At 42.5% G+C, this 144,179-nt stretch overlaps 1 protein-coding gene and 1 pseudogene across 1 annotated transcript; both read right to left on the minus strand.

Annotated features, from left to right (window-relative positions):
* Positions 1–673: 673 nt before the first annotated feature.
* On the minus strand, positions 674–77,169 carry OPRD1 (opioid receptor delta 1). Its single transcript, XM_060784318.2, has 3 exons — positions 76,644–77,169; positions 9,356–9,705; positions 674–2,501 (listed from the first exon to the last, which is right to left on the minus strand). The coding sequence occupies exons 1-3, from the start codon at positions 76,868–76,870 to the stop codon at positions 1,969–1,971; spliced, it is 1,110 nt and encodes a 369-aa protein (XP_060640301.2). The 5' UTR covers positions 76,871–77,169; the 3' UTR covers positions 674–1,968.
* Positions 77,170–81,125: 3,956 nt separating this feature from the next.
* On the minus strand, positions 81,126–81,769 carry LOC132780117 (ADP-ribosylation factor-like protein 5C pseudogene; annotated as a pseudogene).
* Positions 81,770–144,179: the final 62,410 nt, after the last annotated feature.

Genomic DNA, 144,179 nt, shown 5'->3' on the forward strand with positions numbered 1-144,179 from the left:
AATCTTACTGAAAATGTGCACACCAAAACAGCAGAAGAATACATGAATCTTACTGAAAATGTGCACACCAAAACAGCAGAACAATAGTTTGCCCTACTGGAGCAAACCAAAGGCCAGTTTAAGTAGCCAAAAACATCCCTACTGTGGGAAGAATTTGAGATAGGTGCAAAGAAAGCATCCCATCCACAGCCCCATACAGGTCTCTGTCACCTGTGCTCCAGGCCTATTCACGCAGTAATTGCCACCTGAGTAATGCTGGAGCATTGTTCATAAGTCCATCTGTACAATGAGGCAGTGACTTTGTTCTTTGCTGGTGGTCCTGAACACACAACATCACGATTGTATCTGGATCCCAGAGGAGTTCAAAGTCAGAATGGCTGGGAAAAGCCAAAAGACGGATACCTTCATAGAGCAAAAAGAAAGGTCTTTGTGCTATCACTGGAGAATAGGCATTTGAACCTGTAGGCTCAAAATATGTTCCTTTGGTACGATGGAGCAATGACGATCACAGGATTCTATGCAGTTGGTTCTGCTTTGTGTCGATTAAGAGAAAGAACGAAAGACAAAATATACACAGTTGGTTTGAAGACTTCCAGTTTCTCTCAACCTAGAGAAAGCCTGCTCTGCTTCCTCCTGAACTAATAAGGCAATTCTTATTATAGAAGCAAAAAACTTGGTTTATCACTTTATTTTTCACGTAAAGAAGGAGTAACACAGGTAAGCAGGACATGGAAAGCCACAAGAATCAAATCTCTTCTGTGTGCTTGGAAATCTGGACTTTGGTTATTGGGCTGTAGGTCATTGTTTGAAAGGAAATGAAATGAATCGGCTCTTCTTGCAACAGGCAAACCAAATTCTAATATTTATTCCTCCAAAGGAATGACTGAATTAAAGTTTGGAAAGTTATAATTCTAAAAAAAGAATTATAACTTTGTTATGTGTAAGAGATGGAGCTAATTTGGAGGCTTCAGCTGACCTGACTCATCTAATAAACATTCTGGTGCTCGACACATTTTGTCATTTATTGAGTTGTTCTTGATTTGTTTGTATATTATTGTTGGCGCTGAATGTTTGCCACCATGTATTTGTTATAAAGGGCACCCTGGTGGGGCTGCAGGTTAACCTGCTGTGCTGCTAAGCTTGCTGAGTTTGGTGGTTCAAATCCGAGGAGCGGGGTGAGCTCCTGCTGTTAGGCCTAGCTTCTGCCAACCTAGAAGCTTGAAAACAGGCAAGTGTGAGTAAATCAATAGGTACCGGTGCTCCATGCAGTCATGCTGGCCACATGACTTTGGAGGTGTCTACGAAAAATGGCAGCTTCAGCTTAGAAATGGAGATGAGCACCCCCCACCTCCAGTGTCGGACATGACTAGATAATGTCAGGGGAAATCTTTGCCTTTACCTATTTGTTGTATACCACCCTGAGTCCCCTCGAGGAGATGGGGCGGGCTATAAATAAAGTTTCTTTCATTCATCCATTCATTATAGAAATACCTAGAAAATAATGAATATCGAAAGCAACGGAACAAATGCTGATGTGTATAAGCAGCAGCCTGACCCTACCCAGGAATACAAAAACATATGCTGTGGTCTTGTTTACATTTTCAGAGCTAGCTGTACATGACATCTAAAGCTTTAAAAAAGCATTCACTGCAGTTGTAGTTGATTTTGAGAGTTCACCTCAAAACTGAAATGCTCTTACTTTTAGTAAATCGACACTCATATATATATTTCCAGCTGGTGCTTTTCTTGGGCAGAATTCTCCCTATGGCATTGGCAGTTCATTGAATCATAAAGTTGGAAGAGGGCATATGGGCCATCTAGTCCAACCCTAAGTCACTTTGAGAAATAGGGAATGAAGTGGCTTAACCTTTGCTGCTAGAACTCTGTGGTGGTGTCTTGGGTCAGTTCTGACTGTAGCTCCTCTTCTCTGCACCCCGTGAAGCCGCCTTTATGGCTCCCCATGTCTAGTCATGCTGACTTGTTGAGGACTCCAGGAGGTGTGCAGGTGGAGACGCGCTCGCGGGTGGTGTTCTGGGCTCGGCTGAAGCTGCTTTGTTCCATCCGTACCTGGAAAGGGAGGCAGAACTCTCGGAAACAGCGCTTGAAGTTTTCATCCAAGAAGGCATAGAGAATAGGGTTGAGGCTGCTGTTGGTGTATCCCAGCGCGATGCAGAAATGCAGGCTGGCCATCACATAGGGGTTATCTCTGTCGATGCCCACCAGGGTCCAGACAATGACAAAGATCTGGATGGGCGTCCAACAGATTATGAAGGCTGCCACCACCACCAGAACCATGCGTGTGATCCGGCGCAAGTTGCGGTCCTTTTCCTTGGAGCCTGAGAGGAGGCGAACGCTTTTCAGGCGGAGGATCATGAGTCCATAGCAGATGGTGATAACCAAGATGGGAACCAAGAAGGCGAAGATGAAGACACATATCTTGGTGATGGTGTCCCAGTAAAACTGAGGTTTGGGGAATTGGAGGAGGCAGAAAACCATGTTACCTGTACGAATAGGAAAGGAAAGCAACAAGGACAGACAGACAGACAGACAGAGAAAGAAAGAAAGAAAGAAAGAAAGAAAGAAAGAAAGAAAGAAAGGAATCTGGTTATTTAGGAAATAACTACTCTCCTTTTGAAGGTTTAGTGGCACAGCATGCAAAAAGGTCTTTACTTTAGTTGCTAACATCTCTCTGTCTGAAATGCTGGAGAGCTGCCTTCTTCTGCACGTAGAAAATGTTAGGGTATGTAAAAATCAGTTGGTGTGAATGTTAACTGAAAATGCAAAGCAAGAAGCTGATTAGTAGGGCTACACCCAGAGACTAGCTGAGACTGGGAGTTTTGGCAACAGTTACATATTTGGGCTTGAGCTGTGCAAGAGCTTGCAGAGAGATAGTTCGAATTTTTGCTCCTGGGCTGCTGGAAGAGAGTCTTCTACATGGACACCCAAAGACCATTTGAATGTCTCTCAAAGGACATTGTGTGAGTCAGTGCAACTGTTCACATGACTGTAAATGTTGCTCTGCATTACAAAGAGTAAATTTCTTGTTCTTTACAGATCATATGTGTGGCATATTTTCTTTCTCTGGCAAGACAGTGTATGGACTGGTAAAACGTGAACTACATGTGATTTTCATTCTGCAATAGTAAATACGAGGGTTATCCGGAAAGTAAGGTTACACGGCGCATAGCTCTCATGGGGAATTTTCATGGGGGAATTTAGCATCACTACCGTGCAGTGGGAAGCCAGGGGAAGCAAATGAGCAGTGCCAGTCATCAGTAGCTCATCAACTGGTGTTGTGGCAAAGGTTAGTGATAAGCGTTCTCATTCTTGTTTCTCTCCAAGTGCCAAATTTGTGCTGTAATACGTTACCAAAATGCTCAGAGCATGAACGCTGCTGCGATTCATTGCAAGAAAAGTCATGGTGTCAGTGTTTTGGGACAGAAAAAGGGGTTCTGCTCATTAATTTTTTGGAAAGAGGCGAAACAATCAATGCTACAAGATATTGTGAGACCACAAAGAAACTTCACAGAGCCACCAAAAACAAACATCATGGATTGCTGATGGCAGGGCCGTAGCCAGAAAATTTTTTTGGGAAGGGTTGAAAATTTCGGGGGGGGGGGGGGGAGGAGGAGGTTTGAAAATTTCGGGGAGGGGGGGTTGAAACCTGCCTCCTAGCTCACGCTGAAGCAAAGAGCACAGCAGGGGGCAGAGCAACCTTCATAGCCTGCAGCTCAACTCCTGTCAACCACTTCCACCAAGTCTGGCCTCCTTCATGAGAGCATTCAACACACACACACCCAACTTGGTTGCTTCACTACATTGGCTATTGCTGCAAGTAATGACAGTGTGAATAAATTGTCAATATCTGCTTGAAATAGTGCTTGCAGTTCTGGAGGGACTCTTAATTTTTTGCATTTCATAGACTTAGCATGGGGATTTGGTTAACCAGTTAAAATTAATGAGTAAACCAGGTTTTTTAAAAAAATCTGAAACATTTCGGGGGGGGGGGTTTGAACTCCTAAAACCACCCTCTCGCTACAGGCCTGGCTGATGGCAGGAGCCTGTCTTCTTCATGACAATGCGCGTCAGTCCGCACACCGCTCATGCAACACAAGAGTTGTTGACTTCATTTGGTTGGGATGTTTTAAACCACCCCTCTCATAGCCCTGATCTCACACCCAGTAACTATAATCTATTCACTAAATTGAAGGAACACCTGGGAGGAAAACACTTTTCCAAGGACGACGAGGTGAACATTGAAGTGACAAACTGGCTGAAAAAGGCGGAGGGAGACTTCTATGACGCAGGCATCAAAAACTCATCCCACATATGACAAAATGTATTGAACTGAATGGTGATTATGTGCAAAAATAATGTAATGCATACGCTACAATCCATGTATGTTTTAATAAAATATATTCTTTCTTTGTTTTTGTTTTTTAAATCTTGTAGCCTTACTTTCCGGATATCCCTCGTATCAGACTAGAAGCACCAATAAGACCACTTCCACTCTTCTTATTTAGACACTCCTTTATTTAGAATTGGATAACTATGGAACATTACTTAATTTTCAAATGAAATAAAATTAGTGGTAGAGGATTTATATGCAGAAAGTTCAGTATGCATCTGTTTGGAAAGATCTTTTATCTTAAATACAAGAAAACAGCTGCCTGCCAGTGTGGGCCAGCCTTGCCCCGCACAGTGAGCTACCTCTCCCAAACTGTCTTAGACAATGAATCCAGGCACTGCTGACAACTACTCCATGTAGAAGATAAAGAGCTAGGCCATCTGTGCTTTGCTGCCCAATCTTGACAGCAAGGCACAGCTGGCATACTTACTTATAGTGTCATCTGTTTAATATAACAACCGTAAGGACATCAGGGCTTGCTGCTGTTGTAATTCCGTATTAATTTCAACATAGTCAGATACTGCTGAGATTGTTTTGTACAGAACTGGGCTAAACTGGAAGGAACTCACAAACGGAATACAGCATACTTCCTTGTTTTCTTTTTGGAACTAAGAATGAGAAACTTTCTACATGCAAAAAAACAAGAGCTCATTTTATCCTAATTAACACTACTCTGCCAAGAACAGGAACCATGAGAGTTATTTTTTTTTTTTTTTGGATTGCAATCCTCAGAATTCCTCAGTGGGTCTACTGGAAGGGATAATCCAAAAAGTATTTTTCCCTAGTTCAGCCAAAAATCTGAGACAATCTGTCAAGCTCACTTTCTTCAATTTTTAAGTTTTTTAAGTCTCAAGTACCGTATTTACTCCATTCTAATGCTCACCTTTTTTGACTAAATTACTTTCTGAAAATTAGGGTGCTCATTTGATTCACGTCATATGGTAAATAATTTTTTGGGTTTTGGGGCTTTGAAAATTGAGGTGCGCATTAGATTTGATGGTGCATTAGACTCGAGTAAATACAGTAATTTCCATCCTAACTATGTGGGTTGCAAATATTGATAAAGTCATTGTTCCGATTGATCCAATTAGGTTGACTAAAAAGATGGAAACTTCGTGAATCAACATTTATGAAAAAGGCATCGATTTGGGATCAATGAGTCTACAATCATTACACACTACAATCTGGTCTAAGCCTGCCAAATCTACTTAATTTATATATCTGATCTAAGCAGCAGGTGTAACTGAATTCTGGCATTGCTAAATGCTCAGGGATTGAAAGCCAGACTTTCAAAGTTGTGCGCAAAAAGGAGCAGGTTTAATTGTCACACAACCAGACATCAAGGGGCCGGGCTTAGCACAGCGGGTTAAACAGCTAAACTGCAGAAAATCTTGCCAATCGAAAGGTTGGCAGTTCAAGCCTACGTCGGGCTACGTCGGCTCCAGCTTCTGCTCACAATAGCAGATTGAAAACAGCGATGTGAGTAGATAAATAGGTACCGTTCTAAGCTGGGAGGTAATAAAAGGCACCTATGCAGACATGCTAGTGATTCGATCGGGAGAATGTCTATGGGCAACAAAGCTCCTTGGCATGGAAGATGGAGCAACAACACCATTCCATAGCTGGTGTTGAGCACAGCCTCCAAATGCCAGAGATGGAAAAAGATGGGAAAGCCTTGACTTCTGTTTATGTATTGTCTGTCCTTGTTAATTGTATAACGACACTGAATGTTTGCTGTATATGTGCTCTGTAATCTGCCCTGAGTCTCCTCAAGGAGATAGGGAGGAATATAAATAAAGTATATTATTACTCTTACGAGGATTTTCTGGAAAGTAAGATTACAAGACACATAGCTCTCGCAGGGAAATTTTGCACTGGAAGTTGGTATCACTGCCATGTAGCGGGAAGCTAGCGGAAGCGAACAAGCTGTGCCAGTTGTCAGTAGTGACTGACATTGTGGTGATGGTTAGAGACAGAATCATAGAATCATATAATCATAGAGCTGGAAGAGACCTTGTAGGCCATCCAGTCCAACCCCCTGCCAAGTAGCAGGAAAAAGCACCCCTAACAGATGGCCACCGAGCTTCTGTTTAAAAGCCTCCAAAGAAGGAGCCTCTACCACACTCCGGGGCAGAGAGTTCCACAGCTCTCACACTCAGGAAGTTCTACCTAATGTTCAGGTGGAATCTCCTTCCCTGTAGTTTGAAGCCATTGTTCTGCATCCTAGTCACCAGAGCAACAGAAAGCAAGATGAGAGTCCTCATTCCATTTCCCTCCAAGTCTGAAGTTCACACTGTAATATGCTACCTAAATGCTAAGGGCATGAACATCGCTGCAATTCATCGTGAAATCATTTCAGTTTATGGAGAGGACGTAATGTCAAGACAGGATGTGACAAAATGGATATGGAATATATTGTGAGATCATGAAGAAACTTCGCAGGGCCATCCAAAACAAACACTGTGGGATGCTGATGCCAGGAGTCTGTTTCCTCCATGACAATGCGTGTCTGTCTGCACACAGCTCATGCAAGACAAGAGTGGTTGACTTCCTTTGGTTGGGATGTTTTAAACCACCCCTCTCACAGTCCAGATCTTGCACCCAGTGACTATCATCTGTTCACTAAATTGAAGGAATACCTGGGTGGAAATCACTTTTTCGATGACTATGAGGTGAAAATCGAAGTAACAAACTGGCTGGAAAAGGAGGAGGGAAACTTCTGTGATACAGGCATCGAAAACACGGCCCACGAATGACAAAATGTATTGAACTGAATTGTGATTATGTGGAAAATAATGTAATACCTATGCTACAATCCATGTCAGTTGGATAAAAATAAATTCATTCTTTGTATTTTTTAAAAAATCTTGTAACCTAACTTTCCGGATTATCTTCGTATTTCATCATATTTCCACTCCGGCAATCCTGGGAAAAGCCATGGCCGAACGAGTTCAAGATAACTAAAATGCAGTTTACCTCTCTTGCTTTGTTATGATGAAAGGTGCCACTTCACCTTTTTCTGTTCTGAGTTTCTAGGACCACCAAAACATTCCCCCCAAATTAGGATCCTCCAAAGCCCTCCGTATGTCATGGGTTCCTTTTTGGCTTGCCTTGGCACAAAATGCAAAACAAGTCACTAATTCCACTTGAACAGCAGTTTGTGTTAAAATAATGTACGTGTATAGGTATACTAAGTGTTGCACTTGCTTACTATGCAGATGTTAAACCCTAAAGAAAATGAGTTTTTTCAGAAAAATAATGATGAGTCAATACCATTCAATAATGATAATAATCATTTTACAAGGTCTTTAGCCTTCTCAGCCAAAGACTGTTGGTGTCTCACCAAACTACAGATCCCAGGATTCCATAGCATTGAACGATGGCAGTTAAAGTGGTGCCAACCACACTAGTTCTGATAGGGAGATACTGGAAATATAGATATTTATACATATATTGTATGTACATTAGAAGAACTGAAGTGTAAGAAAAATCAAGTTCTCTCTGTATTAGAAAACCAAGCTGACAGGCCAGAAAGAAGTATCTGTGTCCAGGCACAGCAAGGGGGGGGGGGGGTGAACATCCAAGTGGGGAGAGATAAGAAAGTCCTGGTGCCAACAGATATAAGTAAAAAGTAAGGAATCTCCCTCCCTCCTGACAGGTTGAAATAGGCCCCTTGATGGATGTAAACTGCTCTTTTGAAAAAACCTAGAGACATGCCTCTTGCATGTTGAAAGATAGACTTTGATATTTCTATGATGCTTAAGGTGACGTAGTGATGATGTTAACGTATGTAGAAGCATGTTTCTTTGTTTGCCTGCATTTGAAGATGTATAAAAAGGGAAAGTCAACGCCTTTATCCTCACTCCAGTTGCTTTTGGACACAACTCCATTCCAGGGTCTCAGCTGATAATAAAACTGTACATTTTCTGCCTCGAGAAAGGATCGCTCTTGGTATTATCTCTCCTATCTGCTAAGTTCTACAGTGTAGAGCCAGCCTTAGTAAGAATTCAAACTGCCCATATATTGGTGGTAGAAAGAATTTGACATAATTTCCCATTCTAAAAAGCTCACATGTGTGACTAACCAAAACTGCCCAGGTCCACAGCTAGCTATCCGTTCTGGGTTCTTGCATATTTTAGAAATATTATTATTTCAAGTTACTTCCATTCCAAATGCAAATAAATGTGTGGAAGTTGGATCTATTGTTTCCCAAATCAAGTTGGAGCAAAGAATTCCACCCACCCTGTGACAGATTAAGACAAATTCAAGAGGTTCAGAAAGGGGAGGGATGGATCAACCTTAACAGAAGAATTCTGTTTTCGAGGGTTGTATCTTCTTCATAATCTGAGGCCCAGTTGACTTAATTTTGGCATAAATCGAACTGCATATTCCTAATTTCCAGCTCCACGTTTGTAGATTTATCTTATGTGGGTTTGATGAATATGTTCTTTCTAGGAATCTTTAGGTAACTTCACATCAACTTCAACCAGAAGTTGATGTAGAGTTGCATCTGCCAGAGGTTGACAACAAAGTCATCAAAGGTTGACTATAGAGCCTTTGGTTGGCTTTGGTTTCCTTCTGGTTGACTATAACTCCCAGAAATCCCAGCCAGTTTACCAGCTGTTAGGATTTCTGGGAGCTGAAGGCCAAAACATCTGGGGACCTACAGATTGAGAACCACTGCTATAGAGTAATCCTGAAGGACCTAAAGAAAACAATTCTCTATGAATCTCTAAATCCTCCAGGGGAATTCTACAATCAGCTTCCATCATCCTGGAGAACCTAAAGATCCACAGAGAGTGAAAAATGAAGTTAAAATAGCATTTTTATTAGTAGTTTTTCCCACTTTAATGGGATGTCCTATGCACCTAACCTCAGGGGAGGGCTACTGTAATTGTTTAAGGCATCTCTGTGTTCTCAAGCCTAGAAGGAGCACCATATACTTGCCATCCGACTTGGTAACAGCCATGATCATGATAGGCACCCCAATGATGGAGGAGACGACCCAGATACAAATGTTGATTAATTTTGCTTTCGCGGGAGTCCGGAAATCCAAAGCTTTGACCGGATGGCAGACCGCTACGTATCGATCAACACTCATCATGGTGAGGGTGAAGATACTCGTGAACATGTTGTAGTAGTCGATGGAGAGGACAACCTTGCAGAGGAATTCCCCAAAAGGCCAGGTCCCCATCAGATACTTAGCACTCTGGAAAGGGAGCGTACTGGTGGCCAAGGCGTCTGCCAGGGCCAGGTTGAAGATGTAGATGTTGGTGGCCGTCTTCATCTTGGTGTACCTGGAGGGGTGAAAGGAATGGAGAGTCAGGAACTGTTTCATCTGGTTGTTTATTGCTCAGAAAAGCTGGACACATTCAAAGGCCACACATCTGATAATTTTTCTCCGTCTTTCAGTCTATTGTGCTGCTATACTGAAACACACTTGCCATCAGATTGGGTAACTGATGACCTGCCAGATCCTGTAACTCCCATCAACCTTCTCCAGTGACATTGCAGCTTTGGACTAAAAAAAGTAGTAGTCCAACAAACTCTAGGGCAATGGTTCTCAGACTTTTTAAGCCTCTGAGCCCTTATTGAAGCAAAAGTTTCTCATGGAGTCCCAAGAAATGTTTATATATTATATTTAAGCTATTTGGCCAGGATCATATATTTTGACAAATGGTAGATTTGCGTGAAGCCCAAAGGAGTGGATTGATGACAAATCGGATAAAGGAATAAAGGAATACGTTATACCTTATATTATATTATATATAATGTATATATATCAGGCATGGGCAAACTTTTAGATGCAATTTATTTTAAAGTTTGACAGATGGGCTGGGCCAGTGGCAGAAGGATGGAAAGTGTTTGTGTGAACTAATTGGGGGGAGAATGAACAAATTCCTATGCACATTGCACAGATCTCATTTGTTTGGGGGGGGTGGGGGAGAAAGAAGAAGAAAATATTTAAATAAAGAACAATTTTAACCAACATGAACTTAACATTATTTCAGTGGAAGTAACCCCGGGGCGATCCAGTCCAACCCCCTTCTTTCTGACATGCAGGAAAAGCACAATCAAAGCACTCCCAACAGATGACCATCCAGCCTTTGCAACAACACTAATAGCAATAATAATAATAGAAACCCATGCAGGAAAAGCACAATCAAAGCACCCCTAACAGATGGCCACCCGGCCTTTGCAAGAAGAAGAAGAAGAAAAAGAAGGAGAAGGAGAAGAAGAAGAAGAGCAACCCGATGGGCCATTCAGTTCATAGAATCATAGAATCAAAGAGTTGGAAGAGACCTCATGGGCCATCCAGTCCAACCCCCTGCCAAGAAGCAGGAATATTGCATTCAAATCACCCCTGACAGATGGCCATCCAGCCTATGTTTAAAAGCTTCCAAAGAAGGAGTCTCCACCACACTCCAAGGCAGAGAGTTCCACTGCTGAACGGCTCTCACAGTCAGGAAGTTCTTCCTCATGTTCAGATGGAATCTCCTTTCAAGTCCCTTCTGCCAGTCAGGAAAAGTACATCAAAGCACCCCCTGAGTGGTGGGAGGGAAATGGTTTTGGAAGCAAGGAGGGTGGGAAAACTTGGAGGGGGCGGAGGAGGAAAGTCCGGAGCCCCTCAGTATGCTTTGTGGCGCCCCAAGGTCTCCACAGAGCATACTTTGAGAACCGCTGCTCTAGAAGGTCACACATTCCCCATCGCTGAGGGAAACCTTTTTGTCAAGCACAGCCATAACCGATTGTTCACACATTATTTTCACTTCTATCTAAACAAGAAAGTTTCCTGAACTCCAGTCCATCTGCCTTTGAAGATACTAAATAAAGGGAATAATAAATACTTTAGCCACCACTACTTAGATAGGTAGCCATTGGAAGCTATGGCTGATCTGAGTTGGTTCCGGAGTGGACCCAAAGACTCTGTGTCTCAGATTCAGAAGCAAACTGAATAAGATACAGTGTGGACCTCATTTGCATTTTATATAATTTCCTGCTAGATAATAATCAGAATATATCTATGAGAAGGGCAATACTACAGGGCCTCTTGAAATGAATAAAATATTTGGATCTAAGCCCCTGACCATGTTGTGACAAATGTGGAAGGTTGCAACGATTGCACACCAGAGCAGTGCCACAATCCCACCTGTTAACCTAGGAACTTATCATAGTAGTCAATTGTTTCAGGTTGTTCCATTCAAATATCTACTTTGCTTGTATTTTCATAGATAGCTAAATGCTATGATTACATCCTCAGCATACTTGTACTTCTAGACAGCTCTTAAACATGAAATTTAAACATGTGTGCTTTGTTACATCTCTGTTTTTTGTAGTTTAATACGAATGTTAAAGAAATACATTTTAATATGTATCTTTTATAGAAATACATTTTAGTATGTGTATTTGTGGTATTTTTCCAATGTTTATGTGTTTTAATTATTCTGTAACCTGCCTTGAGCCACGAGAAGGCAGGTGTTCTGTCGCCGCTGGGCTTAAAATGAATTGCTGTAAAAACAGGACGTGCAATTTGACCCCAACGGGAAGCCAGGCGCCCCGAAGAGAAGCTTTAGAGATTTCCCCCCCATAAACAGTCTTTAGAGGGCCTGAGCTTAAATACAACAAAGTCTTTATTGATGAACAATCAAACAGAAACTTCTTTTGTCTTCAAAGGTTGAACAAATGCTTCCAGGCTTCAAGCAACTGGTAGCTTCTAACTGTTTCTTCGCTTTACTTTAAAGGAAAATCCCTTTCCAAACTTCTCCCAGGCTAACTGTGAACCTAAACCTAACTGGTGTGGATCTGCTACCGGGCTGAACTGCGTCTCAAAACCGAGTGGACCTACCAGTAGGCCTGTAGTCACTTAGCTGGAGTTCTTGATGTTTAAAGCTGTTATTCCCTCCGAAATTCCTCAGGGCTGTAAGGCTGTTTCCCTGGGAACCTCTGGAAATCTTTAGATGCTCTTAAGACTGTTCTCCCGCGGGAAGTCTTAAGGGTTGAAGCCTTTGTACAGGAGAAAGTCTGTACACATCCGGTACATTAGCTATTCTTGCAGAGACTAACTAAAAAATGGCTCCCTTCCCTTCTCTCAACCCAAAATGGGGGCGGGACTAGAGAACCTAATGATGATGAACAGGTGGCCTGCCCTATGACTGCAAACTTTAACAGGAAGCCACCCTGCTGCAGAATCCCAAGCCCTGGCCTGCAAGCAAACACTTAATACAAGGCAAATAAAGTGGGAGCTTCTAGTACAGCTGTACCAGCACAGCAGGTAAGAAAATAATAATAATAATAATAATAATAATAATAATAATAATAATAAGAAACACAACAAGATGAGTCCACAGCAGACAAGATCACTCTGCTGGTTTTTGTATTGGATCACACGTCGGACACTTACCAAGTGTCTAGGACTGTGTGATGTATCGGCAATGATACAAGATAACAGGGGATCAGTACCTCCAAGTTTCAGAAATATTCACATAGCTACTGATTTTTGGGAATGTTTTAAAGTTTTGACAAAAACATTTTTTTAAAAAAAGTCACAACAGCTATCTCATTGAATTTAAGTATTTCTTCCTAGCCTAGCACAGATTTACTTACTAGTATTGAAGTATCAGTAAGTCATCTTTGCAGATTCAACGATTCATTGAAACTCTGGCTGCTGCTACGAAGGGACAAATTTTTCCCCTCTTTTGACTGGGCTTCCTGATGTTGGGCAGAATTCTGGGAAATGTAGTTTAGGACAGGGCCTTTTGCATTATCTGCCATAGGGCTCCTTTCCTTCCTAAACTACCTGTCTGAATGTATCTACTTCTATGTCCCACCTCGGAGTCTAAGATCTTCTGGGGAGGCCCTGCTCTCGGCCCCGCCTCTATCACAACTGAGGCTGGTAGGGACAAGGGACAGGGCCTTCTCAGTGGTGGCCCCTCGCCTGTGGAATTCACTCCCCGGGGAAATTAGGTCATCAACATCCCTCCTCTCCTTCAGAAGGAAGCTCAAAACATGGATATGGGAGATCCAACTGGAGATCCAACCTAAGACTCCAAGATCACCTTTACATGGACTGTTGTCAAGTCAGCTGTCACCCATTCTCTATCTGTGTATTTCATTTTTTCTGCCTAAGTGTAGTATCCTACACTTCTCCTTGTTGAAATTCATTTTGTTAGTTTTGGTCAATTAGCTCTCTAATCAGTTAAAGTCGTTTTAAATTCTGATCCTTTCTTCTGGAGTATTAGCTGTCCTTCCCAGTTGGATGTCACCTGCAAATGTCATAAGCATGTCTCCTATTCCATCATCCAAGTCATTGATAAAGACGTTTAACAGCACTGGCCCCAGGACAGAACCCTATGATACTCCACTTGTCATTTCTTACATTTAGGCATGAGGTCTCCATATACATAACTATATATGGTAATATCCAGCACACTATGTAACAGTATTTGAAAAATGTTCTGTTCTGTTCCAACAGACCTCACTACCTCTGAGGATGCTTGCCATAGATGCAGGCAAAACGTCAGGAGAGAATGCCTCTAGACCATGGCCATACAGCCCGAAAAAACCTACAACAACCCAGTGATTCCGGCCATGAAAGCCTTTGACAATACATTGTTCTGTTCCTGGTTTGAAAGTGTTAATTCCTGTTTAATTGTGCGATAATTACTTTGAAAGTACTTGTTATACCCCAGAAACTTTGTTGTTTTTGTGGCTGCCATAAACTATGTTGAATTGGTTGAGGCTCTGACAGTGGTTCTCAACTTTCCTAATACTGTGATCCCTTAATACAGTTCCTCATGTTGTGGTGCCCCTCAACCATAATATTATTTTGGTTTCTACTTCATAGCTGTAATTTTGCTACTATTATGGATCGTAATGGAAATTTCTGATATGCAGGATGTATTTTCATTCACTGGACCAAATTTGGCACAAATACCTAATACACCCAAATTTGAATACTGGTGGGGTTGGAGGGGCATTGATTTTGTCATTTGGGAGTTGTAGTTGCTGGGATTTATAATTAACTTACAATCAAAGAGCATTTTGAACTCTACCAAAGATGGAATTGAACCAAACTTGGGACACAGAACTCCCATGACCAACAGAAAATACTGGATGGGTTTAGTGGGCATTGACCTTGAGTTTTGGAGTTGTAGTTTACCTACATCCAGACAGCACTGTGGACTCAAGCAATGATGGATCGGGACCAAACTTGGCATGAATACTCAATATGCTGAAATGTGAACACTGGTGGAGTTTGGGGAAAATAGACCTTGATATTTGGGAGTTGTAGTTGCTGAGATTTATAGTTCATCTGTACTGTGTTTTCTGGTGGTTCTTGGCAACCCTTCTGACAACCCCTCACGGGCCCCCCAGGGGTCCTAACCCCCAGGTGGAGAAACGCTGCTCTATGAGATCTTCATTGGAAAGCTAGAGCAAAATGTGCTGCAGGATGTCCAGCAAAAACAAAGTTTTTGCAGTTTAATGAACTTTTCCATGTTTTTATGATAGAACCAGTTAGGAAATGACATTGATAACCCAGGAACAAAAGTAGTGTTATTCTTCACAACTCTATTATATCAATTCTGGCCTTGTTCTTTCTTCCCGTGAATAATTTTCAGTGCCCATCAAATTCTGAATGGTTTTTAAAAGCATCATTACCAGAGCAGCTATAAAACACAGAGCAACAATCAATCATGGAATTCAGTTGCTTTTCAAAAACATGGCATTCATTTTTAAAATATTCATATTCAGATGCTTCCATCATCTCTCACTTGCTGGAAAGTATTGCTGTATCAAAATGTTCCACCATAAATATTTATCCCAATACGTTTTCCCCCTCACAATGACTAGGGGAGAGTCATAAATAAAAGTGAGTGAGATTACAAATAGATATTCTTTTATTCAATAATCGAATAAATAAATACATACATTCAGGCAAATGCATTCCATTCTGTTTGACTCTTTGCTATATTTTGCTTAAGGCCTTCACGTCAAGGATGACTATCGTTTGCATGGATCATCTTGCTTTTCTCTGTCTCCTGAATATTATATTTTCTAAGGAGGGGGAAAAACAGCCAATCTGTAAACCAGAAATCTAAATCATCACTGTACTGTTTTCAGTGTTCAAAAAAACCTTTGCAAATTTCTACTTCTTGTCCATCAGTACTGCTGCATGTCATGTCAATGGGCTACGATGCCGGATCAAAGAGGAGAATCATAGAGTTATAGAGTTGGAAGAAACCACATGAGCTATTGAGTCCAACCCCCTGCCATGCAAGAAAAGCACAAATAATAAAATATTTTTTTAATGTATCGTGTCAGTGCAACCAGTCGATTATATTACATTTCTAACAGAACAAAGCAAAAAAACAGACGAAATACAAAATTTGTGAGTTTGGTAGTAGGTTAAATGTCCTTTGACCAGTATCTGGCCACTTGGAGTGCTTCTGGTGTTGCTGCAAGAAGGTCCTCCATTGTGCATGTGGCAGGGCTCAGGTTGCATTGCAGCAGGTGGTCAGTGGTTAGCTCTTCTCCACACTCGCATGTCAAGGATTCCACTTTGTAGCCCCATTTCTGAAGGTTGGCTCTGCATCTCGTGGTGCCAGAGCGCAGTCTGTTCAGCGCCTTACAAGTTGCCCAGTCCTCTGTATGCCCAGGGGGGAGTCTCTCCTTTGGTATCAGCCATTGGTTGAGGTTCTGGGTTTGAGCCTGCCACTTTTGGACTCTCGCTTGCTGAGGTGTTCCAGCGAGTGTCTCTGCAGATCTTAGAAAACCATTTCTAGATTTAAGTCGTTGACATGCTGGCTGATACCCAAACAGGGGATGAGCTGGAGATGTCTCTGCCTTGGTCCTTTCACTATTGGCTGCTACTTCCCAGCGGATGTCAGGTGGTGCAATACCGGCTAAGCAGTGTAATTTCTCCAGTGGTATAGGGCGCAGACACCCTGTGATAATGTGGCATGTCTCATTAAGAGCCACATCCACTGTTTTAGTGTGGTGAGATGTGTTCCACACTGGGCATGCATACTCAGCAGCAGAGTAGCACAGCGCAAGGGCAGATGTCTTCACTGTATCTGGTTGTGATCCCCAGGTTGTGCCAGTCAGCTTTCGTACGATATTGTTTCTAGCACCCACTTTTTCCTTGATGTTCAAGCAGTGCTTCTTGTAGGTAAGAGCACGGTCCAGAGTGACTCCCAGGTATTTGGGTGTGCTGCAATGCTCCAGTGGGATTCCTTCCCAGGTGATCTTCAGAGCTCGGGATGCTTGTCTGTTCTTGAGATGAAAGGCACATGTCTGTGTTTTAGATGGGTTGGGGATCAGCTAATTTTCCCTGTAATAGGCAGTAAGAGCACCTAGAGCTTCGGAAAGCTTCTGTTCTACCATATCAAAGCTCCCTGCTTGAGTGGTGATGGCACGATCATCTGCATAGATGAAACTCTCTGTCCCTTCTGGCAGTGGCTGGTCATTTGTGTATATGTTGAACATGGATGGAGCAAGCACTCCCTGAGGCACCAGGACATGATGTATGGCAATTTCCGGTGGGGTTCCCGACAGCATGGTAGGACGCTTCTCTCAGAACACAGGAGGCTTCCCGTGTTCCATAGAGAAAAATTGAGCCAGCGTAGGGGGAAGCCACAAGGTGACGCTTCCTTATGTATGATGGGGAAGCATTGCTCTGTGCAAGACTGGGCACAGGGATTGCTCCACTGCCCTACAGATTTGTCATGGAGGCTGGTGAATTGCCCCACTGCCCCTCATCCATGTGATGACGTCTCTAGGGCAGTAGAAAACAAGCCTACTCTCTCTTCCTTATGGCATCCTTTCAAACATTTATACATGTCTCTCATGTCTCCTCTCAACCTTCTCTTCTGGAGGCTAAACAAACCCAGCTCTGTAAGACGTTTCTCAGAGGTCTCCATGAACTTTGATGATTTTAGTTGCCATCCTCTAGACATATTTCAGCTTGACAATCTGTCTCCTGAATTGTGGGCCCAGAACTGGACACAGTATTTAAGGTGAGGGCTAACCAAAACAGAACACAGTGGGACTATCACTCGATCTAGACATGAACAAGTGACAGTCAGCTCTCCTAACATTTCGCAAAAAAGTTAAGCATTCCCAAAACTCTGATCTACAGAACGAATGGACAATGCAATTGGATAATGATTTTAGTAATGAGATGCTAAGGATTTATGTTTTATTGGTTTTACTGTTTTACCTAATGTTATTTATGCTAAATGTTTTAATTGTTTTTATGTTATTGGGGGCATTGAATTGTGCCATTAGTAAACCACCCTGAGTCGCCCTCAGGTTGAGATAGGTGGTATATAAAGTCAACATCGACACCGAAATACAACACCGCCTGAGCTCTGTGAGTGCAGCATTTTTCCGAATGAAGCAGAGAGTGTTTGAGGACCGGGACATCCGTAGGGATACCAAGGTGCTTGTCTATAAAGCTATTGTCCTCCTAACTCTGCTATATTCCTGCGAAACGTGGACTGTCTACAGGGGTCACATGCAACTCCTGGAACGATTCCATCTGCGTTGCCTCCGGAAAATCCTGCAAATCTCTTGGGAAGACAGGCGGACAAACGTCAGCGTGCTGGAAGAATCAAAGACCACCAGCATCGAAGCGATGGTCCTCTGCCATAAACTCCGCTGGACTGGCCATGTTGTCCAGATGCCCGACCACCATCTCCCAAAGCAGTTGCTCTACTCCGAACTCAAGAATGGAAAACTGAATGTTGGAGGACAGGAAAAGAGATTTAAAGATGGGCTCAAAGCCAACCTTAAAAACTCTGGCATAGACACTGAGAACTGGGAAGCCCTGGCCCTTGAGCGCTCCAGCTGGAGGTCAGCTGTGACCAGCAGTGCTGCAGAATTTGAAGAGGCATGAATGGAGGGTGAAAGAGAGAAATGTGCCAAGAGGAAGGCGCGTCAAGCCAAACCGACCGAGACCACCTCCCACCTGGAAACCAATGCCCTCACTGTGGGAGAAGATTCAGGTCAAGAATAGGGCTCCACAGCCACCTATGAACCCACCCCAGGACACTGAACTTGGAGGACCATCATCCTCGGACTACGAGGGATCGCCTAAGTAAGTATATAAATTTGGTAAATAAATAAATATGCCCATGTGAGGCTGACACAGTGGATACTGTGGAGCACGTTTTGTTGTACTGCTCTTTTTACCGAGACCTTCATAAACATTTTATAAATCCTATTTTAGAAAGTTTACCAGGGAGATCTGTAAGGTTTTATGTTGATTATCTTTTGGCTGACCAACACCCCAAAATTACTGCTAAAGTTGCTAGCTTTTGTGCAGCAGCAATAGCTTGTTGTCGCAAGATGCTGTCACACTCTTAGAAGACTTTAATATTTACTCCAGCTTTTACCATTGTCATTTTAACATATAAATGTTTAATACTGTTTTAACTATCATATTCAATACTGGGTTCTAACTTTGTTTTTGACATTGTTTCTTAATGCCTAAATGTTCCAGAAGCATTCTCTCCTGACATTTCGCCTGCATTTATGGCCAACGGAAACATTCACACCTGCCTCCAACAGACAAGAGTTCTTTCTCCTACCCTGGACATTCCACAGATACATAAACCTCATTTTCCTAGTTTCCAACAGACTTCACAGCCTCTGAGGATGAGTCCAAAGATGCAGGCGAAACATCAGGAGGGAATGTTTCTGGATACAGCCCGAAAAACTTACATCAACCCAATATGGTCTTTCCTACCTAAGGATCCCACCAACTTTGAATACTGCCTCAGGGTATAATTTGTTATCTGGCTTTTTCTCAAAAAGACACACACAAAGCTGTTCACCACAACATTAACAAAAGGTATACAAATAAAAAAAATCCCACAAAAGTTGTTAGAACTTGCAGTATTAGTGTTGTAGTAGAGTCTGTTGGCACCGCTGCAACTAGTAGTAAGGGTATTAGAGGAGGGAAAAGGGTGCTCAGAAGTTAAACGAGGAACAGCAGAGGAAGAGGATCCGGGAGATACTTATATCACCCACTGATGAAGATTCCTTCGAAGGGTTTTCTGAGAGTGAAATGAGTGAGGAGGAGGAAGGAGGTATAATGGTTTTAAATAGAGGAACTAAGAGGATTACTCGGGAGCAGGAATTGGATGAGGAGTGACAGAGAAAGAAGATCCGGGATATACTTACTGCTCCCACGGAAGAGGATTTCATGGGTTTTTTTTCCAGGAATGATAGGTCTGGGAGTGATGGGGATGAGAAGGAATCACTGGATTGGACCAAGGTGCAAGAGGTTCGGGATGTGTGTACTCAACCAATGTCTAGTGACACGTTTGCAGGGTTTTCTGGTGGAGGGGATTGGCAATCGGGTGATACTGTGGAATCCTGGGGAGATCTAAGTCTTGACAAGAGGTGGAAGAGTTGGAGGGATGGGTGTTGGCGTTCAGCTGAAAGTGATGATGATGGGGTGGAGGGAAGCTCATCATCAGATGATGAGTTGTAAGATAAAAATAGGCACTGGAGTAATAGAACTTTGCAGTAGGCAAAGTGTTGCTTTCGTGCCTTGGGTCTTGTCGCTGCCGCTTTCCTGTTGGGCTTGGGTCCTGGATCTGCAGGTTGCTGTTTCCCTTCGTGTTACAACCTGGATTGGATTCTCATGAGTGTGGATTTCCCCTTTCCTTGACTTTGGGCTGCTTTTGATGATGATGCTGCTTTGTGGACTCTGGAACTTCGCAACTTTTGACTTGGACTTCTTCGACTTTGGACTTCTTCTGGATGACAGCTCTTCTTCATGGCTCTTTTGCTTGTTTATCTCCATTTACTGTGTGATTTTGGGGAATTTTGGAAGTACTCCAGTTTATTTTTTACCTGGATAATCCGAATTACTGCTTTAGTTTGTTTTTCCAGCTAGTTATTGCTACAACTTTTGAGTTTTGACCAGAGGCACTGAAGCAAGTGTCTCTGAGTCTCTTTTACTTTGTATTAATAAACTATTCTTTTGGACATACTCCTGAGTCTGGCTCTTTAAGGCGTCTGGGTTCCGACAATTAGCACCAGTAGTTGCTAGTTTGAGGGCCTGGTGGTGTCAGGGTGTGGGACACAAATACCTCCACTTGTGAGATATACTGCTTTCTTTAACTTTCTAGACATTCCTGCACCACAAGCAAGGATCATTGTTGAATTTATTGCATCTTTTTTTCAATAAAAACTAAAAAAAAAATGCCTGTGTGAATTGCAACAAAGGTAAGTAAAAAAACCAGACATTTGACACTTTGAGAGATCATTTCAGAACTTCTTTCTGGTGGATTGTTTCCTTTCATCAGATTCCGCTTTTCGTCTGCTTTCCATTTTACTTAGCAGACTTGTAGTTCTTTTGTGCTGGGAGTAGGCGATGAGTCAGACTTATTCGCTGTCCCATTTCTCTCTGCTTTGCATTCACATGTGCTCAGCTCACAAAGGGATTCTGGAGGCAGTGGCTGTTTACTTCTGTTTTAATCCTGCAAAACAAGCTTGGTTAAAGGATAATATCCTTCCCAAACTGAAGCTGCACTTTCTGTGACGTTCTGCTGCAAACCAACACTGAGGATGTTATTACACGTATCTCCTAAAACTAGCTTTCCCGTGGTTAACTTTACTGAGATGGGAAAATGCCTCCCTAGCTCCACTTTTTACTACACAAATCCTCTTTTTTTCAGACGAATGCTTACTGCATACAAGTCTTGTTTGTGACCATCCCAAGGGATCTGGGTGATGCTGTACTAAATTGTCCTTTTGTTTGGTCCGTCTTGTGGCTGCTGCCTTTCTTTGATATTTTGGTGCAATGGATAGATCAACCTACATTTTAGCTTTCTAATGTAATTAGGAATACTGGGTTGTTGTGAGTTTTCCGGGCTGTATGGCCATGTTCCAGAAGCATTCTCTCCTGATGTTTCACCTGTATGTATGTTAGGCATCCTCAGAGATTGTGAGGTCTGTTGGAAAATAGGGTCTATATATCTGTGGAATGTCCAGGATGGGAGAAAGAACTCTTGTCTGTTGGAGGTAGGGGTGAATGTTTCACTTGGCCACCTTAATTACCATTTAATGGCCTAGCAGTTTTGTGCCGTCGCGCCTGGGGTCTATAGATCTTGGTGAAAGAAATATGGATGTGACACTGAGCTGCATTCCGTGGACACAGATACTAAAAGACAAGGGAGTTACGGATGGATGGGAATTTCTCAAGAATGAAATACTCAAGGCGCAATTGCAAACCGTGCCAACAAAGAGAAAAAATAGGACAAGTGCAAAGAAGCCAGAATGGATGTCCAAAGAACTTCTAACTGTGCTAAGACAAAAAAGAGACATGCACAAGAAGTGGAAAAAGGGAGAAATCACCAAAGAAGAATTCAAACAAATAGCCAACACCTGTAGGGAAAAGGTCCGCAAGGCTAAAGCAAAAAACGATCTCAGACTTGCCAGGGACATTAAAAACATTAAAAAGGGCTTCTATTCTTATGTCAGTAGAAAAAGGAAAAACAAGGAGGCGATAGGACCTCTTCGCGGAGAAGATGGGGCAATGCTGACAGGGGATAGGGAAAAGGCAGAACTACTTAATGCCTTCTTTGCCTCGGTCTTCTCACAAAAAGAGAGTCTTCAACCTCAGCAAGATGGAGTGGATGAGGGATTGGAGGACATCCAACCCCAAATTGGGAAAGAAGTCGTCCAGGAATACCTGGCCACTCTTAATGAGTTCAAGTCCCCAGGGCCAGATCAACTACACCCCAGAGTATTGAAGGAACTAGCGGAAGTCATTTCGGAACCATTGGAAACCATCTTTGAGAGTTCTTGGAGAACGGGAGAAGTTCCAGCAGATTGGAGGAGGGCCAATGTGGTCCCAATCTTCAAGAAGGGAAAAAAGGATGACCCAAACAACTACCGTCCGGTCAGCCTCACGTCGATACCGGGCAAGATTCTGGAAAAGATTGTTAAGGAAGCGGTCTGCAAACACTTAGAAACAAATGCAGTCATCGCTAATAGTCAACATGGATTTATCAAAAACAAGTCATGCCAGACTAATCTGACCTCTTTCTTCGATAGAGCTACAAGCTGGGTAGATGCGGGGAATGCCGTGGATGTAGCGTACCTGGATTTCAGTAAGGCCTTCGACAAGGTCCCCCATGACCTTCTGGCAAGGAAACTAGTCCAATGTGGGCTAGGCAAAACTACGGTGAGGTGGATCTGTAATTGGTTAAGTGGACGAACACAGAGAGTGCTCACTAATGCTTCCTCTTCATCTTGGAAAGAAGTGACAAGTGGAGTGCCGCAGGGTTCCGTCCTGGGCCCGGTCCTGTTCAACATCTTTATTAATGACTTAGATGAAGGGCTAGAAGGCAGGATCATCAAGTTTGCAGACGACACCAAATTGGGAGGGATAGCCAATAGTCCAGAGGACAGGAGCAGAATTCAAAACGATCTTGACAGATTAGAGAGATGGGCCAAAACTAACAAAATGAAGTTCAACAGTGACAAATGCAAGATACTCCACTTTGGCAGAAAAAACGAAATGCAAAGATACAGAATGGGGGACGCCTGGCTCGAGAGCAGTACGTGTGATAAAGGTCTTGGAGTCCTCGTGGACAACAAGTTAAACATGAGCCAACAATGTGATGTGGCGGCAAAAAAAGCCAATGGGATTTTGGCCTGCATCAATAGGAGCATAGTGTCTAGATCAAGGGAAGTAATGCTACCCCTCTATTCTGCTTTGGTTAGACCACATCTGGAATATTGTGTCTAATTCTGGGCACCACAATTCAAGAGAGATATTGACAAGCTGGAATGTGTCCAGAGGAGGGCGACTAAAATGATCAAGGGTCTGGAGAACAAGCCCTATGAGGAGCGGCTTAGGGAACTGGGCATGTTTAGCCTGAAGAAGAGAAGGCTGAGAGGAGATATGATAGCCATGTATAAATATGTGAGAGGAAGCCACAGGGAGGAGGGAGCAAGCTTGTTTTCTGCTTCCTTGGAGACTAGGATGCGGAACAATGGCTTCAAACTACAAGAGAGGAGATTCCATCTGAACATGAGGAAGAACTTCCTGACTGTGAGAGCCGTTCAGCAGTGGAACTCTCTGCCCCGGAGTGTGGTGGAGGCTCCTTCTTTGGAGGCTTTTAAGCAGAGGCTGGATGGCCATCTGTCAGGGGTGATTTGAATGCAATATTCCTGCTTCTTGGCAGGGGGTTGGACTGGATGGCCCATGAGGTCTCTTCCAACTCTTTGATTCTATGATTCTATGATTCTATGACATCTCTCCCCAGGGGATTGCTTCTTGCCCTCCTTTAGGAAACCAGAACTTCCAAGGACCAAGACACAACAGATAACTCGAAATGGTGTTTATTATTCACGATGAGTTATCTTTCTTAGGCATAAACTTGATGTTTCAACAGGAATAAAGAAAATATACGTTACAATCTCTCAAGTCTTGGGTCCAAGGAGTTTGCAGCTGAGAAGCTTTCTAAGTTCCCTCTTTTTCAATGGCTGTGAATGCCTGAGCATCCACAACCCCAGTCCCAATGGCCTATATTTGAATGCACAAAGACTTCCTCTGGTGCAAAGGACTGGTTTGAAGGCGCTTGAGACTCCTCAACGTTGTCCAGGGAGATCTGGGCATGAAGTGTGAGTCTCAAGGGTAAAAACCTGAGAATTGGTGATGAGAGATAGCCTAAACAAGGGCTTTAGAGCCAAATCTTTTTCACGTCCGTCTATAAGGCTGTCTGATGGTAGAATTAAAAGAAAGCCCTGCCCTCTTCCCCAGGAAGGGGAGCAGCCAACAATTAAGCAGGGAAGGCAATTCAACAGATGCAAGCAACATTGATAGAAAGCAGTAGATAGCCAAACAATTCAACTGTACATTCACGCACAAGTGGGGCCTGACGCGCCATCACAAGTTTCAAGGTGTGGCTTCTTATTGCCTGGGGGAAGCCTTTGTTGGGAGATGATTAGCTGTCCCTGATTGTTTCTTGTTTGGATTTCCTCTGTTTTTGAGTGCTGTTCTTTATTACTGCTATGATTTTAGAGGTTTTTTAAAAAAAATACTGGTAGCCAGTTTGTTCATTTTCATGGTTTCCTCCTTTCTGTTGAAATTGTCCACATGCTTGTGGATTTCAGTGGCGTCTCTGTGTAGTTTGACATGGCAGTTGTTAGAGTGGTCCAGCATTTCTGTGTTGTCAAATAATACGCTGTGTACAGGTGTTTTGCTATGGCTGACTTCTCTGGTAGAGTTAGTCTGCAGTGCCTTTCATGTTCCTTGATTCGTGTTTGGACAATGCTGCTGCGTGTGGTTGTCCCTATGGAGACTTGTCCACAGCTTCATGGTATACAGTAGATTACTGCAGAGGTGAGAGGATCCCTCTTGTCCTTTGCTGAACATAGCATTTGTTGGATTTCCTTGGTGGGTCTATCGATAGTTTCTAGGTTGTGTTTCTTCATCAGCTTCCCTATGCGGTCAGTGGTTCCCTTGATGTATGATAAGAACGCTTTTCCTCTGGGTGGATCTTTGTCCTTACTCTCGTGGCTTGTTCTCGGTCTATCTAATTAGGAATACATAGTTTCAGAGTCATACAATCAGATAGTTGGAAGGGGGCTCATGGGGCATAGGATCCAACTCCTTGCTCACTGCAGGATCTCCACCTAAATCAGTCCTAGCCTCTTTCAGAGGACATCCTGAGAAAAATACCTTCATTTAGTTCCCCATTAAGCAAAAACTACTTTAACTGGGATGCTACTAGCTCCATAGAAAGGATTAGTTGTTACATAACTTATCTGGAAAGAAGATTTGTTTGGGGAATTCAAAAGAGGCAGTAATATTACTTCAGTAATGTCCTTGCTTACTTTCTCCTTCCCTCTATTTTAATAATAGTTCCATTATCTTATTAAAATATAATTTTCCTCCATCTTTGAAGTCACAGGACCAGCTGTGCGCCTCTCCCTTCTTATCGTCTACTCTTCTTGTCTTCATCTTAAAGTCTAATTCGTCCTGATGAAAAAATTACCTCTTGTTTCCTTGTCTTCCAGGACTGCTTTCAGAAATGTCTCTGGTTACCATGGGAAGCCTCGTTTCTGGAAATTTTATGATTAACGATATTCATTGGAAGTTTCACTGTTTTCTGAAAAGATGTGACAAGGTTTGCATAACAAAGCCCATTGCATAATTGCTGAATCGAGTGAGGATATCGCGTGTGTTGCATTGCATGTTATTCCAAATGTTTCCATTTAATCCTTCAGGATGGTTAAGCAACTAACAGATAAAACAAAGATGCTAACTATCAACAAGAATTTTAAATTAATAATAGTCCAACAGTCTGATTCATTATGAAGCAAATGCCTGTCTTTCTGTTCCACCACTAATCTTTTTTTGGCAGACACTCTCCTGCCTTCCAGGACACATCTACACTGGAGCAGACAAGGGAATTGAGTCTGTGGCAACCACATGATTCAGGGAACCGATTTAAGTTAATACAAGCAAGGAGCATTTAATGCGGACTGAACTATGTTTTGTGAAGTCGTGAGTTGCTCAGAATTTTCCCCAAGAACTCTACGACATTGGATCCATGTAATTCCTCCTATACTCCCTTTCCTCTCCTATAGCATTTTGGCACCCTGGCGGATGTAACAATAACACTGATAGAGGGAGAAGGATGGTAAGGGTGGCCATCCAGTGGAGCTACTGGAGGGTCAGAACTCCCTTTTATCTCCACAGCAGATGAGGATGATAGAATAATAGAATCATAGAGTTGGCCATCCAGTCCAACCCTATTCTGCCAAGAAGCAGGAAAGTTGCATTGATGGGGAGGAAGGGTTTACTCCCAGCAGCAGAATCTGAGCCCCAGGTGGATGAGCAGCTTGACATTGTGGAGACTGCTACTGCTGGGCAGGAGCAGTGCCCTCCAGGAATAGAGGCAACTGAGTTTGGGCAGGATGAGGCTCTTCTGGAGAAAGAGTAGGAGTTCACTCTCCCCACCCGACTGCAGTTTAGGGTTGATGCCATCCAGCTGAAAAGGTTCAATCGGCTGGCTCAAAAAAGGATCTCGCAACTGTAAGGACTATTCAGGAGCAGCATTAAGGGCTGGCGTTGTAACAGCTCTTTGCTGAAAGCAGTAATTGTGTATGGAAAGTTTCCAGGATGTTAACCGGGGCCCATTACAGAGAGAGGTCAACCCTCCTGTTCAAGGAGCTCCACTGGCTGCCGTTTATTTTCCGAGCCCAATTTAAGGTGCAGGTGCTTACCTACAAAGCCCTGAATGGTTTGGGACCACCCTACCTGCGTGACCATCATCTCCGTCTACAAACCCACGCGTTCACTTCGGTCATCTGGAGAGGCCCTGCTCGTGATCCCGCCTGCGTCGCAAGCGCGCTTGGTGGGGACTTGAGACAGGGCCTTTTCTGTGGTGGCCCCCCGACTCTGGAACGCCCTCTCAAGAGATCTTAGACAGGCCCCTACACTGGCAGTCTTCAGAAAGAACTTGAAGACCTGGCTGTTCTGGTGTGCCGTCTCAGATTAGGAACCTCCAATACCAAGTCCTAGAAGCACTTTAGTAGAACTAAGATTACTGCACACTGCACACTGCACTTACTTATAATCCTACATACCTCCTGCCACATCAGCATTTTTAATCTTGTACCCATTACTCTGGCCCGGCCCAGTTTTATAGTGTCTTGATGTATTGTTTACTGTTTGTTGTTTATTCTGCTTAACTGTTTTTAATTTGCTTTAGGTATTGTATTGTTGTATTGTGTTTTGAGGCCTTGGCCTGTGTAAGCCGCATCGAGTCCTTTGGGAGATGCTAGCGGGGTACAAATAAAGTAATAATAATAATAATAATAATAATAATAATAATAATAATAGTAATCTTGACCCTTTGTGTTCTGGACATTTGGTGAGCACATTGCTATTCGACCTTTGGAACGGAGCATTTAGGATGATCCTTTTGCCTTGGACCCTGTTTGGACTGATTCTATTATGATCTTGGACTACTATTGACTATCCTTGCAAGGAATGGCTGTAGCTTCCTGACCATGAGCAAGATAACTAAAAGTCTACAAACTGAGCTTAATGTGTAACCGGAATTTAGTGATTTCAGCTAGCTGGCCCCAAAGGCCATGAGGGCTTTCACCTGGTGAGCGAACGCTAGTTTTTCAATCTGAGCGGCAATGTTCTGTCACGCACTGGGCCTGTAATAATTGTCTTTTGATGTGATTTCGTTCATTGGTTCTTTTGTTTTTAAGGTACTCATTATGCACAGAGCCTTTTTATATAGATAGATAAGGAAAAGGCGAGGGGGTGGTATGGTTTGGCATCAAATGGAGAATGGCTGAGGGTTATGTTTAGCTTGGAGAAGAGAAGGCTGAAAGATGGCATGATCTTTAAATATCTGAAGGGAGATCATATAGAAATTTGAGCAAGTTAGGATCTTGTTGCTCCAGAGACTACAAATGGAACCAATGGATTAAAATGATAAGAAAACAGATTTTACTTAAACATTAGGAAGAGGGGATTGATCATGAGAGCTGTTCAGCTGTGGAATAGACTGCCTTGGATGACGATGGACTCTTCTTATTTGAAGATCTTTAAACAAAGGTTTGTGGACATCTTTCAGAGATGGTTTAGTTGTGGATTCCTGCATGGCAGAGGGTTGGACTAGGCAGCTCTTGTGACTTCTTCCAACTCTAAGATTCTGACCAGAATATTCCAGATTCTAGACAGAAATTTCAGAAATATGAGTCCAGACAGAATCATAGTGAGCAGGATGCCGACAAATTGGATTGGTCAGAACATCTGGATGACAGATGGCAGAATGTTTGAAATGATGCATCCAACCAAGACAATAATTGAACAATCTAAGGCAGTGGTTCTCAACCTTCCTAATGCCGTGACCCCTGAATACAGTCCCTCATGTTGTGGTGACCCCCAACCATAACATTGTTTTTGTTGTTACTTCATAACAGTCATTTTACTACTATTATAAATCATAATGTAAATATCAGATATGCAAGATGTATTTTCATTCACTGGACTAAACTGGGCACAAATACCCAATGCATGAACATGTAAATGCTAGTGGGGTTTATTATTTATTTATTTATTTTACTTTATTTATATACCGCTTTTCTGAGCCCTCAGGGTTGGGGGAGGGTTGACTTTGTAATATGGGAGTTGTAGCTGCTGGGATTTATAGTTCACCTACAATCAAAGAGAATTCTGAACTCCACCAGCGATGGATTTGAACCTAACTTACCACACAGAACTCCCATGATCAACAGAAAACACCGGAAGGGTTTAGAATCATAGAATCATAGAATCAAAGAGTTGGAAGAGACCTCATGGGCCATCCAGTCCAACCCCCTGCCAAGAAGCAGGAATATTGCATTCAAATCACCCCTGACAGATGGCCATCCAGCCTCCACCACACTCCGGGGCAGAGAGTTCCACTGCTGAACGGCTCTCACAGTCAGGAAGTTCTTCCTCATGTTCAGATGGAATCTCCTCTCTTGTAGTTTGAAGCCATTGTTCCGCGTCCTAGTCTCCAAGGAAGCAGAAAACAAGCTTGCTCCCTCCTCCCTGTGGCTTCCTCTCACATATTTATACATGGCTATCATATCTCCTCTCAGCCTTCTCTTCTTCAGGCTAAACATGCCCAGCTCCTTAAGCCGCTCCTCATAGGGCTTGTTCTCCAGACCTTTTATCATTTTAGTCGCTCTCCTCTGGACACATTCCAGCTTGTCAATATCTCTCTTGAATTGTGGTGCCCAGAATTGGACACAATATTCCAGGTGTGGTCTAACCAAAACAGAATAGAGAGGTAGCATTACTTCCCTAGATCTAGACACTATGCTCCTATTGATGCAGGCCAAAATCCCATTGGCTTTTTTTGCCGCCACATCACATTGTTGGCTCATGTTTAACTTGTTGTCACGAGGACTCCAAGATCTTTGGTGGGTATTGACCTTGAGTTTGGGAGTTGTAGTTCACCTATATCCAGAGAGCACTGTGGACTCACGCAATGGTGGATCTGGACCAAACTTGGCACTAATACTCAATATGCTGAAATGTGAACACTGGAGGAGTTTGAGAAAAATAGACCTTAACATTTGGGAGTTGTAGTTGCTGGGATTTATCGTTCACCTACAATGAAATAACATTCTGAATCCCACCAACGATAGAATTGGACCAAACTTCCCACACAGAACCCATGACCAGCAGAAAATACTATGTTTTCTGATGGCCTTTGGTGACCCCTCTGACACCCCCTCGCGACCCCCACAGGGGTCCTGACCCCCAGGTTGAGAAACACTGATCTAAGGTATATGTACTAGGCCTGGGTAACAACAGAAAAAATTGTTTCTAAAATCGATTTGTATTTGGGGTTTTTTTTTGTTTTGATATTTAAAATAATTACAAAATTTTCCTTTTAAAAAGTTCGATATTTACGAAATTTCGTAAATGGTAAAAAATTAACGAATCGATTTCCGAAACAATAACGAATCGATTCGTTAATGGCGGACACGACCGCGAAATACGCTAAAAAACCTCCAAAACCTTCTGAAGCTTCCCTCTCCCTCTGTTGTTGACTGTTGGTGTGATATTATAATTTTTTTTCACTAATTAAACCATAAAACTGGCCCAGACATGCGGAAATAATAACAAAACGACCTCAAAACAATAACGAAATGAATACAATATCGAAATACGAAGCATTTACAAAACGTTTTTGAAAATTCGTTTTTTTTAATAATTGCTCCAGAATGGTTCGTTATCGTTTTGTAATTGAAAAAATTAACGAATTATTAACGAATTACGAATTAACGAAACGAAACCGCCCAGCCCTAATATGTACATACCTGTCTGTAATATATTAAATATAGATACACCGAGTTGGGCTTTAATAGTAAATCATTCTGTTAAATACAATGCAAATATGCTATCTTTCTGAACACTGCACTCTACACAGTGCCAACAAAATTAACAACACACTCTGAAAACTTGAATCTGTATGAAGGTTCCTTGGCTTCCTAGACCAACATGAAGGTTACTAAATTCTAAACCGAGGAACATTCAGAATTGTTCATGGCCATAATATTAACTCGATGTTATAGAATGGGTTTATTTCCCTCCTGTGAGTCATTCTCTATGCTATTCTCAGCCAAAGACAGATGAAAATGACCTTGTTAAATGGTTGTTCTGAGAGAGGGGTGGAGCCTCAGCCTGATGAGTGGACGCTAAACCCGGAGCTCCCATGAAGGGGAAAAGAAAATAAGAAAATTAACTATTAGGAATGGACTCACAGCTGGAAGGTTGAGCGTCTCTCAATGGTGAAAAGACCAAACTAGCAACTTAGCAAAGAGTGGCAAAGTAAAGCTTTATGAAACGAGGGAAGAAAACCCAGCCCAAACAGAGAGGAAGGGCTGAGCAAAGACAAATTAATTATTACCTACGACGCCGACCCTCCCCCTCCGATAGAAGCTGGGAAAGAGCACAGGAGACAGAATCGGCTGAGTATCTTGCTGATTGCTCACCCCAGGGAAGGAGCTATAAATCAGCCACAATGGCGACAGCACGAAATGGAGGAAAGGACGAATCAGAGGAAATCACAAATAAAGAACTACTACAGCAGATTCAAGGGATCAAAGATTTGATCTTAAACAGCACTCAAGAAATTACAACTAAGATCACCGGACTAGAAAATCAAATAAAAAATTTACAAGCAACCTCACAGAAACTGGAAAAGAAAAACCAAGACTTGGATGTAAGAGTAACAGCAGCGGAAGTACAATTGGTAGCAAACACAGCAGAGATAAAACAATCTCAAAAAAGCCTTCAAAGAATGGACTTGAAGGTAATAAATTTAATGGACAGAGATAGAAGAATGAACATTCGAATAAGGAATTTCCCAGAAATAAATGGAGAAAATCCTGGGATGTTAAAAAGAGAAATAATGACATGGCTTAAACAGAATTCTGAAACAGACTGTGAAGAAGCCTGGTTTGAGAGAATCCATAGAGTGGGATTTAAAAAAACGACCTCTTTTCCTCGCGACATTTTGGTCAGATTTGGGAATTATTACTACAAAGACAAGATAATGAAAGCACTACGAAGACAAGCATCCTCACTAAAATACCAAGAGACACCGATACAGATTTTTCCAGATCTGTGCCCTGAAACTTTGGAGTGGCGGAAATCCATTCGCCAATGTACCACCATTTTACAAAGCCAGAAAATTCAGTATAACTGGGGTTACCCGGTTTTCTTGAGGTTTCGCTGGAGAAATAATAACTATAAAATTACGTCTCTAGATCAAGGTCTAGTATTGCTGAATGAACTGAATTTGACAAATGGGACAACAGATACAACATAGATAGAAAAGAAGGGAGGGGAGAAAGAGAAAGGGAAGCCGGATCTGGCGACTGGAAAAGAAGACTAATATGGACCAAGACAGGAATGAAAAAGACTGTGAGAAGGACTGACTAATCATTAGTATGAAATATGTAATCCTACTAGTTAAGGCAATATAAGAATACCCTGGGAGATATCGGAATGGGTGCACTCAGATGGAGGATGGGTCCTCTCCCCCCACCCCACAAAATGGTTTGGAGTAAACCAGGTTCAAGACAAGTAGTCTTTGAACATCGTGGGGTGAAAGGAATAGGGGGAGAAGAGCACTTCACAAAGGAAGGGAGGGAAGGGAGGAAGAGGGGGGGAAAGCAGTGGGGAGCACGAATTAGGGACCAGCCAAGTAAGAGGATAAGTAGAATGGTAAAGAAATGGGGGAACACCTGAGGATCGTATCTTTGAACTGTAAAGGTTTGGGCTCGATTTATAAAAGGAAAACCATTGGAGATTTGATTTATAAAGCTAAAGCTCATCTTGTATTCTTACAAGAGACACACCAATCCAAACCAAAGGTGAACGAGCTTAAGATGCGGGGATCTGTAACGTATATAAAATCATATGGAACATCTAAATCGAGAGGTGTGGCAATTATAATCCAAAATCAATGTGGTTTCAATATAAAGGAAACAAAGATAGATGAGCAAGGAAGATATATTATCATACAAGGGACGATGGGGAATGAGGATTTCACTTTTGCTAATGTATATGCTCCAAACACTAACCAAGCGGAATTTTATGAAAAAATATTTAAAGAAATAGAGGGAATACAAAAAGGGTATTTGATCATAGGAGGGGATTTCAATGGAATAATGGATGAGGAAATGGATAAATCCCACCACACAAAGAAAGGGAAAATGCAAAATAGAACAACTCTAAATAGAATAATAAGGAACAAAAATATGGTTGATATTTGGAGAACGTTAAGGGGGAATGAGAAAAGATTTACATTCCATTCGACAGCTCATCAAATGTTTTCTAGAATTGATTACTTTTTTGTTTCACAACAGGTACTACCTAAAGTTCTAGATACTAGAATAGGGGTGATAAGATGCTCAGACCATGCATTAATAAGCTTGGATCTCCAAATAAAGAAGGATTATCAAACATATAAGTACTGGAAGATAGGAAATGCAGTATTAGAGAATAGTAAGATAGTGGGGAAAATAACCAAAGAATTAGGAGATATTTGGGAAATTAATGATAACAATCAATGCTCTTATGCAACTGTGTGGGATGCGATGAAAGCAGTATCAAGGGGCCTGTGCATAAAAGAAGCATGCAACCTAAGAAGAGAGCAAGAAGCAGAGAGAAAGAATTTAGAATTAGAAATCCAAGAACTAGAAAAGAGATACATAAAGGAAAAAGATAAACAAAGTTATCTTAAAGCAATGGCCAAAAGGAAAGAATTGGATAAACACGACTTGGAAAAAGTACAGAGAGATTTAATATACACAAAAAGGGAATATTTTGAATATAGCAATCGGAACTCTAGGATGCTAGCTAAAGCAGCACAAGAGAAGAAGAATAAGAACACAATTGGAACTATAAAAGATAAGTGGGGTAGGGAAATTATATCAATGAAAGAAAAGCTAGCTGTCTTCCAAGAATTTTATCAAAAATTATATACAGCAGTGGATAGCCCTAACAACAAAATAGAAGGGGTTATAGATAAATACTGGAAAATAAAATTACAGGAGATGGATAAAATGAGTATGGAACAATTAGTATCAGAAAAAGAGATAGGAGACGCTATAGATAAATTGAAAGGAGGGAAGACTCCTGGAATGGATGGCCTAGGACCGGAATATTATAAAAAATTTAAATCAATTTTAGTACCAAAATTAAAAGAACTATATAATAGGATAATGGAAGGAGAACAGATCCCTTTATCATGGCAGGAATCAAGGATCATATTAATTCTAAAAACAAATAAGGATCCTAAAGATCCTGGTTCATATAGGCCTATTGCCCTTATAAATCAGGATGCTAAAATATTGACGGCAATAATGGCAAAGAGATTAAATAACTTTATATATAATTATATTAATAAAGATCAATGTGGATTTATTCCTGGTAGACAAATGTCAAACCCAGTGGGAAGAGTACTAAATGTGATTCACTCAATTAAGAAAAAGAATATTAAAGCAGGGATATTGGCCCTAGACATATTTAAAGCATTTGATTGTGTCTCATGGCCGGCATTAAAAAAAATATTAGAAAAATTTGGTTTAGGAGAGAGATTTAGAGGACTGATTGAGAGACTATATTCAACCAACTATGCAACTATACAAGTAAACGATGGCCTTACTGGGAAAATAAGATTGACTCGAGGAACAAGGCAAGGATGCCCTCTCTCTCCTACCCTGTTCGCAATAGTCATAGAAATGTTAGCAAATATGATACGAGAGGATAAACATATAAAGGGGATAGGGAAGGAGGGAAGATACAAGATATGTTTATTTGCAGATGATACACTACTAACCTTTAGAAATCCATTAGAACAGATAAAAAGAATAGAAGCACATTTAACAGAGTTTGGAGAAATTACAGGCCTTAAAGTTAATTGGGATAAATCGGAAATCTTATTATTTAACCACACTAAAGATGAGGAAGTAAAATTAAGAGAAGGGAGATTGGGCAGGTTAAAAATAAAGAACTCAATAAAGTATCTAGGAATTAATATTTCTAAAGAAATTGATAAATTAGAAGAGGAGAATCTAATCAAATTAAGGAAAAATGTGAAGGATACTCTGGCTAAATTTGCTAAGTTCAAATTGTCATGGTTTGGTAGAATAGCTCTAATAAAGATGAAAATTTTACCTAAAATAAACTTTTTGTTTAGGATGCTACCTATTAAAATCTCAGCCGGAGAAATTACAAAGTGGCAGAATATGATAAACACCTTCTGCAACGAGAACAAAAGAGTTAGAATTAACAAAGCAAAATGGTATAAACTACAAAAGAAGGGAGGTCTGGGGATACCAAACTTAAAACTATACTATATAGCAAACCAGTTAAGGTATATTGTTGAAGGGATTATGGGTCAAAAGGATTTAGAATGGTTAGAAGAAGAGAGTGAAGATATAGATATGAAACTAGAATATATTTTCTTTATAGGGAAGACTAGGAATCTAGACAAGAAATGGTATAACAAAATAGACAACCCTTTTCTAAAAAACATACTGGGAATATGGTTTAAATATGAAGAAAAATTAATACCATCGATATCCCCATTAACACCGGTGTTGATTACAAATAATTTCCCCATAAATCTCAAAAAGGAGTTGGAAAGTGAATTTAAGGAAAAAGGAATAACGAAATTAAAAGATTGGGAATCAAAGATGAAAAATATAGATGAGATAAAGGTCCAGTTATTAGGAGGGAACATTGGATGGTACAAAGTTCTACAACTTGAAAGATGGTTAAGGGAAATAAGAAAGAAATATAAAGGAGAGAGAGAACTTACCAAATTTGAAGAAATGATTAACCAAAGGGGAAGTAAGGAAGGAAAAGAAAGAACAAAAGGTATAACAAGTGATATCTACAAAATGCTGCTGGAAGGAGTCCAGGAGGAGGACCATCTTAAAAGAATGTGGGAGTTAGACTGTAATAAAGTAATAGACCCACAAAACTGGAAAGGAATGTGGAATATGCGTATTTTAAAAAATATGTCAATAAGAATAAAAGAGAACTATTATAAAGTGGTGTGGAGGTGGTACCTCACACCAATCAGATTAAATCAAATTGACAAGAAACATTCTAAGCAGTGCTGGAGGGGCTGTCAAGAAACTGGCACATATATACACATGTGGTGGTCTTGCAAATATGTTCAAAAATTTTGGGAAAATGTATTTCAAGAAATAAGAAGAATCACCCAAATAGAGATAACAGGAACACCAGAGATAGCACTGCTGTCATTTATTGACAATGTTAAAATACCAAAAGAACTAAAAGAATTAATTGCCAATCTGGTAACAGCAGCAAGATTATTAATAGCTAAAAAATGGAAAGAAGGAGGGGAGTGCCAATTGGAAGAGTGGTATAGGGAGATTTGGGACATCGCAATAAACGATAAACTGACAGGAAACATTAAGGTTAAAAGAGGATTATCAAAAAAAGATGATTTTGGGAAGATTTGGGGGAAATTGATAGAATATGTATATATAGAAGGTAAGGGGACCAAACCTGTAATAGAAACAACTGATTTTTGGAAATAAGTATTGTATTGGCTGGTCGGGGGTGAAGGGTTAGCACTGGGTGACTGGATGTAATAAAGCAGGAGAATGAAATATTATAGGTATCAAGACATACATGTTCTGTACAATTGTTAATGGAAAGTGATAAGTATAAGAATGTTTAAATACCGAATATGTTAAAGGTACAATAAAAAATTATTTAAAAAAAAAAATAAAAAAAAAATAAATGGTTGTTCTGATTTAAACATTCAAAAGAAAAAGACAGGGAGAAACAGACAGAACATGTTAACCAGGTAAACAACCATATATTTGGGGATATCTGAATGCAAATCTGTTGGGTGATATTCATCTGAATTCCTGGTTTGATTTCTTGAGCAACAGATGAAAGGCTCAACAATCCCACTCTAACAAGATTTGGCCTGCAGTCATCTCATTTTCCTGAAAAGCAGTGATTTTTCACAATAGCCACTAAAGCCTGATAACAATTGTGGTAATTAATCTCCTGCTACTACACAGGCTGGCTTCACTTTGCATTTATGAGAACACGGCTCCTTTCGACAGAATGGGGAATGATTTTCTTTCATAAATGCCTTCTGACTGTTTTGCGGGTGAATACAAATGATCCAACGGCTATTTTCTGAGACATCTGCATAATCTGAACTGTCTCCATGGATCATATAGTGCTTCATGACATGGATGACTGGAGTCAGAAAGATCTTTGTCCTGGCTGCGGGGCTATTAAAAAAAATGTTTGGGCAATTCAAGCTTAAAACTTGGGAAGTCTGACTTGGCCATGGTGGTCCACGCTCTGGTTACATCCCGTATAGACTACTGCAACGCTCTCTACATGGGGTTGCCTTTGAAGACTGTTCGGAAGCTCCAAATGGTCCAATAGGCGGCAGCCAAGTTGCTAACAGGAGCGGCGCACAGGGAGCATACAACTCCTCTGTTGAGCCAGCTCCACTGGCTGCCAATTTGCTACCGAGCACAATTCAAAGTGCTGGCTTTATTTAATTTATTTATTTATTTATTTATTTGCTGCATTTGTTGACCGCCGTTCTCAGCCCTAGGGCGACTCACAGCGGTGTACAACATATAAAAGACAATTTATAAAAAGCAATAACGAAATATCAACATATCAATAATACAACAATAATATAGTTACACTAAATAATCCGCTCCGTCTCGTTGTAGAATCATAACCAATCTCATAATCCATATTCCGTTCCAGTCGTCTTTACCAAATTATTGTAGCACTTAGTTAAATGCCTTCTCAAATAGCCATGTCTTTAGGCTCTTACGGAAAGACATAAGGGAGGGCGCCTGCCTGATGTCTACAGGGAGGGTGTTCCACAGCCGGGGGCCACCACCGAGAAGGCCCTCTCTCTCGTCCCCGCCAGACGTGCCTATAAAGTCCTAAACGGTTCTGGCCCTGCTTACCTGTTCGAATGTATCTCTCCTTACAAACCCTCTAGGAATTTAAGATATTCTGGGGAGGCCCTGCTCTCAGCCCTGCCATCTTCACAGGGGACAAGGGATAGGGCCTTCTCAGTAGTGGCCCCTCGGTTGTGGAATGCCCTCCCCAGGGACATTAGATCAGCCCCCACCCTCTTAAAGTTTTGCAAAAAAATTAAAACCTGCCTATATGAGCAGGCCTTCCCAAAAACAGTGTAGCTATTAAACTCTGATCTCGGAACGGTTGGACAACGTGACTGGATAATGACTGGTAATGTAATGCGGAGGACTCGTGGTTTTTATTGTGTTGCTGATGTTAATTGTAATGAATTTTAACCTGTGTTAAATGTTTTTAATGTTTAAATTATTTTTGTACTGTTGTGGGCATCGAATTGTGACGTTTTGTAAACCGCCATGAGTCGCCCTCAGGCTGAGAATGGTGGCATAGAAGCATAGTAAGTAAGTAAGTAAGTAAGTAAGTAAATAAATAAATAAAACATGAGGCATGGGTTGGTGAGCTGCTGTGAACACAAGAGACCTTTTGAGATTTCTCAGCGATTCAGACAACAATCACATTTTCCCCCGTCAAGGATTCTGCAACATAAAAAAAAACTTAAAATAGATATTATCTAAAGATCCTGTCCCTTCAGCACTCATTCAGCCTTATTAACTGAATTGAAAACTACCCATCTAATTTCAAAATTTATTTATTTATTTATTTATTTATTTATTTCGAGGTTTTATATACCGACCCTCTCACCTTCAAAGAGGGATTCGGACCGGTTCACAACATGTGTTAACATACAAAGAATATACAATAACAACACAATGCCACTTCATTACACGATTAAAATATCAGCACCATACACATTAAAACATTATCATCACAGTTAAAAGAGCCAAATCGTCCAACACCATCGCAATCCCATTCATCATCCTCCTTTCATGTGGGCAAAGAATTAAATCAGTTGTCAAATGCCGCGTTCCACAACCAGGTCTTTGTTAGTTTCCTGAACGTCATGAGGGAGGGGGCAGTTCTGATCTCTAATGGCAGGGAGTTCCAAAGTTGAGGGGCCACCAGCAAGAAGGCCCTGTCCCTCGTCCCCACCAGCCATGCTTGTGCAGGCGGTGGGACCGAGAGCAGGGCCCCTCCAGACGATCTTAGTGGTCTTGATGGTTCGTAGGGGAGAATACGTTCAGAGAGGTAAACAGGGCCGGAGTCATTTAGGGCTTTATAGGTTAACACCAGCACTTTGAATTGTGCCCGGAAGCTAATCGGCAGCCAGTGGAGTTCGAGTAACAGCGGAGTGGTGTGCTCCCTGTACCCAGCACCCGTTAGTAATCTGGAGTATGCCTGAGCTGTAAGGTAATGTACTCTTCCAAGCACTTGACATGTTCAATGTCAAGTTTAGGGCAGGGGTCTTGGTTTGGAGACCGTTGCTCATTTACAGTAAGGACTCGTGTGACAATTTAAATCAAAGAAGCAGCTGTGCATTGTAAAAATAGCTTTCCTCAAGTTGCTCGCTCAGGGTGTTTGGTTTGTGTAGACAAGCCCTACGACAGGATGGTGAATAAGACAGTGACTTTCTACCAACCAACTCCATGTTCAGAAGCAAACCAGACTTGCAGTTGAATCATATTTTAGTACTGTCCACAGCATTCCCAACTACATCAGAAGGTAGGAATGGTTCTATCATGAGGTTAAAGCAGTGGTTCCCAACCTTTTTTTGATCAGGGACCACTCTCCAACATTAGTGCCAAAAAGGTTATGAATCAGATTTTGGTCAACTTTAGAATCGGTTTGGTTATATGGGGTGTTGATTCAGAAAATTGGAGAAACCACATCAGCTCTAGTTTCTGATACAAAACATATGCCATCTTTCTCCCTTCAAGTCTAATTTTCTGAAAAAGGTTAAGAAATCCATATTCAAGCCCAGACTTGAAATGGATGAATTCCTGTCCTTTTAAATGTAACATTCTCATATTCCTTGCCCATCTTCAGATGTGTATGGCTTCGCTTTTTCAAAGGCTGAATGAGTGCTGAAGGGACGGGATCTTTAGATAATGCCTATTTTAAATATATGGCAAGTCCACCCTCCGATATTTAGGGACCTTCCTTCCTGCTCTTTCTGCCTGCAATCCTGACATGGTTCTATCTGTTAGTGAATCTCAGTTTCACCATTTCCTTAGCTTTTTCGGTGCCCTAATTTTTGCATGGTTAAAGGAGACATCTATCCATGTAATCCTTTGATACCCATAGCAAATACATCCTGTGCTAAATATTAGTCAGCTAGCCTAGGGGTTGGGAGAAGATAACAGCCAGCACAACTCACAAACTCTGCAGACCAGAGAGGTGTGAAATTGACATTTCAAAGGGCAGAAAGAAAATGCAGAGGAAACGAAGAAAAGGACTCCAAGATAGACAAGATATCAGCCCTGGGGGAGCACTTACAATCAATGGGTGTTTTATGTAATTCTTATCTTTAATCAAGCAAAGCACTTTTACCCTGATCCTAAATATAGCTATAGGAGCATTCCTTTAATTTAAAACCAAGCCAACAATGGGAATCCTCCCAGTTCTGGCCAACACAATTATGTACAGTACAGTCTCACTTATCCACCTTTACTGGCTTGTGCCAGAGTCTTTGCAGTTCAATCTTTAAATCCTCATATTGTGTAAGCTTTTCCAGTTGCTTCTCGTCAATTCTGCTGTTACCTGGGATTGCAACATCGACGATTCATACCTATTTTTTCCCATGATTGTGAGGTCAGCAGTATTGTGCTCCAAAACTCTGTTAGTCTGAATTCGGAAGTCCCAGAGTAGTTTGACGTGCTCATTTGCCATAAACTTTTCAGGCTTTTGATCTCACCAGTTCTTTGTCACAGGCAGATGGTATTTGTGGCACGAGTTCTAATGGACCGTCTGAGCAAGGGTGTTGTGCCTCTGCTTGTAGTCAGTCTGCGCGATCTTCTTGCAGTAGCTGAGTATGTGATCCATCATTTCGCCTGCTTCCTTGCAGAGCCTACACTTGGAATCAGTCATCGACTTTTCAATTCTGGCTTTGATGGTATTTGTTCTAATGGCTGCCAGAATCGGGCCCTCGTCTCCTTTTTCAAACTTCCATTTGTGAGCCACATCCATGTTTTTTCTTTGTCAATTTGCTCTCATTTTTTCCCCAGGAACTGTCAACGGAGAGCCTTTTTTTTTTGCCAGTTTTCTCTTCTGCTCTGCTGCTAAGCAATGGAGAGCTTTTGGAGAGGAAGAATGGAAGAATGAATGGCGTGGGTAAGACGAAGGAATTGAAAGGAGTCTTTTACATCCCCTTTTTATTGATACTCATTACACAGTTCCCATTATGAATGTTGACTGATCAAGTGCACTTTCATGATTTATTGTTGAACCTCAAATGATTCATCCCATTGTCAAACTGTTCTCACCCCTCACCCCAAATTATTTGTAGTTCGCCAAGGACATAATGAAAATAAATGAATTGTTTTCCTTTTCCGCGGATAGTCCGCAACTGTGCTGCAGACCAGTAGCAGACAGTTCTCCGGACTAGGCGCACTTTCCATCTAAGTATACGAGGGTCAAGAAGTTTTGCCTCCTGTGTCATCAAAACAGTATGAATGAACATATAACAGCAAACGTTACTCCAGATCATAGCCTGAACTGTCCTCTACAGAAAACAACTGTTCAACATAGTAACTGTCATTTTGTAGACATTTGAGCCATTGTTTAACCTAGGAATCAAAACCATTTTGGAAAAATTTAGGGTTTTGCTTCATGACCCGTGATTTTAAAGCTGTTTTAATGTCATTCAAGTCATTGAATCTGAAACTACCTAGGTTGTCTTTCAGAGTTCCAAACAGGTAAAAGCCCATTACAGCATCGCTAGAAACATTCTTCAAGCGATTATGAATTTCCTTAGGTGCACAACCTTCTTTTGCCAGAAATTCAATGACAACTCTTTCTTTTAGCTTCAAATTCATGGTTCTAATCAGTCAATCGGAAAAAGAAGAGACTATATCAGTAGAACAAGGTTACCGCTGTCATATGATGCATAGTAGCTGTGAAAGAAATAAAAGTTAGAGCAATGTATTTTTTTATTTTATTAAACTCCATAAGAAATGTGCTGATATGTGCCAGTGAACACTCAGACAGAACTCACAGCAGTGGATCCAGGGCTGGCCCTAGGTAATGTTCAAGTGTAAGCAAACAATATTCCCCCCCCCCCCCAAAAAAAAACCCAACAACAACAAATCACTGAAAAATAAAAAGTAGAAGGTAGAGACGAATAAAAGAGTTACCTTACAAACCAGAAATTTACTTACAACATCTTTAATGACTTAGAAGAAGGGCTAGAAGGCATGATCATCAAGTTTGCAGACGACACCAAATTGGGAGGGATAGCCAATACTCAAGAGGACAGGAACAGGATTCAAAATGATCTTGACAGATTAGAGAGATGGGCCAAAACTAACAAAATGAAGTTCAACGGGGACAAATGCAAGATACTCCACTTAGGCAGAAAAAACGAAATGCAAAGATACAGAATGGGGGACAATGCCTGGCTTGAGAGCAGTACGTGTGAAAAAGATCTTGGAGTCCTCGTGGACAGCAAGTTAAACATGAGCCAACAATGTGATATGGTGGCAAAAAAAGCCAATGGGATTTTGGCCTGCATCAATAGGAGCATAGTGTCTAGATCTAGGGAAGTCATGCTACCCCTCTATTCCGCTTTGGTTAGACCACACCTGGAATATTGTGTCCAATTCTGGGCACCACAATTCAAGAGAGATATTGACAAGCTGGAATATGTCCAGAGGAGGGCGACTAAAATGATCAAGGGTCTGGAGAACAAGCCCTATGAGGAGTGGCTTAAGGAGCTGGGCATGTTTAGCCTGATGAAGAGAAGGTTTAGAGGAGATATGATAGCCATGTATAAATATGTGAGAGGAAGCCACAGGGAGGAGGGAGCAAGCTTGTTTTCTGCTTCCTTGGAGACTAGGACGTGGAACAATGGCTTCAAACTACAAGAGAGGAGATTCCATCTGAATACGAGGAAGAACTTCCTGACTGTGAGAGCCGTTCAGCAGTGGAACTCTCTGCCCTGGAGTGTGGTGGAGGCTCCTTCTTTGGAAGCTTTTAAACAGAGGCTGGATGTCCATCTGTCAAGGGTGATTTGAATGCAATATTCCTGCTTCTTGGCAGGGGGTTGGACTGGATGGTCCATGAGGTCTCTTCCAATTCTTTGATTCTATGATTCTATGATTATGTTCATATAGTTACATTACATAGAATTAACACAAATTAACTTTTTTAGAATGGAAATATTTTATTAAACTTAGCAACAATTTTAAGTTTTTATTGTTATTTTTGGTCTACAAGTACTACACAAAGGTTTCCTGGTCATGCTGTCTCTTCAGAAGAATTTTCAGACTTCGGGCTTGCTAATAACAGAGAACTCAATCCCATGCTTGTTGAATCTGTCAATCAGTTTTGGAGAACGCAACCCAAGGAGAATATACACCTCCTTTTTAAGGAAGTGAACTCTTGTCCTTCAGAAGTGCCACGCCAACCTGGACCATTGCAATGGGTGTGGCAACATAGCCAGCCTCTGGCCCCTTCACTTGAGTGGATATTTTAACATCCAGTTTTCCTTAACGCAAATAAACTTGAACACTTTTAAAATAAAGAGATTTTTTTGGCTTTCAAATTTGAAAACGGTCAGGTTTTACAATGTATTGTAATGTAATATAGCTGAGTCATGCACTGCTAATAGGCTTCTATTGGAAATGCTGAGTCATGCATTAACTGTATATAGAACTTCATTTGGGGAATGTGTTCTGGCCTAGTCCAGGTGGTTGTGAATGATGTAATCCTGGGTCTGAGTTAAGCTAATGAGTTGGGAACCAATCAGATATTGCTATGTGTAATTGTATAGAATTGTATATAAGGAAGTCATGTACAGTGTATTCTCTCTCCTTGTGCTGTGATGCTGTTCGTTGAAGGCTCTATGTAATTGATTAAAAGAACCTGTCTGCTAAGACAAGATATAACTGTGTGCTGTGGTAAGTTTGTAATGTCATCTAGACTGGGGGAAAGACAATGGTAAAACAGACAATGGCCGGGCATGTGCTCAAGTGTCTGTAAAAGGTTCCAGAGTGACTGCAGGCTGTGGGAGCAGTTGACTGAAAATACTGTGCAGGAAGAAGCTACTGGAAAGCGCTGAAGTTGTGCAACTGATCTGCTGCTGAATTGTGAGATAAAGCACGACAAAAACTTGTGTACTAGTAAATCTGTTTCCATTTTATCCAACAAGTCATTTTCAGTGGCCAAGGTTGCTAGTCCACTCAAGCACTCTTGACTCAAAATTGATCTTTAGTACGTTTTTATAAGTTTTAATTTTGAAAAACTCCTTTTAACCATTGGCCACGGATACTGGAAGTGCTAACAGAATTCTCAATGCAGTATAAACATTTGGGAAAGTACCCACATAACCATGTTTCGTTATGAAAGACAAGGCTTCAGCTGGGTAACTTCCAGGGGGCAGCATAGTTGCAAATATTTGTAGCTCATCAAACAGATCATTACCGTTCACATCGCAGTCTTCTCCATCAGTCAAATGGTTTGAAAGTGTTGACAGGCATTCTTCAATTCTGTTCCATGGCTTCCTTTATTGAATCAATCCATCCATCTGTAAAGTGGCCTTCTTTTCTTACCGCTTTCTATTTTAACTCTTTTCAGTGACTCATATCTTCTTGCGGGTATGCCCAGTGTACAGCTTAATTTGCTTTTGGATCCACTTATTTATCTTTCTGGCAGGTCATAGTTTCTAAATAACTGTCTCCTATAGACTAGAATCATAGAGTTGGAAAAGACTTCGTGGGACAACCGGTCCAACCCCCTGCCATGAAGCAGGACAATCATGTTCAAAGCACCCCCAACAGATGGCCATTCAGCCTCTGTTGAAGAGCCTCCAAAGAAGGAGCCTCCATCACACTCTGGGGCAGAGAGTTCCACTGCTGAACAGCTCTCAGAGTCAGGAAGTTCTTCCTAATATTCAGGTAGAATCTCCTTTCCTGTTGTTTGAACCTATTGCTTTGCATCCTAGTCTCCAGAGCAGCAGAAAACAAGCCTCCTCCCTCCTCCTTATGACTTCCTCTCATGGCCATCATGTCTCCTCTTAGCCTTCTCTTCTGCAGGCTAAACATGCCCAGCTCTTTAAGCTGCTCCTCATAGGGCTTGTTCTCCAGACCCTTGATCATTTTAGTCACCCTCCTCTGGACACATTCCAGCTTCTCGACATCTCCCTTCAATTGCAGTGCCCAGAATTAGACACACTGTGATTCCAGGTGTGGGCTGACCAAGGCAGAATAGAGGGATAGAACTACATTTCAAATAGGTTGTTTCTCTTCATAGCAGAGCCCTTCACTGTCTGCTACCACAAAAACTGGGAATACAGTAGTATGAATGATCCTGACTTTGGTATTTAATGATATAACAGCAGCCTTTCCAAGGGTGCATGTATGGTGTACAGAGGCGGCCCTAGGTAATTTTCAATGGTAAGCAAACAGTATTTTGCCCCCCCCCCCCCAACCAATCATTGATATATATTTTCTGTTCATCGTGGGAGTTCTGTGTGCCATATTTGGTTCAATTCCATCATAGGTGTTCAGAATGCTCTTTGATTGTAGGTGAACTATACATCCCAGTAACTACACTTGCCGCACTTGCTCCCTTGCCTGGCCTGCTTTGGGTCCGGAGGCGTGCCTGAAGACCCCGGCATGTGCACCAAAAGTCACCTCTTCTCCTGACTTTCTCCTCAGCCATTGGGACCAAGAGAGAGAGAGAGAGAGAGAGAGAGTGAGAGAGAGAGGTGGAGATGCCCACCTTTCCTGAAGGTAGGTGCAAAAACAAAGGAGGGAGTGGAGGTGGGAGATACCTCCAGCCAGAGGGGCTCTCTCTCTCTCTCTCTTGGTCCCAATGGCTGAAGAGAAAGTCAGGAGAAGAGGTGACTTTTGGTGCGCACGCTGGGGTCTTCAGACACGCCTCCGGACCCAAAGCGGGCCAGGCGCGGCGGCTCTGCACCATGGCCCACCCACGGATTGGGGAGAGGAGAGGAGGTGGGTGGGGCCCCAGGGGATCGGGAAAGGGAACCGGTCATGGGGAAGGGATTGAACGCGGAGAACGATTGAGCTCTGCTTGCGCACCCAATGGCCGGGTGGAGCAGGAACGAGAGGGGCTAGGCGAGGCTCAAGGGCCCGGCCCCTTTGGGAAGAGGATTGCCCGGCAGCGAGGCAAGAAAGTCGAGGCTCCCCCCGGACTGCTAGGGCTTTTGTGAGCTGAGGAGGCGCTCCTCAAGTGGCGGTCGAGGGGCATTTACAGAGGCACCTCTGCGCCCCTGGCAAAAAAAAAGTGTTCTGTGACCGCTTACTTCGCGTAATGGATGAGCTACCCCTGATGGTGTAGAATGTATGCAGCTCAATACCACTTTAATTGCCATGGCTCAATGCAGTGGAATCCTGGAAGTTGTAGTTTTACAAGGTTTTTAGCTTTCTCTGCCAAAGGGGGCTTGTGCCTCACTAAACTACATATCCCAGGATTCCATAGCATTGAGCCATGGTAGTTAAAGTTGGATCAAACTGCATTAAGACTACAGTGCAGACTTCCGGCTAGCAGCCGAGCGGAGAGGTCGCATACCATTAACCCTCGGTTGATTTATTGAGACAGTTGGGAGATAACATTAATTCTCCCGTGCTTAACTCAAATCTGTCATTTAAGCAGAATGTGAGGAGATAGCAGTTTAAGAAACAGAAGATTTTTCGTGGAAAAAGAAATCAAGAAACACATATTAATCTGATCTCAAGGAAAACTGGCGCAAAACATTCCACAGATGGTACATAACTCCTCAAAAATTAGGAATAATGTACAAAAATCTACAATCAAATTGTTGGAAATGTCAATCACATGAGGGAAGTTATTTCCACATGTGGTGGACTCGCAAAGAAACAAACAGCTATTGGAAAATCATACATGAAGGAATGCAGAAGATTCTAAAAAAGAAATATCCAATGAAACCTGAATACCTCTTACTAGGAATCACAGATAATGAGCTAAAACTAGATCAAAATGAGTATATTTTGTTTACATATAGCAGCAGCACAAATGGTTTTTGCAAAGCATTGGAAAAGTGAGGAAATATTGTCAAAAGAACAATGGCTCAGGAAAGTGGTGGAAATAAAAGACATGGACAATTTAACTTTCTTTTTAAAAGAAAGTACAGGAAAGTGTATAAAACAAACAGAATGGAAACTTTTCGAAGAATACCTCAAAGAAGAACTGAAAAAAGATTGAGAGAGAATTTAAAATCAAGGGACAGAAATAGAGAAAGACGTTACCCTTTAGCAAAAAGTGTGTGTGTGTGTGTGTGTGTGTGTGAGTGTATATATATATATATATGGACAAAGATGAATATTTAGATATATAAAAAACTAGCTGACCCTGCCACGCGTTGCTGTGGCCCAGTCTGATCTGGAAAATAAAGTAATGAGAAAGTCTTGTTCTAATATATGCAATTTCTTTCTGCTTGTGGGTAAACAGTATTTCTTGCTGTTTCTTTGTCAGCGTTGATGTGGAGAGTGTCTGGTTTGGCCACCCTGGAACATGCAAGATATCATTGTCCTTCTTCAAGGGTCCCTTTCAAATCTATAATACTATATCTCTTGTATGAATGATATCTATCTATCTATCTATCTATCTATCTATCTATCTATCTATCTATGGCTGGATGGCTCTTGGTGAGGAGGAGTTTGATTTCATGTTCTTGCCCTGATGACGGGAGGTGGATTGAATGGGCTTAAGTATGTTCTGTTGGTCATGGGGGTTCTGTGTGGGAAGTTTTCCGCAATTGGTTTGAGTCTGTAGTAGTGTCTGGATGTAGGTGAGTTACAACTCCTAAACTCAAGGTCAATGTTCTATTTGTATTCACAGTATTATTATATCAAAGAGATTTGTACTGTAACCGTAGAATGTTATTATTTGTCTCTATGTATGTTTCTATTCCTGTGGCACTTTCCCACATCCTGGCCACATTCGAAGCAGAAGGCGCCATTCTTGTTGCTTCGCCATTGTGAAAGATGGCCGCGCCGGGTACTCGCTACAGTTTGGCGCGGAAAAAGCCCAAAAGAGACCCATCACTGCCACTTCTAAAGATTATAATGCATTTCAATAGATTGTGTCATTATTACTATAAATTATTACCGGCTGTGAGGAATTGTGTGGGGGAGACCCGTGGTGACTGGGAGAGAGGCCCAAAAGCAATGCCAGAAGCGTTCCCTTTGGTGAAGCTGGCGGCGGCGGAGGAGGAGGGAGAGGAGCAAAGGATTGGGTCAGGGCAGGAAGGGGCGGGCCGGTGAAGAGAGGGGGTGTGGCTTGCACGGAGGGGGCGTGGGCAGTGGCGGAGGAGGAGGAGGGGAGGAGCGAAGGATTGGGTCAGGGCAGGAAGGGGCGGGCTGGCAAAGGAAGGGGCGTGGCTTGCGTGGAGGGGGCGTGGGCAGCGGCAGAGGGGGAGGGGGAGGAGCGAAGGATTGGGCCAGGGCAGGAAGGGAGGGGGCATGGCTTGCGCGGAGGGGGCGTGGTCCGGCCATGTGCGTGCGCCGGGCCTCCCAGGACGCCTCTGCGCATGCTCTGTGTTGTTTTAAAATTGTGAGTTTGTTGTGATGTGTATTGGAATTGTGATTATTGTTGGTCATACCTTGGGGTATGAGGAATGTGTACGCCAAGTTTGGTGAGTTTTCCTCTGGGGGTTTTCCCGTTTTTCGTCGCCTACGGACGCCCTTTCTAGATTTATATATATAGATAGATGAACTGCCATAAGCAAGAATGAAAGTCAAACCTACACCCCCCTTTTTTCCTCTTTTTTTCCCTCTTTCTCCCCCTCCTCTTTCCTTTCCTTTCCTACTATTCTATTTGTTTATTGTTCACCCACTTTCTATGTAAAACCATATGCACAATAAAAAATTATTATTATTATTTAAAAAAAGAAATGGAATATTTTTCTTTGTCAATTTAAACAGCGGCTATGTTCCAAAGGAGCTCCTCTCTCATTCTCTCTCCAGCAGAGTTGGCTGCCGGTTTTGTTTTTACAGTAAGGACACTTTTTGTTTATTTCTCTTCTTTGCTCTTCTCAAAGAAATTTAAAGTGCACCACTCAAAGAGTGGGATAAAGACAGATAGACTGTGTAATTCCCTCTATTGGCTCATGAGAAGGAGTTTGTCTGGATTCATACAATCTCAGCCCATCTAGAAGACAGAAAAGGACTCAAACTTAAATGGTGCTTTTGTTAGGTGGGATCTTGTTATGAATCAATTCAAACTCTAAAGTAAATTGCTATTTCGTCTTGCTAATGAATTTTAAGTTGGAATAAGAGAACTTTACATGATTAAAGGATAAAACCCATACTCCCTTCCCACCTCAACTTCAGCATAGCTTTTCCTTCATTGTTGTGGCTAAGTGTGTCCTTGAATGAAAAGACAACTGCTCAGCACCAAAAAGATAAATGGAGAAAAAAGGCCAATCACCTCGTCTGTCTGGAAACACTACAATAGAGAAAAGATATGTCCCCATTTTCTCATAAACTATTTGAGAAAGGAATCAGATTTTTGTGGGCTTACCCTACTAGCAATATTGTGTTTCGGAACGGAAGAGATTCATGGTGAGGAATGCAGGGGAGGCTGCCAGAATGTTGGAAGACCTTGGAGTTGAAACACCGGAGAGAGAGCAAGAAGGGAGTGAAGGCTGTACCGGCACAGAGGAGGAAGCTACATCTAGCCCTGGAGAAGGAGCATCCCTTCAGAGAAAAAAGGCATGGCTGGATCGATCGGGGGGCAGACAGAAAGTAATTGTCAAATGGCTAAAAATTGTATAAATCTCGGGCTACAAACAAAATGTAAACAAGAGTATATTGTTTTAAGGAGGGGAGGGTGGTAAGAAGAAACACAAAAAGTCAAATGTATGGGAAGCAACAGGGAGGCAATTTCCTTCCTAAAACAATGTCGCTTTCTTGGGGGGGGGGGGAGGAAATCACATCGACACAACTAAAGAGAATCCACATGAGCACAGAATAAACTGTTTTGCAAAAGGTGATGGGTAAAGTTTTAAGACTTTTATCGCTGAATGTTAACGGCTTTGCTTCGAACCTTAAGAAATATCGGTTAATCAAATTAGCCAAAGCAGAAGGGGCTAATATAATCTGTTTGCAGGAATCTCACAAAGATCCAAGAGATTCATGCCCATTATTGAACTCTAAGACTTGGCAAACGGTTATTGAGGCTAGAGGTACCAAAAGAGCCAGAGGGACAGCAATTCTCATGAACAACAACCTCAACTATGCAATTTTAGACCGATCTATAGATGCAGCTGGAAGATATGTATTACTGAAATTTAAACTGGACAACAAAAAAAATTACTATTGCTAATATATACTCTCCTAATAAGGGTCAACAACGATTTCTGAGAAAAATCCTGACAAAACTTCATAACTTTTATGAGGGTGAAACTATCTTAACAGGGGATTTCAATTTAGATCTAAGTCAACATAAACCATATAAAATAGGAAATTGGAAATTAAAAGATGCATTTGAGATAGATTTTTAAAAAGCTAATCCTACATAATACTCCAATAGGTATAAAAAACACACACGTTTAGATTATATAATGATCCAAGGATCAAAGGAAATGGAAATAGGAAATATTTATACACATGGTATTTGGCTTTCAGATCATGCTCCAATAATAATAGAATTTGAAATGAATAGGGAACAAAGAAATAAGGTATGGAAATATAACAATATAATCACAGGGAGAAAGGAAGATAGAGAATATATGGCCAAGCAAATTCATCATCATCATCATCATCATCATCATCATCATCATCATCTTTAATTACTTATTAATCGCCCTCCATCCAAGATGCTCCAGGCGATTTACATTGCAGAAATTATACAGGATAAAACACATACATACAAATATTAAAATTAACATGGGTCAAATGCTCTAGTAAAAAGCCAGGTCTTAAGTGCTAGGATAAAATGCCCTAAGTCACATGTGGCTCTCAAATAGGGAGGCGAGGAATTCCATAAGGCAGGGGCAAAAATAGAGAAGGCCCTGCGTCTGGTGCTTTCCAAGTGCACTTCCCTAGGACCCGGTATATAGAGCAAATCGCGTTAGGATGGTCGTGGTGATCTCTGATGATGATAGAAGAAGAGACGGGTCTCTAAGATACAATGGACCCTGGCCATATAAAATTTTAAAGGTCAGGACCAGTATCTTATACAAACCACGATACTCAATTGGGAGCCAATGTAGATGCCGCAGCACTGGTGTTATATGGCATTTCATGGGCGTTTTTGTGAGTAACCTGGCTGCAGCATTCTGGACAATACGAAGCTTTCGGGTCATAGAAATAGGAAGGCCAACATACAAGGCGTTACAATACTCCAGCCTAGATGTGACCGTGGCATGGATGACTGTTGCCAGAGCCTCATCCGACAGGTAAGGTGCCAATTGCCTCGCTTGTCGTAGATGGAAAAAGTCCTGTTTGCTGGCAGCAGCAACCTGAGCCTCCATCGTCAGCTGTGAATCCAAAACGCACCTAGGCTCTTAACGGTAGGCGATGGAGATAGAGCAGCATCATCAAAGGTAGGTAACGGAGGGGTCGGACCTATCAGGTGGCCATGCCACAGGATCTCAGTCTTTGCCGGATTCACCTTCAGTCTGCTAGCATGTAGCCAGTTCGACAAAGCCTCCAGGCATAAGGTGAAATTGTCAGGTATTGGCGTTACTCCAGGCTCCAAGCGCAACAGGAGTTGGGTGTCGTCCACCCAACAGGTGTTGGGTGTCGTCCACAACAGGAGTTGGGTGTCGTCCACAGTCCAGGCCGAATCTCCGAGCCAAACTGGCAAGGGGTCTAACGTAGATGTTGAAAAGAAGAGGGGAGAGAGTTGCACCTTGGGGGAACTTTCAGAGACTTGGTCCATATATTCCACACAAATTAGATTCCACGCAAATTAGATTCTACTTTCAAGAAAATAGGGGTTCATCCTCGGAGAACATAATTTGGGATGCAGCAAAAGCTGTGATCAGAGGACACTGCATTCTCAAAGAGAGGCTACTTAAAAAGGAATGGTATGCAGATAGACAAAACAAAATACGGAAGATAAAAAACCTTCAAGCCCAACAACAGAACAAGTTTAGCGTTCAAACACAGAACCAGATTGAAACACTGAGAAAGCAATTAGATGAATTTGATTTCTTCACAATTTGGAAAAGGCAAAATTTTGTTAGAATTAGCTGCTATTCATGTTTCTTGTCATTCACTTGACTCGAGAAGATGCCTAAATGTCTGTCTAAGCAACTGAACTTTTTTTTTTTTGAGTTCATGGCAAATAAGAAAAAGCCAAATATAGAAGACCAAGAAGACAGCAGGTTGAGAACCATTGCAGCAGATGGTACTGATGAAGAGCCCAGAACATACGAGTTTTTCTCCCTATTAATTGTGGCTATTTAAAATCCAACTTGAACTAGTGCATAGAACTTTACAATAAATTCCTTCAAGATACTGACACATTGATGGAAGAATTTGACATGTGGTGTAGAAAATGGGAAAAGACCTGCAGAAAAACCATCAAATGCACTAGAAGCATATCTTGTCTATGATGGACAGTTTTTTTCCGAATGTGAAGAAACTTCTTCAGATTTTTGCAATATTGCCAGTGTCAACAGCTACAAATGAAAGGTCATTTTCAACACACATTAGAAGCACAGTGGGGCAAAAAAGAATGACTGGACTTGCACTCTTGAGTGTCCACCAAAGTTTATCAGTGGAGCCTGATTTCTGTCAAAGTGTTGAAGGCTTTCATGGCCGGAATCACTGGGTTGTTGTAGGTGTTTTGGGCTATATGGCCGTGTTCCAGAAGCATTCTCTCCTGACATTTCACCTGCATCTATGGCAAGCACCCTCAGAGGTTGTGAGGTCTATTGACACAGTTTTCAAGTGTGTTCGTTGTGGTATTCTATAAATTACCAATTAACAGTCATTTTCAGTAATTTTAAGACTTGAAACTATGTAACTAAAATAGAAAAATTGATTTAATTACCGTAAATCTATATAAAAATATAAAATGAATCATATTATTTAAATTATTTTGTGTTATGGAACTACTCTTCATGATTCGCTAAAAAAAAGTTTGACACCCCCCCCCCCATTTTTTTCTGGCTATGGCCCTGTCAGAGTGGTTAACAACATGCAACAGCAAACATTCAATGCAAACAGACAGATAACTTATATCAACAAAGGAAAAATCAAAATCTCATGATTACTAATGATTACACAGACATATATGCCCCAAAAGTTAATAGCTAAAATACATAAACGTGCCTACCAGTAATAATTTAAAATGAACCATAGTAGTCCATTGAGTAGTTTGTCAGCGTGCTTAAAATGTGCTTAAAATAAGGAATTTCCTGGGGTATCTGAAAGGGCATGTACTGAGACAAAGGTGACAATCGAGATCCAATATGCACACAGGATGAACAACAGCTGGTTTCCACTGCAAAACCGCCAACCGTTGCTCACCAGCTGATTGCTTCTATTTAGCCGACCATGGAAAACAGGAACCTCAAGGATACCCACATATTGGGTCCCTTTGTCTGACACCCAAGGCTTGATTGAAGGGGTCATCACCCTTTGTCTCAGGGTACCTCACCCTCCCCTTCCTCTTCACTCAAATACTTATTTGCATTGGTATTTTATTTTATTTTATTATTACTATTATTATTATTTTGTTATTATTTTAATGTCATTTAGATAATGTTGTTGTCTGATGTATATGCCTTGATTTTATTGCTGTATTATGTTGTCCGGGCTTGGCCCCATGTAAACTGCTCCGAGTCCCAATTGGGGAGATGGTGGCGGGGTAGAAATAAAGTTATTATTATTATTATTATTATTATTATTATTATCCCGGGGGGGGGAGACACAGATTTTTCCAGGAGAGCCGCCCCTTAACAATGGACGAGCCCTCCCTGGGCCAATCCCATCTCCTTCCCTCCGCCAGGGAATACCCGCCTGGAGGCGGCAAAAAAGCAGTAGCCAATAGGAGCACGGATCCTAGCTTGTCCTTCTGCTGGCCAATCAGGGAAGGGAGCAGGCAGAGCGGGAAGTTTGAATAACTGTCAGATCAGTGTTTCTCAATCTGTGGGTTGGGAGCCCTGAGGGGGGTCGCAAAGAGGTGTCAGAGGGGTCGCCAAAGACTATCAGAAAACACATTATATCTATTGGTCATGTGGGTTCTGTGTGGGAAGTTTGGCCCGATTCTATCATTGGTGGGGTTCAGAATGCTCTTAGATTGTAGGTGAACTATAAATCCCAGCAACTGCAACTCCCAAATGTCAAGGTCTATTTCCCCCAAACTCCACCAGTGTTCACATATGGGCATATTGAGTATTCGTGCCCAGTTTGGTCCACATCCATCATTGTTTTAGTCCACAGTAGGTAAACTACTGTAGGTAGATAAACTACAATTCCAAAACTCAAGGTCAATGCCCACCATACCCTTTTAGTATTTTCTGTTGGTCATAGGAATTCTGTTTGCCAAGTTTGGTTCAATTCCATCGTTGGTGGCGTTCGGAATGCTCTTTAATTGTAGGGTTAACTATAAATCCCAGCAATACAACTCCCAAATGACAAAATCAACCCTCCCCCAATCCCACCAATATTCAAATTTGGGTGTATCTGGTATTTGTGCCCTATTTGGTCCACTCAATGAAAATACATCCTGCATACCATATATTTACATTACGAGTCATAAGAGTAGCAAAATAGTTATGAAGTAGCAATGAAAACAGTTTTATGGTTGGGGTCACCACAACATGAGGAACTGTATTAAGGGGTCACAGCATTAAGAAGGTTGAGAACCCCTGTGTCAGATGTATAACGTCTTGCATCCTCTGTATCCATGTTATGCATGTATTTTTGGCGCCAGCCTTGCATGTATCCCTTCTAGATGGATTGCGAATAAACCTCTGTTGCTCCTTTCCACCCTGGCAAATGTGCTTTTCATTGGCAGTGCTTAATCGACCTTAAAACTGCTCCTTTCTGAGCAAGAATAGAGCAAGTTTTGCTATATTGAGCTGTAGAATCCCAGTGGTTAGAGGGGAAGAAAGCAAAAAAAAGAGACAGAGCTCCACATACTAATAGAAAGGCATGGGCAAACTTTCCAACTTGAGGACCACATAGCAGGCTGGAGTGGAGTGGGTGGGCCGGCAGGGGGAGGGGGTTCTCTCTAAGTCCCCTCCCTGCCCTTTCCTCCCCTTTCTTTTCACTTTTGGAAGCAAAAAGTGAGAGAAAGATGGAAAATGTTTAGAGGTTAGTCTTGGTCAGGATGAGATGGTGGACGGGAGAGAAAAGGTGTATCTATTAGAGCCTGTATTGTCTACTCATAGAATCATAGAGTTGAAAGAGACCTCATGGGCCATCCAGTCCAACCCCCTGCCAAGAAGCAGGAATATTGCATTCAAATCGCCCCTGACAGATGGCCATCCAGCCTCTGTTTAAAAGCTTCCAAAGATGGAGCCTCCACCACACTCCAGGGCAGAGAGTTCCACTGCTGAACGGCTCTCACAGTCAGGAAGTTCTTCCTCATATTCAAATGGAATCTCCTTTCTTGCAGTTTGAAGCCATTGTTCCGCATCCTAGTCTCCAGGGAAGCAGAAAACAGGCTTGTTCCCTCCTCCCTGTGGCTTCCTCTCACATATTTATACATGGCTATCATATCTCCTCTCGGCATTCTCTTCTTCAGGCTAAACATACTCCTGATATAGAATCCTAGAGCTGGAAGAGACCCCCAAGGGCCATGCATTTCAACCCCCTGCCATGCAAGAAGGCACAACCAAAATACTCCCAGTAGGCAGCCTCTGCGGAAAAGTCTCCAGAGAAGGAGACTCCACCACACTTTGAGGCAGCCTGCAAGGCCATTCTCCAACAGCTCTTACTGTAAGGAAGTTTTTCCTAATCTATTGTCGAAGGCTTTCATGGCTGGAATCACCAGGTTCTTGTGGGTTTTTTTGGGCTATAGGGCCATGTTCTAGAGACATTTCTCCTGACGTTTCGCCTGCATCTATGGCAAGCATCCTCAGAGGTAGTGAGGTCTGTTGGAATTAGGACCATGGGTTTATATATCTGTGGAATGGCTGGGGTGGGGCAAAGAGCCCTTTCCTAATCTTTTCTGTCAAATCTCTTTCCCTGCCATTTGAGACCATTACTCCCTTGTGCCCTGGTCTCTAGAGCAGCCGAAAGTCAGTTTTCCTCCTCCTCCTCAAATCTTCTCATGTTCCCTCTCAACCTTCTCTTCTCCCAGCTAAACATCCCCCAGGAGGAAGGGAGGAAGGAAAAACAGAAAGAAGGAAAGACAAAAGTAAGAAAAGAAGGAAGCGAAGGATGGAAGGAAGGGTGGAAGGGAATGGAGGGAGGAAGGGACGGGGGAGGGAGGAAAGAGAGAAGGAAGGAAAGCAAAGCAAAGCAAAGGAAGGGAAGGAAGGGAAAGGAAGGGAAGGGAAAGGAAGGAAGGAAAGAAGGAAAGAAGGAAGGAAGGAAGGAAGGAAGGAAGGAGGGAAGGAGAAAGAAAGAGAGGGGTGGAAGGTAAGGAAGAAGGGAGAAAAGGGGAGGTAAGGAAGGGAGGGAGGAAAGGAGGAAGGAAAGAGAGAAGGAAGAAAGGATAGGATGGTGAGAGAGAGGAGGTCTGAGAAAAGAGCTCATGGGGCCGCATCTGGGCCCTGGGCTGGATTTGCCCATACCTGTAATAGATGGTCACTGTTTTTTTTTTTTTTTTTTTTTTAAAAACGAACATATTTTGGGTTGTTGGTCCAATTCTATGAAGAGTGTGTCTTACAACTCCAGAAATTTCTGCTGAAGGAGATCAACTTTAATGAAAACCAAGACTTTTTATAAGACATAAGCAAGTGACCAGTTCTCAGCATGTGGGTTTTTTTCCCCTCGCTTTTGCTTCTTATACATGCTGATTAGTTCTCTCCTTGGAAACCGAACAAAGACATGTTTGCTACAGTATGGTCTCCTTTCATTTCATGAATAATAGATGTCGTTGTACCCAACTCTCCTGAAGATACAGCTGAATTTTTCCCCCTCCTGTATGGGTTTCAGAAAAAGCAACAGGCAAAACCATCTCCAAGGCTGGCTCTACACTTAAGAATGCAGTTTGACGCTACATTAACTGACATGGCTCAATGCTTTGGGATTATGGGAGCTGTTCTTTGGTGAGGCACCAGTAATATCTGACAGAGAAGGCTAAAAATCCTGCAAAACCACATTTCCAATGATTTCATAGTATTGAGTGTCAAACTGTAGTAGTTCTACAGTATAGAGCAGGCATGGGCCAACTTTGGCCTTCCAGGTGTTTTGGACTTTAACTCCCACAATTCCTAACAGCAGTTGCAGTCCAAAACATCTGGAGGGGCGAAGTTGACCCATGCCTGATATAAATGCATTCTGAGTATTCTTTGCCTAGAGTGTTAGCAGAGAGCGTTTGAGGACCGGGACATCTATAGGGAGACCAAGGTACTTGTTTATAAAGCGATTGTCCTCCCATACAACTGTTCTACGCCTGCGAAACATGGACTGTCTACAGACGTCACACTCAACTCCTGGAACGATTCCATCAGCGTTGCCTCCAAAAAACCCTGCAAATCTCTTGGGAAGCCAGGCAGACAAAGGTCAGCGTGCTGGAAGAAGCAAAGACCACCAGCACTGAAGCGATGCTCCTATGCAATTAACTCCACTATGTTGAATGGTTGCTTTGTGTAGAGGACAGTTCAGGCTATGAACTGGAGCAACTTCTGCTGTTATATGTTCATTCATAATGTTTTTATGAAACATGATATCCATAGGGAGACCAAGGTGTTTGTTTATAAAGCTATTGTCCTCCCAACCCTGTTATATGCCTGTGAAACATGGACTGCCTACAGCAGTGGTTCTCAACCTGGAGTCCCCAGATGTTTTTGGCCTTCAACTACCAGAAATCCTAATAGCTGGTAAACTGACTGGGATTTCTGGGAGTTGTAGGCCAAAACACCTGGGGACCCACAGGTTGAGAACCACTGGCCTACAGACATCACACTCAAATCCTGAAACAATTCCATCAGTGTCACCTCTGAAAAATCCTGCAAGTCTCTTGGGAAGACAGGTGGACAAAGGTCAGCATGCTGGAAGAACCAAAGATCACCAGCATTGAAGCGATGCTCCTACGCCATCTACTCCGCTGGACTGAATGCCACATTGTCTGAATGCCCACTCACTGTCTTCCAATGTTGTAGTACAGCGTGATAGTAACGTTACTACTACTGGTAGAAGGGAGAAGAGGGCTGCGCAGGTGTTGGAGGAGCAGCAGCAGCAGCGAAAGCGGATTAGAGACATATTCATGGCTCCAACTGATTTTGAGTCCTTTGAGGGTTTCTCAGATTGTGAAATGAGGGAAGGAGAGGAAAGCAGGGGAGTTAAGCGGGCTACTCGAGAACAAGAATCAGATGAGAAAATCCAAAGGAAGCGTGTCCGTGATATACTTAGCGCTCCAACAGAAGATGAAGACTTTGTGGGTTTTGAAAGGAGTGATGGGACTGGACCCCTGTGCAGGAGATTAGGGACATCTGTACTCAGCCTACATCCAGTGATGACTTTGAGGGGTTTGCAGAGGACTGACAATCTGGGAACTCTTGGGAAGACCTAAGTCTTGAAAGATGCTGGCAAAGGTGGAGAGATGGGAGGCATTGCTCAGCTGCAGGGAATGGGGCAGCTGACAGTGATGATGAAAGGGTGGGGAGCAGTTCATCCTCTGATGAGGAGTTATAGGATATAAATTGGTTTGATTTCAATGGGTCTTTGCAGAAGGCAAAGTGTCTTATCGGGTTTGGATCTTTGTTACTGCCATTACTCTCAAGTTTGGGTCCTTGGACTACAGATCTCCGTGTTTCCGTGACTTCTGGCTGGAACTCCATAAGTGCTGACTTCAACCACCCCTTTGACTCTGGACTGTGTTTTGACAACGACTTTGCTTTTTGGACTGCTTCATCTCATTTTGGACGTGCCTGGACTTTGGACTGTTTTTAGACTTCGATTTTGCATGCTCCCACCTTGTTTTTTGGATTTCAAGCAGATTGCTGTAACTTTTTGTTATCCCAGATTATACTCAGGTATAATCCAGATTATATTCAAGTTGGGTTTTTTTTGCTTAGCGGTTGCTATAGACTCTTAGTTTGTGCTAGAGACACTGAGTTGTGTCTCTAACCCTTTTTATGTTTAATAAACCTTTGTTTGGATCTTTTATACTGTGTTTGACATTCTTGAGGCTTCTGGGTCTTGACACCCAAAGCAGTTACTATACTCCCAACTCAAGGACGGGAAATGTAATGTTGGTGGACAGGAAAAGGGATTTAAAGATGGGCTTAAAGCTAACCTTAAAAACTGTGGCATAGACACTGAGAACTGGGAAACCCTGGCCCTTGAGCGCTCTAACTGGAGGTCAGCTGTGACCAGCAGTGCTGCAGGAATCGAAAAGGCACGAATGGAGGTTGAAAGGAAGAAACGTGCTAAGAGGAAGAAGGTGCATCTAGCCCACCTTGACAGGAACTGTCTTTCACCTGGAAGGGCACCTAGGGACCCATCACCAAGACACTACACTTGGAAGACCATCATCATTGAGCTACGAGGGATCACCTAAGTAAGTAAAGTAAGTATTCTTTGCCTAAGAAACCCCAATGAAATTAACAAGAACTGTATAAGTCAATAGGCGTGTTGAAGGAACACAAAGGGTTGGCACCAATAGAGGGCTTAAGTCCCTCTCCTGGTTTATTTGTATTATATGACAACTCACTCTGAAGTTAATGCATAGATCACAGCCCAGAACAAAATAGAAAGTATTAAATGGTTTAACCCCGCTCAGGAGAAGCAAGGAAGGTGACTGAAGCAGGTTTATTTGACAGTACTGTGCTTGAGATGCTTTCAGCGCCCCCACAGCTGATTTAGATTGGCATCTAGGTCACTCAGTGCCTCTTATGCTTCCTTTGATGTCTTACACCCTCATGTTTTCCCCTTCATCACTGTCACTCCTCCTCCAGCAGTCTGGGCAGTGATGATAATACAGCCCCCAGCAACTGATTTCGGGAAGCTTAGTTTTACTGCTCCAGGTTATTATTTTTTGTAGAAGTGACCAAACATTTTGATGAAGGACTACCAGCTTCCCTGATTAAAATCCAAACATGATACCTTTGCTAAAAAAAAATAACGCTCACTCTAAATCGGTGGTTCCTGGTAGGCTGTTAGGAATTGTGGGAGTTGAAGTTCAAAAAACCTGGAGGGACGAAGTTGGCTCATGCCTGATATTGAGGATCCTTTCTAGTGCTTTCCTTGTTGCCTGCCCAAGTCTTCTTTTTGACTATACTGTAGTCTCCAGTTTGGTTAATGACTGAGCCAAGGTGTCGGAAATCTTTAACTGTCTCCATGTCTTCTTTATCCACTTTCAAGTTATGAAAATTATCTGTGGATATTCTCTTTGTTTTCCTAATGTTCACCTGTCAACCTGCCTTTTCACTTCTGTTTGGTCTTTCTTTGGTACCCATTCATAGAATCATAGAATCATAGAGATGGAGGACACCCCATGGGCCATCCAGTCCAACCCCCTTCCAAGAAGCAGGAAAATTACATTCAAAGCACCCCAAACAGATGGCCATCCAGCTTGTTTAAAAGCCTCCAAAGAAGGAGCCTCCACCACACTATGTGGCAGAGAGAGAGAGTTCTCCTGATGAACAGCTCTCCTTATAGTCAGGGAGTTCTTCCTCATGTTCAGGTGGAATCTCCTTTCCTGACGTTTGAAGCCATTATTCCATGGCACCCTAGTCTCCAGGGCAGCAGAAAACAAGCTTGCTTCTTCCTCGCTATGACTTCCCCTCCCCTCTTGATCCATGGGAAACCCTGATTGAACTTGTTCTACTTTAGATGTGAAGCCTGTGATCCATACCGGAATTGCGTATAATAATTGGGCTGTTACTTTTGCTTGGAAGACCTTTGTCGTAGCTGGTATATACTGGCCGCCTTTGGTGTAAAAAAAGCGAATTATTGCTTTACTACTGGATAGGGCATTTTGTACTGCCATTTTTTGGTGGCATCCCCAGGTACCTGAGGCTTGGAAGGTAACCCCTAGATATTTAAAACTGGAAACTTGTTCAATTAAGTTCTTTCCTATGTACCAGTTATGCCTGGCTCGCTTTTTTTGAGAAGACCATGATTTTGGTTTTACTATAGTTTATCTTTAGCTGGTTTTTCTCACAGTATTGGTAGAATGCACTCAGCACTCGCTTGAGTCCTACCTTGGTGTAAGATATGAGGGCAGCATCATCTGCATACAACAATGGGGGTATATTGGTGGATGGGATTTTAGGGGGATGTCCATTTGGTAGTGAAACATGGGTGGCCAGGTCATTCAGATATAGGTTAAACAGAATAGGGGCCAGGATGCACCCCTGGCGCACCCCCCCCCCCATTTACTGCTATTGGTTTTGAGAAGTTGCCTTGTACTCCACATCTTACTTGTGTTGAAGTGTTTGAATATAAGCTCTTAATTAACCAGAGCAATCTTTTGTCTGGTTGTGGTCTTCTGTAGTTTTTGCCATAGTAAATTTCTTGGAATAGAGTCAAAGGCAGCTTTTAGATCTATAAACGCAGTAAATAGTCCTTTGTAGGGAGGGGCTTGGTATTTTTCTGCTAGGTGGCTTAACACGATATAATGGTCTATGGTAGACCTCCCTTTTCTAAAGCCTGCCTGTTCCTCACCTATTACTTTTTCTGAGTCTAACCAGTCTAGAAGCTTGCTATATAAATGGCGAGCATAAAGTTTGCCCACCACCGAGAGTAAACTGATGGGGTGGTAATTCCCTGGATCGTTTTTATCCCCTTTTTTAAATATCGGGATTAGAGTAGATTTTGACCATGAGGCAGGAATTAAGGCTGTGCGGTTGATGTGTGTGAAGAGGGGGGCTAGGAAGGCCGTCCATCATGAGATGTTATTTTTTTAGAAATTCGGGGAGGTATTTGATCTGGCCCTAGGGCTTTACCATTTTTAAGTGATGAGATCAGACTTTTTATCTCCCTACTGGTCACCGGGGGCCATTGTGGTGTGTCTATGGTACCAATGGAGATGACTGCATTTTCTTTCCCCTCCCTTCTGACTGTTTCTTCATTTGATCCATATAGTAAAGTGAAGTATGTTTCCCACACCTGTGCTGGTATATGGCATTTGGGAGATGTTTTTCCAGATCCCAGACTCGGGGCTTGATTATCTCGTAGTCCTTGAGAAAGTAAACTGTCTTCAAAATACAGTCCAAATAAAATCCAAATAGTTCAAATTGCTGTCCAGTTCAAAATATTATCCGAATTATTATGCGATAAGGATCCCCAGATTGAAGTTGCCTTGTTTCGGGGGAGCCGTCAAACACAGGTTGCCACCCTACACCTTGATCCGGCCTGCGATTGACCTGGAGGACCTCTGTCTTGTCAGGATTGATCCTCAGCTTATTCGTCCTCATCCATACTGTCACAGCGGCCAGACACTCGTCCAGTACCCGAGGGGCTTCCTTGGAATTAGATGGAAAAGAGTAGTAGAGTTGGGCGTCATCTGCGCAGAGATGGCACTGAACTCCAAAACTCCGGATGACCTCTCCCAGCGGTTTCATGTAGATTGGTGGTTGTCAACCTGGGATCCCAGATGTTTTTGGCCTTCAACTCCCAGAAACCCTAACAGCTGGTAAACTGGCTGGGATTTCTGGGAGTTGTAGTCCAAAAACATCTGGGGACCCCAGGTTGAGAACCACTGATGTAGATGTTAAAAAGCATGGGAGACAGAATGGAACCTTGTGGGACCCCACAGGTCAAAGGCCAGGGGTTTGAGCAGGTGTCTTCCAGCTTCACCAACTGGGAGTGACTCTCCAGGAAGGACCAGAGCCACAGCAAAGCTGTGCCCCCAAGATCCATCCCAGAGAGCCGGCCCAGAAGGATACCATGATCGATGGTAACGAAAGCCGCTGAGATGTCCAAGAGAAACAACAGGGTCACACTCCCCCCTGTCCAGCTCCCTGCGGAGATCATCCACCAAGGCGACCAAAGTCGTCTCGGTACCATGTCCAGGCCTACACCGAGACTGTGACTGATCTAGAAAGTCAGTGTCCTCTAGGAATCCCTCGAGCTGAGAGGTGACCACCCATTCCAGCACCTTGCCCAAAAAGGGAAGGTTAGTTATTCAAAATGGTGGGGTTAAGGGAGGTCTTCTTCAGGATTGGTTTCACCACTGCCTGCTTCAGACCAGATGGAAATTTCCCCTGAGCCAATGATGCGTTAATAATCAGCACAAACCAATCTATTAACCCACCTCTGGCCAATTTAATTAGCCAGGAAGGGCAAGGGTCCAGAGTCGATGTGGTTGCTCTCACAGAACAAGGTCCCTTGAGGTTCCTTCCAAGCCAATGCTTCTAGGTGGCTTGCTTTATTCTTTATAACCAGAAAGAAATATCTAACATTAAAAAACCCTAGGATTCATGTTTATTTATTTATTTACTATATTTATATACAACTCAGAGCAGTTCACAATATGACAACAATTCAATGCCTCAAAAATTATAACAAGTAAAAACAATCAAGAAATTCTGTTAAAAACAATAGAATGATATGAAAAAAAGTACAAAGCCTTAAAATATTATCGTGAGCGTCTCCGTGTCAGATCGTTATACCATTGTGTTATCAAGTAGTTCCATAATTCCGCTTAGCTATGCCATATTTGGGAAGGCCTGCTCAAAAAGCCAGGTTTTCACCTTTTTTTTGAAAAGTCATGAGGGAGGGAGCCGATCTTATATCTCTAAGCAGGGCATTCCACAGTCGAGGGGCTACCGCTGAGAAGGCCCTGTCTCATGTCCCCACCAGTTGCATCTGCGAAGAAGGCAGGAGCGATAGCAGGGCCTCTCCAGAAGATCTTAACATCCGAGATGGTTCATAAGGAGATATACGTTTGGATAGGTAAGTTGGACCGAAACCGTGTAGGGCTTTTTAGGCTAAATGTGCTGTCACGCGCTGAGCCTATAGCAATTGGCTTTTGAATAGGATGTGCTCTTTGTGCCCAGCGGGAAGCCGGGGTGCCTCGAGTGTGAGGCCCTAAGGATTTTCCTATGTTGTTGTTGTTCATTCGTTCAGTCGTCTCCGACTCTTCATGACCTCATGGACCAGCCCACGCCAGAGCTCCCTGTCGGCCGTCACCACCACCAGCTCCTTCAAGGTCAGTCCAGTCACTTCAAGGATGCCATCCATCCATCTTGCCCTTGGGCGGCCCCTCTTCCTTTTGCCTTCCACTTTCCCCAGCATAATTGTCTTCTCTAGGCTTTGCTGTCTCCTCATGATGTGGCCAAAGTACTTCAACTTTGTCTCTAGTATCCTTCCCTCCAGTGAGTAGTCGGGCTTTATTTCCTGGAGGATGGACTGGTTGGATCTTCTCGAGTCTTTAAAAGCTTGAAAAGTTTAACGAAGTCCTTTATTATTGCTTAGGTCTTCAACAAAACAATCAAATACTTCTCAGATCTTCAACAGGTCAAACAAATACTTCAAGGCTTTGAATCAACTGTTGACTTTCTTAATCTTGTCCGCAAGGGAAAGGCAACTGGCTTCGTGAACTGATTTTTTTTTCTTTAAGAGGAAAACCCTTTTTAACCCCTCCTTGGGCGATCTACTTTCTAAACTTTGCTGGTGTGGGCTCTACTCCCAGATCCAAACTGCTTCTTGGGTCCCGAGTAGACCTACCAGTCATGGCTTTGTAGATTCTCCAGCTGGAGTCCTTTGAAACTGTTTTTCCTCGGAATTTCGTAAGAAACGAAGCTTCTACAGGTGGAACTGATTTACGTCCTGTAGCTAAGCTTTCAACTGTAAGACTGAGCTACAATGGCTCCCTTTCCTTCCTGAACCCTGGGGAAAGGGGCGGAACTAAAAAACCCAACGATGATAGGCAGGTGGCTGCAAACCAAGGGAAGCCACCTTATTGCAAAATGCATGGAACTTTGGAATACATGCAAATACTCAAAGAAAGAAAAGGAAGTTGGAGCCGTACCAGCACACTAAAGCCAGCACTTTGAACTGTGCCCGGAAGCAAAGAGGCAGCCAGTGTATATGTTTGCTTCTTCTCCTCCCCCTCCCCCCTTCTCTTTTTTCTCCTTCTTCTCCTTCTTATTCACAACAATATTTTACTCTCGTGTCATGCCTTTCAGACTCTCAGAAAAGGACTGTCATATGTAATATCTGGAAATTGCTCTGAGAGGTTTTGCAACACAGTCAACAAGCTCTAAATAAATAAGATGAAACTCTGCATTATTGTTGTGGTGACACTCTTGCTTTTGCACGATGCTTCTTAAATAAAAGGAAGTCTGGGGGTTGTTTCCAGGATCGCATGTAGACACCCCCTGCCACCAAAAACAGGAAAATGCCCAAGCTCCATGAATGAAGTTGTGTGTGGCACCCGCAAGAGATGGTGACAAGCCTTGTCTGCCAGGTGTGCCATCAGGTACTGGAGAAAGCAAAGAGGGTGTGGGTTGTTGAGGTATGGGGAGTTCTTTTGGAAAGTAACCATTGTTACAACTAAGTCTTCATCTCTAGCACTAAAACTAAATTTTTATATCTCCAGCCAATGAAAAATACAGATTCAGAGCCAGGCCTTGAGATATGACAACTCTAAGTGGGGTCAAGGGGCTAGAAGACATGCTTTTTTGTAGATCAGGATAGAGTTGCTGGATCTCTCTTCTAAGCATTCAGTCACCAGGGCTCACCCTTCACTCTGCTTCTATCTTCCAGGCAGGATTACACTGTTCTTGAAACCTTAAGTAGGTGAGAAAGAAAAATGCCCCTAGAACATGGCCATAGAGCCCAAAAAAAACCTACAACACCCAGTGATTCCGGCCATGAAAGCCTTCGACAATATTCCTTTATTTTCATATGTTCTGGAACCCTTAAGGCGCAATGGGTTAAACTCTTGTGCTGGCTGAACTGCTGACCAAAAGGTCAGTGGTTCAAATCCGGGGAGTAGGGTGAGCTGCCATCTGTCGGCTCCAGCTCCCCATGAGGGGACATGAGAGAAGCCTCCCACAGGATGGTAAAACATCTGTGTAATGTCATTTCAGACAGACAATTCTCTCACACCAGATGCAACTTGCAGTTTCTCAAGTCACTCCTGACACAAAAAACAAAATCGGTATTGTATTGTCGAAGGCTTTCATGGCTGGAATCGCTGGGTTGTTGTAGGTTTTTTCAGGCTATATGGCCATGTTCTAGAGGCATTTTCTCCTGATGTTTCACCTGCATCTATGGCAAGCATCCTCAGAGGTAGTGAGGTCTGTTGGAACTAGGAAAATGGGTTTATATATCTGTGGAACGACCAGGCTGGAACAAAGAACTCTTGTCTGTTGGAGCTAGGTGTGAATGTTTCAACGGACCACCCTGATTAGCATTTGATGGCCTGGCAGTTTTTGGTGTGGCTTGTTAGTGTCAATCTTTTGTTGAGAGGTGATTAGATTACAACAGCAAAACAGCAGAGAGGAAATAATCAGGGACATCTAATCACCTCTCAAGAAAAGATTCCCCCAGGTGCACAAGTTTTAATTGTGCAAAAGCTCCCCTGACCACCGCCGAAACCTGGGGCTTCAGGCTCAGCGATGAGTCCAGGATCACTCTCAAGCTGCGAACCTGCACCTTCAGGGGGAGTGTAACCCCGTCGAGCACAGGCTGTAACCTTATGCCCTGTTTGGCCTTTCGACTGACTAGGAGTACCTCTGTCTTGTCTGGATTTAGTTTCAATCAGTTGGCCCTCATCCAGTCCGTCACAGCGGCCAAGCACCGGTTCAGGACTTGAACAGCCTCCTTAGTAGCAGGTGGGAAGGAGTAACAGAGTTGGACATCATCTGCGCACAGATGACACCAAACCCCGAAACTCCGGATGATCTATCCCAATGGCTTAATGTATATGTTAAACAACATAAGGGACAGTACTGAACCCTGTGGGACTCCACAGTACAATGGCCGTGGGGTCGAGCAGGAGTCCCCTAGCAACACCTTCTGGGAACAGCCCTCGAGGAAGGACTGGAGCCACTGCAAAGCAGTACCCCCGAGGCCCATTCCCGCGAGGCGTCCCAGAAGGATACTGTGGTTGATGGAATATGCATGATCACTACCTCCACTGCTCCCCATATGCTATTTCATTCATAGGAACTTATAAGGAACATCTCCTGTTCGAATGGGTTGAATCCTACTTTAAGCTCAGCACTTTACACCGGTCTACCTCAACACGTTGTTGACAGTATTTCCAGCCCTGCCCATTTGATTGTTGCACTCCTGCCAGAATGAATTGCACTCAGTGAGTCTGCAGCTCAGCTATGTTTTTTTTCTCAGCCATACTGTTTTTTATGTTGTTTATAATTGTGAGTGTTTTCATTTTATCTGATGTTTTTAATCTGTCGTGTTTTACTTGTAATTTTGGGCTTGTCCCTTTTAAGCCACCCTGAGTCCCCTAAGGGAGATGGTTGGCAGGGTATAAAAATAAAATTATATTATTGTTGTTGTTCTTATTATTATTATTATCTATGGGTTGTGGGCTGGCAGAAATGTCCACACACTGCAGTTATACAAAGAAGGTGGTTTAATCCAATATGAAAAAGGGATATCCATTTCCTTGAAGTGAAAACATCATAAGAACCTAAGAGGAGCTCAATATGGGCAGATTCACCTCTGGGGATCTTGGTTCATCAAGGCTCCCATGCATGTATTTATAGCATTTGGATACAGTGCTAATCCCCTTCAAGTGATATTAATTGAAGGACTCAGTGGTGAAAGCGCAGCAAAAAATTCCCCACGGTGGACTCTACTATTCATATTTGATGAAGGCAAGATCACAACAATCCCATGAAAAGGACAGCTTCATTTGACCAGCCTAACGGGGAAATTGTTAAGCTCCTTAATATGCTGCGACCAAGAAAATGTATTTGCCGATGTCATTGAGGAAAGCACTGATTGCACAAGAAGTATTGCCGTTCTATTCTATGCTCAAGTCATGACTGTGGAACTCTTTTGAGCCTTACTGCATCAATAGGGTGGAAAGGATTGGTGTGATTTTAGTCTCTAGACCTCATTCTGTGGGGGGAAAGTAAATAAAGGCAATAACAATAACAACACTGGCCAATGTTAGGGCATGTAAGAAATCAGTTAGTGTATGTGTCAACTGTAAAATAAAGCTCATTGGTTGGGCCACACCCGGGGAGCTAGCTGAGCCTGGGAGTTTTGGTTACTGTTACATTTTCAGGCTTAAGCTGTGCAAGTACCTGCAGAGAGAGAGAGAGACAGTTTAGAGCAGGGGGTCCTCAAACTTTTTAAACAGAGGGCCAGGTCACAGTCTCTCAAACTGTTGGAGGGTCGGATTATAATTTGAAAAAAAAATGAATGAATTCCTATGCACAGTGCACATATCTTATTTGTAGTGCAAAAAACACTTTAAACAATACAATAATTAAAATGAAGAACAATTTTAACAAATATAAAGTTATTAGTATTTCAATAGGAATTGTGGACCTGCTTTTGGCTGATGAGATAGGGTTGTTGTTGTGTGCTTTCAAGTCATTTCAGACTTAGGTTGACCCTGTGTGAGGGCTGGGTAAATGACCTTGGAGGGCCGCATCCAACCCCCGGGCCTTAGTTTGAGGACCCCTGGTTTAGAGTATGTACTTGCTTCATGAGCTGCTGGAAAAAGATTTTCCACATGGACATCGAAAGACCACTTTAAATCTTTCTGAAAAGGACATTATGTGAGTCAATGCAACTGATCAAATGATTATATATTTGTTGATCTGTGTTATGAAGAATAAACTACTTGTTCTTTATTGAATCTGTGTGGCATATTTTCTTTCTCTGGCAAGACAGTGTGTGGACTGATAAAACGTGAACTACGCGTGACTACCATTACGCCACAGTTAACACACATTTTGGTACCTCCAGGGGCGGCTCGTCCATTACGCGAAGTAAGTGGTCGCAGAACACTCTTTTTTTGCCAGGGGCGCAGAGGCCGCCACTTGAGGAGTGCCCCCTCAGCTCACAGCAGCCCTAGCAGTCTTGGGGGAGCCTCGGCTTTCTTGTCTCGCTGCTGGGCGATCCTCTTCCCAAAGGGGCCGGGCCCTTGAGTCTCGCCTAGCCCCTCTCGTTCCTGCTCCACCCGGCCACCGGGTGCGCGAGCAGAGCCGGCGCTCAATCGTTCTCCGCGTTCTATCCCTTCCCCATGACCGGCTCCCTTTCCCGATCCCCCGGCGCTCCACCCGCCTCCTCTCCTCTCCCCAATCTGTGGGTGGGCCAAGGGGCGGAGCTGCCGCACCTGGCCCGCTTCGGGTTCGGAGGCGTGTCTGAAGACCCCAGCGTGCGCACCAAAAGTCGCCTCTTCTCCTGACTTTCTCTTCAGCCATTGGGACCAAGAGAGAGAGAGAGAGAGAGCCCCTCCGGCTGGAGGTATCTCCCACCTCTGCTCCCTCCTTTGTTTTTGCGCCTACCTTCAGGAAAGGTGTGCATCTCCACCTCTCTCTCTCTCTTTCTCTCTCTTGGTCCCAATGGCTGAGGAGAAAGTCAGGAGAAGAGGTGACTTTTGGTGCACACGCCGGTGTCTTCAGGCACGCCTCCGGACCTAAAGCGGGCCAGGCAAGGGAGCAAGTGCAGCAAGTGTAGTTACTGGGATGTATAGTTCACCTAAAATCAAAGAGCATTCTGAACTCCACCAATGATGGAATTGAACCAAATAAGACACACAGAACTCCCACGACGAACAGAAAATATATAGCAATGATTGGTTGGGGGGGGGGCGCCCAAATACTGTTTGCTTACCGTTGAAAATTACCTAGAGCCGCCTCTGGATACCTCAAATGTTAGCCCTGTTTCTGGGTATATTTGATCTGCTGATTCCAAAATGCCATGAATTTCCCCCTAGTTTTTTTAGATATAGAACATATGCCATCTAACAGTTGCCATCTGCTCTCCCATAGAAAGCCAGGATAACCATATCTAAGAAACTAGGACTGATGCTAGTAACGGTCTGGATGAGGGCGAACAAACTGAAACTAAATCCAGACAAGACAGAGGTACTCCTGGTCAGTCGCAAGGCCGAACGGGATATAGGGTTACAGCCTGTGCTGGACGGGGTCGCACTCCCCTTGAAGGCGCAGGTTCGCAGCTTGGGTGTGACCCTGGACTCATCGTTGAGCCTGGATCCCCAGGTTTCAGCGGTGACCAGGGGAGCATTTGCACAGCTTAGGCTCGTGCGCCAGCTGCGCCCGTATCTCGGGAGTCTGACTTGGCCACGGTGGTACACGCTCTTGTCACATCCCGCCTGGATTACTGCAACACTCTCTACGTGGGGCTGCCCTTGAAGACGGCCCGGAAGCTTCAGCTGGTCCAGCGTGCGGCAGCCATGTTACTAACTGGAGCGGGTAGCAGGGAGCACACAACGCCCTTGTTGTCCCAGCTTCACTGGCTGCCGATTTGCTACTGGACCCAATTCAAGGTGCTGGTCTTGGCCTACAAAGCCCTAAACGGTTCCGGCCCAAAATACCTTTCTGACCGCATCTTGGCCTACGAGCCCACGAGGACCTTGAGATCGTCTGGGGAGGCCCTTCTCTCGATCCCGCCTGCATCACAGGCACGGCTGGCGGGGACGAGGGAGAGGGCCTTCTCGGTGGTGGCCCCCCGGCTGTGGAACACTCTCCCGGCACACATCAGACAGGCGCCCTCCCTCATGTCCTTTCGAAAAAGCCTTAAGACCTGGCTGTTCAAGAGGGCATTTAATTAAGTGCTAAGCAACAACATTACGGTAATGAGAACTGGAATGGTATAAGGAAAATGAGACTGGCTATGATTCTACTAAGAGACGAAGCGGATTTTTATGTAGTTTGTATTTGTTGTATAGTCATATGTTGTTGATACTGGCCTCTGTAACTGTCTTTTTATGTGTACTGTACACCGCCATGAGTCGCCCGTAAGGGCTGAGAATGGCGGTCAATAAGTGCATCTAATAAATAAATAAATAAATGCGGTCTATCCACTGCAATTTTCCCAGAATAAGGAAACTCCCAGCAATATGTCCCTCAATGCCCTTTATTAGTGATCTGGGAATGTCTGTTCACCCCATTCTTTTCCGAAATTCTATCCTAGTTGTATTTCACCTGGTCTTGCTCAGCATTATTTTTAAAAATTTTAATCATTACATTTGGCCCAGCCATATTTTTAAATGCTATTGTGTTATTGTTGATGTTTACTGCCTATTTTTGTTTTATGAGTTTTATTTCATTGTTTTGTATTATTGTTGTTGTTTTTGCTGATGTATTGTGGGCTCGGCCTCATGTAAGCCGCACCGAGACCCTTGGGGAGATGGTAGCGGGGTACAAATAAAGTTTTATATTTTATTATAGTGCCCCAAATAACTCCAGAAAGAGACCTAAAAACAAAAACACCAAGAAAAATATATTTTTTTTCCTCCCAAAGCGAAATTGGACTTTTCTGCCTCAAAAAACAATTATCTTCTTGTCCAAAATTCAGAGACTTTGGCAACAGGAACTTTACACGCTTATTATTAAAGGGAAGCTCTCCAAAACGTCCACTGTGAAATACACTGGCAAGATGAGCTGACTGTATGAGCATATATTCCTGCTACCCACAACCTTCCCACATTCATTGTGACTCAGAAATAGCAAAGGAAACCCACATCGGCCCCACTGTCTCCTTTCCAATTTCTCTTTTCTGGGATAAATGTGTGAATTATGACTCACGCAGCCTTCAAACGAACAATGATTTTTCCCTAACAAAGCAAGTTCTTTGTAGTATGAGTGCACTGCTTTGACTCAAAGAGAGACTGCCAATAAGAGCGTCTGTTTCACACAACTTGTGAAGCCTGAGGAATTTTTACAACCTTACGCAAAGCTCACGTCACAACAAAGCCACAGTCAAAGCAAAGAGTTTGCTTGCAAAAGGTCCCAGGGCCAACCCCAAGGATTTCAAACCCAGGAGTGTTGAGTGTTGGGTTACAAGTCCCCGGTGGCGCAGTGGGTTAAACCCCTGTGCCGGCAGGACTGAAGACCGACAGGTCGCAGGTTCGAATCCAGAGAGAGGCGGATGAGCTCCCTCTATCAGCTCCAGCTGACAGCTGGGGACATGAGAGAAGCCTCCCACAAGGATGATAAAAACATTAAATCATCGGGGCGTCCCCTGGGCAACATCCTTGCAGACGGCCAATTCTCTCACACCAGAAGCGACTTGCAGTTTCTCAAGTCTCTCCTGACACGACAAAAAAAAAAAAACAAACGTCCACACTCAGACATGGAAACACATTTGGTGATAAGTCAAATAAAATATTTTATTTAATAATACACTTATTTATATTCCGCTCTGGCTCTCCGAGAGGCTCAGAGCAGATTACAGAATACATATGTGGCAAACATTCAATGCCGTTATGCAATTAACAACAAAGACAGACAGTAACCAGACAAAGGCAAAGGCTTCCCTCTTCTTCATTTCCGGCATCTGGAGGCTGTGCTCAACTCCGGCCATGGGGAGGTGCTGTAGTTCCATTTTCCATGCCGAGGAGCATGTGTTCTGTGCACTGCCTCCCTGATTAAACTGCCGGCATGTCTTCATGGGCACCTTTTACCTCCCCACCAAAGCGGTACCTATTGATCTACTCACATTATTGTTTTCAAACTATTTATTTATCATGTCAGGAGCAACCCAAAACAGTTGTATTGCATTTCAAACAAACAAACAAAACACAAAGTTTGCAGACTTGGTATTCTATTAAATGTCCTTTGACCAGTATCTGGCCACTTGGAATGCCTCTGGTGTTGCCGCAAGAAGGTCCTCCATTGTGCATGTAGCAGGGCTCATTGCAGTAGGTGGTCTGTGGTTTGCTCTTCTCCACACTTGCATGTCGTGGATTCCACTTTGTAGCCCCATTTCTTAAGGTTGGCTCTGCATCTCGTGGTGCCAGAGCGCAGTCTGTTCAGCGCCTTCCAAGTTGCCCAGTTTTCTGGGTGCTCAGGAGGGAGTCTCTTATTTGGTATCAGCCATTGATTGAGGTTCTGGGTTTGAGCCTGCCACTTTTGGACTCTCGCTTGCTGAGGTGTTCCAGCGAGGGTCTTCGTAGATCTTAGAAAACTATTTCTTGATTTAAGTCATTGGCATGCTGGCTGATACCCAAACGGGGTGGGCCAGAGATGTCTCTGCCTTGGTCCTTTCACTATCGGTGACTACTCCCCTAGCAGTTTTCGAACTGCTAGGTAGGCGGAAGCTAGGGCTAATGGCGAGAGCTCACCCCAACCCGCAGCATTGAACTGCCAACCTTCCAGTCAGCAAGATTTCCTGCAGTTTGACCCGCTGTGCCACTTTCACACTCTCTCAGATTCAAAGGAAACCAATGGCAACCTTGTATTGTCGAAGACTTTCATGGCCAGAATCACTGGGTTGTTGTAGGTTTTTCCGGGCTATATGGCCATGTTCTGGAGGCAATTTGCCTCCAGAACATGGCCATATAGCCCGGAAAAACCTACAACAACCCAATGGCAACCTTCTCAGAAGAAATGCTTCCAGGGAAACCCTGTGATATGGTCACTTCAGGGTCACCATCAGTCAGGAATGACTTTTTTTCGTGTCAAGAGCAACTTGAGAAACTGCAAGTTGTTTCTGGTGTGAGAGAATTGGCCACCTGTAAGGACGTTGCCCAGGGGATGCCTGGATGATTGATGTTTTATCATCCTTGTGGGAGGCTTCTCCCATGGAACCTGCATGGGGAGCTGGAGCCAACAGAGGGAGCTCATTCACACTCTCCCCAGATTCAAACTTCCAACTTGTCGGTCTTCAGTCCTGCCGGCACAAGGGTTTAACCCATTGTGCTACTGGGGGCTCCATTGGAATGACATGAATGTGCGCAATAGCAAAAAGGAGAAGCAACAACTGTAAAAGACTTTTGCTTGCTCTCCCACAACTGCAGCCAGAAATGAAAATATTGAGGTAGATAGACCACTAGTCCAATTCTGTCAAAGCTGCATTCTTCCTAACACTGAACAAGAACCAAGTCAATGGCATGAGCATTTAACCACATGGAAATCAAACAGTGGTCTTACTTACATAAGATCATGGTTCATTGATATTTCTGCGGGCTTGCACATGTATTTATTTTCTTTTGCCACATGAAGATGAAGCACTTTTTCTCAGAATGATCTCCATACAGATGAAAGACTCAATGGCCCCCTCCTTAGTCACTTTTAAAAAGGAACTTAAAACATTTCTATGCTCTCAAGCATATGATGACAAGGAATAATAATAATAATAATAATAATAATAATAATAACTGTATTGTTGAAGGCTTTCATGGCCGAAATTACTGGGTTGTTGTAGGTTTTTCCGGGCTATATGGCCATGTCCTAGAGGCATTTTCTCCTGACGTTTCGCCTGCATCTATGGCAAGCATCCTCAGAGGTAGTGAGGTCTGTTGGAAGTAGGAAAATGGGTTTATATATCTGTGGAAAGACCAAGGTGGGACAAAGGACTTTTGTCTTCTGGAGCTAGGTGTGAAAGTTTCAACTGACCACCTTGATTAGCATTTAATGGCTTGGAAGTGCCTGGGGGAATCTTTTGTTGGGAGTGATTTGATGTGCCTGATTGTTTACTCTCTGTTGTTTAGCTGTTGTAATTTTTGAGTTTTTTAATACTGGTAGCCAGATTTTGTTCATTTTCATGGTTTCTTCCTTTCTGTTGAAATTGTCCACATGCTTGTCAGCCAGAGAAGTCAGCCACAGCAGAGCACCTGATGAACCAACCTGGACACAGCATATTATTTGAGAACATAGAAATGCTGGACCACTCTCACAACTACCATGTCAGACTACACAGAGAAGCCATTGAAATCCACAAGCATATGGACAATTTCAACAGAAAGGAAGAAACCATGAAAATGAACAATATCTGGCTACCAGTATTAAAAAAAACCCTCAAAAATTACAACAGCAAAACAACAGAGAGTATACAATCAGGCACATCAAATTACTCTCAACAAAAGATTCCCCCCAGGCACTTCCAAGCCATTAAATGCTAATGAAGGTGGTCAGTTGAAACATTCACACCTAGCTCCAGCAGACAAGAGTCCTTTGTCTCACCCTGGTCATTCCACAGACCAGGCACATCAAATTACTCTCAACAAAAGATTCCCCCCAGGCACTTCCAAGCCATTAAATGCTAATTAAGGTGGTCAGTTGAAACATTCACACCTAGCTCCAGCAGACAAAAGTCCTTTGTCCCACCCTGGTCATTCCACAGATATATAAACCCATTTTCCTACTTCCAACAGACCTCACTACCTCTGAGGATGCTTGCCATAGATGCAGGTGAAACGTCAGGAGAGAATGCCTCTAGAACATGGCCATACAGCCCGGAAAAACCTACAACAACCCAATAATAATAACTTTATTTTTATACCCCACCTCCATCTCCCCGAAAGGTCTTGGGGCGGTTTACATGGAGATGAGCCCAATCAACATAGTTAAAATATAACACATTAAAATACACTAAAACAACAGTATAAAACAGAAAAGACATTGCAACAAAATATAAAAGCAAACATCAACTAAGAACCAATAAACCTGCAATAATAATCCGTTTCTAGTAGGCACCATCTCTGTGACAGCTTATGAAATAATGTGAAATAATATTGATTGTTAGTTGATGTTTGCTTTTATATTTTGTTACAATGGTTTTTTTTCTTGCAGTGTATTCTCAAGTTGCTTCTGACACAATAAAAAAATATTATTATGTGGTCAAGAACCAAGGCTATGGGTTATTAAGGGAATACGGCATGCTCAAGAGAAAAATGTGCTCCTATATACAACTTATGTTTGTTTTGCACACTGGTCCTCACTTGCACTTAAACAAAACACAGTGCTCTGTGGCTCTCTTGCACATGTGTCTCTCTTGACAGATGAAGCCAAAGACCACTTCACAAACACAGTTTATGCAGCTCTGTTGGATCATTAAGTTAGATAGAAACTATGCATGTCAACGCAATTTCTACCAGCCAAAGATATCCCCATCTTTAGATGATGTTAATATTACTGGACTGATTGGTTCCTGCAAATCCTTACAGATACAAACTGCAGCAAGCAAGAATGACAGTAAACTCACAAATATGCATATAAAATACAGCAATTTCGTGGGGAGTAAGCCAGTTCTCACCTTTTAATATCTTGTTGCTATGCTAACATCCAAACAGTGGCATATGGATACAAAAATTATTTCAGCCACTCTAAAATTATCTACATTTTCCCCTAAACAGACTGTACTTCATGGAGTTCAGCTACGTACACAATCTGCACACATAGGCACATGGTCTCTCCAGTCACGCTGACTATCATAGAATCATAAGAGTTGGAAGAGACTCCAAGAGGCATCCAGTCCACCCCCATTCTGTCCTGCAGGAAAAGCACAATCAAAGCACCACCAACAGATGGACATACAACTTCCAACAGACTCTGAGGCAGAGAGTTCCATTGCTCAAAAAAAGTGGTTAAGTTCTTCCTAATGTTCAATTGGAATCTCCCCTCCTGTAGTTTGAACCTATGGCTCCATTGACTCCTAGCCAGAAGGAAACAAGCCTGCTCCTTCTTTCTTATGGAATCCTTTCAAATATTTAAACACGGCTATTGTGTTTTCCCAACCTGTTATTATTGTCATTATTATTAATAATATGCAACTTTTTCTCTCTTTACACAGCAAATAATGATCACAGCAAATAATGATCCTGTCTACATTCTGTATCTAAAAGCCACTTTGGGGGAGATAAAGTGGGGTATAAATATAAAATAATAATAATAATGCATGGAGAGCCTGCAGGGTTCTCTCCAAATTAGTCATACACACAGTTCTATGGATCATTCCACCCATAAAGCATATTGATTTGCCCACAGGCTGGGAGAACCCTGCACAGAACTTCCTTCCAAGGAAGACACCTTACCTGATTATGCCGTACATGACCAGGATGTTGCCCAGCAGCCCCACCACGCAAACCACAGAATACAGGGCAGTGATGGCAATGGCGATGACGATGGAGGTTGAGTTTTTCTGGGGAGATGGACTGGTGGTGTTGGACGGGGCCAGGGAACTGGAGCCGAAGTCCTGCAGGGTGGAGTTGGAGAGGAAACTGGGGTAGAATTCAGCACCAGGGAGGGTGGACAGCTCCATCTCCTGCAGCCAAAGAAGAACCACTCTTTCCTGAGCTCTGCTGTACAGTCCTGCTGGTGCTGCAAGATGCCAGACTTTTCCAGCTGTTCCCTGGCAAAATGCTTCCAAATCAAAGCAGAACTTCAAGGAGAGAAAGGGAGATAGATTGGACAGCAGGATCAAGAAAGGCAAGCACGAGCTTCAGTGCCAGAGCTGAATCTAAGCCTCCTGCATGCTCTCTCTGCTACAAACAGACTCCCTCTGTTGCTGCTCAGCCTTGGAGCAGAACAAACTGTGATTCTGCCCACTCTCTTCAACGATTGTAATTTCTTATTTGAAAATAAGGGGAAGGGGAGGGGGGGATTGACGTCAGGAGCTACGTCGGGGCTGCAGCTTAAAGGGGGTGTGTCCTGTCAACCCCAAATCCCTAAGGATTGGTGTGAGGAAAAATCATACTTCTCTGAATTACTCTTAACATTCTTTTTTGGTTACCAATGATTTCTTTAAAATTATTATTTCCAAAGTGTATTCATTATAATATGATGATTGATATGCAAAGTCAGCAATCAATAGTTGTTATTTTACACTTTCCAATAACAGTAAAATACATGTGCTCTATTTGAAAGAAAACTTCCCAACTCTACACCAGGATAGAGCCTTACAATTCTGTTATTATTGTTTTTGTTGTTGTTATTGTAACAACACAGCACGCATGCATATTAGTTCCAAGTGTCTGGGATTCATCTCCAAATATTGGACTCTTCCCAAGGGCCTATTATTATTATTATTATTATTATTATTATTATTAGCTTTGTATTGTCGAAGGCTTTCATGGCTGGAATCACTAGGTTCTTGTGGGTTTTTTCAGGCTATAGGGCCATGTTCTAGAGGCATTTCCAACAGACCTCACTACCTCTGAGGATGCTTGCCATAGATACAGGCGAAACGTCAGGAAAAATGCCTCTAGAACTTGGCCCTATAGCCCGAAAAAACCCACAAGAACTTATTATTAGCTTTATTTATACCCCGCAAAATCTCCCGAAGGACTCAATGCGGCTTACAAAGGCCAAGGCTGCCGACAACAACAACATACAATATACAATAAACTCATAAGCAAATAATAAAACATCAAGCAAAAACAATAAAACAATGACACCGTGACACAATTAAAACCAAGGCCGGGCCAAATGTAATGGACAAAGTTTAAAAAGTGCTGTCGTGACAGGTAATATGTGGAGGTATTTGGGTAGGAACAAATGTGCAGATAATCCTAAATCTCTAGCAAGATGCATTTGGGACTTAAAACCAGGAGTTTCCTATTCTGGAAAGGCACACTGGAACAGCCAGTTCTTCAGGCGCTTCCTAAAGACAGCCAACGTTGGGGCTTGTCTAATGTCCTTGGGGAGAGAGTTCTAGAGTCGGGGGGCTACTACAGAGAAGGCCCTATCCCTCGTCCCCACCAAACGCGCCTGTGACGCAGGTGGGATTGAGAGCAGGGCCTCTCCAGATGATCAGAGGGAGCGTGCGGGTTCGTAAACGAAGATGCGGTCACGCAGGTAGGCAGGTCCCAAACCATTTAGGGCTTTGTAGGTAAGCACCTGCACCTTGAATTGGGACCGGAAAATGAATGGCAGCCAATGGAGCTCCTTGAACAGGGAGGTTGACCTCTCTCTGTAAGGAGCACCAGTTAACATCCTGGCTGCCGCCCGCTGGACTAGCTGAAATTTCTGAGCCGTTTTCAAGGGCAGCCCCACGTAGAGCGAATTACAGTAATCCAATCTAGAGGTGACCAAGGCATGGACCACCCCGGCCAGATCAGCCTTTACGAGGTAAGGTCGCAGCTGGCGCACGAGTCTCAATTGTGCAAAAGCCCTCCCGGACACCACCGACACCTGAGCCTCAAGCATAAGTGATGAATCCAGGAGGACTCCCAAACTGCGGACCTGTGACTTCAGGGGGAGTGTAACTCCATCCAGCACAGGTTGCCGCCTGTGATATTACAATTAGTATTAGAGATTTATTATTATTATTATTATTATTATTATTATTATTATTATTGCTGTTGTTCTTATTTTCTATTTATACCTCCTAGGTTTTAATAAGTTGGGCATTGTTAAAAAGGTAGAAGTTTACCCAAAGGGACCGAGAAAGGCACACTGATGGGCAGACCAGCAGTATCTTGATTATTCTGTTGCGTATGATGCACAAAGAAATAGCAGCAATCCTTGAAGAATAAGGATAATTTGACATGTTTGTTCCAGAGGCTTATTTTTGTCCTTGAGAACAACCAGAGTAAAAAAAAGAAAAGGTCAAGGTGTTCTTTTGCTGATCACAAAATAAGAAGGCAAATTATTTTGGAGTAGAGGGAAGGCATAAAATACTCCTTGTCCAAGATAGACAATATGTATAAGCAGAAAAATAACACTAGATTCCAAAAGTATGTTAGGTCGTATTGAATAATATGTATCTGCTGTAAAACAAATGCATAACAAATGTATTAAACCATGATAAAATAATAAAAATATTTGGAAAAAAAAAACACTCCTTGTCCTTTGCGTTCCGCGGCTTTTTCGTAACTATGTTCATGAGGTTGATTTTAAGCCATATCAAGAATGGAGAAATATGTTCCATTTTCCATCCCTCTGTAATGGCATGAAGTATGTTCCCTTTGTCTGTATGGCAAGGTTCAACACAAGAGGGATATTCCATACTGGCACAGTTCATCCTCACCTTTTGTGATAGGCTGTATACTGCATTTAAAATTAGGTTCTACTTGGCTCTGTAAAGTTATAGAAGACACCCTCCCAGAATTCCAGAATGGCTTCCGCCCCTCCAGAGAAACCGTGGACATGATCTTCACTGCACGACAGCTCCAAGAAAAATGCAGAGAACAAAATCAACCTCTGTACATGGCATTCATCGACCTTGCAAAGGCATTCGACACAGTGAATCGCAGCACTCTCTGGACCATCCTCCAAAAAATTGGGTGCCCAAACAAATTTGTGAACATCCTGCGGCTCCTCCATGATGACATGATGGCAACAGTTTTGGACAGCAGTGGCTCCCAAAGTGACCCATTTAAGGTGGAATCGGGTGTCAAACAGGGATGTGTTATTGCCCCAACTCTATTCTCCATCTTCATCGCTATGATACTTCACCTTGTTGATGGGAAGCTTCCCACCGGAGTGGAAATCATCTATCGGACAGATGGCAAGCTGTTTAACCTCAGCAGACTGAAAGCCAAAACCAAGGTTACAACAACATCTGTTATAGAACTCCAGTATGCTGATGACAACGTCGTCTGTGCGCATTCAGAAGAAGATCTACAAGCCACTCTAAACACCTTTGCAGAAGCATACGAGAAGCTCGGCTTGTCATTGAACATTGAAAAAACCAAGGTGCTTTTCCAGCAGGCAACAGCCAACCCCTCTCCAATGCCAGTGATACAGCTTAATGGTGTAACATTCCGCTACCTTGGCAGTCACCTCTCCACCAAAGTCAACATCGACACCGAAATACAACGCCGCCTGAGCTCTGCAAGCGCAGCATTTTTCCGAATGAAACAGAGAGTGTTTGAGGACCGGGACATCCGTAGGGATACCAAGGTGCTTGTTTATAAAGCTATTGTCCTCCCAACCCTGCTCTATGCCTGTGAGTCGTGGACTGTCTACAGACGTCACATGCAACTCCTGGAACGATTCCATCAGCGCTGCGTCCGGAAAATCCTGCAAATCTCTTGGGAAGACAAGTGGACAAACGTCAGCGTGCTGGAAGAAGCAAAGACCACCAGCATTGAAGCGATGGTCCTCCGCCACCAACTCCACTGGACCGGCCATGTTGTCCGGATGCCCAACCACCGTCTCCCAAAGCAGTTGCTCTACTCCGAACTCAAGAACGGGAAACGGAATGTTGGTGGACAGGAAAAGAGATTTAAAGATGGCCTCAAAGCCAACCTTAAAAACTCTGGCATAGACACTGAGAACTGGGAAGCCCTGGCCCTTGACCGCTCCAGCTGGAGGTCAGCTGTGACCAGCAGTGCTGTAGAATTTGAGGAGGCACGAGTGGAGGGTGAAAAAGAGAAATGTGCCAAGAGGAAGGTGCGTCAAGCCAACCCTGGCCGAGACCGCCTTCCACCTGGAAACCAATGCCCTCACTGCGGAAGAAGATGCAGAGCAAGAATAGGGCTCCACAGCCACATATGGACCCACAAGAATAATGGAAGACAATCATCCTCGGAAAGCAAGGGATCGCCTAAGTAAGTAAGTAAAGAGCCCAACACTGTCCCACAAGTCCAGAGAGTCGTACAAAATAGAAATAAATATGCACAAGGTCTCTCTCTGTCTTCCCTCCAGGAGCTTTGGTTGAGGTCACTTGCTTGCAACTCGAGAAACCATCCATTCTAGACAAGCTGGGAGCCCCTCTCCTGTAAGAGCACAACATCCTTGAATGTGCCGTGGATGGTCTTTGATCGAGCTCAAGGTTAGGAACTTTGAGATCTCAGAGGTAGACATGGAATTTTTGATATCCTGCTTGTTGGCAAATATCAGCATGGCTGCATTACGAAGGTCCTCGTGCACCAGGATCTTGTACAGCTCCTCTTTTGTCACGGTCAACCGTTGCCGGTCCGTGTTGTCGATCACAAGAATAACGAACTCTGTGTTGGAATAGTAGGTGTTCCAAGTCGACTTCAGCGTCTCTTGCCCACCAATGTCCCACATCAGGAAGTCGGTTTTGTCCAAGACAATTTCCTCCACTGCTGCCAATTGTAGGTGATGTGTGGAAAACCTCATTCATTAAGAACTGGTAGAGGATGGTGGTTTTTCCAACATTGTCCAAACCAATAATCATCATCTTATGCTCTCGGCTTCCAAAGACGCTCAAGAGCTTTGCAAAGAGCTGCCCCATTACGAGCCCCGCAGCCTCATCCAATTTATACAACAACACAGCACACATGCACATGAGGTACACGTGTCTGGGATTTGTCTCCAAATATTGGGCTCTTCCCTAGGGCCTGGGATATTAGAGGTATTGTTATTAGTATTAGAGATATATTATTATCGTTGTTGTTATTATTTTCTATCTACATAAAATCACAGCACACATGCACATGAGGTACACGTGTCTGGGATTTGTCTCCAAATATTGGGCTCTTCCCTAGGGCCTGGGATATTAAAGGTATTGTTATTAGTATTAGAGATATGTTATTATTGTTGTAGTTGTTATTTTCTATCTACATGAAAACACAGCACACATGCACATAAAGTTCAAGTGTCAGGGATTCATCCCTGAATATTGGGCTCCTCTCAAGGGTCTGGGTTATAAGAGGTATTGTTATTGTGTTAGAGAGTTATTACTTATTATTATTATTATTATCATCATCATCAGCATCAGCATCATCTATATAACAACCCAGGACACATGCACATAAGGTCTAAGTGTCTGGGGTTTGCCTCTGAATATCGGGCTCTTCTCAAAACTTGGAAGGGATCTCAAGGGCGATATAGTTCAGCCCCTTCTGTGCAGGAATATACTATTAAAGTACTATTGGAAGATGTTTAAAAACCTCAAAAAAAGCAGAGTTCATCACTAGCTTCTAAGGCAATCTATTGTACTGTTCAGCAGCTCTTAACAATGGTTCAATCAGAGTTGGGCAGTCTTATCTTAAATTACAGTTTTATGTAAATATTCAAAAACATTTAACCTATGGATGCCTCAATTAATGCAATTTTTGTTGTTCATTCATTCAGTCATCTCTGACTCTTCGTGACCTCATGGACCAGCCCACGCCAGAGCTCCCTGTCGGCCGTCACTACCCCCAGCTCCTTCAAGGTCAGTCCAGTCACTTCAAGGATGCCATCCATCCATCTTGCCCTTGGTCGGCCCCTCTTCCTTTTACCTTCCACTTTCCCCAGCATAACTGTCTTCTCTAGGCTTTGCTATCTCCTCATGATGTGGCCAATGCAATTTTATTGATATCTATTTTTATTTCTAAGATTTACCCGAAGTTGCTGCATTTCCCACCCTCAGCTTATACCTGAGTCAATACATTTTCCCAGTTTTTTGTGGCAAAATTAGGTGCCTCGGCTTATACTTGAATACAAATTCAAAGAAAGAAGACATGGAAGTTGGAGGAACATCAACCATTTAAGATATTCAGATGACAGCCCACTACCGGCAGAAGACAGCGCAGATAGAATGAATACTGAAGAAAGACCAAACGAAAGTGAAAAGGCAGGTTAATGGCTAGGAATTGTGGGAGTTGAAGTCCAAAACACCTGGAGGGCCAAAGTTGGTCCATGCCTGGTCTGGACTGAAGTTGTATAAGGATTTATATTTTGGGTTTTGCCCAGAAACAAGACAGTAACCAGTGAAGTTAATTTGCTTCTTATAATGTTATGAAAAGGAAAAATATATATAAAAATTTAATCTAATGTGTTGATGTTGAACCGTTTGTGGTTGGCGGTTTTTTTCTGAGCTTAATTCACCCTCATCGATCACATCTTGCCATATATCAAAGGAGCCAGCTTTCCAAGATGGAATGCCACATCCGCTCTCATTGTTGGCAATATATCATGTTGCCACTCTGTGCTTGCAAAACAGATGTGTAACCATTCAATCTCCTTCCTCAACGTTTCCCTCTCCCTCTGTTTCTTTAATTCCAAACTGTGAAAGACAGCCAATGTGACAGAAGGAGGAATGGATCTCGCTGTCACAATCCACTCCATGGCTTGACTTCATGTGAGTGTCTGAAGGTGTCCTCCCACTTTTGCTATTTCATTTCTGCACACTAGATATTGCTAACTAACACCAATGCTCACAACTCATAGGGCTAATGGGAATTGCAATCCAATTGCCCCAGGAATACAGAAGGTGATGTCTTTGCTGCATGCAGAAGGAAAGGTCACCTGAATCTAGGTTCTTGTGGGTTTTTTCGGGCTATAGGGCCATGTTCTAGAGGCATTTCTCCTGACGTTTCGCCTGCATCTATGGCAAGCATCCTCAGAGGTAGTGAGGTCTGTTGGAAATAGGACAATGGGTTTATATATCTGTGGAATGGCTGGGGTGGGGCAAAGAGCTCTTCTCTGCTAGAGCTAGGTGTGAATGTTTCAACTGACCACCTTCATTAGCATTTGAAGGCCTGCCTGAGCCTGGGAAAATCTTTTGTTGAGAGGTGTTAAGATGTGCCTGGTTGTTTCCTCTCTGCTGTTTTGCTGTTGTAATTTTAGAGTTTTTTAATACTGGTAGCCAGATTTTGTTCATTTTCATGGTCTCTTCCTTTCTGTTGAAATTGTCCACATGCTTGTGGATTTCAATGGCGAAACGTCAGGAGAAATGCCTCTAGAACATGGCCCTATAGCCTGAAAAAACCCACAAGAACCTAGTGATTCCAGCCATGAAAGCCTTCGACAATACATAGTCACCTGAATCCTTTCACATTTGCTTCCATTCGAACATTTGGTAAATTCCTTTATGAAATACAGTTACAATACTGAATTCTCTTTCAACTTTACTGGCCAAATTCAATTTTATTGCTACCCGCCCTGAGTCCCTTCGGGGAGAGAGGGTGGGTTATAAATAAAGTATATCATTATTATTCATTGTCACCTGTTAAGCAGCATTCTAGTACTACAACTCCAAGTATTGAGCCATATCACTGAAAGTGGTATAAAACTGCATTAAATTGACAGGGTAGATCAGTGGTTCTTAAAGTGTGCTCCGTGGAGCCCAAAGGGTCCCTGGGGTCTCTGTTGCTGTTGTTGTTGTTGTTATTATTATTATTATTACTACTATTACTATTACAAAGGCTAGATGGACATCTTTTGGGGGGTGCTTTGATTGCACTTTTACTGTATGGCAGAAGGGGGTCAGACTGGATGGCCTCTGGGGTTGCTCTTATCATTATTATTATTACTATTACTATGGCTGGATGGCCATCTATGGGGATGCTTTGATTGTGCTTTCACTGCATGTCAGAAGGAGGTTGGACTGGATGGCGTCTGGGGTTGCTCCTATTGTTGTTGTTGTTGTTGTTGTTGTTACAAAGGCTGGATGGCCATATGTTGGGGGTGCTTTGATTGTGCTTTTCCTGCATGGCAGAAAGAAGGGGGCTGGACTGGATAGCCCCTGGGATTTCCAGTGAAATACTGTTAAGTTTATGTTGTACTTTATTTTAAATATTGTATTGTTCTTTTTTTCTTTCTTTTTAGCACTACAAACAAGATCTGTGTCGGGTGCATAGGAATTTGTTCATGTCTTTTTTCAGTTTGTTGACACAAATACTCTCCATCCATCTGCCACTGTCAAATTTTAAAACACAATGTATCCAAAAGTTTGCTCATGCCTGATACACACACACACACACATTTATTTATTTACTGTATTTGTATACCGCCCTTCTCAGCCCTTAGATGACTCAAGGCGGTTTACAGAAGCAACACTTCAATGCCCAACAACACCATAAAACATTTAAAAACATTAAACATATAATACAAAACCATAACAAAAGCTCTCTCTCTCTCTCTCTCTCTCTCTCTCTCTATATATATATATATATATATACACACTCTCTCTCCCTCTATATATATATAAACATTTACTGGGCCTCCGAAAAAAACTTTTGCTTCGACAGGGGATGAGCGGCTGAAAAAGTTTGAGAACCCCTGGTGTAAATGGACCCTTAGAAGAATACACAGGAGCAGAACTCATGGTAATTACTAATTATGCTGCAACTTTGGAGCTCCTTAGCCAATTCCAGCTTTTCCCCATATAATTAGCAGTTGAAAGGCATAGGGACAGGGACAATAAGCTCCATGTTCAAACGCCTGACTTTGGAGGGTTCTTTGGATGGAGACGCCTATTTCTAGCATAAAAAGAGATGCTGATGTTAGGTGGGTTGAGCTCTTTCGATTCCATACCTGCTACAGAATAAAATGCCTTTGCAGAGTATGCTGGTTAATAAGAACTTGTAAGTATTATTATATCATTTTTGTTGTGCACATTATATATCTTTGTTATGCATGTTGTATGTTCCATGTAACTATGTAGAACTACCTTCAGCCACTATGTATGTTCCCTTTATGTCGTGAACCAGATGCCTTAAAAGAGCCAGACACAAAGTAAAAGTCCAAACAATGTTTATTAACACAACAAAAATAGCTTAGAAACACTTAACTCAGTGTTCCTAGCAATAACTAAGAGTCTGCAGCAACTGCTGTGCAAAAAACGTAATTTAGAGGATAATCTGGATTATACTGGGATATAATCCGGGATAACAAAAAGTTCTAGCAAACTGCTTCAAAATCACAGAGTTCAAAAAGCATAAGGAAACAAGGTGGAAGCAAGCAAAATCATTGTCAAAAAACAGTCCCAAGTCAAAGCACGTCCAGAAGCACGAATACAACACTTTGCCTACTGCAAAGTTCCCAATGTTTGATACCTTCTTTTATCCTATAACTCATTATCGGATGATGAACTGCTCTCCACCCTGTCTTCATCACTCTCAGCTGCCTTAGCTTCCACAGCTGCTCACCACCGCCCGTCCCTCCAACTTTTCCAGTGTCTATCAAGACTTAGATCACCCCATGTATTACCAGATTGCCAATCTCCAGAAAACCCTTCCAATTCATCACTAGATGTTGGTTGTGTACATATGTCCCTGATCTCTTGCACACAGGTCCAATCCAGCCCATCCTCCTCTTCGTTATCACTTCCAGTCCCATCATTCCACGAGAATCCCATAAAATCTTCCTCCTCAGTTGGAGCATTAATTATTTCACGGATCCGCTTCCTTTCCCATTCCTCATCTGACTCTTGCTCCCGAGTAACCCACTTCAGACCTCTGCCCACATCTCCCTCCTCCTCCATTTCAGAATCTGAGAAACCTTCGAACGAATCAGTATCTGTAGGTGTCATGAATATCTCCCTAATTCGTTTCCTTTGCTGCTCTTGCTCCAACACCTGAGCAGCCCTCTTACCCCCTCTGCTACCAGTTGTAGCTTGACCAGCACACTCTACTACAACACTTTAGGATCCACTTTTCAAGAGCACTGTTAATAGACCACTTGCCTCAAATATTGAGCTTTTTTGATAAGAGAGTAAGGAGCATGAGTAAGTAGCGTATATTTACAAGCTTGATGTTTCCAGTTGACAAACCGTATGTGTGAATTAATAACATGTATTAGTTAGAGACCCAACTACCTGATGAAGACTCCCAAGAGTTGAAACCGATTGTGAATGAATGTCAAAGTCCACTCTTGTGTAATAAAGAAAACAGGACATTTACTGTGCAAGGATTTGGAGTCTACTCATCTGAAGTAAAAACACAAGAACTATTTCCACACATGTGAAGATGATTTTTTTCATCTTTTGAGAAAAGAACAAATTATTTCTGTTTAATGTGAATGTTACAATCCTATGTTTTACTGACATTTGTATTTGTATGTATACATTGAACTTCTATGTGTTCAGATACTTTTGCATCACTGCAATTAGTGGATACTGGTCTTTCTAGTTAAGTGTGATGCCATGTTTCCAAGGCAACAAGCGTACCTGGAACCCTGATCTGAAAATCCCAGCATTTTGTGATATGACATCTGAAGCAATTGAATTAACACCCATCATGCTTAAAATGTCATATAGCTATATTCTAGACTGGAAAAAGAAGTGATTAAAAAGTTGAGCAAGTTTTGTACCAGTCCTGAACTCACATCAGTCTGTTAAAAATAGGGCCAGGATGACATTCTCATTTGAGATCCTTACCTGGAGCGGGGGAAGAATATCTTCATAATTCTGACATAAAGAACTACAGATTTTTCAAAATCAAATGTGAAAAAGAGTGACACTGACAGATTTGTCCATGCCTATTATTTTCTGCCTGTGTGTGCAGAACTTTGTTGTAATCTCTACATGAAACATTGATAACCTACTCTCAAGCTGCATGAATTTCTACCTCATGGCTGTATTGAGAAATAGATATATAATTCCAATTTATGCTTTCTATTTTAAGTAATTTAACAATAAGCAACTTCATCAATACTGTAGTGAGTAATGACTATTAATTTCAGTCAGCCCTACACATTCACTGGGTCATATTGATAGGGCAATAATCATGAGAGAAATCAAAGTTAAAAATGTACCCCCCTGTATTTCGAAATGAGCTTTCACTGAGGGTCCATCTTGTCTGGAACATAGCACCAAAGAAACATGTTCAATCAACAACTTTCATAAGACAGTTCAGGCTGAAGGCTAAAAAGCTGACAAAGTGTCTATTGCCATATATGGGGGAAAGAGCTATTTGGATCTTGTACTTTCCATTGTCAAGAAATCATGTGATTTACAAGAAGTAAGTTATTTAATGTGCTAAATAAGGAATTAGAGAAGTTAGTTAGTCAATGTGCTAAATAAGGAATTAAGCCTAGGTGGTAGTTTGTAATTGGATAGCTTTTGCTGCAGTGCCAAAGGCTCTTGTCTATATAATGTGTGCCTGAGAGACACTGGGCACGGCAGCCTCTTAAAGTACCAAGACCTGTGTGTTTGGTATGGCTGGCCATCTCATCATGATTGTGATGAAATAAACCTTGCTTTTGTACTTCTCCTGAGACTGGGTGTTTGTCTCTCTGCCTCCAGCGACCGGACCCAATGCAGGTACCCTGAATTGGGGTCCCTAATAATACGATTCACTTAGGAACATATAGTTGCATATGATTGTTGCAAAACCGCAAATAAAAGTTACTATATTTTTATCTGAGGGAACGCCTCTCTAGAATAATAATAGTAATAATAATAATAATAATAAGAAGAAGAAGAAGAAGAAGAAGATTAACAAACAATATGTCCAAAGGGTCAGAAAATCAGGAGGCAGAGCGCTTCTGCAGGGAAAGCCAATGGTAGAAGAAGAGAAACATCCACTGGGAAAGGCAGTCAAGAACCAACATTGATGGAAATCAATAGTAAAAAACTGCTTCAAGTGCAAGAGAAAGAGTGAATATCGTAAAAATACAATGCAGAACAGAAAAGAAAACTGGCAGAAGAAGGCTCTCCATGGACAGTTCCTGGGGAAAAATTGAGAGCAAAATTGACAAAGAAAAAATATGGATGTGTCTCACAAATGGAACTTTGGAAAAAAAAAAAGACCGAGGGCCTGATTCTTGCAGCCCAAGAACAAGCCATTAGAACCAATGCCATCAAAGCCAGAATTGAAAAGTTGACGACAGAATCCAAGTGTAGACTCTGCAAGGAAGCAGACAAAATGACAGATCACATACTCTGCTGCAAGGAGATCGCATAGACGGACTATAAGCAGAGGCATAACACCATTGCTCTGATGATCCATTGGAACTTGTGCCACAAATACCATCTTCCTGTGACAAAAAACTGGTGGGATCACAAGCCTGAAAAAGTTACGGAAAATGAGGATGACAAACTGCTCCGGGACTTATGAAATCAGACTGAAGCAAGAGCACAAGACTCCTGACCTCACAATCATGGAAAGAAGCAACGTATGGATCATCAATGTTGCAATCCCAGGTGACAGCAGGATTGAAGAGAAACAACTGGAAAAGCTGACACAATATGAGGATTTAAAGATCGAACTGCAAAGACTCTGGCACAAGCCATTAAAGGTGGTCCGAGTGGTGATCAGCACACTGGGTGCAGTGCCTAAAGACCTTGGCCTCCACTTAAAAACAATCAGCGCTGATAAAATTACCATGTGTCAGCTGCAAAAGGCCACCCTACCCGGATCTGCATGCATTATTCGCCGATACATCACATAGTCCAACCTGGGGGTCGGGACCCCGGGGGGGGGGTCAAGAGGGGATGTCAGAGGGGTCGCCAAAGACCATCAGAAAACACTGTATTTTCTGTTGGTCATGGGGGTTCTGTGTGGGAAGTTTAGGCCGATTCTATCATTGGTGGGATTCAGAATGCTCTTTGATTGTAGGTGAACTATAAATCCTAGTAACTACAACTCCCAAATGTCAAGGTCGATTTTCCCCAAACACTACCAGTGTACACATTTGGGCATATTGAGTATTCGTGCCAAGTTTTGTCCAGATCCATCCTTGTTTGAGTCCACAGTGCTCTCTGGATGTAGGTAAACTACAACTCCCAAACTCAAGGTCAATGCCCACCAAACCCTTCCAGTATTTTCTGTTTGTCATGGGAGTTCCATGTGCCAAGTTTGGTTCAATTCCATCATTAGTGGAGTTCAGAATGCTCTTTGATTGTAGATGAACTATAAATCCCAGCAACTACAACTCCCAAATGACAAAATCAACCCCCTGCTCAACCCCACTAGTATTCAAATTTGGGTGTATTGGGTATTTGTGCCAAATTTGATCCAGTGAATGGAAATACATCCTGCATATTGGATATATATATGGCAAATCAAAACAGTAGCAATATTACAGTTGTGAAGCAACAATGAAAATAATGTTATGGTTGGGGGTCACCACAACACAAGGAACTGTGTTAAGGGGTCGCCTCATTAGGAAGGTTGAGAACAACTGTCCTCGACACTTAAGAAGTGTCTAACATGTGATCCAATACAAAAGCCAGTATAGTGATCTTCTTGGCTGTGTACTAGTCTTGTTATGCATCAAATAATAATAATAATCATCATCATTATTATTATTAGTATTATTATTCCCCATGGCTCGAGGTAGGTGACAGCAAAGTCAAAAACACACTAATATTATAAAAATTCTACAAACACATGCGATTCTGACTATAAATAGAAGGTCAGCTGCTGTCCTCACCTTTTTGCCTTGTTTTTTTACTCGCATTCAGTTTTGAAATGGTCATATGACTCAGTTCTTGTGGGTTTTTTCGGGCTATATGGCCATGTTCTAGAGGCATTTCTCCTGACGTTTCGCCTGCATCTATGGCAAGCATCCTCAGAGGTAAGGTCTGCTGGAGCTGGGAAAAAAAGGGGTTTATATATCTGTGGAATGACCAGGGTGAGACAAAGGGCTTTTGTGAGTTGGGCTGGGTGTGGATCTTTCAACTGACCATCTTGATTAGCATACAATGGGCTGACTGTGCCTGGGGCAAACTCTAAAATTTCTAAAATTCTAAAATTGCAACAGCAAAAACAGCAGAGAGAAAAACAGGCAGGGACATCTAATCACCTTTCAAGAAGAGTTTGCCCCAGGCACAGTCAGCCCATTGTATGCTAATCAAGGTGGTCAGTTGAAAGATCCACACCTAGCCCAACTCACAAAAGCCCTTTGTCTCACCCTGGTCATTCCAAAGATATATAAAGCCCTTTTTTTCCCAGTTCCAGCAGACCTCACCTCTGAGGATGCTTGCCATAGATGCAGGCGAAACGTCCGGAGAAATGCCTCTAGAACATGGCCATATAGCCCGAAAAAACCCACAAGAACTGAGTGATTCCAGCCATGAAAGCCTTCGACAATATATTGGTCATATGACTGGTCAAATAAATAAATATTATTATTATTACAAACAAACGTATTAAAATGCAGTTCCATAAATGATACATATCAAAGCATATCAAAGAGACTTCTGGGTTTTCCAAAGCAATTCCTAGAAAGAACATATTTCAACAAATCTGTGAATAGTCAAAACTACAAAAGTTAAACCTGCAAATGTGGAGGGTTGATTGTACTTTTCCGGTGCCATATCAAATGATGGCAATAAAATTTATTTAAACAAGTATTCCTCCACCGTCTGCCTTAAGATGATTATTAATTTGTAAGCACTTCTCAGAGGAAAATAACAGCCATCATGATAATATAAGTTTACTCACATATCAACTATCTGATCACAAAGCCTGAGTGACTGAGGTAGGATAAATTTCTCTGTTGCATTACTAAATACTGAAATTACCCACCTTTGGCATTTCCGTGTTACCCTTTTTCCTCCCTGTGCAATCTCCTGTGGCTTTTTACTAGTTGTTCAGCCAATCTAATTTTTCCCTGACAGGTTTCAGGCTCAGCCATTAAGAGTGAAATCCCTGTCCAACGGAGCCTTCTATTAAATTTTTCCATTATCCTCACCATTTTTCTGCTTGATTTAATAAAGTGCATTTTAGGTACTTCATTAAGAGCAGGAAGATGTGGGAGAGCCGGCAGTGGCATTACTCTATCTAACAAAATTTGAAATAATTTCTGTTCCATGTATTGTCAAAAGCTTTCATGGATGGAATCACTGGGTTGTTGTGAGTTTTCCGGGCTGTATGTGTCTGCTCCAGTTTTGAAAGTGTTATTTCCTGTTTAATTGTGTGATCCTTACTGTGAATGGCATTGTTCCACTCCCGAAACTTGGTTTTTGTGACTGCCATAAAGTATGTTGAATTGCATGAAACACAATGAGATATTTATTGGAAAACTTAAGCAAAATGTGCTAGAGCAGGATGTTTAATAAACATTTCCCATTTTCTTAATGATAGACCCAATTAGGAAATGACATTTATAACCCAGGAACAAAAAATATGTTACATAGTGTTATTGGCATAGAATTTGTAATTCTAAGTTACTTATAATGGAACTCTATTCTGAATAATGAGGATCACTCAAAATACAATATGATCTTATATCGGGCTAGATCAGTGTTTCTCAACTTGGGGGTTGGGACCCTTGGGGGGGGGGTTGCAAGGGGGTTTCAGAGGGGTCGCCAAAGACCATCAGAAAACATGTTTTCTAATAGATCAGATATAACTGGTCATTCAGCCTACACTACACTTGATCTTAGCCAAAAGGCCATTCAGTCTATCCTTGACAAGGGCAAACTTTCTAACTTGGGGGGCCGCATAACAGGATGGAGCAGGGTGGGTGGGCCAGGAGGGAGAGGGTTCTCCCCAAAGCCCCTCCCTGCCCTTTCCTCACCTTCCTCTTCTGTTTCAAAGGCAGAAAGTGAAGGAAATACGGGATCTCGAAAGGGTTGGTCTTGGTCAGGGATGGTGGGTGGGAGAGAAAAAGTGTATTTATTAGATCCCATATTGCCTGCTCCTGATATAGAATCCTAGAGCTGAAAGAGACCCCCAAGGGCCATCCAGTCTAACGCCCTGTCATGCAAGAAGACACATTCAAAGCACTCCCAATAGACAGCCTCTGCGGAAAAGCCTCCAGAGAAGGAGACTCCACCACACTCCCAAGTAGCTTATGCCACTCTCTTCTTCCTAATCTTTTCAGTCAAATCTCTTCCCCTGCCATTTGAACTCACAGCTCCCTTGTGCCCTGGTCTCTAGAACAGCAGGAAGTCACCCCCCCCCCCCCCCCAAAATGGGACATCCTTTTAAATTTTGAAACTTGGGTCTCGTGTTCCCTCTCCTATTCTCTTCTCCCAGCTAAACATCCCCAGGAGGAAAGGGGGAAGGAAAAAGAGAAGGGAAGGAAGGATGGAGGGAGGAAGAGAAGGATGGAAAGATAGAAGGGTGAAAGGGAATGGAAGGAAGGAGAGAGGAAAGAGAGAAGGACGGAAAGACAAAAGGGAGGGAGGGAGGAGAAAGAGGGAAGAAGAGGGAAAGGAAAGGACGAAAGGGTGGAAGGGAAGGAAGGAGGGAAAAAGAGGGAGGTGAAGTTGAACATGACCCCCCCCCCCATAAGAGATAGTAACTTATAGTTTTGCTAAGGGCAGGATGCCAGGCTGGATAATAAGGGTTAAGCCTTGGTCAGTTTGGTGTGTATCATTTAATCAAGGCTTTATGCTCTATTTTCATATGTTTACAGCAGAAAGTAACCAATTTATTACTGAAAATCATGCCGCAAAAGTATTTGAATGTTTCCATCTGAGACACACCTGGGCTCCTGATGGTCCCCCATCTCACAAACAAGGGACTCTCTTTCCCCCTCATGGATATTTCCCTTTATGGACCTTCCTATGAATAATATGAACTATGGACACTGGGGGAAGGTAGTTGGGTTTACTCTCTGTATTATGATTTCTATATTTTCATATTTTCTCCTGTATTTCTATATTTCCCTTCATGTATTTGACCTTGCCTTGACCCTTTTGCCCCCTTCCCCTCTCCTTGGGGGAAATCTACAAGGAAGCTGCCCTGCCTCTGGAAAAGCAATCAGCGATCATGAAAAGAACCTTATCTTTGGACATTCTTTGCATGGACAATAGTAAAGAAAATCCTTTTGACTTAGGAGTTGGGCCACCATTAGGATTTCCATTTGGCAGACTTTTTAATCATATAACAATGGGGGGAATATGACCTTAGGAGAGTCCTCTTTTCCTCCAAGCCGTTTTTCTTTCAAATCTTTCCACTAAGGATATTCACATAAGTTTCCCCTTTGTGCCCTATCTGATTGTAAGAGTAAAAGCCGGATTAAGCCATCAATGCTTATCACAGACCCATCTCAGGACAATAAAGTGGCTTCTCTGGCAGGCTGATCCCCGGACTCGATAAGCCTAAGGACATTAAAACTCCATAATCCACTCCAGAATGCATTGTCTCCCTTCATCCCGCCTCCCTCCCTTCTGATTCGCTGGAGCGTCGAGGCAGCAGGAGCCTCCTGATTGTCTCTGGTGCACCGCGAAAGCCCTGTGATTGGCCCTGATGCATGGAGGACGGCCAAGCCTCCTCCCAGCTGTTTGCGTGTCAGCCAATCCCCTTCGAGATGGGCGGGAGGGAGGAGCAGGAATTTTGAAACTCACAACTCTGTATTTTCTATAAAAATGGCCTTTATTTCTGTAACCACATGCTCTGCTTGGTGAATGATTGCCGCTCTGCATCCTTTTCAGCTGAATCGCTAATAAACCTCGGTGGCACTTCCTTCAACTTGGTGAGACCTTTTATTGTGAAAAGTCAGGGATTGGGTGCTTCTCTCTGTTTCGCCAGGGTAACAAACTCTTTAAAGAGTCTGATTGGTCTCTGCCTCCTGGCAAAGACACCTAGATTCCAGCTCTAAAACAGAGGGAAGGGAGGGAAGGAGGAAGGAAAGAGAGAAGGAAGGTAGGATAGGATGGTGTGAGAGAGAAGGGCCTGAGAAAAGAGCCCAAAGGGCCACACCTGGCCTCTGGCCCTGAGTTTACCTTTACTTGCTGGGTCTAACACCGGAAGGCAAATTGCCTTGCATAATTACATTTGGTTGTATACCACTTGAGAAGATTCTACTCAAATGGGTTTTTGGCTCTTTTCTAAAAGTTTATGATCTCTAAAAGGTAATGCTTTTCTAAAACACATTCTTAATACAAACGTAAACCTATGCAATACTTTTGACATTATATTTTCTTAAGTTAATTGGATCAGTGCATTTGGTTTTATCTGATATGAGCATTTGGTTGCGGGATGCATTTACTCTGCACAATTGTGGTTTGCCATGTCATAGTCCTTCCCTATAAATTGCACAAGTTCCGAAAACTGGGAATGTTTAGCATTGAAAAGAAAAAATGAAGAGATAAGACAGCCAAATATTTGTTTCAAGGGGGAAAAACCTGAAGTACCAGATGATATACTGTACATTGGATCTCAGTTAGATTTTAGAAAGGCCTTTTTGATGTGAAGAGTTGTTCAGAAGTGGAAGGATAAATTGGATCATAATTTTCAAGGATATTTTAGATGTAGACGACCTTCAGGAGACTGCGTTTGGGTTTGTGCCAGATCCAATATTAACATGCAGGGGTTTGCTCTGCTGTTATTTATAAAAATGAAATTGCATTTTCAGATTATTCCATGAGAGCTTCTATCCATTGTGAGTGCTTCATAGATGTGCATACCACTGTTTAACGAAGAGGAGAATGCAATTCTGTTTTTCTCACCAAATTAACCAATGGTTCTAAATCTTTTAAAAATTATTGGATTTGAACTGTGTGTTGTTATAAATGCTGCTATTATGTACCATTGAATCCACATTTTTAAACCTTTATCGTGAGTTATCATGGGGTCAACATGGGGGGCGGAGTGGGGCATAAATAAGTTAAATCAACAAACGAATAAATATTCGTGCTGGGAATGGAGTTAACCAACATTTGGAGGGCCACGTGTGACTCAGCCCTAATTAAAGGCAGGAAATATTGTCCTTCCTGTAATTCGGCACCAGGTAAATAACATCCCCTTCAGAAATAATAGAATCATAGAATCCTAGAGTTGGAAGAGACCTTCATAGGGCTCCTTTTGATGCAGTCCAAAATCCCATTGGCTTTCTTTGCCGCTGCATGATATTGCTGGCTCCCGTTCCCCTTCCTCCCCACGAGGACTCCAAGATCTTTTTCACACATACTGCTCTTGAGCCAGGCATCGTCCCCCATTCTCTCTTTGCCTTTCCTTTTTTTCTACCTAAGTGGAGTATCTTGCATTTGTCCCTGCTGAACTTCATTGTGTTAATGTATTGTCGAAGGCTTTCATGGCTGGAATCACTGGGTTGTTGTAGGTTTTTTCGGGCTATATGGCCATGTTCTAGAGGCATTTTCTCCTGACGTTTCGCCTGCATCTATGGCAAGCATCCTCAGAGGTAGTGAGGTCTGTTGGAACTAGAAAAAAGGGTTTATATATCTGTGGAATGACCAGCATGGGACAAAGGACTCTTGTCTGTTGGAGCTATGTGTGAATGTTTCAACTGACCACCTTGATTAGCATTTGATTGCCTGGCAGTGCCTGGAGCAATCTTTTGTTCAGAGGTGATTAGATGTCCTTGTTTGTTTCCTCTCTGTTGTTGTGCTGTTCTAATTTTAGAGTTTTTTAATACTGGTAGCCAGATTTTGTTCATTTTCATGGTTTCCTCCTTTCTGTTGAAATTGTCCACATGCTTGTGGATTTCAATGGCTTCTCTGTGTAGTCTGACATGGTGGTTGTTGGAGTGGTCCAAGATTTCTGTGTTCTCAAATAATATGCTGTGTCCAGGTTGGTTCATTGTGTTAGTTTTGGCCCATCATCTCTCTAATCCGTGAAGATCATTTTGAATTCTGCTCCTGTCTTCTAGAGTATTGGCTCCCCCTCCCCATTTGGTTCCTCTGCAAACTTGATGATCCTGCCTTCTAACCCTTCATCCAAGTCATCAATCAAGATGTTGAACAGGAATGGGCCCAGGACAGAACCCTGCTTATTGCATCCCACTCCTGACCAATCATCTCTCTAATATGTTAAGATCATTTAGAATTCTGTTCCTGTCTTCTGGAGTATGTCCTTAACTTTGCAATAAAATATATTGGTGAATTTTAAGGACACAATTTCCCAGTGTTTACAGTGACTCAGATATATTATGTTGTAATTCTTACAAATCTACAAGATAAAGCCAGTTACTGCAGTCATTCCATACTGCACACTAGTGACAGGCCATGTCACTAGTGACAAGCCACTGGGGGATTCTAGGTGTTGCAGTCAGAAATGGTTACTCTAACCAGCTCTAAATCTGGGGAGGATAGGATAGATTGCGTGGTATTTTGTCACCCTATCAAGCTAAAAACCAGATGGCTGCATCAGGAAGCATAGCAAAGGGAACGTTGGTAGTTGAGCAATGAACAGGTCACTTACCAGGGAATATGTCACAACTGTTTCCAAGGGGGAACAGATGAGCTGGCTGGCACAGCAAAGTGTCAAATCGGATCATGTTCTGTTTGGAGAAACAGAGCGTGCCAGCAGCAGCCTTGGTAAGCCATATCGTGTTGCCCGAGCATCAAGGAAGTGGTTTTATTAGAGTGGGCAGATTCTTGCAGAGAAAAGACGAGATGTTGTTTTCCGTTCATATTGTTGTTACTGTTCAGAGTAAGACTCTAAACAACATGTTCAGCATCTCTACTTTTTTATGGAGTGTTTTTAAAATGATTGTGTGTTTCTTTATGTTTAGTAATCCTGTAAACCACCTCAAGCCATGAGGAGAGGCTGGCAAGAAGTAAAACTATTATTATTATTATTATTATTATTATTATTATTATTATTATTATCACAACACGATGAGTCCACAGGAGACAACATCACACTGCTGGCTGTTGTATTGGATCACACGTCGGACACTTCCCAAGTGTCTAGGACTGTGTGATGTATCGGCGAATAATGCGTGCAGATCCCAGTAAGGTGGCCTTCTGCGGTTGGCAGATGGTAATTTTGTCAGTGCTGATTGTGTTTAAGTGCAGGCCAAGGTCTTTAGGCACTGCACCCAGTGTGCCGATAACCACTGGGACCACCTTTACTGGCTTTTGCCACAGTCTTTGCAGTTCAATCTTTAAATCCTTGTAACATGTCAGCTTTTCCAGTGGTTTCTCTTCAATCCTGCTGTCACCTGGGATTGCAACATCAACAATCCATACTTTGCTTTTTAACACGATCGTGAGGTCAGGAGTATTGTGTTCCAAAACTCTGTCTGTCTGAATTTGGAAGTCCCAGAGAAGTTTGGCATATTCATTTTCTGTAACTTTTTCCGGCTTGTGATCTCACCAGTTCTTTGTTGCAGGCAGATGGTATTTGTGGCACAGGTTCCAATGAATCATCTGAGCAGCGGTGTTATGCCTCTGCTTGTAGTCTGTCTGCGCAATCTTCTTGCAGCAGCTGAGGATGTGATCTGTTGTTTCGTCTGCTTCCTTGCAGAGTCTACATTTGGGATCTGTTGTCGACTTTTCAATTCTGGCTTTGATGGCATTGGTTCTAATGGCTTGTTCTTGGACTGCCAGAATCAGGCCCTCCGTCTCCTTTTTCAGAGTTCCATTTGTGAGCCACATACATGTTTTTTCTTTGTCAATTTGGCTCTCAAGTTTTCCCAGGAACTGTCCATTGAGAGCCTTCTTTTGCCAGTTTTCTCCTGCTCTGGATTGTGTTTTTACGGTATTCACTCTTTGTCTTGCCTTTGTCGTCGTCATCGTCGTCGTCGTCTTCTTCTTCTTCTTCTTCTTCTTCTTCTTCTTCTTCTTCTTCTTCTTCTTCTTCTTATTATTATTATTATTATTATTATTATTGGAGAGCCACCACCAGCATGTGGCAAATAGTGTGTGCTTGTTGTCTTCTCTCCCCCACTCCACCCCTTCCACAACATGGAATCAGTTTTCCTCATAGAACTATGACACATGCCTATCATCACCCTAACTGCAACAGCAAGTGAACAAAAAATGATTTTTTTCCAGAGATCCTGCATTGTCAGGCAAGGCTACAACAATGGAATGCCACAATTCACAGTCAACGGCACTGGAGAGTAATTCATCCTGAGAAGTCAGCCATAGCAGAGCACTTGATGAACCAACCTGAACACAGCATATTATTTGAGGACACAGAAGTGCTGGACCAGGGTGGGAGAAAGAAATGTCCAGGGCAGGAGAAAAAACTCTTGTCTGCTTGAGGTAGGCGTGAATGTTTCAATTGGCCACCTTGATTAGCATTTAATGGCCTAGCAGTTTCAAGGTCTGTCTTCTTACTGCCTGGGGGAATCCTTTGTTGAAAGGTGATTAACTGGCCCTGATTGTTTCTTGTCTGGAATTCCCCTGTTTTTTAGTGTTGTTCCTTATTTACTGTCCCGATTTTTGAGTTTTTAAAATACTGGTAGCCAGGTTTTGTTCATTTTCATGGTTCTGTTGAAATTGTCCACATGGTTGTGGATTTCAATGGCTTCTCTGTGTAGTCTGACATGGTGGTTATCAGAGTGATCCAGCATTTCTGTGTTCTCCAATAATATGCTGTGTCCAGGTTGGTTCATCAGGTGGCTTGCTGTGGATGACTTCTCTGATTGAAGTAGTCTGTATTGCCTTTCATGTTCCTTGATCCTCCAAGGTGAACTGAACCACCTAAACTGGGTTACACAGGGCAATAGATACTCCACCGCAGACATCTGAAGAGCTGTATCGAGAACAGGGAAACACTGACCGCATAGGGAAGCTGATGAAGAAACACAACCGACAAACTATATGCAGATTCACCAAGAAAATCCAACAAATGCTCAATTCAGCAAAGGACAAGAGGGATCCCCTCACCTCTGCAGGAGTCTACCGTATCCCATGCAGCTGTGGACAAGAAGTCTACATAGGGACCACCAAACACAGAAGCATTGCCCAGACATAGATCAAGGAATGGGAAAGGCACTACAGACTACTTCAGCCAGAGAAGTCAGCCATAACAGAGAACCCGATGAACCAACCTGGATATAGCATTTTATTTGAGGACACAGAAATTCTGGACCACTCTAACAACCACCATGTCAGACTACACAGAGAAGTCATTGAAATCACCAAGCATGTGGGCAATTTCAACAGGAAGGAGGAAACCATGAAAATGAACAAAATCTGGCTATCAGTATTAAAAAAAAATCTCTAAAATAAGGGCAGGTTTTCCTCTCCCCCTCCAAAATTAGTCTGCTGTTATTGCTGTTGCTAGCTATTATTGTTATTGTCGAAGGCTTTCATGGCCGGAATCACTAGGTTCTTGTGGGGTTTTTCGGGCTATATGGCCATGTTCTAGAGGCATTTTCTCCTGACGTTTCGCCTCAGAGGATGCTTGCCATAGATGCAGGTGAAACGTCAGGAGAAAATGCCTCTAGAACATGGCCATATAGCCCGAAAAACCCCACAAGAACCTATTATTGTTATGTTGTTTTTATGCTGTTTTATGCTGTCTTAATTGTTTTTGCTTTGTTTTTAATTGTATTCTGCCTTGGGCTTGGGCCCCATGTAAGCCGCCCCGGGTCCCTTCGAGGAGATAGAGGTGGGGTAGAAAAATAAAGAAGTTGTTGTTGTTGTTGTTGTTGTTGTTGTTGTTGTTCTTCTTCTTCTTCTTCTTCTTCTTCTTCTTCTTCTTCTTCTTCTTCTTCTGTAAGTAAAGAACAACACTCAAAAACAGGGGAATTCCATCCAAGAAACAATCAGGGCCAGCTAATCATCTCCCAACAAAGGATTTCTCCAGGCAAGAAGCAGCCAGACCTTGAAACTGCTAAGCCATTAAATGCTAATCAAGGTGGCCAATTGTAACATTCACACTTGCCTCAAACAGACAAGAGTTCTTTCTCCCACCCTGGACATTCCACAGATATATAAACCCAATTTTCCTAGTTTCCAACAGACCTCACAACCTCTAAGTATACCTGCCGTAGATGCAGGCGAAACGTCAGGAGAGAATGCTTCTGGAACATAGCCTGGAAAACTCACAACAATTTGTATTTGTATGTTTTCATGTTTAATGTGGCATTGATTATTGACAATCTGGAAGCTACTCTGAGTCTCCTTTGGGGCTGAGATAGAGTGGGGTAAAAATGCAGCAAATAAATAAATAAACGTTCACAGCTGGTATCTTCTACTGCGCATGATTAATGGTGCCAATTCCAGGCAACATTAATATCTAATAACATTTGCTAGCATCTAGAAGGACCAGTTTGCTTGCACCAGCGATTAATGGTTTGAAACAATAGCTCCAATAAATCATAGCCAACCCCAATAACAGGGCTTACTGCTCCACCAACCCAAAATTCCTGTAGGACTTCATGTGATAATCAACAGAAGCTTAATTGAAATCTCAGTGACCTTTTTCAGATTGCTGACCAACAGCATTCACTCTAACCAGAAAAAGCACTTTGAGGCTCAGGGTGTTGAATCCAGCAGTAATGAATGTGGATGTGACATCTAATTCACTAATGTGCTCAGATTTCCCTTCGATTCAAATATATGCAGCCTCAGCCTGTTTGCGTTCCAAAGGCATTTTATGAATGTAAATAAACTGAAGTAATAATAACGAAAAATTGATTGATAGTTTACAGAGCTGGCCCAAGCGGCCAAACTTACATGGGTTCTAAAAGTTCAGTTGAAGACTTTTTCAAAGATTGTAAATTATTTATGGACTCTTTGAGCAATAAAAAAATTCCAACAATGTACTCATTAGGCCTGGGTAACAACGGAAAAATTTGTTTCTAAAATCGATTCGTTTTTTGGGGTTTTTTGCGTTTCGATATTTAAAAGAATTCCGAAATTTTCCTTAAAAAAAGTTCGATATTTACGAAATTTCGTAAATGGTAAAAAATTACAAAACAATAACGAAGCAATACGCTAAAAAAACTTCTGAAGCTTCCCTCTCCCTCTGTTGTTGACTGTTGGTGTGATATTATAATTTTTTTTCACTAATTAAACAAAAAACAACTATAAAACTTGCCCCAGACATGCGGAAATAATAACGAAACGACCTCAAACCAATAACGAAACGAATACATAACGAAATACGAAGCATTTATGAAACGAATTGAAAAATTCGTTTCATTTTTAAGTTGCTCCAGAATGGTTCGTTATCGCTTCGTTAACAAAAAAAATAACGAATTTTTAACGAATTACGAATTAACGAAACGAAACCGCCCAGCCCTAGTACTCATCTATGACAGTAGTTCTCAACCTTCCTACTGCCACAACCCCTTAATACGGCTCCTCATGTTGTGGTGACCCCCAACTATAAAATTATTTTTGTTGCTCCTTCACAACTGTAATTTTGCTACTGTTATGAATCATCATGTAAATATCCGATATGCAGGATGTGTTTTCATTCACTGGACCAAATGTGGCAGAAATACCTGAAACACACAAATTTGAATACTGGAGGGGTTGGAAGGGGGAACTGATTTTGTCATTTTGGGAGTTGTAGTTGCTGGGATTTATAGTTCACCTTCAATCCAAGAGCATTCTGCACCCCACCAAAGATGGAATTGAATGCCACTTGGCACACAGAGCAACCAACAGAAAGTACTGGAAGGGTTTGATGGGAATTGACCTTGAGATTTTGAGTTGTAGTTCACCTACATCCAGAGAGCCCTGTGGACTCAAACAATGATGGATCTGGGCCAAACTTGGCGCGAATACTCAATATTCCCAAAAGTGAACACTGGAGTTTGGGGTAAACAGACCTTGATATTTGGGAGTTGTGGTTGCTGGGATTTATAGTTCATCTACAAGTAAAGAGTATTCAGAACCCCACCAATGATAGAATTGGGCCAAACTTCCCACACAGAACCTCCACGACCAACAGAAAATACTGTGTTTTCTGATGGTCTTTGGCAACCCCTCTGACACCCCCTTGTGATCCCCACCTGGGGTCCCGACCCCTAGATTGAGAAACACTGATCTATTGATGAAGGCATGATGAAAATACATGATACTGTGCTGGTACGTCAAAGCCATGGTATTCCCTGTAGTAACCTATGGATGTGAGAGCTGGACCTTAGGGAAGGCTGAGCGAAGGAAGATAGATGCTTTTGAGCTGTGGTGTTGGAGGAAAGTTCTGAGAGTGCCTTGGACTGCGAGAAGATCCAACCAGTCCATCCTCCAGGAAATAAAGCCCGACTGCTCATTGAAGGGAAAGATACTAGAGACAAAGTTGAAGTACTTTGGCCACATCATGAGGAGACAGGAAAGCCTAGAGAAGACAATGATGCTGGGGAAAGTGGAAGGCAAAAGGAAGAGGGGCCGACCAAGGGCAAGATGGATGGATGGCATCCTTGAAGTGACTGGACTGACCTTGGAGGAGCTGGGGGTGGTGACGGCCGACAGGGAGCTCTGGCGTGGGCTGGTCCATGAGGTCACGAAGAGTCGGAGACGACTGAACGAATGAACAAAAACAACTTCACCAGGAGCTCCAATTCTGTTTGCTTTGCATTAAATGTTTGTTTGCAATCCCAGCCTTGGGATTTTGCGGCAGGGTGGCTTCCTGTTATAGGCTGCAATCATAGGGCAAGCCACCTGTCTATTATAGTTAGGTTCCCTGGTCCTGCCCCTTTTTGAGTTTTGGAGGGAATAGGAGCCTTTTTGAGTCAGTTCTCACAGAGAAGCCTTTCGCACAGGACATAAAACGAAGAGCTCCTGTAGAAAGCTTCGTCTTCTACGGCTTGGCCGGGGAGATATACAGCCTACAGCTTGGCCAGGGAGAAAAGGCCCCACAGCTTGGCTGAGGATTTTACAGCCTTACAGCTCCTTTTGCTGAGGAACTTCAGCTGGCCATCACAGCAACCCGAACTCCTTCTTTTCCCCTGGAAGTCTACAAAGCTCTGCTTGGTAAGGGTCGCTTGCGGAAGCCAGACGCAGTTGGTACCAGGTGCAGGGGCTCCACGCCAACAGAGGCAAGTACAGACTGCCCAGATTAGAAGTTAAGGATTTCCCCATTAGTTAATTACAGTTAAGAAGATAGTGCCTGTTTCCAGTGAACAAGATTGAAAGAGCCAATAGACTGTTAAGAAAGCTTGAAAGTACCTGTTTGTTTTCATCAATAAAGAACTTTGTTGGATTTACTTTAAGCAATCTAAAGACTCTGTTTGGGGGAATCCAAGGGCCTTTAATCTGAGGCAGCCCTGGCATCCCGTTGGGCACAGAGAATTTATGTCCTGTCTACAGTCTAATGCACAGGCCCAGCGTGCGACAGCACAGATACACATATTGGAAAATATATATTGGATGTAACCATATTCGAAATAGGAATTAAAAATATATATCTAGGATGTATGTACACGTGAAATTCACGTCACTTGGGCAAATTAAGATGCCACAAATAAGCCAGAAAGAGGCCAGGGTCCAGGAAAGGAATGTCAAAGGCATCTGGCTAATATAATGTCTGGTACCAAGCAGAGCTTATTATAAGATTAATGAGCCTGGCTATCAAGATGCTTCTTCAGGAGGGGCTTATCTCAAGATGGATGGAAGCTCTTGTCGCTATCAGTAGCCAGTAGCAGACACTCTGGCGCTATGGTCCACTTAATGAACAGCTCTTTAGATAAAGGTGCTTAATGGAAGATTGAAGGTGTTGAAGTTAAAATGTGCTATTGGAGTCAATGTAAAAGTGGAATTTTGTGACGCACATGATGCATGCATATTATTTTAAAGCATATGTAAACCAAGGCAATTCTTTTGTTCAGCACCCTGTTTTCTGGAACACCAGCAGGGTCCATATCTGGTTGGCGCCAACCAAGAATAAACCATGCTTTTACAGACCTCAGGAACCCCCTTTTGTCTCTTTCCCTCAAACCTTCCACCTGCCCAGGCCTGTAGCAAGGGGGGGGGGGGGGTTTAAGGGTTCAACCCCCCCCCCAAATGTTTCAGATTTTTTTAAAAACCTGGTTTACTCATGAACCAAATCCCCATGCTAAGTCTATGAGATGCAAAAAATTAAGAGTCCCTCCAGAACTGCAAGCACTATCTCAGGCAAATATTGACAATTTATTCACACTGTTTGGAACCCGCCTACCTGCATGACCGCATCTCTGTGTACGAACCCACACGATCTCTTCATTCATCTGGAGAGGCCCTACTCACCATCCCACCTGCATCGCAAGTGCAATTGGCGGGGACGAGGGATAGGGCTTTCTCGGTGGTGGCCCTTCGACTCTGGAACTCTCTCCCTAAGGACATCAGGCAAGCCCCAGCCAGGATAACTGCATGCCCATCCCCCTCCAAACACCTACCCTTTTCACCTGGTCATGCCCAGCACTTTTTAATTTTAATTATTACATTTGGCCCTGCCACAGATTTTAATTGCATCATGGTGTGTTGTTAATGTTATTGCCTTGTTTTTGAGTTATTTTGCTGTATTGTTGTTGTTGTTTTTACTGTTGTATTTGGGCTCGGTCTCTTGTAAGCCGCACCGAGTCCTCCGGGAGATGGTAGCGGGGTACAAATAAAGGATTATTATTATTTATTATTATTACTGTCATTGTGGGGTGTGTGTGTTGAATGTTCTCATTAAGGAGGCCAGACTTGGTGGAGGTGGTTGACAGGGGCGGAGCTGCAGACTATTGAAGGCTGCTCTGCCCCCTGCTGCATGAGCTAGGAGGCAGGTTTCAAACCCCCCCCCCCCCAAATTTCAACCCCTCCCGAAATTTTTTTCTGGCTACGGCCCTGCACCTGCCATTTCACTATGATTATGGTTGTTAGTCATTTTAGCATGGTTATTGAATTTAATCTCTAATGGCAGGGTTTTTTTCCGCTATTCTTTCAGTTACAGTCAGGATGGGAGTGGAGGTGGTTCAGAAGACATATAAAATATTGATTATATATCTTGTCATTTCCCTTCTCCTCCCTCCTTTTCTTCTATTTGTTTTTGGAAAACGTGAATCTCCATAACCATTTGGGAAATGGGATTCATAATTTTTTTGAAAAGCCACAGGTCATTGGAAAGGCATGACCTTGTTAGAAGTCACAACCTTTTGAAAAACAGCATTCACCAGCATTCATGTAAGGCAACTAGGTCTCTCAGCTGTTAAACTGATGTACGTAGGTATGTCTTTGAACTGCCAGGGACAGTTCAAAGACATGCATCTGGCATGTATCTGGGGAGGCCCTGCTCTTGGTTCTACCTCCCTCACAAGTGCAATTGGTGGGGACGAGAAACAGGGCCTTCTCAGTGGTGGTCCCTCGTCTATGGAACTTCCTCCCCAATGAAATTAGATCAGCACCCTCCCTCTTGGCCTTCAGAATAGAAGCAAAACATGGCTGTGGAACCAAGCATTTGGGCAGAAGGCAGGACAGGAAATGAACATGGATTATGTGAAATTGTTATTTGATACTGGAATGGCCTGGACCATGCTTCTGGTGATTTTAATGTTTATATTAATATGTTTTTAATCCCCCGTTTTAATGTTTAAATGATGTTGTGTTTTATGATTTAATTCAGGGGTCCTCAAACTTTTTAAACCGGGGGCCAGTTCACTGTCCCACAGACCGTTGGAGGGCCGGACTATAGTTTAAAAAAAGAATCAATAAAAAATTCCTATGCACATTGCACATATCTTACTTTGCTGTGTGGAAGGGCCCTTAGAGGAGGGGGTTCTTTCTAGCCCTCTTTAGGCAGTAATTCCAGGAGCAGAGAATGGGAAATCTTCCTATTTCTAGTCTGAACAAAATCTGGCTACCAGTATTAAAAAAACTCTAAAATTATAACTGTAAATAAAGATCAACACTCAAACACAGGGGAACTCCAGACAAGAAACAATCAGGGCCAGCTAATCACCTCTCAACAAAGGATTCTCCCTAAAAACTGTCAGGCTATGAAATGGTAATCAAGGTGGCCAATTGAAACATTCATACCTACCTCCAACAGACAAGAGTTCTTTCTCCCACCCTGGATCTTCCACAATTTTCCTAGTTAAAGGTTTTCCTCTGACATGATGTCCAGTCGTGTCTGACTCTGGGGTGTGGTGCTCATCTGCATTTCTCAGTTGAAGAGCCGCCGTTGTCCGTAGACACCTCCAAGGTTATGTGGCCGGCATGACTGCATGGCGCACTGGGGCAGCCTCCCTTGGCTGGCTCACGCTGCCCATCGGGCCCGATGGGCAGCGTGAGCCTGCCAAGGGAGGAGCAGCTCCGCACGGCATACTTTCGCGTAAAGCACCTCACGAGGTGCTTTACACGCCAGTAGGCCGTGCTGAGCAGTTGCCCTTGGCTGGCTCACGCTGCCCATCGGGCCCGATGAGCAGCATGAGCCTGCCAAGGGAGGAACAGCACCGCGCAGCCTACTTTCACATAAAGCACCTCGCGAGGTGCTTTACACACGAGTAGGCCGCGCGGAGCAGCTGCCCTTGGCTGGCTCACGCTGCCCATCGGGCCTGACGGATAGCGTGAGCCAGCCAAGGGAGGGGCACTGTGTGGGGGGGGGCGCTCCTCCTCCGCGGGCCGGATAAGTGCGCTTGGCGGGCCAGAAGTGGCCCCTGGGCCGTAGTTTGAGGACTCCTGATTTAATTGATAATTGTATGTTATTATAGTTATGTTAGGTTTCTGTATGTGAGGCATTAAATTTTGCCATAATTGTGTTGGAAATAGTTTTGAGCCCCCGATGGGTGGCAAAAAGTGGTATGCAAGTGAAGTAAATGAATAAATAAATGCATAAATGCACAAACCACATATATAGTAGCAGTTTCAGATGCTTAAAAAAAATCTGCTCTCCCCTGAAATATTTGTTGTTCATTCGTTCAGTCATTTCTGACTCGTCGTGACCTCATGGACCAGCCCATGCCAGAGCTCCCTGTCAGCCGTCACCACCCCCAGCTCCTTCAAGGTCGATCCAGTCACTTCAAGGATGCCATCCATCCATCTAGCCCTTGGTCGGCCCCTCTTGCCTTTTCCTTCCATTTTCCCCAGCATAATTGTGTTCTCTAAGCTTTCCTTTCTTCTCATGATGTGGCCAAAGTACTTCATCTTTGCCTCTAGTATCCTTCCCTCCAATGAGCAGTTGGGCTTTATTTCCTGAAGTATGGACTGGTTGGATCTTCTGGTGGTCCAAGGCACTCTCGGAACAGTCCTCCAGCACCACAGTTCAAAAGCATCTCTCTTCCTTCACTCAGCCTTCCCTATGGTCCAGCTCTCACATCCATAGGTGACGATGGGGAATACTATTATTATTATTATTATTATTATTATTATTATTATTAACTTTATTTGTACCCTGCGAGCATCTCCCGAAGGACTCGATGCGGCTTACACAGGCCGAAGCCACAAACACAATACAATAGAAAACATAACAAGCAATAACCAAAGCAAATTAAAAACAAAAACAAATCAAATCAAATCAAAATTAGCAAAACAACAGTAACTATACATGAGGACATATTAAAAACTGGTTCGGCCGGTGAGAGGTACAAGGTTAAAAGTGCTGAAATGGTAGGAGGGGCGTCGGGATTAAAGTACGGTGTGCAGCAATATTAACTGTGCTAAAGTGTTATTAGGACTTGGGATGGGGTTCCTAATCCGGGAAGGCACAACGGAACAGCCAAGTTTTCAGGTTCTTTCTGAAAACTGCTAGTGTAGGGGCCTGTCGGAGATCTTTTGGGAGGGCGTTCCAGAGTCGTTATTACTTTTACTATGCGGATCTTCATTGCCAGTGTGATGTCTCTACTCTTCACTATTTTATCGAGCTTGGACATTTTTTTTAATTTTGTTTTTATTAAATTTTCCACATTTACAATAAAAGAAAGGGGTCGAGTCCGAGGAGTGGGGGTGGGTGGGGGGGGGTACATAGACCTTGGAGTGTGGGCGGGGAAGAAAGGAGGGGGGAGGGCAGGGTGGGGACAGGGAACACTATACAGGAGGTAGGGGGGAGGGGGAAGGGGAAGATCGTTTTTACTTCCAGGACTACCCAGGTTGTTTCTATCCATTGCATCAGTTATTTAGGCTTGGGTAACCACGGAAAAATTTGTTTCTAAACTCATTTTGTTTTTAGGGGGCCCTTGCGTTTCGTTTTTTTTAATAATTCTGAAATTTTCCTTTTAAAAATTTCGAAATATACGAAATTTCATATAATTATGAATCGATTCGTTAATGGCGGACGCGATTGCGCAATATGCTAAAAAAACCTCCAAATGGGACAGGGGGAACTTCTGAAGCTTCCCTCTCTCTCTGTTGTTGACTGTTGGTGTGATAAAACAAACAACAACTATAAAACTTGCACCAGACATGCCAAAATAATTACGAAATAATTACAAAATAATTATGAAATAATTACGAAATAATTACGAAATAATTACAAAATAATCACAAAATAATTACGAAATAATTACAAAATAATTACGAAATAATTACAAAATAATTACAAAATAATTACGAAATAAATTGAAAAAATTGTTTCGAATCTAATTTACTCCTCACACTATTCCTGCATGGCTCAATATTGGATCGTAAGCTAATTTAAATACGAATTAATAACGAATTACGAAATTAACGAACGAAACCGCCCAAGCCTAATGTTTGTCCTTGTTTATACCTGTTCAAATTTTAACATTAATACAAAGTGTTACATTTTTCTTTCCATAGTCTTATTTGGAAAAAAAAACCATGTATATTCCCACAAACATATTAATCTCTTCGCTTATTACTAATTTTATCTTCTTCTTTTTTGGTCATTATTCTCCTTGGGTTTTAATTACACATCCATGATATATATCTCTTTGTTCTGCTCTCTAACAAAATCTAAGACTTCTTTCCAGTCCGTTTTCTTGGGCTTTGCATTACTGAGTGAGATTTTTTGAGTTAGTATGTCCATACTGATTATATCCATTATCTTCACTATCCACTGTTCCACTGTGGGAATTTCCTTTGTTTTCCACACTTTTGCTAGTGTCATTCTTGCAGCTGCAATTAAGTAGAAAAGTACTTTATCTTTATTTTTTTCTATTTTAGTGTCTAATATTCCCAACAGTAGTGTCTCCGGTCTTGGATTTAGTTTTATATTTAAGATCTTTTCTATGTTTTTATGAATTTGTATCCAGTAGTTTTTGATTTTTCTACAGCCCCACCACATATGGATGAAATTGCCTTTTTCTTTTTAGCATTTCCAACATAGGTCTTTCATTTTACCCTTATTTATTTTTGCCAAAATTTCCAGTGTTAGGTACCATCTAAAGAAGATCTTGTACCAGCTCTTCTTAAGATCTGTAGCATACGTATAGTTGATCTTTTTTTTGCCATATCTCCTCCCAATTCACTAATGGAATAGATCGTCCAATAGCTCTCGACCAATTTGTCATGTTGTCTTTTATTAGTTCAGTCTCCGTAATCCATGTTAATAGTTGGTTATATATTTTTTTTTATTAGTTTTGTATCAGTGTTTATTATTTTATCCCAAAAAGTCTCTTTCTTTTCGGAGCCTATTGCATTGTCAATTTTGAAATTTTCTTTTATTTGGTGGTACTGGAACCATGATATTGTGGGGTCTATTAATGTAAGTTCTTGTGATTTGAGGTTCGCTCCTTGATTTTCCATTTTGACTAGTTGTTTATAAGTCAACCATTTCTCTCTTTTGTGTAAGCCTCATTGGGTGAGAACCACATAGGTGTTTTTTGATGGAGTCTTTCTTTGTATTTGTTCCATATCTGCATGAGTGCGGCTCGTATTGGGTGGTTTCTGAAATTTCTTTCTTTCTTGTCCTTCCCCCTCCAGAGATATGCGTGCCAGCCTTGAACAACGTCAAAGCCTTCCAAGGCAAGGATTTTCTTCTTTTTTAATGTTACCCAATCTCTTATCCAGGTCAAGGCTGCCACTTCGTAGTACAGTTGTAATTCTGGACATTGCTCTCCTTTCAAGAAGTAAGTGTCTCCTGATTTCCTGGCTGCAGTCTGCGTCTGCGGTAATCTTTGCACCAAGAAATACAAAGTCCGTCATGGCCTCCACGTTTTCTCCCTCTATTTCCCAGTTGTCAATCATTCTTGTTGCCATAATCTTGGGTTTTTTGATGTTTAGCTGCAACCCAGCTTTTGCGCTTTCTTCTTTCACCCCTAAAATATATTTGCCTTTAAATCAGGCTCTCAAGAGACAAAATAAACGTGTATTGGATTACACGTCGGACACTTCACAAATGTCTAGGACTGTGTGATGTATCGGCAAATAATGCGTGCAGATCCCAGTAAGGTGGCCTTCTGCAGCTGGCAGCTGGTAATTTTGTCAGCATTGATTGTGTTTAAGTGCAGCCAAGATCTTTAGGCACTGCACCCAGTGTGCTGATCACCACTGGGACCACCTTTACTGGCTTGTGTCTGAGTTGTTGTTGTTGTTGTTGTTGTTGTTGTTGTTGTTATGCTGTTGTTGTTGTTGCTGCTGTTGTTGTTATGCCATTGTCTATAATTGGACTTGAGCAAGCCCCATTAATGTGCCCCTCTCGATATCAGGTTACAATATCTCACAGCTTAAACTGCTTTTTCATTAGTACAGGGGGGAAATCCATGGGGAAAAGATGGAGAATTGCATTTCTACGATGCCTTCCTTTGTTCAATGGTTTTATCTTAATGCTTGCAGTGGTGGTCTCTCGTCTAATAAACACAGATCTCTTGGGCTCATCTTGTATGAGGATCTCTATTCAGTTACATAATACAATTGATGGTTTTTAGAAAAAACGTTTGTGTAAAGAAGGTAAAAAGCAATGGGGATTGACCTAGAATTATGGAGTCATAGAGTTGGAAGAGACCACAACGGCCACCCAGTCCGGTCCCTTGCCATGCAGGAACACACCATCAAAGCATTCATGACAGATGGCCAACTAGACTCTGTTTAAAAGCCTCTGTGGAATAGAAAGCACACTTATCCAATTTGCCATGACACCAAATTGGTATGACACCTGTGGCTCTAGGGTCAACGATGAATCCAGGATCACCCCAGACTTAGAAATTGTGCCTTTAAAGCAGTAGTTCTTAACCTTTCTAATGCCGTGACTCCTAAATACAGTTCCTCACAGTGTGGTGACCCCCAACCATATTTTTGTTGCTACGTCATAACTGCTACTGTTATGAATTGTAATGTAAATATCTGATATGCAGGATGTATTTTCATAGTTACAAACTGAACATAATTAAAGCATAGTGATTAATGATAAAACAATATTTTGGAGGGAGTATGGACAAGGATGAAGGGATTTGAAGTACCTTCAACCGATTCAGCTCTGACTTCCACAGCCCAATGAGACCCCCACAAATTACAGACCTGGACCAAACTTGGCACACAGAATTCCCATGATGAAGAGAAAATACTGGAGGGGGTTGGGAGGAATTGACAGTAATTTAGGGGAGATGTAGTTCACCTACATCCGGAGAGCACTGTGAACCCAAATGGCTATGGATAAGGACCAAACTTGGCACAAATACTCAATATGCCCAAATTTGAACAGTGGTGGAGTTTGGGGAAAATAGACCTTGACATTTGGGAGTTGTAGTGCTTGGATTGATACAATCAGAGCATTCTGAATTCCACCAATGAAGAAATTGAACCAAACTTGGCACATAGAACTCCCATGACCAACAAAAAATACTGCAAAGATTTGGTGGGCATTAACCTTGGGTTTTGGAGTTGTAGTTCACCTACATCCAGAGAGCACTGTGGACTCAAACAATGATGGATCTGGACCAAACTTGGCAAAAATGTTCAATATGCCCCAATGTGAACACTGACACTTGGGAAATGCAGTTTGTGGATTTATAGTTCAGCAGGCACCAAGGAGCATTTTCAGCTCCACCAATAACAGAATTGAACCAAACTTGGCATGTAGGACTTTTATAACCACCAGAAAATACTGAAGGGATTTGGGGAAAATAGACCCTGACACTTGGGAATTGCTACTGTGTGGATTTATAGTTCACCAGGCACCAAAGAGCATTCTCAGCTTCACCACTAACAGAAGTGAACCACACTTGGCATGTAGGACATTTATAACCACCAGAAAATACTGGAGGGGTTTGGGGAAAATAGACCCCGACACTTGGGAATTGCTATTGTGTGGATTTATAGTTCACCAGGCACCAAAGAGCATTCTCAGGTCCACCAATAACAAAATTGAACCAAAATACTGGAGGGGTTTGGGGGAAGCGTGTACAATAATTTAGATTTGCAGTACTTTCAGTCGCTTCCGTTCTTGAAGAGGCCTCCTTGCTGCCCTGAGAGGGGTGCTGGCACATCTTCCTGGAGAGGTGCTTGCAACGCTGCCCCTCTTCTCACAGGCATTGGCAGGCGTGCGGGGAAAGAGGCATTGTTCAGGGAGCATGCTCTCCCTCCCTCCTTCCCTCACAAGTGCATGAGCGCGCTCGTTGTCTTCCTCTCCTCCTCCTCGCAGGCCAAGGGAGACAACAACGCCAGCGTGCGTCCCTCTCCCGGCGTTAGGAAGTGTGCGGGGAAGGAGAGGCGATGCAGGGCACGCACTTCCTAACACCAGGAGAGGGACGCACACCGGCGTTGCCAGGCGCATGGGAAAAGAGGCCTCATGCAGGGAGCATGCTCCCTGCATGAGGCCTCTTTCCCCACACGCTTGGCAATGCCGGTGTGGGTCCCTCCCTCAGCATTAGCAAGAGCGCAGGGGAAGAGGACTGGTGCAGGGATTGCAATCCCTGTATCACCCCTCTTTCCCTGCGCACTGCATGAAGCCTCTTTTCCCACGCGCCTGGCAATGCTGGCGCGCGTCCCTCTCCCGGTGTTAGGAAGTGCATGCCCTGCGTCGCCCCTCCTTCCCCATGCACATCCTAACGCCGGGAGAGGGACGCACGCTGGTATTGTTGTCTCCCTTGGCCTGCGAGGAGGAGGAGGAGAGGAAGACTACACGCGCCTCAAGAGCTCCTCAAGCGCACTCCCTGGGGAGGCCATCCTTTCGTTCCACCCCCACCCCTTCCGGCAGACATTTTGAGGAGGCAGAGGTGGCGGGGCCAACCGGGGCACCTTCACGCCCCCCAGAAAATGACCCAGTGACCCCCCTGCGGGTCGTGACCCCCAGGTTGAGAACCGCTGCTTTAGAGGGAGTGTGACCCTGTCCAGTACAGGATGTAACCCTATACACTGTTCATCAGAAACAACCTCCATATCAAATCTGGAGTCTATCGAGAATTTGCCTGCATGGCTATCAGCCTGCTCCCAGTAGAGTCAAATCAAGGAAAAGTTTCATGAGAACCACCACTCCTCTTAATGTTCCCCCAGCAACAGCAAGAGAATCCCCATGGGCAGCTAAACCAGGAAATTCCAATTGGATGGCCCCCCACGAGGGTTTTCCTTCAGGGACAAAGCAAGAATGGGCAATTTGGAAGTCCCTGAACAGACTCAGAAGTGGAGTGGGTAGATCAAAAAACAACCTGGCAAAATGGCACGACCTAGAAGAATCCTCCACCTTGTGTGACTACAGAGCAGAGCAAACAACTCTGCGCCTGTATGCTTGTCCACAATGCCCTGCCTCATCCACAAAGGAAGAATTGTTTGAGGCTACAGACAATGCAGTCGCTGTTGCCCGTTTTTGGTCAAAAATTATTTAGCCACTTATACTCCTTCTATTTTTTATCTGTTTTATACTTATGTATGCAATGCTTTTGATATGAAATAATAAAAAAACTAGAATTTGCCAACGAATATGGCAAACAATGCAATGGCCCACAGACTGGACATGCTCAATGTGAATTCTGGCCTCCAAGAAAGGAGACACCCTTTGCAATAGCTATAGTAGCATCACATTAATTTTTCATGCAAGCACAGTGATGCTCTAAATTCTAGATTAAGATTCAATGCAAATTCCAGTCATAAAAAGCAATAGTTCTTTTTTTAAAAAATAATTGGGTATGCCATATTTGTTTGTCGTGCACTTTGGACAAAAGGCTATGGCTGTAACAGAATTCAGAGAAACAATACTGTCTGATTGGCAAAAGGTTCAGTCAAGGCTGCCTTTTATCACCTCATCTGTTTAATTTATATGCTGAACATATCATATATAAATCAGAGTTAGTCTCAGAGGAAGGAGGTGTGAAAACTGCAGGAAGGAACATCAACAATTTAAGATACAGTCATATGACACGAGAAGAAAAGAGAAAAGGCTTCAAACAATTACTGAAGAAGTCAAGAAAGAGAAGACAAAGTCAGGTTTGCAGTTCAACTGTATGAAAACAAATATAATGATCACAGATAGTTTACGTAACGTTAAAGTAGATGATGAAGGGATTCAATGGGAACAGTTCAGGATTTTCTATTCCTTGGCTCAAGACATGAATAAGAATGGAGACTGCAGTGAAGAAATCAGAAGACTGGGGTTAAAAAGGCAGTTGTGAAGGAAGGAATCAGACAAGATCTTGAAGGTTAAAGATAAAGGACTGAATACTAAAGTTAGAACTGTCCATATTTGTACTGTCATGCGCTGGGCCTATGACAATATCTGTTTACAGAACGTGCTTTCTGTATGCCCAACAGGACGCCGGGGTGCCTCAGCTAAAGGGTCCCACAGGTTTCCCAACACAAAGTACTGTAGAGGTTCAAAACAAATGAATAAAATGCCATATAATCTTGAAAAACTGGTAGCTTTCTCGATCTACCAACAAGGGACAGGCAACTGCTTGATAAACTGTTCCTATCTTCTTTAAGGAAACCTTCCGACCCCTCCTTGGGCAATCTTTCTTAACCCTGCTGGCGTGAGGCCCCAACTCCTGGATCCAAGCTGCATTATGGATAGCCCAAGTGGTCCCTTACCAGGCAATGGTTGCTGAAGATCTGCCAAGCTGGTGTCCTTTTAGTTTCTGCACGAAGGCTGTGGAACTGTAACCAGGGGCGGCTCAACCCATTACGCAAAGTAAGCACTCGCAGTATAGGTGATATTGCCCAGGGGCGCTCTTGAGGTGCTCTTGGGGGAAAATAGACCTTGACATATGCGAGTTGTAGTTACTGGGATGTATAGTTCACCTACAATCAAAGAGCATTCTGAACTCCACCAATGATGGAATTGAACCAAATATGGCACACAGAACTCCCACAATGAACAGAAAATATATATCAATGATTGGTTGGGGGGGGGGGGAGGGCAAAATACTGTTTGCTTACCGTTGAAAATTACCTAGGGCCGTCTCTGACTGTAACTTTACTCTTCAGCAAAGCTGTAGATGTTTTCCTTTTCCTCCAGCAAAAGCTGGCTGTAGATCTATATCTTTAACCCCAACAGAGCTGTAAGAAGCAAAGCATTTTACAGGTGGGGTAGAGAAAAGCCCACACGTCTTACTGTAAGGCTTTAAACTGTGAGACTGAACTAAAAGTCCCTTTTCCCCTCTAAACCTGGGGAAAGGGGTGGATCTTAAGGCTCTAACAATGACTGATAGGTTGTTGGCCCTATGACTGCAACCTGGGGAAAGCTACCCAACTGCAAAATGCATCGCCGAAATGGATTCAAATGAACTAACAGTGCAAGAAAAGAAATTCAAATCTCCTGGCACAGTTGTGCCAGCAAAATATTATTGTATTTTCCATTTCTGTGGATGGTTGTGAAAGATGGACTGGAAGAGAATTAAATCATTTGAGGTGTGGATTCAAGTTTGGGGAGAAAAGATTCCACGTAAACATTGGAAGAACTTCCTGACAGTCACAGCTGTTCAGCAATGGGATAGAGTAAGTAAAGTCTCCTCCTCTGGAGCTTTTAAAGCAGAAGATGGATGGCCATCTGTCAGGGTATTTTGATTGTGTATTCCTGCATGGCAGAATGGAGTTGGACTGGATGAGGTCTCTTCCAACTCTAGGATTCTATGATACCATTGACTTCTTATTTATTTATTTATCTATTTATTTATTATGTCAGAAACGAATTGAGAATACAGTTATAATGTAGTGTTATTTAGGCTCAGGCAGAGTGCCTAAGACCAATTAATGGGTTTGTGTCTTTGCACAGCCGAAAGAGAGCCCAAAAGCAGAGATACTCCACTGCTCTTTTTGAGCCTTTAGTCTTTAGTCTTCCACAGGCCCCTTCTACACTGCCATATAATCCAGATTATCAAGGCAGATAATCCATATGATCTGCTTTGACCTGGATTATCTGAGTCGACATTGCCATATTACCCAGTTCAAAGCAGATTATCTAGATTGTATATGGCAGTGTAGAAAGGGCCTTAGCAACCTTCTAGTAGCAGCCGTTCCAGTGAGTTACTTGAATGCATCCATTCAGCTGGTCATTATCACCATATCAAAATAATGCAAGTGGCATATAATTTATTAAACACAAGTATAGCAGTTGTAGACTAAACTGCCTTTCCCTCTCCTCCTTCCTGTCCTTTATTCCATATTCACTCGATATTTTTCCTTTGGACTAAAAGGCAAAGGTATAAATAAATTAGGGACTTTCTGACAGCCACTGCACTGTACTATTCCTCCTGAAACGTAAAGGAATTAAGTCTGAGCTCTCCTTGAAAACCATGCATACTCAGGACAGAGAGGCTAGGAAGATACTTGCAAAGATAGCCAAATTCTGCCCTATACTTTGCCTTACTTGAAGATAGGTACACACACACATACTTGAAGATAGGTACACCAATAACAGCCATTCATTGATTTTTCTAAATGAAAGGTAGAGTATTGACAGGTCCTTAGCCAGAAAAAAAACATCAGAAGGGGTTGAGAAGACATTGCAGGTCAGTGTCTCCTGACAAAGGATAATAGTTTCTACAATTGGAAGAAATTGCTTTCTGTTTTCTTCTTATTACCTTTTTCATGATGATGGTTGCATCAAGACGTATTTCACTGTGAATTACAAGAAATGTTCAGCCAAGCACAAGCTGTTCTGATGGCACTCTGTTTTTGGAGTCTATTGAAGACTTCTATTGTATTTTTCTATCCCACAAATGGTTTAGCCACTAATGCACCAAGCGTCGTCGTCTTCTTCTTTTTTTTTGTCGTGTCAGAAGTGACTTGAGAAACTGCAAGTCGCTTTTAGTGTGAGAGAATTGGCCATCTGCAAGGCCATTGCCCAGGGGACACCTGGATGTTTTGATGTTTTATTATCCTTGTGGGAGTCTTCTCTCATGTCCCCGCATGAAGAGCTGGAGCTGATAGAGGGAGCTCATCCGCTTTCTCCCCGGATTAGAATCTGCGACCTGTCGATCTTCAGTCCTGCCCGCACAGGGATTTAACCCACTGCGTCACCGGGGGCTCTTATACCAAGCTTCTGATGACCACCTTTACCGCAACTTCTTCTCCAAACACCATACCGTACTTACAGAGTACACTTTGTACATGAAATGAGTAGGCTAACCAGGGGAATCTGCTGGACGATTTGGGTTGAAAACTTAGATCAATGTTTCTCAACCTGGGGGTCAGGACCCCGGGGGGGAGGGTCACAAGGGTTCAGAGGGGTCACCAAAGGCCATCAGAAAACATATATTTTGGATGATCTTAGGAACCCCTTTGACAGAGAAGGCTGAAGATCTCTCCGCCCGTCCTTCTCTTCCTTTTTGGAAACAGAAGACGAATCCTTCCACCAAAAGCCATCCTACTGCTGTGATTGGCAAGCCTCTCAGCCAAAGGGAGGGCTCTTTCTGAGGCTCCAAGAGGGGAGGGGAGAGCAAGTATGCTCTCCCCTAAATCATGTCAATTCCCCCCAAATCCCCCCAGTTTTTTCTATTGATCATGGGGATTCTGTGTGGGAAGTTTGGCCCGATTCTATCATTGGGATTCAAAGGGCTTTGTGATTGTAGGTGAACTATAAATCCCAGCAACTACAACTCCCAAATGTTGAGGTATTTTATTTAGTTTAAAATTCAAAATAAAGCTCACCAAAGTTGAAGAAGTGGAACCGAGGCGTTTATTAGCAATTCAGCTGAAAAGGATGCTATGTAGCAATAATTCGCCTACAAAGCATGAGGAGAATACACCAATGCAATCAGGAAGCTCCAGTGGCGACAGCAAATCAGGAGAGAGGGAGGCGGGACGATGGAACACAAAGGAATATGTGAATGAGTCTTAAAAAAAGGAAATGCCATGTGGCCTGCGAGACAAAAAGCTCAAGCAGGGCTGACCTATTGTGTTTTGGTGTTGTAAATCAACATGTGTAAAAATATCCAGATGGCTGTGAGACAGGAGAACAATGAGGGCAGCCTGGGGTCAATGCTATCTATGGTAAGTAAACAAAAAACAGATTTCCCCTTATCTTACTTGAAGAGTGATAGAAACTTTGCCAGACAATTCTTTGCTCTAGTGGGCCATCTCTGACGCTAGAGATAAGAATCTCCTTCTATTATCCATGCAAGTGTGTCTTTGGTTGGAGGTTTTGGTAATCGCTAATGGCTTTTGTTTCTGAAGGCCAAGTGGTTCCCTTACATATTTCTTTGGAGGGAGAAGGGGGCAAAGGGTCAGGTTAGAGTCAGGAATACAAGGAAAAATAAAAATCATATAGAAATTATACACAGGGAAATCATATGCAGGTATCTTCCCATCCAGGACCCCAGAGAGGAATTAATAATACCAATTATAAAAAGCAGACGATATCAGGACACAGCATGAATTCGTAAGTCGTTCTTTGAAGAAAGTTCATGGGCAAAGAGTGAGCCCTTGGGGAGAGTGAAGTCCAGAATAGGGGCAGAAACCAATAAGTCATGCAAAGAATCAATGGAGTTCCACTGAGCCAAAGGATGGAGTTCTGCAGAGCTGAGAACAAAGCAGGTCCTTGGTCCTTGGTCCTTGGGGAAACGGCAGCTCAAGAGAGAGGCAGAGACCCCAAGGTCTAGCCGTTCCCGAAGTCTCGTGGAGTCCTCATTGCTGTTAGTGTCTTGGCAAATTGGCAAGATTTAACCCCTATTGTGCAGTCTGGTAAGTTACCATCCCTTGTGGAGGGGGGGGGGGCATGCTCGACTTCAATTGGACTAGTTTCCTTGCCAGAAGGTCATGGGGGGCTTTGTCGAAGAAAGGCCTTCCTGTAATCCAGATACGCTCCATCCATGGCATTCCCTGCATCTACCCAGCTTGTAACTCTATCCAAAAAAAGAGATCAGATGAGTCTGGCATGACTTGTCTTTGATAAATCCATACATTAACGATAACTGCATTACTTTCTAAGTGTTTGCAGACCACTTCCTTAATGATCGTATAAGGCAAACAAATAAAAACATGAAAACCAGATTATTAAGTACTAGGCTTGGGTAACCACGGAAAAATTTGGTTCTAAACTCGTTTTGTTTTTAGGGGGCCCTTGCGTTTCGTTTTTTTAAAATAATTCCGAAATTTTCCTTTTAAAAATTTCGAAATATACGAAATTTTGAAAAATTACGAATTCGTTAATGGCGGATGCAATTGCGCAATATGCTAAAAAAAACCTCCAAATGGGACAAGGGGAACTTCTGAAGCTTCCCTCTCCCTCTGTTGTTGACTGTTGGTGTGATAAAACAAACAACAACTATAAAACTTGCACCTGACATGCGAAAATAATTACGAAATAATTACGAAATAATTACAAAATAAATTGAAAAAATTGTTTCGAATCTAATTTACTCCTCACACTATTCCTGCATGGCTCAATATTGGATCGTAAGCTAATTTAAATACGAATTAATAACGAATTACGAAATTAACGAACAAAACCACCCAAGCCTATTAAGTACAATATAAAATACACCATTAAAATCCTATATAAACCTTTTACTGTTCCAAAGTTGTATGTGACCCTAGCATTGAGCAATGGGGACCCTATGTGGGGTCGGGACCCACAGCTTAAGGAGCAGTGCTCTAGATTACTTCCACTAAAATGCATAGAGCTGGTATCATGACGTTATATCCTGATTTTGTGTGAAACCAGGAAATTAGACCATTCCTTAGACCCGGACTGTGTATATTTGAAACAAGGGAGAGGGTTTCCATGGAAATGGGAGCAATGAAGGGGACGGGCCAGGGTGGGGGACGGGAGGTGTGAGGGAAATAAACTGGCAGTTTCATGCCCTAATGTATGCTTTTTGAAATAAAGCCTTCCCACTATGTTTGTGAGGTAATTTCTTCTCTAACTACACAGACCTGTAAATAGTTATAAGTAGCAAATAAATCAAGCATAAAACCTTCATGGACTTTGGATGAAAGTATATATGACTGTACAATTAATGTTATTGTTTATGGTTTTATATTGTTAGGTTCTTGTGGGTTTTTTTCGGGCTATAGGGCCATGTTCTAGAGGCATTTTCTCCTGACGTTTCGCCTGCATCTATGGCAAGCATCCTCAGAGGTAGTGAGGTCTGTTGGAATTAAGGCAATGGGTTTATATATCTGTGGAATGGCTGGGGTGGGGCAAAGAGCTCTTCTCTGCTGGAGCTAGGTGTGAATGTTTCAACTGACCACCCTCATTAGCATTTGAAGGCCTGCCTGAGCCTGGGAAAACCTTTTGTTGAGAGGTGTTAAGATGTGCCTGGTTGTTTCCTCTCTGCTGTTTTGCTGTTGTAATTTTAGAGTTTTTTAATACTGGTAGCCAGTATTAAAAAAACTCTACACCAGTGGTTCTCAACCTGGGGTCCCCAGATGTTTTTGGCCTACAACTCCCAGAAATCTCAGCCAGTTTATCAGCTGTTAGGATTTCTGGGAGTTGTAGGCCAAAAACATCTGGGGACCCCAGGTTGAGAACCACTGCTCTACACAGAGAAGCCATTGAAATCCACAAGCATGTGGACAATTTCAACAGAAAGGAAGAGACCATGAAAATGAACAAAATCTGGCTACCAGTATTAAAAAAAACTCTAAAATCACAACAGCAAAACAGCAGAGAGGAAACAAGCAGGCACATCTTAATGCCTCTCAACAAAAGATTTTCCCAGGCTCAGGCAGGCCTTCAAATGCTAATGAAGGTGGTCAGTTGAAACATTCACACCTAGCTCCAGCAGGAAAGAGCTCCTTGCCCCACCCCAGCCATTCCACAGATATATAAACCCATTGTCCTATTTCCAACAGACCTCACTACCTCTGAGGATGCTTGCCATAGATGCAGGCGAAACATCAGGAGAAATGCCTCTAGAACATGGCCCTATAGCCCGAAAAAACCCACAAGAACCTAGTGATTCCAGCCATGAAAGCCTTCGACAATACATTTTTATATTGTTGTTATTTTGATATTGCGGCATCAAATTGTTGCCAATGTTAGCCGCTCTGAGTCCCTCCTCAGGAGATGAGAAGAGCGGGGTAGAAATGTTGTTATAAATGCTCTGTGCATAATGAGTACCTTAAAAACAAAAGAACCAATGAACGAAATCACATCAAATTTGGCAACAAAATGTCTCACTACACAAGGAGTGACCATCACTCAAAAATTATGATTTTGTCATTTGGGAGTTGTAGTTGCTGGGATTTATAGTTCACCTATAATCAAAGAGCATTCTGAACTCCACCAATGATGAAATTGAACCAAACTTGGCACACAGGACTCCCCTGACCAACAGAAAACACTAGAAGGGTTTGGTGGGCATGGACCTTGGATTTTGGAGTTGTAGTTCACCTACATCTAGAGAGCACTGTGGACTCAAACAGTGAAGGATCTAGACCAAACTTGGCACAAATACTCAATATGCCAAAATGTGTACACTGGGGGAGTTTGGGGGTAATAGACCTTGACATTTGGGAGTTGTAGTTACTGGGATTTATAGTTCACCTACAATCAAGGAGCATTCTGAAACCCACCAACGACAGAATTGGGGCAAACGTCCCAAACAGAACCCTCATGACCGACAGAAAATACTGGTAGTCTTCGGTGACCCTTCTGACACCCCCTCGCAACCCCCCCCCCCAGGGGTCCCAAACCCCAGGTTGAGAAATGCTGCCTTTAAGGCCATCCACTTCACTTCACTTCTCTTCACTTTATTTCTTAATTAGTCGCTCTCCACCAAGGTGCTCCAAGCGACTTACAATTTAAAATAACATTTACACAATATAAAAACGTTCAACATAAAAACATACAACAGTAACTATTTGGCAAATTAGATCTGATCACTTTACTTAAATGCACAACCAAACAGCCAAGTCTTTTTTATATATACTTTTTATTAGTGGATTTTTTACAACAATAAGAACGGGGGAAATGAAAATAAGGAGTATAAAAGGGGGGAGGGGAAAAAAAGAGAAAGAAAAAAAAGAGAGAGGGGAAGGGAGGGGAAAATGGGTGGAAGGAGAAAGGGGGGCGGTATCTTCTTCCGTTTCTCTTCATAGTGGAATTTTCTGATTATGTATCTTGTTTGTTAAGCTTGAATAATTCCTCAGATTTTCCCCCGGTGATGGGTCTGTCCATATTCCATATGTGTTCTATGTGTGCATGTATATATATATGCCCCCACACAACCACACGTATGTGTACAGGCATGCACATATATATACTTTCACCCAAGCCCGTAGCCAGGATTTCGTTTCGGGGGGGGGGGGGGGGCTGAATTTTTTTTCAGGGGGGGTTTTGGGGGGGGCTGAGTTTCGGGGGGGGGGGGCTGAGTCTGAGTGAAAGAGGGTCTAGCCTAGCAAACCTTTTGTATCGTTACCCCAATACCCCCATGCATATGGGATATATTGAGTATGGTGATCAGATCATGATATGAATAAACATAATAGTTTAAATAATGCACCAATAAGGCCTTTTCGCAAACCACCATGAAAATTTCGGGGGGGGGGGGGGGGGCTGAAGCCCCCCGAGCCCCCCCCCCCCCGGCTACATGCCTGCTTTCACCTAGTTTCCCTTCTTAAATTAATAGTTTCACTTTATTTTCTTTTAGCCATATCTTCAATGATGTCCAGTCCGTCATCTTCGTTGGTTTATTTTGTATTTTTGATAGTAGATATGTTAGTTTGTCCATACTCATTGTATCGAAGATTTTCTTTATCCAGTCCTCTTTTTGAGGTCTTGCTTTTAATTTCCATAGTTTTGCATAATTTAGTCTCGCCGCCGTGGTCATGTATACAAACAATTTGTCCTCATTTGTATTCCATTGAGTATCTGTAAGTCCTAAAAGGAAGTAGTCTGGTTTAAGAGGGATCCTCTTCTTCATTACTTTCTGACAAATGTCGTGGATTTCTTTCCAATAAGCCTTGGCTATTTCACAGTTCCACCACATGTGGACGAAGGTCCCTTTGCACTTCCCACACTTCCAGCATTTGTCGTTAAGATTTTTATTGAATTTCGCTATTTTCTCCGGGGTCATGTGCCATTGATGAAACATCTTTATTATATTTTCTTTGAAATCGTATGCGTACATATAACTGAGTTTTTTGAGTGTCTCCCATTCTTCCAAGTGGATAGTTCTTTTTAAGTCTCTGACCCATTTGATCATGCAGTTTTTTTATTTGTTCTCTCTCTGTGTTCCATGTCAATAGCTGTTGGTATATTTTTGTTATTGTTTTTCTCTTACTTTCAAAAGTTTTCTGCCATGTTGACGTTTTTTCTTCAAACCCTGTTTTTGCATCTTTTTTTAAATGTTCATTAATCTGGAGATAATGGAACCAGGACATGTTGGGAAATTTGGTGCTTAGCTCTTCCTGTGTTTTCATTTTAACTTCTCTTTGTTCAGTCTTCAAGATATCGGGTTTTTTTTGTTTTGGTTTTTTTTTTTTTTTTTTTTGTCGTGTCAGGAGAGACTTGAGAAACTGCAAGTCACTTCTGGTGTGAGAGAATTGGCCGTCTGCAAGGACGTTGCCCAGGGGACACCCGGATGAATTGATGTTTTTATCATCCTTGTGGGAGGCTTCTCTCATGTCCCCGCATGAGGAGCTGGAGCTGATAGAGGGAGCTCATCCGCCTCTCCCCGTATTCGAACCTGCGACCTGTCGGTCTTCAGTCCTGCCGGCACAGGGGTTTAACCCACTGCGCCACCGACACGAACTAGGTTGGAACGAGTGGCCAACCTATAAGATATCGTTATAGGTTGGCCACTCGTTCCAACCTAGTTCGCGTCTCTGGCATGCTTCCAAAGGAGATATCCATAATGGAGTTTTTCTGCGTATCCTCTGTGTTTATCCCAGTGTTGTAATAGTGCAGATCATACAAAATGGTTTCCAATTTTTTTTTCTATGGCTTTTTTACCCATACCATAAGTACCCATGCCATCCTGTCCGTAGATTGTGTCCCTCTAATGTTAATATTCTTTTACTTTTCAAGATTACCCATTCCTTCAGCCACTCTAAGCCACAAGATTTGAAGTACAGTCCTAGATCTGGTAGTCCCAGGCCAAGTCTTGCACGCAGGCCCATAGCCAGGATTTTGTTTCGGGGGGGGGGGGGGGGGGGGGCTGATTTTTTTTCAGGGGGGGTTTCGGGGGGGCTGAGTTTCGGGGGGGGGGCTGAGTCTGAGTGAAAGAGGGTCTACCCTAGCAAACCTTTTGTATCAATTACCCCAATACCCCCATGCATATGGGATATATTGAGTATGGTGATCAGATCATGATATGAATAAACATAACAGTTTAAGTAATGCACCAGTAAGGCCTTTTCACGAACCACCATGAGAATTTCGGGGGGGGGGGGGCTGAAGCCCCCCGAGCCGCCCCCCCCCCCCCCCCCCCCCCCCCCCGGCTACATGCCTGCTTGAGTGCCTTTACAAAAGGTCGCAACTCCGACATTGCTCTAATATATGGAGGCAATGAGTTCAGTCCAACTCTCTTCACCGGGCCAAGAAAACATAATTAAAGCCCTCCTGACAAAGGACCATCTAGCCATTCACACACACACACATATGACAGATGCAGTATCATAGATTTGAAAGGGACCCCTAAAGAAGGACAATGATATGTTGCATGTTTCAGAGTAAGCAAACCAGACAATCTCCACATCAACACTGACAAAGAAACAGCAATGAATACTGTTTACCCACAAGGATAAAGACATTACATATATTAGAAACCAACACTTTCTCATTACTTTATTTTCCAGATCACCAGACTGGGCCACTGCAACGCGTGGCAGGGGACCACTAGTAAATAAATAAAATATCAAGAAACCACAAGGACATGCTAATTAGTTCTGACTTTATAACTCCCAACATCACGAAGAAATCCAACCTTAGAGGCCACTTTAACTGTGCACATTGCATTTGATGTATGCAGTCACTCAAAATTAAACATTCCACACATCCTATCTTAAAATTCAAAATACAACTACAAACTTTTACCACAGATTCTATTATTTACCTACTCCAATGTCACTCTATGTGAGAATGACAAACAGACCTTTAAAAATCAGAATCCTTGAACATTGCTCCCATATAAAAAATAAAACTTCAGATTCTACCCCTTACTCACATTTTATTGAAAAATCCCATTCCTCTACTAGTTTCTAATCCTTGCCCTAGAAAGAATCATCACAAAACCTCATGGAGACATAAAAAGGATTTTACTACAGAGAGAAGCCTTTTGGATTTCGAAGCTACAGACAGTACACCCACATGGCTTAAATGACAGATTAGATCTTACTTGCTTTCTGTAATAGCCTGTAATTAGCTGATAACCTTTAAAAGGGAGCAGCCTCTTCTTGGAATCTTGAAAGATGATGCTGCCAAGGTGATGCATGCCATATGCCAGCAAAAATGGAAAACACAAGAATGACCATCAGACTGGAAAAAATCAACTTATATCCCCATACCAAAAAAGGGAAATGCTAAAGACTGCTCCAACTTTCATACAGTGGCCCTTATTTCTCATGCCAGTAAGGTAATGCTCAAGATCCTGCAAGGAAGACTCCAGCAATACATGGAGCGAGAGTTGCCAGATGTTCAAGCTGGGTTTAGAAAAGGCAGAGGAACAAGAGACCAAATTGCCAATATCCACTGGATAATGGAGAAAAACGTCTATTTCTGTTTTATTGACTATTCTAAAGCCTTTGACTGTGTGGATCATAATAAATTGTGGCAAGTTCTTGGTGGGATGGGGATACCAAATCACCTTGTCTCTCTCCTGAGGAATCTGTACAAGGACCAAGTAGCAACAGTAAGAACTGACCACGGAACAACAGACTGGTTCAAGATTGGGAAAGGCATACGGCAGGGTTGTATACTCTCACCCAACCTATTCAACTTGTATGCAGAACACATCATGCGATGTACAGGGCTTGACGAATGGAAGACTGGGGTGAAAATTGCTGGAAGAAACATTAACAACCTTAGATATGCAGATGATACCACTCTCATGACCGAAAACGAGGAGGAGCTGAGGAGCCTTCTAATCAAGGTGAAAGAAGAAAGCGCAAAAGCTGGGTTGCAGCTAAACATAAAAAAAACCAAGATTATGGCAACAAGAATGATTGACAACAGGGAAATAGAGGTTGAAAATGTGGAGGCAGTGACAGACTTTGTATTTCTAGGTACAAAGATTACGGCAGACACAGACTGCAGCCAGGAAATCAGGAGATGCTTACTTCTTCGGAGGAGAGCAATAAAATAGTGAAGAGTAGAGACATCACACTGGCAACGAAGCTCCGCATGGTATTCCCCATAGTCACCTACGGATGTGAGAGCTGGACTATAAGGAAGGCTGAGTGAAGGAAGATAGATGCTTTTGAACTGTGGTGTTGGAGGAAAGTTCTGAGAGTGCCTTGGACCGCCAGAAGACCCAACTAGTCCATACTCCAGGAATTAAAGCTCGACTGCTCATTGGAGGAAAGGATACTAAAGACAAAGTTGAAGTACTTTGGCCACATCATGAGGAGACAGGAAAGCTTAGAGAAGACAATGATGCTGGGCAAAATGGAAGGGAAAAGGAAGAGGGGCCGACCAAGGGCAAGATGGATGGATGGCATCCTTGAAGTGACTGGCTTGACTCTGAAGGAGCTGGGGGAGGTGACGGCTGACAGAGAGCTCTGGCATGGGCTGGTCCATAAGGTCACGAAGAGTCAGAAATGACTGAACGAATGAACAACAACAACAGCCTCTTTACCCTGTGTTGAAATCTCACAGCAGTGCCATTTGTTTAGCAAGTGGAAGTAAGTATTTCATTGTATCAAATTTTTATATAAGAATTATCATGATGTAACTGGGTGCTGGTTAGCATATCTATTATTTTGTCCTCTTTAAATTTAGTTTTTAAAGCTCTGAAGATATTACTGCAAACAAATGAATGAAGGAACCTTGAAAGAAATCTGAAGAAGAGATACTCTTCTTGAAACAAGGACATAAAAGCACCCAGGAACCTTGTTGTATTTTGGAAAACATGAATATTATGTTTGTTATACTCTTGTAAATTGTCCCTATGTGTTTGTTTCCCATGCTTGTGTATTATATGAGTTAGTTTGATACTTTTCAAATTACTCCAATTGGTATTTGTGCTGAAGCTTATAGCAATAGGACATTTGCGTATTAATGCGGTAATTTCTTCCCCAGAAAGCTACAGATCTGGACAGCTGGTCAAGACCACAAACTCTTTATTGGCTGTCTATACAAAGTGCTACTCCCTATCTGCCTTGAATTCTTCCTCGGCATCCTTCTACCTCTACCACAAACCTTTGGCCTAACCAGAGTTCTTCATGGGTTCTTGCGCTGGACTTATGAAACAGAGCCAGATAGGAAAGAACCACATTTGGCCCATGCAGAGGTCCTTCCAAGGTGAACTCCACTGGTGGCCAAGTAGCACTCTGCAGGATTTCTCCAAGTCCTATCTGGAACGGAACTTTTTGAATGCTGATTAGATGCCCAAACACTGAATTTTAAAGTTTCCCAAAGCAAGTCCAATTACCAGGCCCAAACTGAGCCTGAAGGAAATAGAATATCCATATTATCAGCTCCTCTGTGTGCAAATAACTGGGATCGAACAATGTTCTCCTCCTAACTGAATCCAATTGTCAGCTTTAAATTGGCACTGAAAGAAATGACAGACAAGTGTCATCAATTTCTCTGTGGGCGAATAGCTGGAATCATAGCAGAACTGTAATAAAATGAAGTGTCATATCTGTTTCTACCAAGTGTGGAAAGTTACAGGGAGAGAAAAAAATATTAAAAGTGCAATAAATACTAACATAACGAAAATATAATTAAAAGAAAGAACCACGTGAGCAAAAAATACCCTCTGCTGCTTAGATCATCTATAATGCACAGAAACACAAAGCCTGGTTTGGAAAGTAAATTTACAACAAGCCTTGATATTTGCTGATATTTCTAACAGATTAAAATGGAGAAAGTTCAATAACAGAGTCAATAATTGTCAACTGTTCCTGATAATTTGGATATTAAGTTATATTCTACTGCATTCTTTCTTTCACTTCCTCTCATTCAGTGTGAATGCAGAGCCCCCGGTGGTGCAGTGGGTTAAACCCCTGTGCCGGCAGGACTGAAGACCAACAGGTCGCAGGTTTGAATCCGGGGAGAGGCGGATGAGCCCCCTCTATCAGCTCGAGCTCCTCATGCGGGGACATGAGAGAAGCCTCCCACAAGGATGATAAAAACATCAAATCATCCAGGCGTCCCCTGGGCAACGTCCTTGCAGACGGCCAATTCTCTCACACCAGAAGCGACTTGCAGTTTCTCAGGTCGCTCCTGACATGACAAAAAAAAAGTGTGAATGCACACTGCAAAATAATTTGTCCTGAGCTGGACATGAGCCAAGGGTGTGACGCAGCAGCTAAAAAAGCCAATGGGATTTTGGGCTGCATCCAAAGGAGTCTCGTGTCTCGATCGAGGGAAGTCCTGATGCCTTTTCTATTCCGCTTTGGTGAGACCTCTTCACCTGGAATCACACTGTGTCCAATTCTGGGCAACGCAGTTCAAGAAGGATTTTGACTCTAAGCTGAAAGGTGTCCAGGGGAAGAGGGCGACTCAAAGGATCAAAGGTCTGGAGACCATGAATGATCCATCTGAAGAGCATCTTAAAGAGCTGGGTATGTTTAGCCTGCAGAAGAGAAGGCTGAGAGGAGGAGACACGAGAGCCATGGATCAATATGTGAAAGGATGCCATAAGGAAGAAGGAGCAGGCCTGTTTCCTCCTGCCCTGGAGAATAGGACTCTATGGGTTAAAATTACAGGGAAGGAGACTCCACCTGAACATTAGGAAGAACATTAGGAACTGTCTGCCTTGGAATCCAGTGGAAGCTCCTTCTTTGGAGGCTTTTAAACAGCCAGGAATACTTTGATTGAGCTTTTCCTGCATGGCAGGGAGTTGAACTAGATGGCCCAGAGTTTCTTCCAACTCAATCATTCTATGATTCTCCGCGAGCAGCATTGGGAGATTATTTATTTATTTATTTCAAATATTTGTACCCTACCCTTCTTTACCCCCGAAGGGGGACTCAGGGCGGCTTACAGCTGGCAGCAATTCGATGCCTCACATATACAACAATGAAAACAGCAGTTACATAATAAATAAAACATTAATCAGATTAAAAACCATTTAAAATAGTACAAATAGTCCAAGTTTTACAATCAACAGCTTAATCCGAAGCCAGTCCACAGTCCATTTTCCATAGCATTGTCATCATTTTTATTGTCAGCCTGCTGCCCGAATGTCTAACCAAATGCCTGGTCCCATAGCCAGCGGGTTCCACCCGCAAGGGGCCACCGCCAAGAAGGCCCTGTCCCCTCGTCCCCGCTAAACGCATTTGCGACAAAAGTGGGATCGAGAGCAGGGCCTCCCCGGAAGATCATAAATTTCGAGGTGGGATGTAAGGAGAGATACGTTCGGACAAGAACCGAACATCCAGCCGAGCCCTGCTTTCAGGGACTCTAATTCTTGGGTCTGAGTTTTTGGGCAACAACATGACAGCATTCCTTAGGAATGCCATCTTGAACTCCATATGGAAGTTGTTTCAGTATAGTGACTAAATGATCTGCTTTCCTTTCGCAGCCAAAGCTTCAAGTTGGCAGGTGCAATGAATAAATCAATCTGACCTCTTTTTGACTTCCACTTCTTTGTATGTTTTTGAGCAGTGTATGGAGATTTCTTCCTTCTAGATGAGCCATTTAGGACAACAGCTTGGCCAACATAATGGGTCAAAGGTTGGGAAAATGTTCTGTAAGCACTTTACTCCTTGTGGGTGGGAGGAGAATTCCAACTCTGGAAATGCTGAAGAAACACCTCATTAGCAGGAGGTTTCTCTATCTGAGAGATGGAAAGTGGCAATTAGTTGTAATTGGGGGAAAAAAATAAAACAGCCCCTCAAAGATCCTTACTTTCCCTTAAATAATGGAATGACAATACCAAAGACAATTGCAGCCAGGAAAATATCCAGACTAGGGCAGCCATATTCCACACCTGCCTATCAATGCACCTAATTTGCATTTTAGACACATTATTCTAATTATCCACATGACATAATTTGCATTCAGATCATGCAGACATTGTGGCTGTTTTTCTTCCACTGTGTTCCAACCTTTATAGCATTTTTTGTACAGCCACAACTGTTTTGCAGGAACGAATATAATGCTTAAGCTACGGGAAATAGAGAGATCCAGGCTGGAGCTTCACTGCCATATAATCCAGATTATCAAATCAGTTTCCCATCCTGTTTCATTGCCCAACTATCAGCAGTCTGTTGTATCTTATGGGCTTTGATGCAGAACCATAGTGTAATAAGAAATTCAATGTGCAGATTTGATAAATGTGAATTTAATATGATGTGTGGGAATGACTGGAAGGATGTATGGATGCAGTTAATAATTTTGGAAGCACCAGTAAAATATTAAGGCCTGCAATGACTAAACCAGCTTTCTGGACTGTGATTAAAACCTGCTAATAAGAATTGAAAAGTAAACTCTGATAAGAATTCTGACAATGGTTCTTTCAAGTTAAGGAAATGTTTGCAACATCCCTTATGTTAAGAAGGAAGTCAACACAAGCCTTGTGTTTGTCAACATCAATCAAGAAGAATCAACATCTGGCCAGGAAACTGAGATGGAGCAGGATGGAAGACGTCTATCATTAATTTACAACTTTGGGACTACATCAGCAGAATATTCCTATAAAAGACTCAGTCTAATAATGTTCAAAGTGTGGCAGAGCTGAGGAGTCTGTTCCACCCACTATGCTCTGCTCCATGGGAAGGAGAAAGATAGTGTACCATGGAGTGGCAGATTTGCAAGGGAGCAGTCTAGTCATTTTGGCCTTCTTTCTCAAGGGAAGAGGAAGAAGTGTGCTTTTGGAGTCTTGGATTTTGTGCAGGGAGTCAGGTCTGCTGTATGAAAAACAGAGATCTGGTCCTTGGCATTGTGCTTAGGGAAAGGATCCATTTTGGAGTTTTGGAGTTTTGAAGTTATGTAAGTTATGAAACTATAGGTTGGTAGGCTGCAGCAAAGCAAGGTCTGGCCTAACAGGTGCTTCTCCAAGGAGGGAGAAAAGGATATGGTAATATTTTGCATGCATGTGGATGAATGTGTGTACATGTGTGTAAATGCTTTTTTTTAAATGATCTTTATTGAGAAAATTTTTCTTTTTTGTGCAGATACAGAGTAGTGAAAAAAGAAAGGAAAAAGAGATAAAAGAGAAAGAGAAAGGAGAAAAGAAAAAATAGAAAAAATAGGAGCAGAGTGTTGTGTATCTCCTTTGTTGACTTCCTGAGTATCTTCCTGGTGGTTTTACCTCTTCTTTCTTTTTTCTTATCTTTTTCTTCCTTCATGTTTTCTCTTCCTTTCATATTATTACATGTCCATTTTTTTGTTTCAAATAATTTATTACTTTTGTCCAATCAGTCTCTTTTATTGGGATCCCTTTATTTTTTGTTATTAGGTATGTTAACCTGTCCATATTTTTGATATCTATCATTTTTTCTGTCCAGTCGCTAATTTCTGGTACATCTTCTTTTTTCCACAGTTTCGCATAGCATATTTTTGCTGCAGTATTCAGTAAAAAGAGGAGTTTATCTGTATTTTTTTCCATTTTTTGGTCTGTTATTCCAAGTAGAAATATTACCGGTTTAAACGGGATTATCATATTTAGTACTTCCTGTAATGTCTTATGTATTTTTCTCCAATATGTCCTCGCCTTTGTGCACGACCACCACATGTGGAAATATGTTCCATCTGTCTTGCCGCATTTCCAACATGTGTGTAAATGCTGAGTGAAAATGTAATTCCTCCTTTTTCATTTGTTAATCAATGTACTGTATTTTCTGGTGTATTATACTACTTTTTAACCCTGGAAAATCTTCTCATAAGTTGGGGGTCATCTTATACGCCAGGTGTCATCCTATAGGGCGGGTGCTGAAACTTCTGAGTCAGACTGCAGTCGCTGCATATAGTGGGGGAGCTCAAAAATGGCCACGGCTGCATCCCCACTGTATGCGGCGACTATATGAAAGCAGCAAGGGTGGCACTGTACATGTATGGTAGAAGAAAATCCACTCACCAGGATTCATGGAAATAAGTGACTTAACTTGGTCCCGATGATGAGGTGAGTGGGCGCCTCACCGGGAAGGTGTAAGTGAAGGGAGGAGCAAACTGCAGGCATCCGGGACACCTGGGGTATGGAAAAAAGAGATAGAGTGGCGCTGTGCTCAGAAAAACGCACCTCTTTTACCTGTCTGGCCCACCCTTGTATCCTATTACTGTGCCTCCTTCTCTGCCTCTCAGATCTCACTCCTGAGGACTGCAGTAAAGATCTGAGAGGCAGAGAAGGAGGTACGGTAATAAAAAAATTACCATATTGAAATCAAATCTAATGTTTTTAATTTTTTTATTTGGTGTGTGTTGGAAGAGGGGTATTCTTATACAGCGAGTATACCTCAAATTTTATATTTTAACTGGAAAAGTTGGGGGGTCATCTTATGCACCCAGTCGTCTTATACGCCAGAAAATACGGTAATTGTAAATCCAATGTAGTTGCATAGAATCTATATGTCTGTATGTCTAATGTCATTCTTTGTCTACATGTTTTCTGTAATCTGATATACCCTCTCACGCTGGAAATTGCAAGAAAAAGAACCTATGCTTTAAAGTTATTGAAAAGTCTAGGTTCTTGTGGGTTTTTTCGGGCTATATGGCCATGTTCTAGAGGCATTTTCTCCTGACATTTCACCTGCATCTATGGCAAGCACCCTCAGAGGTAGTGAGGTCTGTTGGAATAAGGAAAATGGGTTTCTATATCTGTGGAATGACTGGGGTGGGGCAAAGAGCTCTTCTCTGCTGGAGCTAGGTGTGAATGTTTCAGCTGACCACCTTCATTAGCATTTGAAGGCCTGGCTGAGCCTGGAGGAATCTTTTGTTCCAAATAATATGCTGTGTCCAGGCATTTGTTGGATTTTCTTAGTGGGTCTGTAGACCCACTAAGAAAATCCACTACAGACCCACTAAGAAAATCCAACAAATGCTATGTTCAGCAAAGGACAAGAGGGATCCTCTCACCTCTGCAGGAGTCTACCGTATACCATGCAGCTGTGGACAAGCCTACATAGGGACCACCAAACGCAGCATTGCCCAAACATGAATCAAGGAACATAAAAGCCACTGCAGACTACTTCAACCAGAGAAGTCAGCCATAGCAGAGCACCTGATGAACCAACCTGGACACAGCATATTATTTGAGAACACAGAAATGCTGGACCACACCAACAACCACCATGTCAGACTACACAGAGAAGCCATTGAAATCCACAAGCATGTGGACAATTTTAACAGAAAGGAGGAGACCATGAAAATGAACAAAATCTGGCTACCAGTATTAAAAAACTCTAAAATTACAACAGCAAAACAGCAGAGAGGAAACAACCAGACACATCTTAACACCTCTCAACAAAAGATTCCTCCAGGCTCAGCCAGGCCTTCAAATGCTAATGAAGGTGGTCAGTTGAAACATTCACACCTAGCTTCAGCAGAGAAGAGCTCTTTGCCCCACCCCAGTCATTCCACAGATATAGAAACCCATTTTCCTAATTCCAACAGACCTCACTACCTCTGAGGATGCTTGCCATAGATGCAGGCAAAACGTCAGGAGAAAATGCCTCTAGAACATGGCCATATAGCCCGAAAAAACCCACAAGAACCTAGTGACTCCAGCCATGAAAGCCTTCGACAATATATTGAAGAGTCATTCATGACAATAGGATCCCAAGGAAAGCAATGGTTTTAACCTGGAGCACTGCCTCTTGTATCCTATGGGGTTTGGGGCAGAACAATAAGATCCCATGGAAAGAAGTGGTTTCAATGGGTGCCAGTCTCCTTAAATGTGGGCAGGGCAAGTGATATCTTGGTTTTTGGATACTGTTGTTTTTCCTGAATTAAAAAAAAGTAATACAGGGTTAGTCAAAATGCATAGGCCAATATTGACCTTGTGATGAATGTAAGATGAATGTATTGCCAGCTATTAAGTTTCCAGGGTGAGTCTGATGGGGAGGCAGAACTACAAAAGGGATAATTCTCTCCCTTAATGGGATGGTCACCCATGTTTTCCCCTCTCAGTGTGATGAGGTGAATGGACAGGAAACTGTCTCTTTTCTCACTCTGACTGGGGAAATCTAGAAGCTACTGTCCAAAGAAATAATTTCCTCAAGTTCTGGGGAAACTTCAAGCAAAGCACCTCGTACTTGCTCCAGGGATACTCAGTGCTGCTGACGTTAGAAACGGGCTGACACTCAGTGAAGTGACTTTCCAGTCATGTTCTCAATTTAATCTCCCTCTGGTGATCACTACCTGTGTCAGGGGAGAACTTAACCCTGAGAGCATCCTTGTGTCTTTATGCCTCTTATCTGGTGGGGATGCCCTGCTGGCTCCCCAAGGCACGTTTCACCATGGTCAAAGAGAAAAGCTCTTTTCTCCTGATTGCCTCCCAGTAATCACCACCACGGCAAGCTGGAACACATGTCCTTCCCGCTGTGCTTCAAATTGTTCATGGAGAGAAAACCTCAGCCGCTCAATATATATTGAGGGAAAACATCGAAGGAGGTCTGCTACGAAGGCAGTGCAGTGGAGAGGAGCTTCAGGGAAATGGCCTTGGGACAAGTGGGAGACTGGAGGAAGTGGCCCTTGACATTTCTGGAGGGGAGGGGGCACTGGGAACTGTAGTCAGAAAAAGGAGTCTGGAATGCCAGTATAAACTTCCAACTATCTATATCAGTGGTTCTCAAAATGTACTCCGCAGAGCCCTTGTGGCTCTGTGAAGCAGACTGAGGGCCTCCGCACTTTCCTCCTCCTCCCCCCTCCCCTCTCTTTCCCCCAAAAGCCTTTTCCCCTCACCTTCCTTGCTTCCAAAACCCTATTTTCCTCCCACTGTTCAGGGGGTTTGATTGTGCTTTTCCTGCATGGCAGAAAGAAGGGGGTTGGACTGGATGGCCCCTGGGTTTGGTCCTATTTTTATTACTACTATTACTACTACTATTATAATAAGCTGGATGGCCATCTGTTGGGGATGCTTTGAATGTGCTTTTCTTGCAGGGCGGAATAAAGGGAGTTGGAATGGATGGCCTCTTGGGTTTCTGCTGCTGCTATTGTTGTTAGAAAGCCTGGATGGCCATCTGTTGGGGGTACTTTGATTGTGCTTTCCCTTCATGGTAGAATGGAGTTGGACTGGATGGCCCCTGGGGTTGCTCCTATTATTATTATTATTATTATTATTATTATTATTATTATTTGAGACACAACAAGATGAATCCACAGCAGACACTCTGCTGGCTGTTGTATTGGTTCACACATTGGACACTTCCCAAGTGTCTAGGACTGTGTGATGTATCGGCGAATAATTCATGTAGATCCCAGTAAGGTGGACTTCTGCAGCTGGCAGATGGTAATTTTGTCAGCACCGATTGTGTTTAAGTGCAGGCCAAGGTCTTTAGGCACTGCATCCAGTGTGCCGATCACCACTGGGACCACCTTTACTGGCTTGTGCCAGAGTCTTTGCAGTTCGATCTTTAAATCCTCATATTGTGTCAGCTTTTCCAGTTGTTTCTCTTCAATCCTGCTGTCACCTGGGATTGCAACATTGACAATCCATACTTTGTTTTTTAACAAAATCATGAGGTCAGGAGTATTGTGCTCTAAAACTCTTTCGGTATGAATTCGGAAGTCCCAGAACATGGCCATATAGCCCGGTAAAACCTACAACAACCCAGTGATTCCGTCCATGAAAGCCTTCGACAATACATAGTCCCAGAGTAGCTTGACGTGTTCGTTCTCTGTAACATTTGCCGGATTGTGATTCCACCAGTTCTTTGTTGTTGTTGTTGTTGTTGTTGTTAGAAAGCCTGGATGGCCATCTGTTGGGGGTGCTTTGATTGTGCTTTTCCTGCATGACAGAAAGAAGGGGATTGGACTGGATGGCCCTTTGGGTGGGTCTTCCACTCAAATATTGATAAGTTTGGTTAAAATTGTTCTTGATTTTGAATATTGTATTGTTCTTTCTTTCCTTTTTTGCACTACAAACAAGATCTATGCTGTGTGCATAGGAATTTGCTCATGTTTCTTTTCCAATTAGTTCACACAAACACTCTCCATCCATCTGCCACTGTCCCATCTGTCAAATTTTAAAACACAATGTGTCAAAAAAGTTTGTCCATACCTAATATCTATACATTATATAATATAATTAATATAATATAATATAATATAATATAATATAATATAATATAATATATACTATATTATATTTGGGCTCCACGAGAAACTTTTGCTTGAAAAATGAGCTCTGTGGCTGAAGAGGTTTGAGAAGCCTTCAACTATATAATCAAGAGGTGTATGAAAGGGACCAAGAAGAGAGAAATGAATTAGTCAACTTCCCCCAACCTGGAGGTACCTTCCCAGTGTGTTGGACTACATCCCCATCATCTTCTACCAGACCAGAAGAAAGGAAGCTGAGATCATACATGATTAGCACCAGGTTGAGGGCAGCTGAATGACTTCATCTGGCTTTTGCTTCCTGTAAAACATATCCAGACTATTCTGTCTGGATAATAGAATGTCTTCAACTGGCAGCCCTTTATTCCTACTGATGTGGCTGAAAGGAACCTTTCATTGGTGACTTCGTTTTCTTCAATACCCAAGCCCATAGCCATGGGGGTGGTTTAGGGGTTCAAATGTATCTGAGATGTAGCATATCTGGATTTCAGGAAGGCCTTCCTTTGACTAGATCCCCTATGACCTTCTGGCAAGAAAACTAGTCCAATGTGGGATAAGCAAAACTACAGTGAGGTGAATCTGTAATTGGTTAAGCAAAAGAACCCAGAGGGCGATTCTCCCGAAGGCTTCCTCTTCATTCTGGAAAGAAGTGACAACTGGAGTGCTAATAGTAGGGTTCCATTCTGGGCCCAGTCCTGTTCAGGATCTTTATTCATTACTTAGATTATCATTGCATTTATTTAGACGTCACTTTCTTCTCTTAAAAAGACTAAAAAATATTCCCAAAAAGAATTCAATAGTGTATCATCAGCACAGGCACTTTCAAATACAGTAGAGTCTCACTTATCCAACCTTTGCTTATGCGACGTTCCATCTTATCCGACACTCTTATCCAACGACGCCTCCTTCCTCCAGCATTTCCCCTTCAATTAAAGGAGCACTCCCTAACTCTCTTTCCACTCCCAATAAGTGAAAAAGGCAAGACGAGGAGGAGGCGGGAGGAAAGGAGGAAAAGAGGCAGGACCAGAAGTGGAAGCATCCTCCCTCCTTTCTTCTGGGATTTCCACTCTCCTCTTCCGCATCCAGGGCTGCTCTAACCCCAAGGCGTTGCCTTGCCTTAACCTTTTGAGTTCCTGATGTTAGTATTCTAGGTATCTAGCACCACGTCGGATGGGTAACAGTAGGAGACTCCGTATTATCTGACCTTTTCGTTTATCCGATGTTCTGCCAGCCCATTTATATCGAATAAGCAAGACTCTACTGTATAAGCAAGATACCTATCTCTCTCATACAAACACATCAATGTGCCAGCATCACAATAGACTCCTCATGAGGTCATAATATAGCCATGCATGTATAAAAGTTTGTGTTTATGGGTTTACATTTACTTTTTGCAGGGATGTCAGACAGAGAAGACATTGTTCACTTCAGTCTCACTTGGGGCTTGATTTAGGAGCATCACAGAAAGAGATTCATACAAAGAAGATGTCAGATTGAAGGAAGATGGAAGGAGGGAGGGAGGGAGGAAGGAGAGAGGGGAAAGAGGGAGGGAGGGAAGAGAGAGGAAGGATGGATGGAGGGAGGGAGGGAGGAAAGAAGATGGATTCCATCCTCGCTTGAGCCTCCAAACTAGCCGAAACTGAATCAAGAGACAAAGCTGAAGACTTACATTGAAGACCAAGTAGTTTCCTGGAGAGTGGAAGCCTACTATGAATGCAAGAGGAACCCAGGGCTCCATAATGGATCGTTTATCAGCATCCCCACCTTTTAACCTGGCAATGCAAGCCAATGCAGCTGGTTGCCTGAATTGGAGCTGAGAAAGATTTTTTTTCCCCATTGACCCCAAATTGGCTCTGGGTGGAAATAGGAAAGGAACCAAATATGAGGGAGACAATTTACCACAAGTTCTAACTGTAAGTTTCAGTTAAAGGAATAGTGATCTAATAATGATTTATGTGTATATTCCACCTCTCACATCCTCATACTACAGACCTGAAATTTGGATGCAGTTAGAATCCATGATTCTGGACATCTCACTCCTCCACCCACATGCTGTAATTATTCTGTTGAGGGACTTTAACACCAGGCTAGGCTCTTCACTTGTGGCCTTTGTGACCTCTATAGGCCTATCCAGTTCCCGCTGTTGGTCCTCTTATGACACAAAGACCAATGCAGCTGGTGCAAAACTTTTATCATTAGCCAGCAGATGCAGCCTGCTAATCCTAGGGGGCAAAGATTCCAACTTCAAATAGCCCTACACATAGTGTAGTTGATTTCATCTGTGTCTCTGTAGGAAAAGATGATCTCTTCTCACAATTGAAGTTCTCCCCAGAGCAGATAGTGTCCATCAACCAGTCAGTGTTAAGCTCAGTGCCCCATCAGACCATGGAATTACTAATGAGTCAGATTGTTGGATTACAAAGAACACTGAGGTACAACTAAACAAAAGAATCAGATGGCATAAGGTCAACACTGATGCTATAAACAGGTCCCTTAATTCCATAGAATTAGCAAATTGGTCAGCTACAATACAAGCCCCTTCATCCGACTGGATAGCAGTTAATACAGCATTCACGAATATGTGCTGCCAATTAAAAAACCATTTAACTGCTAATGCTACCCCGTGAAATACAAAAAGAAATAGAGATGATTGGTTTGATACTGAATGCCAATTCATCAGGAAAAGTCTTAAGAGCCTAATGAGAAAGCACAGAGGTCTCAGTCTGAGACAGAACATAACAATATGCTAGAATTGAGAAGGAAATATAAGCAAACCATCAGAGCGAAAAAGAAAAACCACACAATATCCCTTTGGAATGAGTTGGAACTCACAGCTAAAGGGAGGAACACAGTTCTTTTCTGGAACTCAGTAGCTGGAATTCTTAGAGAAAAGGAAATACGTGTTTGATGCCCCTATCCCAGCAGCTAATTTGGAAAACTATTATCTACAACTGTCTGCCCCTTCGTCCCCTCCAAAGAAACATGTCACTCCTAGTATAGACAGTCCTGAAAAGCTGCCAGACTGGCCTCCGACAACTGTACAGGAAATAAAAAGTATAATTAAAAGCCTAAATAACAATAAAGCTCCTGGAGAAGACTTTTTACCACCAAAGCCATTTCAATCCAACCCTGACTGGTGGGCCCCCTTAATAGCTGGTCTATGCAACCATATAAACAACACTGCCAATATGCCTACAGGTTGGAAACTGGCAATAATTATCCCTAGTTACAAAAAAGGGTGCAAAAAATATCCAAAAAAAATATAGGCCTATCAGCCTAATTGATATAGTGGCCAAAATTTATTCCAAAGTACTTCTCTCCAAATTAGAGCTTTGGGAATATGAAAACAAAATATTATCAGAAGAACAAGCTGGCTTCAGATCTGGAAGATCCACCATAAATAACTGTTTTGTCCTAAACCACCTAATTAACAAATATCTAAAAAGAAAGATCTACTATTGCGGACAAGAGGAACACCGAAGAAATGGAGTAGCTTTCATAATTAATAATAAAGTCACTAAAGCTTTTATAACTACAATACTAAAAGAAATGGACGCTGGATACTACTTCATAAATGCAATAAAATCAATATATAAACAGCAAGTTGCCAAAATAACAATAAATGGACAACAGTCAACTAACATTCCAATGCACAAAGGGACAAGGCAAGGCTGCCCTTTGTCCCCGTTATTGTTCATTCTAGCCCTGGAAACATTGCTAAACAATGTGAGAAACAATAAAGACCTGAAAGGACTAAAAACAAAGAAACAGACTTACAAGATCCGCACTTTTGCGGACGACATAGTATGTATTATTGAAGATTCACTTAATCAAATACATATATGGTGGCAAGAATTGAGAATTTTGGCGAGGTGGCAGGATTTAAAATAAAGACAAAACACAAATATTAACAAAAAAAAGTATCCAAAAAAACAAGAGGAACTACACGAAAGAACAGGCATTAAGATAACCAAAAAGACTAAATATCTGGGCATAATAATTACCAACAGTAACACCCAACTACTAAAAAACAATTCTGATAGGAAATGGGCAGAAATAAAAATGAAGTTAAAGAGATGGGAATCACTAAATTTGTCGTTACTAGGAAAGATAGCGGTAATAAAAATGAATATTCTCCCAGAAGTACTTTATTTATTTCAAATGCTATCCATAATAAGAACAGACATTTTAAAAATGGAATAAGGATATTAGGAAATTCCTATGGCTGGAAAAAAAAGAATAAATTTCAAGAATTTAACTGATGATAAAAAAGAGGTGGACTAGCCCTACCAAATCTTCAAATATATTATGAAGCCTCAGCACTAAGTTGGGTAAGGGACTGGTGCACACTGGAAAAACAAAAAATTCTCACCCTAGAGGGACATGATCTAATGCAGGGGTGGCATAGCTACCTATGGAGGGGAAAATCAGACAAGGGAAAAAAATTAAGAATCATTTTATAAGATCTCCCTTAATCCTAACCTGGAAAAAATATAAAGAAAGACTCTACACAAAAACACCGCTTTGGTTCTCTCCAAATGAGGCAACCCATCTGAGAGAGATACTTAGAGAAAAATGGTTGACCTACAAACAGCTACTTAAATTAGACAGACAAGAACTCTCCTTGAATTCACAAGAAGAACTTAAGACAATCGATCCAACAGTGTCCTCGTTTCAATACTGGCAGATGAAAGAAAACTTCAACATAGACAGGAAAGTAGGATTTGAAACGAAGGAGACGTTCTGGGACAAAATACTAAAAACAGATACAAAATTAACTAAAAGATTTACCAACAATTATTAACATGGTCAACAGAAGAAGAACAGGTAAAGGAGGTTATGATAAAGTGGGCTAGAGACATAGGTAGAACGATAAGCATGTCAGAGTGGGAAGAGATATGGACAAAAAAATTAAAACTAACATATTCCATAGAATTTAAGGAAAATTGGTATAAACTATTTTACAGATGGTACCTAACACCAGAAAAACTAGCAAAGTTCAACAAAGGCAGAACCAGTGAAAAATGCTGGAAATGTGGGGGGAAAGTAGGTACTTTTATACACCTATGGTGGACGTGCAAGAAAATCAAATCCTTCTGGCAGCAAATACACAAAAAGAATCAATTCTGTCGATCAGTGTTGAATTCAAAACAGAGTATTTTTTTTATTAGGACTGACAGATTTTGAAATGGAAAAGAACACAAGCAGAATCTTCATCTATTTAATAACGGCAGCAAGGATTAAGTTGCACAACTTTGGAAAACCGAAGAAATACCGACAATGGAAAATTGGCTACTGAAAGTTTGGGACATTATGAATATGGACTTGCTTACACATAAGCTAACAAATAATAATATGCAAAGATAAAAAACAAACTGGGAAAAAATATTGAATTTATCAGAAAAGACAATATAAAAATCCATATTCAGGAAGTATAACAAAGTATCAAAGGCTAAAGTTTGCAGAGAATCTGGACGGCAATATGATTAAAAACACAACAAAAAGAGTTGTTATCATAATTGGAGGCAACCTGGAAGTAGTTTATAATTTCTTCATTTCTAGGGGTTTTTTTGCCCCTCCCAGACCTCTACCTTCTTCCTTTCCTACTTTCCTTCACATATTGTTCTCACACTTTTGCTGTAATGCTATCATGATTTTATTAGTTTTCACATGCTCCAATCTTCTGGAGACATTATATACTCAATAAAAATAATTTTAAAAAATAAAGTAGCTAAAGCAATGCTTCGATACAATGCAAAAAATGACAGAATGATCTCAATTTGCATGCAAGGAAAGCCTTTTAACATTATAGTGATCCAAATGTATGCCCCAACCAGAGCTACTGAAGAAGCAGAAGTAGATCAGTTCTATGAGGATCTGCAGGACCTACTGGATAATACACCAAAAAGAGACATTATTTTCTTTACAGGAGACTGGAATGCCAAGGTGGGAAGTCAAGTGACAACTGGGATCACAGGCAAGCATGGTCTGGGACAACAAAATGAAGTGGGACTCATGCTGATAGAATTTTGCCAGGAAAACTCACTGTGTATAATGAACACTCTTCCAACAACCTAAAAGACGGCACTATACATGGACTTCACCAGGTGGTCAACACTGAAATCAGATTGACTACATTCTTTGCTGTCAAAGGTGGCGGACATCCGTCCAGTCAGTGAAACAAGACCTGGGGCTAACTGTAGTTCAGATCACAAACTTCTTATTGCTCAATTTAGAATAAAACTAAAGAGATCAGGGAAAACACACAGACCAGTTAGATATGATATGCAGTGGAAGTGAAGAACAGATTTAAAGGACTATATTTAGTAAATAGAGTCCCAGAAGAACTATGGACAGAAGTCCGCGACATTGTTCAGGAGGTGGCAACATAGTATGTTCCAAAGAAAAAGAAACCAAGAAGGCAAAATGGTGGTCTGCTGAGACACTGGAAGTAGCCCAAGAAAGAAGGAAAGCAAAAGGAATCAGTGATAGGAGGAGAAATTAATGGACTACTGCTCCTGATCAAAAGTCTATACTCCAACAACCATATTCAGGTTTGAACGGGAATCAGTGGAGCCCTGACAAAGAGAACAGATTCCTGCAAAGGTGTAAGGCAAGGCTGCTTATTAGTCCCTTTACTTTTCAATCTTTATATCAGATTTTATGTGGCAGATTCCCTCAGCAGCTCTGATGTTCACATGCCAAAAAATGGTAACAGACATGTAAATACTCTTTTATATGCGGATGATATGGTTTTGATGTCAAATACACAAATAGGATTACGAAGAT

Source organism: Anolis sagrei, chromosome X, assembly GCF_037176765.1.
Source record: "Anolis sagrei isolate rAnoSag1 chromosome X, rAnoSag1.mat, whole genome shotgun sequence".
Taxonomy (NCBI): domain Eukaryota; kingdom Metazoa; phylum Chordata; class Lepidosauria; order Squamata; family Dactyloidae; genus Anolis; species Anolis sagrei.

Bases quoted from the DNA above. Each gene is read 5' to 3' on its own strand.
- OPRD1 (XM_060784318.2), bottom strand. From the start codon at position 76,870: ATGGAGCTGTCCACCCTCCCTGGTGCTGAATTCTACCCCAGTTTCCTC. The intron at 9,706-76,643 runs GTAAGGTGTCTT...TCACCCCTCCAG, and splicing joins GTCATGTACGGCATAATCAG to GTACACCAAGATGAAGACGG. The intron at 2,502-9,355 runs GCAAGTATATGG...CTATTCGTACAG, and splicing joins GGCTGTTACCAAGTCGGATG to GTAACATGGTTTTCTGCCTC.